The sequence below is a fragment of the Macaca thibetana genome, chromosome 9, assembly GCF_024542745.1.
Source record: "Macaca thibetana thibetana isolate TM-01 chromosome 9, ASM2454274v1, whole genome shotgun sequence".
NCBI classification, from domain to species: Eukaryota; Metazoa; Chordata; class Mammalia; order Primates; family Cercopithecidae; genus Macaca; species Macaca thibetana.
Genome location: NC_065586.1, coordinates 24,667,075 through 24,793,993, shown reverse-complemented (window position 1 = coordinate 24,793,993; position 126,919 = coordinate 24,667,075). Strand labels below are relative to the sequence as shown.

Below are 126,919 nucleotides of genomic sequence, written 5' to 3'. Positions count from 1 at the left end.
ATATGCAGTCAGTTGGATTTGACTACCAACCAACGCTTAATTTTTGTAGCTTAGACATTTGTGTGGAAATTTACGACAGTGATTACGCTTCCATTTAACGGGAAAAAATTTTGTTCCTATGGTAACTGTTTCAGAACCGTGCATACTTACTATACTTCTAAAATATGCATCCCACTCCTATGGGAGTACAGATCATCTTGAAAGGATTTTCCCTCCTTCAATAAACATTGATTCTTTCCCCCTCTTCATGTGATTTAAGAATAAAATAAAACTTTGTAAGAATGGCTAAAGAAGAGCTTCAGGAAATGAGAACCATGAATGGGGCTAGCCCCTTGCAGCTCTCATGGGAGAGTAACAACACCGTCCTCAAGTGGTTTCTGGAAACACATGCTTGTCCCTTCATAGCTGTATTTCTCCCAGACTCTTTTTCTTTTCCATGCATCATCATGTTTGCTCTGTTTGGGATGTTGCTATGCAAAATGATATAAAAGAGTGGGTTTTTTCTAAGGCAATCAAGCTTAGCAGATGCAAGTTCAAGATGATGCAAAAGTTTCTTAGAAATGTTTTAGACTTCCTTAGGGAATATTATAAGAAATATTCATGATAAGAGAGGATAAATATTGATGAAGGCCTAAAATGTCGTTCCGCATGATAAAATTCATCAGCTACAGGGGCTTTGTAACTATGGACAGCACTTAAGTAGCCGCTTTGAAACTGCCCTTATTTGTATTTCTGCAAACAAAGCGTCCCCTCCAACGTTTTTCTTCAAATTCGCTGCTCTCTATGAATATTTTTCCTTTAAAAACTATATGCTACCATCTTATCAAAGCAGAGAAATAAATACACCAAACTACAGCTTGTAGTGTTTGTTAGAAAACTCAGCATCATCGTCTCCTTTTTCTTTTTTTCCATGTTATATGATTTTTTTTCTTCAGAGCTCACTTGTAAAAAGAGACCCATTGATTCTGTAGTTCTGTGATGGACATACAGAAAAAGAGTTATGAAACGTTCATAATATCTTAAGTACATAACACTCATCCTGAGCAAACATGACTTACAGACTCTAAAACTGTGAGTCTTCACAGCCAAAGGAGTAGCATGGGCTTTCTTAAGGACTGAAAACATTCATCTTGCTACTTATAAAGAAGTCAAATGTGGCCGGGCGCGGTGGCTCATTCCTGTAATCCCAGCACTTCCATAGGCCGAGGCGGGTGGATCACTTGAGGTCAGGAGTTCCAGACCAGCCTGGCCAACATGGTGAAACCTTGTCTTTACTAAAAATACAAGACTTAGTCGGGCATGGTGACACACACTTGTAATCCCAGCTACTCTGGAGGCTGAGACAGAAGAACCATTTGAACCTGGGAGGCAGAGGTTGCAGGGATCAGAGGTCTCACCAGTGCACTTCGGCCTGGGTGACAGAGCGAGACTCCATCTCAAGAAAACAACAACAACAACAAAGAAGTCAAATGCAATAGTTGGGAAAATAGAGACAGAGTGAGTGATCATATGTGATTCGACTTCTGTCTCTCCAAAGGTAGCAAGCTCTGTGTACAACAGAGCCTTGAGTAAGATACAGAATATCTAGGTGAAATTATGGGTTTTCAAACAATTGGTCTGCTTTTGTCGACTTGCTACAGTGTCTGAAATCCCGCCATCAGATCTTTTCAGGCAGTACTGAATTCACTTATCCAAATACGCTAAGGATAGAAAGGCCGCAGCCGAAGGAGTCAGAGGCATACAAAGGAGCAGAAGAGGCAGTGTAGGGGCTGAGAAAAGTCGTGGGTGTGCAGCAATACTGTGCAAGGCAGGTCTAGGTACAGCACCACTGGAAGGATCTTAGACACCAAAGTATGCTGTCTAACACCCAAGGAGGATGTTAGCTTCTGGATGAGCAAGGGAATGTCGGCACCTGTGAGGTAGAGATTGACTGTAGATTGGTAGATTCCTATTGTTTAAGTCTGCCTCGTTGGCTCAGCAAGACATCGAATTTGTGCCTTCTCAGACTTCACAGGCAGGAGCACCTCAGAACGGCTAGGCTTATGCTTTGTTTTCCTTGTGCATCAGCCCTGGGAAAGGACTTATGTCAGAGACAAAGGAAAAAGGCAACAGAGAGAGAGAGAGTTCTTTCCTCTGGGCCTGGGAAAACCTTGCTCCCTATATCAGAATCAAAAGTAAGAAGGAATGATATAGCCCAAGCTCTTACTCGCAGATAGGTTTTTAAAAATCTATCAGGTAACGACATTTCCCACTAATATTTTGCACTCTTTGCAGCTTCCCAGTGATGATGTAACTGGTGGCCAGGACTATCAGCAGCCTGTACACACACACACACACATCATACACACACACATATATACACACGCATATACACACATCACACACACATATACACACATGTACACACACATCATACACACGTATACACACACATCATACACACATATACACATGTATACACATCATACACACATATACACATGTATACACATCATACACACATATACACACATCATACACACATATACACACATGTATACACACACATAATACACACATGTATACACACACATCATACACACATATACACACACGTATATACAGACACATCATACACATATATACACACACGTATACACACATCATACACACATATATACACACACATCATAACACGCATATACACACATATACAATGTATACACATATATGCGCACATGTGCACACACATACACACACTCATCATACACATGTATACACACATGTATACACGCATCATACACACATATATACACACATGTATGTACACATCATACACGCACATCATACACACACATATACACTTGTATACACACATACACTCATACACACATCATACACACATGTATACACATGAATATACACACATCATACACACATATATACATACATGTATACACACATCCCACACACATATATACACATGTATACACACATCATATGCACGCATCATACACACACATACATCACACACATATATATACACACACATCATACACACATATCGTATGCACATATACACACACATCATACACACATATACACATACATCATAGACACACATACACACATATACACACATCATACACACATATACACACATCATACACACATCATACACACATATACACATACATCATATACACACACGTCATACACACATGTATACACACATCATACATACACACATACACATAAATCATACACACACAACATAGACACATATACACACATGTATACACACATCATAAATACACACACATACATCATACACACATATACTCACTTATATACACACATCACGCACACACATACACATACATCATACACACACACCATACACACATAAACACACATATATGCACACATAGTACACACACACATCATACACATACATCATGCACACATATACACACATACACACACATCATACATACACACACGTCATACACATACATCATACACACGCATCATGCACACATATACATACATATATACACACATCATACACATACACACACACATTTACACACACAATACACACACATCATATACATCATACATGCACATCATACACACATCATATACATTTGTATATACACGCACATCATACACACATATACACATACATCATATACACATATACACACATATATACACACATCTTACACACATATGCACATTTCATACACACATGTCATTCTCACATATACAGACGTACATACATACACACATACACACATTTCATACACATACATCATACACACATCAGTCTCACATATACACATGTACATACACACATCATACCCACATATACACACACATACACACACATATACACACACATCATTTACATCATACACACATACTCACACACATATATGCACATCATGCACATACATACATCATACATACACACATACCACACAAGTATACACACATCATACATACATATAGACACATATCATACACACACATCATACACACACGTACACACACGCACGCACATAGGAGTCATTAGTATCCAATCAAGGTCATCAAAGGCATAAAGGAGGGTCAGGATTACGGCGAGTCTGATGAAAAGTCTCTTGTAAAATTTGTTCGAGGATCTAAACATTGAACTAAGCAAAGAGTAACACAATGAGAACTATAAAGCTTCACTGAAAGAAAGAGAAGAACTAAAATTCCCCATCCTTCCCGCTCTACCTCTATGGTGCGTATTCAGCTCATTTGGGGGTTTATTCTCATTTGTTAGAGCCAAAGCCTTTCATCATTTCTGGGCAGAACATCCATCAAAGGCAGACCAGGTGGTACCAGCTGCACCTGATGAAAGAAATCACACGGTTTCATTATGTAGAGTAATGACAGAAGAACGAGCAGTTTGGACCAGCTGGATCTGTCTCTGCCACTCTTTAGTGCACACACGCACATGCACATACACACACACACGTTCACACACACACATACACACACACCAGAAAAAGAAGACTCAGGAGCTCTGAATTCGTGCAAGCCAGAAATTGAACCTGGTACCCATGGAATCTGGAATCTTTCTGGCCTGTTATGATGTGCAAAGCAGCAGTTCTTGTTAATAACTGGCAGTAAATCTGCTTATTTAGTTAGGTAAAAAAAATAAATAAATTGTTATGACTTTTCAAAGCCATGAATAGCCAATAAAGTGAAAAACAGAGACACTGCCACATTTTCTTCTCTGTTGTAGTAACAATAGCAAACGTATATAACTCTTACTAGGGCCTGTGTTATTCTAAGTGCCTAATCTAAATTAACTCACTCAGTCCTCATAATAACCTTATGATGTAGATATGATTATCATCCTCTTTTACTGATAGGGAAATTGAAGCATGGAGAGGTTAGGTAGTTGTCCAAGATCTCGCCATCAATAATTCATATTAGAGGTGTTGATTTGGGTGGGAGTGTGGATGCCCATAAATAAAGGAATATACGCAGACACCTAAAAGGTACAGGAAGTACTCTTCACTAAGATTTCACTTAATCTCCAGCATCTTTCTTGTGCCATATTCCATCCATTTTAATCCTTACACATGTGGAGTGACACCTTCTAACAGAGAGCGATTCCATTAAGAGAATAATGAAAACGGTGTTAGGGGACCGGGCTTGCAGCCCAGGCTGCTCAGTTAATGCTGGAAATTATCTCAGAGAAACTGTGTTTCTGATGTCCAAAAAAAGGCCCACAGCACTGGGAGAAAGGACTGAAGAAAGCCAGAGGGTATTGTGGTCTCAGCGAAAGTCAGTGCTGCTTTCAAAGTTAATGAGAAGGTTGCACGTATGACACATTGGGGTCTCTCCTTTATTAGCCACTTTATTTTTAAGGCCTTTCTTTGCACACATTTCATTTTTCTTCTTTAAATATAAAGGTGGCATTGATGCCAAAATGGCAAATTGTGTAAGTGACATATTTGATTTTCTATTTTCTGGATGCAGCAGACAGGTTCCATGTTCTGGTTTCTACTCTCCTTGCACTGTGCTTCGCACTTATTCTTCAGGAGGGAGGTGATGAATCTGGATGTGTTCTTGGCAAAGTATTCTTATGGGCATCCTCTATTGAGTCAATATCCAAACACTATTGCAGGCAAAGCTAAGTGTAACTTATTTTCTCTGCCAGTTTTATCTCTTATTCTGAAATTTTAATGTTCACACTTCATGAATCGTTTAACTAAAGGATCAGGTCAACCTCCCAAGTTACACAACCTCTACTAAATGCAAGAAACAAGACCAGGTTTCAGGTGATAGTGTGGCTGTAGAATTCGTTTCATTATTTTGTATTTGATGTATTCTCATATAAAATCTTTAAATGCAGCAAGTTTATAGGCCCATGACCTGCTGATTTCTGTAGCTCATTAGTGAACAAGGAAAGAGATGCAACCAGTGTTGTTCCAGAAGAAAAATCAAGAAGAAAGTATATACTTTTCAATAATTAGAACTGCTGAAAAATGAAATGGAGTGCCCTGCAAAGGACTGAGTATCCATCTACAAAGGAATCCTTGCCAATATTCCTCCTACTCAACCCGAAGGCATTTCTGATTATATTTCTCAGAGAACTTAATTTTCCATAGTCATAGACATCTAAGCACTTGGAAATTTAAAGAAATCATTTCAAGTAGTAAGAAATTGACAGAGATAACTTGATGAAGCATGTAAACTTCTTTTTCTGAAAACTCTGCAGAGGTTTGCATGATCTCTCTTTAGGGCTGGGGCTCAGAATCAGGGCTGGGCAAGTCAATGAGGGCTGTGGCCCCTGGAGGCCAGTGGACCAGACACAAGTGGAGAGGAAAGAAGGAAAAGGAGGAAACGAGGAAGAATAAGGTGAGTGGAGGTGATAGTGATACTAACATAATCATCACAATGGTTTCATCAATCAATTGCAGTTGTTCTCATTTTTCACACAAAGGAATTGAACGTTAGGGTTGTGAGTCCCAAGATCACACAGTAAGTGATAGAGGCAGGACATGGTAGATTTCAGGGTTGGGATTCCTGATTCCACGTTTTCGCATAATAGCAGGACAATGGCTTGTTCATCTTAGCCTGGATTCTATTTATTTATTTATTTATTTATGTTATTTATTTATTTATTTTTGAGATAGGATTTCACTCTGTTATGCAGGCTGGAGTGCGGTGACACAGTCATGGCTCACTGTATCCTCAACCTCCTAGTCAAGTGATCCTCCCACTTAAGCTTCCTGAGTTGCTGGAACTACAGGTGTGCACCACCATGACCAGCTAACTTATTGTATTTTTAGTAGAGAAGGGGTTCTGCCATGTTGCCCAGGCTGGTCTTGAACTCCTAGGCTCAAACCATCTGCCCACCTGGGACTCCAAAAGTGCTAGGATTACAGACGTGAGCCACACTGCTCAGCCTGGACAGTTCTATGTTAAAGACAGGTCTAAGAAGGGGAGCTCACTTCTGGATCCTGCTGTAAGCCTCATGAATTTAAAATATCATTACTGTGGATAGTCATAAGTACGTTGCTTAGTCTCCCGAGAGTCATCTTCCTTTATATGAAATGGAAGTAATATCAATGAATCTTGGACGTCTATTAATATTATAAACTCCGAATTCCAATTCTGAAAGACTAGGAGAAAATGGAAATGATTGATTTTATATTTTTTTTAAAAAAAGTGCAGGTCTCTGATTTTGGCTTTGCATTTTGACATGAGCTTCATTTAACTTATATTTATCTATGTTTGAAACAATTTATATTTTCTTCGTGTTTATGTTTTTTATTCCAGGAAGCATGAAAGAAAGAAACTGCCTACTCCCACCACAAACTGTTCTCTCGTTATTCCCCATATTCAAGAGAGCTACAGACCTACTGTCTATGGGTCTAGCAGCTATGAGCCTAACACTTTCATTTACCTCCTAAAAAGAGAGTAGGAAACAGCTGAGGCCAGTATAAGGGGTGTTACTCTAGGGCAGTGATGGTTAAGAATAGCAAGGGATGAGTTTGGGCTATCACCTTCTACCCCCAACCACCAGGGATATTTGGCACTTTCTGAAGACATTGTTGATGGTTACAACTGGGGGTGCTACTGGGTCCTAAGGGGCAAAAGAAGCCAGAAATGTTGCTAAACAGCTTACAATACACAGTACAGTTCCATACAAAGACTCACAGAGCTCCAAGGGTCTATATTGCTAATATTGAGAAACCCCAATCTTTATAAAACCAGGTAAAATGCATGGCGTTTTACAAACCTAGGTACTTCCTTTGGCAAAATCTTCTAAGCTCCCAAACCTAGAAAATGACAACATGACAGAGCTGTCCACAGCTTTTAACAATGGGTAGAGAAGCCTTTCCTGCACTCGCCACTAATCTTCAGAAGTTCCTAGAGTGTGCTGTGTGAAATAGGCAATGTTTCTTAGATCTTTCTTTCCACCATTTTTATTTTTCTCTAGGAAAAAGCAAACTGGCTTTTGGGAATTTCTGGTTGCCTGACATTTTACATCATTTTTCAGGATTTGCTTTTAATATCAGGGTTTTTCTTTTTATTTGTCTTTTACAAGAAGAAAAAGAAAATATGGAAGGAGATTTGGAAAAAACTTTTAAAACCTGTGTAGTGTCTCTAAGAACAAGAAAAATCATCAGAGCTGTACGTTCCAGGTTTTCCAAAGCAACTGAAAGAGGTTTCTGAATAATCACAACCTCAATAACCATACTTCATGTTTGCCATTTTCAAAAGTCTGCTATTTTAAAAATCAACCCAGTTGATTAGACAATTGGACTGAACCTGAGAACTATGCCTAAAGCAAGAGCTCAGAAACACAGACTAGTTTTAAGACTTAGAAAATAAATGTTGAAAAAGAATACAGAAAGGTCACAAGTAACACTGCACACACAAAAACAGAATATAAAAGGTAATATGACTTGACTAACAAGGTGAAAGGTAATGAGTACGGAGTCCAGGTATGACTTTTACAATTGCTAAGGTATTCTGTCTATATCGCTGAAGCTTTGGCAAAATCCCCAGACCCACAGAAAAGTCTGAGTCACCCATCTCTCATCTCTTTATTCTCTGGAAAAAGTGACCTAGGTGTCAGCTGTACTCTGTGGCTGATTGTAATGAACATGCTGAGAAATCTGAGGATGGAAAGCCAGTGACATCAATCTTGGAGTTAGAAAGAAATTATTATTTCTGGGTTCAGTATCTGGCCTTACCATGCAAACTAGATTTTTCTAGTCTCCTATTCTTTGAATTGCCTTAATTTAAAGTGTGTTGAAAAGTTCTCACCTGTGTGTGTGACTTTTGGGGTTATTTGCTTTGTGGGTTTGGTATGAACTGAAGAGAATCTGAAAGTTCTTTCTCAAGCCAAGAGACAAATTGAGAAAATGACAGTGTTGTCCTGAGCTTTAGGTTCAGAAAAATCATGATCGTTTTGCTGAGCTAAGACGCAGAGGAGAATCTAAGGTAAAGTGAGTTCTAAGGAAAGAAAACCGCTGACCACAGTAACAGAACAGCATATAAAATGGCTATGGAAAGTGAAAACTGCTTCAACCCAAATACCAAATTCAATGCTCACTTCTGCATCGAGGGACAGTCTTTCAATATGTATGTTACACTTCTTCTAATCCTTTTTACAGACACTTAGAAAAATGTTTAAATGATTTTAAAAATTTGATCCATTTACATTTGTTCCTTAGAAATAAACTATAAATATTGAGATTTAGTGATGTAGTTATGTTTGCTGTAGAGCTTATTTTAAGTATATTCATAGATTTTGAAGTTAATGTGTATTGCTGTCCTTTATATTCCAAACATTAAGAGCATCAAATCAGACTAATATCTTCTTCCTAATGTAAGATAAAAATAATAAAGCAATAATTTTAAAAATAGTTTAAAAATAATTGAGAATCCATCACTATTTATACTAACTAGACAGAGATTTTCTTGTAATTTACTTTTGTTTTACATGCTCACATATAAATATATGATATAACATGTATAGAATGAATTGATAACACAAGACATAAATATAATTTCATAGGAGAATGTTAGCTCATCTACATGATGAAGCTTTTACAGATTGCAGGTTTATTTTTTTAAACTGCTAACTGACCTGTTTATCATTAATAACACAGAACTTCTAACTGACCAGGAATTCCACCACAGTAACTCTATTTTAATATTGGGTAAAATGTTTTGAGCACTCCTTACGTACTCAGCACTCTGAATACATTATTTTCCTTAATCCTCACAGTAACCCTAAGAAGCAGGAACTGGCATAATCTCCATTGTACAGATAGGAAAATAAGGCAAAGAAAGTAAGAAACTTGCCCACAGTCAAAATCAGGTGGTAGGTAGTGGAGTCTGGTTTTAAAGCTGAGTCTGCCTGAGTTGGAGCCAAAACCCTGAAACACAGCACCGTAAACTTTTCATTAGTCTAGGTATTACTTTATGGACTACAACGATAAAACCACATTGTTTTAAAATAGTGTATAGTAAAGAATGAATCACAAATTCAAACTGACTTTTCTTATTAGTTCCAATTACTACGCTTTTAACATATGTTAGCTAATATTCTTTTCCCTCGAACCTCAAAGTGTTTTCACAGTAAAATTTAATTCACTTTCAGCGAAAAATCTTATAAGATTTACTGTATTCTTCCGTTGGGAAAAAAAAGACACTAATATTTTAAGCTAAATTTAGCAATACATATATCAAGAGCCTTAAAATACTTATACTCTCTAACTTAGAAATTCCATTTCTGGAGAGTTTATCCTCTAGAAATAGTTAAAATGCATATAAATGTTTTATCACAAACACATTTATTTATATATTTATAAAATCAAAATTTGGAAGTAATATATTTATACTGGGGAACGGTTAAATAAGTGATGGCATTGCTATTTCAAATGATGTTTATAAGAAGTTTATTATACTATGGAAAAACACTTGTGTTATATGTTTATTTTACTTAGAATGTAAAGCAGAGAAGAAGGGAACAGAACTACAGCCTGCACACTTAGTCAGAACTAGTTAAGATAAACTTCCCAGAATCACAAAACTGGAAGAAGGCACCAAAATATGTTTAACATGCTTTTATATTTTACTTATGTTTTTCTGTATTTTCCAGTTTATAACAATTTGTACATGCTAATTTAAAACGGAAAAATATATCTGAACTTTCTTTTAAAAAGTTATAAACAGAACGGCTGAAACATAGCAGATCTGACCTTCTATGAGTCAGGTTCAACTTGCCATGGATCCTACAGTTCCAACTGAGGAAGTGAATGTAGTTCAGAGATGCCTAGTTAGAAAACACAAGGAATGGCAAGGTGTCGTGGCTCACGTCTATAATCCCAGCACTTTGGGAGGCCAAGGCGGGAGGATGACTTGAGCCCAGGAGTTTGAAACCAGCCTGGGCAACAGAGTGAGACCCTGTCTCTATTTAAAAAAAAAATAAAAAATAAAAAAATAAAGGCTGGATGCGGTGCCTCATGCCTGTAATCCTTTGGGAGGATTAGGCATGATGAAGGAGCACTTTAGGAGGCCGAGGCAGGCGGATCACTTGAGGTCAGGAGTTCATGACCAGCCTGGCCAATATGGTGAAACCCTGTGCCTACTAAAAATACAAAAATTAGCAGGGTGTCATGGAGCATGCCTGTAATCCCAGCTTCTCGGGCGGCTGAGGCAGGAGTATCACTTGAACCCAGGAGGCAGAGGTTGCAGTGAGCTGAGATTGTAGCCTGAGCTACAGAGAGAGACTCCATCTCCAAAAATAAAAATAAAAAAATAAATAATAAAACACAAAGAAATAATAACAATAGGACTATTAATGAAATAAAACACAAAGAAATGGGCCGGGCGCCCAGTTCCTTCAAGTGCAACCCATAGGACTATTAATGTGAGAGCTGCAGTAGATTTCCACTGGGAGAGTTCCTTGAAAGGAACCATGAGCCCAGTATGCCCATACCTTTGTATGACTTTTAATACCACATCCCAGCTCTGCTTCTTGGTTCACTGGGATATTCTACATGTTGGCAATGTCTAAAAACAAACAATTAGCTGTGCAAGCTACCACATAGTCACTGAGAAAGACAAAAGGGAATTGCCACAATGAGGTGACTTTCATCTCTCTTGCTGTTCAGAAGGCTGATTTTGTTCACACATGAGGGAGAGAAAAATGGCAAAAATGGGAGTGGGGGTGGGGGATGGAGGTGGAGGTAGGGAGGTGGAAATAAGTTCCTCATCTTCTAGGAAAATACCAAGTTGCATACCAACCTGAAGGGTACCCAAATTGCAAATCCAGGCTATTTCACAAGATGAGAAAGGCCTTAGCCATTTTCATTCAAATTGCTATTATATGTTTTTACAAAGAAAAAATATCTATGCACAGTTTGAAAACAGTATTATATATAAAATATTTAGTCCTTTTAGTGTATCTTTAAGAATATATAAAACCTCTTACTTGGAGATAACATTAAAACCATAAATTTAAGCATTTCATAATACTATAATATTTTTAAAACCTTTATAAAACACCTTCCAGAAAGGTTTGCACAGACAGAAAATAAAAAAGAAAAGCTTGGGAAATATTGCATTTTGCAACAGTTTTCTTGAATATTGGCAGTGCATATTGGCATATTAAATACTCCTACAACATAGACGTTGGCTTAACTTTGCTTATTTAATTGTTTCTCAAACCTAATGAATCAAAACGCCATCTTCATCAAACATAAAGTGGATCAAACACGCAATTAGGGAAGTGTTGCTTTATGTAGATCAGTGTTCAATTTCTTTTACTTTCTCCATTTCTCCCACTCTCAAGCCACATCTCTCAACCCTTTCCCAAGCTCCTCTCACCTTAACTCTAAGACACAACCCATAACCTGGCAATAACTGGATCATGTCTTGGGATATTGCCAGTGGTTGTTATACATCAGCTCTGATCTGAAGAGAATCCATGTACAGCTAAGAGAATAAACAGCTCCATTCCCATTCTAGTTGGTCGTCTCCCCAGGACACCAGCCAAAATTGCTGCTGACTAAGGAGGCCCCCTTGTTTTTTTGTGTTTTTGTTTTTGTTTTTGAAGTGAACATCTTTCCCTTAGAAACTCAGCACGGGCTGAGGCACCAATTAATTTTGCATAAGCTGCCACGCACCAACAGATGCTAATTCGTTTGTTCATAACCACAGAATATTGTTTTAGGGTCATGTACGTAACTTCTGCCTCCAGCCCTGTGGATTTATTTACTGCTTAGTCCCTAGTTCCTGCAGCTGTGTCCTTTCAGTGACTGCTTTATGGTGGCCAAGAGAGTTGAGGTCGACTGCCAGGACTCTGAGATCTGGAGGAACACATGGACACATTATTCTTTTGCTCTGAAGCTATCCAATTCCTGTTCCGGTCAGATGGGGAGATAGTGGGAGGATATCTCTGAAATTGCCCAGCACTTACTGCTGATATTCCTCATGTCTGACATTATTGCAAGAGAAGAGACTTAGATCTACCCTCTGTGTGTTCTTCAGTGGAAGGTGAATTACTAACGAAAGTGTGATAATACAAAACACAATTGAGTGTAGCCTTGGCTTTATTTATAAGACCTACTCTGGAGACATTATTTTCTTTACTCCAAGACTACACATTGGATCCAGTCTGCTTCAAACAAGAGACCGGGAAAGACGGGTTACTATGCTAATTGAATACTAATGAAGCCTTTGCTTAAGTTGGGTTTTGTTGCAAGCATTTGCCACTACATTTCTTTTGTATTTATGTAGAGGGAAAAATAAAGTACTTCAAAGGTAGCAAGAGTCTTACTTAGCCTGAGCATTTGCAGAAAAAATGTCTTGCTACTCTTTCTTTTGTGCTTGTAACATTTGTAAAGAGTTTTGTTCAGCACTATGGAAAAGCAAAATATCATCATCATTATTACTGGCCTTTGTCCACAGTGGATTCCATCCAGATTCTAACCAGTGACTCTGTGACTAACAATCTGAGTCACTAAGTTTCAGATGTTTATGGATTTCAACACAATTCCCAGACTGAAAGTTTTTTTTTAAAATTTATTTTCATGTTTCAAGACTCAGAAGGAATTAAATGCCTTTCTGTATTTCCAGTCTAGTGAAGAAAGAAATAAATGCCTTTCCGTATTTCCAATCTAGTGTCACTGAGTGACGGGGTTGGAACAATTCAGTGAATAGATTGAACTGTTCCTTCAATTACAGATTTGTATTGACAAAAATTAATTACCAAAATGTCAAAAAAAATTAGTGTATACTTCCAGGACAAAAGTCTCCAGGCTGGCAGAGAATTCAGTGAATTATAAATATTTGTGTTTTCACCATGGTAGTAGCACAGGATAATTACAGAATTTAAAATGCAGAGAATCACGGTGCTGGGAAAACTGAATATCCACACATGGAAGAATGAAACTAGACCCCTCTTTCTCACCATATACAAAAATCAACTCAAGGCTGGATGCAGTGGCTCATGCCTGTAATCCCAGAACTTTGGCAGGACAAAGCAGGCAGATCACTTGAGGTCAGGAGTTCGAGACCAGCCTGTCTGACGTGGTGAAACCCCGTCTCTACTAAAAGCACAAAAATTAGCTGGGCGTGGTCATGGACGCCTGTCATCCCAGCTACTCGGGAGGCTGAGGCAGGAGAATCACCTGAATCTGAGATTCAGAGGTTGCAATGAGCCGAGATCAAACCACTGCACTCCAGCTTGGGCAACAGAGCAAGACTCCATCTCAAAAAAAAAAAAAAAAAAAAAAAAACTCAAAATAAAGACTGAAATGTAAAGCCTGAGGCGATGAAACTACTAGAAAGAGAACATAGCAGAAACACTTCATGACATTGGTCCAGGCAAGGATTTTTTGGATAAGACCTCAATAAAAAGAATGAAATCCTGTCATTTGCAACAACATGGATGAACCTAGAGGACATTATGTTAAGTAAGAAAAGCCAGACACAAAAGGCAAATACTACATGATCTCACTTATATGCGGAATTTTAAAAAGTTGATCACATAGAAGTAGAGAGTAGAATACTGGTTAGCAAAGTCAGCTGAAAGGTAGGGAGGAGTGGTGGGAGTAGGAGAGGTTGGTTAGTAGGTACTAGGTTATAGTTAGATGAGAGGAGTAAGTTCTGGTAGAATACCGGTTATCAGAGTCAGGTGAAAAGTGGGGAGGAGTGGCGGGAGTAGGAGAGGTTGGCTAGTAGGCATTAGGTTATAGTCAGATGAGAAGAATAAGTTCCGGTACTCTACTGCAGAGGTCTCAACCTTTTTGGCACCAAGGACCGGTTTTGTGCAAGACAATTTTTCCACAGATTTTTGAGGGGGATGGTTTCAGGATGACACTGTTCCATCTCAGATCGTCCAGCATTAGTTAGGCTCTCAGAAGGGGCACACAACCTAGAGCCCTCCTGTGTGCAGTTCGCCATAGGGTTTGTGCTCCTATGAGAATCTAATGCAGCTGCTGATCTGACAGGAGGCAGAGCTCAGGTGGGAATGCTTTGCCCAACGCTCACCTCCTACTGTGCAGCCCAATTCCTAATAGACCACAGTTTGGAACCCCGTAGTTGGGGACGCCTGCTCTATGGCACAGTAGAGTGATATATTTAACAATAATGTGTTGCGTATTTCAAATCAGCTAGAAGAGACGATTTTGAATATTCTCACCACAAAGAAATGAAAAATGCTTGAGATAATGGGTGTGCTAATTAGCCTGAGTTGACCATTATGCAATGTACACAGGTAGTGGAATATCACACTGTACCCCATAGATAATATGTACAACTATGATGTGTCAATTAAAAATAAAACTAAAAAAAACAAAAAAGAAATGTAAGTGAACACAATATAAACACTAAAAAAAAAATAAAATAAAATGCAGGGGACCTACTGCTAAAAGGTAATAAAGAGAATGACAGAAAAATGCAAGTATATTGGCTGGTTATTAACTTTGCAAAGATGCGCATCTTTATTCTTATAGCTCCTTCAAAGGCATATTAGAAAATGGACAGTCTGACCAGGGCCTACTTGAGGGTGGAGGGTGGGAGAAGGGTGAGGATTAAAAAACTATGTATCAGGTACTATGCTTATTACCTGGGTGACAAAATAATCTGTACACCTAATCCCTGTGACATGCAATTTTCCCAAACAAACCTGCGTGTGTACCCCCGAACTTAAAATAAAAGTTGGAAAGGAAAAAAAAAGAAAAGGAAATGGACAGTCTGAGCTAAAATATCCCTTTTTATGGAAAATCTCATTATTTTAATAATGTTATCATTTTTCTGTATTTATTCTCATACCAGCTCTAGATTATTCCTAGATAACTATCCCTGATTGTTCACCTTACATCGATCTTTTATTATTATTATTATTATTATTATTATGATGTATTTGTAGGGACAGGGTCTTGCTGTGTCACCCAGGCTGGAGTGCAGTGGTGCAATTATGACTCAATGTAGCCTTAAACTTCTGGCCTCAAGCAATCTTTCCAGCTCAGCCTCCCCAGTAGCTAGGTCTACAGGTGCCATGCTACCACAGCTGGCTAAGTTTTTAATTTTTTATAGTGATGTGGTCCCACTATATTACCCAGCTTTGGTCTTGAATTCCTGGCCTCAAGTGAGCCTCCTGCTTTGGCCTCCCAAAGTGCTGGTATTGCAGGTGTAAGTCATAGTGCCTAGCCCCATCAACCTTAAAAGACAATTCCTTGTCATTTTCACATGGAATAATTTCACAAACATTTGGTCATACATTTTTACAGCATCTCAGGTTAATAATATATTACAGTTTCATAGCATTTTGCAAAGAATTCTCTTGTATGTTATCTCACGTTCATCTCATCATCATATGCAGTAGAGAATAAATGTGTTGCTCCATTTTACAGATGAGAAAATTGATGTATATTACACTGATATAATTGGCTTAGACTCATTGGCTAAAGTAACATGGATTGTTACAGAAAAAGAGGTCCTAGTCCAAAGCTATTCTACTAGACATGTGATATGGTTTGGCTCTGTGTCCCCACCCAAATCTCATGTTGAATTGTAATTACCAATGTTGGGGGAGGGACCCGGTGGGAGGCGATTGGCTCATGGGGGTGGATTTCTCCCATACTGTTCTCGTTATAGTGAGTGAGTTCTCACGAGGTCTGATGGTTTAAAAGTGTGTGGCACTACATCTTTGCTCTCTCTCTCTCTCTCCTGCTCTGCCATGGTAAGACATGCTTGCTTCCCCTTTGCCTTCTGCCATGATTGTAAATTTCCTGAGGCCTCCCAGCCTTGCTTTCTGTACAGCCTGCAGAACTGTGAGTCAATTAAACCTCTTTCTTCATAAATTATCCAGGTCTCAGGTAGTTCTTTATAGCAATATGAGAACAGATTAATACAACACATAAGAGAAATTTGAGGTTTAAAAAGAATTTTTGCCTCTAAATCCTCATAATGCAAGATTAAGAATAAAGCCTGGACAGATGAGCTGTTATTTCTGGATACCGGTCTTTGCAAATACTGTTTGGGTTATCAAGTATTATCTTGTATTATGTTAATGCTCTCCAAAGTATCAAAGTATAATCAGACTGCACAAAATATTATCAAAATATACAAAGATAATAAAGAAAATGAATTAGATTTTAAAAAACTATTTACTCATCATTCTGTGCCCTTTATAGGATGACCTGTATAAGTCTATGTAGGATGTTCTTGAGCACACATTCATAATTGTTGCCTTTCAAGCAAGTTTCATTTTTCACTGTGAACTTGTTGGATTTTACGTTTAAACTAATAGCCTTTCTAAGGGAAGATGATTTATCTACCATTTCCCTTACATGTTCCATAGTGTCTAGGCTGGAACCAAAGTTGTCGCTTTTTGACTTCTGCATGGCAACTACTCCTGTGACATATTTTGAAGTTCCTTGTACACCCTAATCTGGCCCTGTATCCACACTGAGCCTCATGGCTAAGTTTGATATCCAAGCAGTAAGATGGTCTAGTAGAATCCCCTAAAGCACAGGTCATGAGCCATCCACATCACACCCATCTGGTGTCTCTCAGCAGGTGCAGGATTCTAGGTGCTTCCACAGATCTTCCCCACCCAATGAAGCTGCATTAAACAGCTCCCCAAGAGAGTCTTGTGAACTCTCAAGTTTGATCACCACCCTAATGATAGCACTTTTCAGCTCCTGGAAATTTTAATGAAGTTGCTGGTGAATATGGTTCCTGGGCCTGGTCTTTGAAAATGAAAAGGGAAGATGGTGCTTGACTTTGGGGAAAAGAAGTGAGAGGCAGACTACAAAAATGGCTCAAAACAACACCCTCTGACAATTACTAAGAGAAAATGTTTACCTGTGCGCTGGGAAACAACACCCCTCATTTTTGTAAGGCAGTTCCCAAGCAGATGCCTGATTTCAGGATCTCTGGAGCTGCACCCTCCAAGGCAGTGGCGCTTAGAAACGACACAAAGAGCCAGCCCTGCTGAGCAGGACCAGGGCGCCAAGTCTGAATGACTAATATTTTTCCAATCTAGAACGTCATTAACCGATTGATAACTATTTTCCCTTTAAACTAGGCAAAATCAGCATTCCTCTCCCCTCTGTGTGCCAGAATCCGAAGATGAACAAAAGAGGCCTGCATCAGGAAAACTGTGTTCAGTTCTCTTGGATTCAGGCCTTCAACCCGAATTGGGTTGAGTGAATGAAGATGCTGATGAGATGTCAGGGACCTGGGGACTGAAGACACACCCAGAAAAAGCAGGACCCTGCAGGAGTGGACAAAGAACTGGAGCACAGGGATGTGAGAGGGGTTGAAATGAACAACAGACTCATACGAGAAGGATTTCTAATCAGAAGAGAGTGACTGCTTTAATAAAGCTGCAACCTGGAACAATTACAATCTGACCAGATGTTCTTGCAAAACTGGTAAAGCAGAGAATGTGAAAAAATCTCTCCCCCTCCTCCCCTGAATGCAGTTGACCAAAGGCTGAAAGGCCGGATCCTGAAAGCCCAGATCTGATCCCTGCAGATCTGGGCCACCCTAAAAGCAATCGGGTGTAATCTTTCCAGCTCCAGGCCCTGGGATGAGGGAGGTGGGGGGAAGGCAGAGAAAGGCGGAGGAAGGTGGAGGGAGGTGAGAGGAGGTGGAGGGAAGTGAGGGGAGGTGGAGGGAGGTGAGGGGAGGTGGAGAGAGGTGGGTGGCGGCTCCAGGGTTTGAAAACACATCCAGGACACTTGCCCATCCTCCAAGAGCACGCCGGCTCGCAGGCTCTTTCACGCTTCTGCTTGGGACAATCGCGTGCATGAAATCTGGCAGGGAAGAGCCAAGGAGATTGTTAGCCCGAGGGCTAGGACGGTGGATCTGGGAAGCAGGGGCCTGGGGGACACGTTCTCTTCCTGCCGCGGGCTGCCTCGTGCTCCCGAGTCCCCGCGGGGCCTGGCGGCGAGGCCGGGGGCTGCAGGCGACCATCCGGCAGGCGGCGGCGGCGACAGCGGTGGCCGCGAGGGACGCGCCCGGGGCCCGCGCTCACTGGGAGCGGTCGCGGCTTGGCAGCTGCTCCCCGCGCCCCCGCGGCCTCGCCAGGGGAGGGGGCGCCGCGCCGGGGCCCTGGATCCGCGCCAGGCCGCTGCTTCCAGCCGGCGGGCCCGGGGCGGGGCGGGGCGGCCGGGTCCCCATCCCCAAGTCCCTTCCCCCACGCAGCCTTTGCCCTCCCAGCTCCTTCCCGCGCCGTCTTCCCTTCCCGCGTTCCCCGGGAGAAACATGGCCGGGAGCAGCGAGGAGGCGCCAGACTACGGGCGAGGCGTCGTGGTAAATGCAAACTCCCGATTTTGGGGCTCGCCCCGCTCCCCTCCCTCCCTGGCACCCTGCTTGTAGATTAAATGCCTGCCGTGCGTCGGGAGAGAAAGCGGGCCACCGCTTTGTTCTCCCTCCTGGCGGGGATCGCTTCCATCCTCAGACCCTGGCCTCCTCTCCCCGCCCCCAATCTGAGGAAACGCCGAGTCCCGTCCCTTCACCCCGAGTTCCCAGCGTCCCCCCGCGTCCTCCGGCCGGTAGCCCGCTCCTGCAGCGTCCCGCCGGCGCCCAGCCGTCCCCATCCCCGCGAGCCACGGGGAGCAGCTTCTGGGAGCCGGCCGGGCCGAGACACCCGCGTGCTGCTCTGTAGGCCTCCTTCTTCCTGGGCCTCCTCTTCCAGAGCGGGCTTCAAGTTTTGTTTTTAAAAAGGACACTGAGGGGTTTTGAAGGCAGCCAGGAAATAAAGTAGCTCAAGTTGACAGAGCTTGAGCTCTGAAGCCTTTGGTACCCAGGTTGGGGGGCTCTCTGGCAGTGGAGGCCTCTGCAGGAGCTCTGGGACACACTCCTGCGGGACCTATGGTTTGTCTGTAAAAGGGAGCAACAGCAGGCTGGTCTCCGGAGCGAATTGGGAGGATGCATGTAAAATATCTAGCAGTGTGTCCGGATGGGAGGGTGTGGGATGCTGGTTTCCCAGAACTGAGCCTCCTGGCGGTGTCAGCCAGAGGGTCAGTGTGCTAGGATCTAATCCGTTCTTGACCTTGTGGCCGCGTCCTCCCTGCTCCCTGAGAAGTGGTTTTCCTAGAAGGTGGTGGTTATAACTTGTGTCAAGTTCAATGTGAAACTCAATGGTGGTGAGGATGGTGGGTGGAGCTAACTTGCCATCTCTTTCCAGGGATCAGCTTGTCGTTCACAGATAATCTGTTTATGAATATGAATGGCCTGAACTAAAGTAAGTGGGCTGGGGAGGGAAACGTGACACACTCAGACAGAACCGGTCAGGTTGAAATGTGGGGCTCAGTGCTTAATTTAACAGCAGGCCCTTTCCTTCTTAAAGGATGAGGAGTTGATTTATTTATTCATTCCACAAGTTGATTGTCCTGCTGGGTTGCAGAAGGTGTTGTAGGCGCTGGGGTGCAAAAGACAAAGGCCTTGTCTTCATGAGCTTGCGTTCTAGAGAAGACACAGGCAAGCAGTGTGTAAACAAATAGAGAAAATTTCCAGTAGAGATGTGCAATAGGAGGAGGGTAACAGGATAGAGGGTAATTGGAGGAGAAGCGGGGAGTGATGCTTTTGCTCAGGTGGTCAGGGCAGCCTCTCCGCGGTGACCTTTGAGCTAAGATCTGAAGGGTACACAGGAGTAGCCATGTGGACTGCAGGCGGAGACCCGCATATCAAATGCAAAAGAATCATTGTATCCGATTTATGCTTTTACAAAAACCATTCCAGTTGCCCCAGGAGGAGGGGCAAGCCTAGCGGTGTGATGGATGGGAGGGAGACTAAAACGCAAAAAGGGCAATCACTAAGTTCATTGTGGACAAATTGAGTCTGCAGTGCCTGTAAGGCCCACAGATCGGGCTGCACTGTAGGCAATTTGTGAAATTCACATTTGGAATTCAGGAGAGCGATTGGAGAGATTTGGAAATCAGCAGAAAGAATAATATTTAATGTTCAGGAATGCTCAGTGAATGTGGAAAAAACAATTAAAGCAACTGTTAAGGATGGAAGCCTGGAAAGTCCCAAATGTAGGAGGCTGCCTGTGGGGGAGAAGCCGGTTGAAGGAACCGAGAAAGAACGCTGAAGGGTGGGAGGGCAGGCAGGGTGGTGGGTGCCTTGGGAACAGAGCATTGTTGAGCGGGAGGGGCGGTGTCAAGAGGTCATCAGAAGTGTCAGATGCTACAGGGACAGCAAGTTGGATACCAAGATGGAAAACAGCCACTGTATTTAACAATTACAAAGTCATTAGTAGGGAGAATCTTTTAAATAACCACTCCATTGGTAGAACAGTTAAAATATAGTACAAGTTGAGCATCCCTAATCCAAAAATCCAAAATCCAAAATGCCCCCAAATCTGACACTTTCTGTGCGCCAACATGATGCTGAAAGGAAATACTGGCTGGAGCATTTTGGATTTCGGATTTTCAGATTAGGGATGCTCAACCAGGAAGTAAATGCAAATATTCCAAAATCCAAAGAAAAAAAAAAAAACATCAGTAATTAGAAACACATCTGGTCCCAAGCATTTTGGGTGAGGCGTACTCAACTTGCACTACCATAACATACTAGATACTTTTAGAAAAGAATAAGGTGGATCTAGATGCACTGATAGAGTAGGTAAATTGTTGAAGTCTAAGAAACAAGTGAGAGAACATTGTAAATAGCCCAGTCTATTGGTGTCAACAGAGGTCCTCCTGGAAGCAAGGTAATTTTTTGAAAAATGCAAAGAGGTAGTAAGAGGGGTATAAAGAGAATAGAGGGCCAGGTGAGGTGGCTCATACCTGTAATCCCAGCACTTTGGAAGGCCAAGGTGGGTAGATCACCTGAGGTCAGGAGTTCAATAAAATCCTGACCAACATTGTGAAACCTAGCTGCTACTAAAAATACAAAATTAGCTGGGCATGGTAGTACATGCCTGTAACCACAGCTACTCGGGAGGCTGAAGCAGGAGAATTGCCTGAACCCGGGAGGTGGAGGTTGCAGCAAGCTGAGACTGTACCATTGCACTCCAGCCTGGGCAACAAGAGTGAAACTCCTTCTCAAAAAAATAAAATAAAATAAAATAAAGTAAAAATAAAAATAAAAACAAAAAAATGAGTATAAACTGGACCAGCTGCCATGGGGCTTGGTGCTTGAATGAGAGCCCACCAAGGTGGGAAATAGTCCATGTATAATGGAGATAGTCCCTGCATTTACATCCTTTTCTCCAGTAGAACTTGGAATAATTAGATTAACCTCGAGTTGGATATAAGCAGGCAATTTCAGAGTCAATCGAAGCTGCTGGTAGAAGGCAACTCATGGCAGGTAAGGCAGGAGGGAAGGGAAATCTGGAGAGGGTGAGTTTACTGGGAGAATAGAATGCTCTCATGGATGAGATACAAAATATCAAATTAGTACCAGTTTTCAAAAGGGGCAGGTGGCTGGGAGTGGTGGCTCACACCTGTAATCCTAGCACTTTGGGAGGCCGAGGTGGGTGAATCACTTTAGCCCAGGAGTTCGAGACCAGCCTGGGCAGCCAACCCTCTCTCTACAAAAAATACAAAAATTAGCTGGGCGTGGTGGTGCATGCCTGTAGTCCCAGCTACTGTGGAGGCTGAGGTGGGAGAAGCACCTGAGCCCAGGAAATCAAGGCTGCAATGAGCCATGGTCGCGCCACTGCCTTCCAGCCTGAGCATCAGAGTGAGACCCTGTCTCAAAAAAGGAGCAGAGGGCAGGTAATAATAGCAAGCATTTCTTGAGCACAAATCTGTAAGGGAGGTCTAGCATACTCCCCATTTTACAGAGGAGGAAACTGAGGCACTGAGAGATTAAGTAAATCACCCAGGTCATATAAGTAGCAAATGGCAGTAGCAGGATTTGAACCAGCTTTCAATCACTATGCTACATAGGAAGCTGTGATTCCAGGATGGAACTTCGGGGTTGGGGCTGTCTGTAGGACTGGTGTGGCTATGTGAATATATTGCTAAATGGGGAATAAAGATGTGGTTTGAGCTAGGTATGTAGTTTGAGCTGGTGGAGGAGCTACAAGATGAAGTTGTTGGAAGGATTGTCGAGGTAGGTATTGGAGTAAATCACCCAAGGAATTGTCCAGGAATGAGGTAGAGAAGAAAATTCTGAGTTGGTAGAAATTTGTTGATAAAGACGGCAAGGGATGTAGAGTCAGATGTTATAAGCATGAAACGAGAGGTAAAGTTTGTGCAAGAGAAGGGAATATTAAGAGATTTAAGATGGCTCTTGCCTATCAATGGCTTTCAGTTGAACTGGGGAGGTGGGACATTTATACCATTAACAATAAATGGTAGCAAATGCTAATTGCCACATAAGAGAGGTAGATCCTAAGGTGAGAAATTTTGCTCGGAGTTGGCTTGCCATTTGATCTGGAGCTAATAAAGTCACCAGATTCCTGGTTGATACCTCTTTGTTACTTCTCAGGGAGAGAGAAAGATCTTCTCTATCCACCTGGCTTTTGGGGATTGGGTTATTAGACATGTTTTTGTTTGTTTGTTTGTTTGTTTGTTTGTTTTTGTCTGGTTTGGTTTTCGCCAAAGGATTATCAAGGGAGCCATCATTAGTACTTACCTAAGTGAGTTTGGTAGGAATCAGGAGAAGAGAAAAAGCTGAAATGATTGTTGTGTTTCTGTTATGGCTGGCTTCCCATCACCCCCAGTGAAAATATGGCAGTAGCAGAGATAAGTAATCAGGTATAGCTCCATCGAAAGCACAGCTCTACTAGGGGGTAATGAGTTTGCCTTTGGAAGGGCAAACCCACCACAGAAGAGGAAGGCATGTGGATACCAGGTGGTTGGCCTGTCGAACTTCCTTTGTTCCTCTGTGAGCAGAACCTGGGAATCTTTTAGCAAACCACTTGTCCCCACTTTTCAAGATGTGTGGTTTTGAGGTGAGGCCCTTCCCAGGGTACCTCCCTCCCTGGCTCTGGGGCTGGGACAGGAATCCCAGAACTCCTGTCTGGGATTCTTTGAATTACAATGAAGGGACGAGACCCCCTTTCTCTTGCTGGTGGAGGACAGATGAGAGCTATGGCCTGAAGGAGAGAGCGGGGTCAATCTGTGGAGCTCAGCGGGGGAGAAGAGTAGAGATTAGCTTCTTATATGTGTTTTCTCCCTCAGGGAGAAAAATAATGCAAAAAATAGTCTAAGCACAAAAAAAAATATTCTTAATGACTTACAAAGTTTTCAGTGCATCTTCAGTGTGAAAAAGAGAATCAGAATGAGTTCTGGGATTTGGATGTTGCATAAAATGACTCAGTTCATGGGTTTGTCACTTCCCCCAGCTTGGCTATGTTTTGCTGTTTTGAACAGAGAAAGCATTGTGCTGAATACACTTAGAGCATATTATCTGTGATACTGAAACTATCTACAGACTCTGGTTTTGATTTTTTAAAAAACACGTGAATAACAATTATCTACAGTTCATAGCAACCTCCATTCCTACAGGTTTCAATTTATTTACAACAGAATTTGCATGCACCATTGAAATTAACAAAGCATAAACCAGTATTTCCATCATCTTGAATTGACTTTCATCTCAACAATGAAAACTCACTATTTCAAATTAATTGAAAATAATGGCCAATTTGGATTATAGAACAGTTTTAGAGAAATATATTTTTTACTTTTATACTTTTTGTTTTGTTTTCTTGAGACAGTCTCACTTTGCTGCCCAGGCTGGAGTGCAGTGATGCGATCATGGTTCACTACAGCCTTGACCTCCTAGGCTCAAGCAATCCTCCTGCCTCAGCTTCCCAAGTAACTGAAACTACAGGCACATGCCATCACGCCAGACCAATTTCTTTTTCTTTTTTGTAAAGATGGGGTATATTGCCCAGGCTGGTCTCGCACTCCTGGGCAAGTGATCCTCCCACTTCAGCCTCCCAAAGTGTTGGGATTACAGGCATGAGCCAGTGTGCCAGGCCTCAAATGTATAGTTTTAACTAAGATGCTAAGACCGGTATGTAGGTTTGAGGCACTTCTTTAGATGAATTAACACATATAATTTGGTGTTAAATGTTTGATGTTTCAGTTCATCTAAATGATCAGCATTTATTGCATAAGTACTGTAGACCAGATACTGATATGAGTCTTACATTCATTATCTTATTTAATGCTCACCATGGCCGTATGAGGCAGGCACTAACTCCATTTCATAGATGAATACACTAAGACTTAGAGAATGTAATATGCCCAAGGCCTTATGGCTGGCAGACTTGTCCCAGGTGTGTGAGACTTCCACGTCCATGCTCTTAACACAGTACTCTGTGCTGCCTCTGGGCTGTGGATCCATGTTACAGTTTTAATCTATAGGTTTGTTTCATTTGTCATTTTCTTATCATCTTTTCCTATTTTTGGCATTCATTTTTGGCACTTTTAGTCTCTTTCCTTTTTTTGGCATCACGTGTCAAACATCATGTGTTATACACCATGCAGTGCTCCAGGTATTCTAAGTATATTATCCTTACAATAACCCTATCCATAGGTTTTATTGTGTCTTATTTAAAACAAGGGAAAACTGGATTGCAGAGAGGGTAAGTCATCTCCCTAACATCACAGTAATAAGTGTCAGAGCCAAACTCTTGAACGTGGAGTGGAGAGTATTCTCCGAGATTCAACCAGAGCAGGGGGCAGTAAAGGATTGATGTGGTTGGAGGAATGGATTCAGAAGACCACCTGTTAATAGTGCCGCTGGTGGAGGGGCTGCAGAACGTTGGGTAGATAGTATATGTGGTCTGAAAGGGGATCCAGAAAGTGCTGTACACCTGGGTGATCCCCCTGGGGCCTGGGGCCAGTCAGGGTTCTCCTGGTCTGGTCTTTGCTGTGGCCTGCCAGAGGCTCTCCTGGAGTCTCCTCATGTAGAGCTGGTAGTCTAGACTCTGGCCAGCTGCTGTGGTGTTAGAGGTTATAGCAGGTACAAGGAGTTCTCAGGGTGGCAGCCGGAGGAGCTTGGTGCAAATCCAGCAGTCCCACCAGCCAGTTTGACGGTAGAGGAAGAGCAAATGAGACACTTTTCAAATATGCAGATTGACTGGGCATGGTGGCTCACACTTATAATCCTAGTGTTTTGGGATGCCAAGGTGGGAGGATCCCTTCAGGCCAGGAGTTTGAGACCAGCCTGAGCAACATAGCAAGACCTCATCCCTACAAAAAAATCAAAGAAAATAAGCTGAGCGTCATTGTGCACTCCTTATCTCCAGCTACTTGGGAGGCTGAGGTGGGAGGATCGCTTGAGCCTAAGAATTCGAGCCTGCAGTGAGCTATGATTGTGACCCTCCACTCCAGTGTAGGCAACAGAGGGAGAGTCTGTCTCTTAAAAAGTAACATAGGTGATATACATCATTTGGCCACCAGTCAGCCAATGGATATGAGACACTGGAATCTCCAGAACCTTGAACAGTGGTGCTCTTTATCACAAGGAGACACACTGAGAGTTCAGGCTGGAGTTCAGGTTTTCAGGTAGCCGGAGGATGGAGACTATGTCATCCATTCATTCATTTAACATTTTTGAGCACTTACCGTATTCCAGATCAGCATTCTGGGCACTGAGGGATTGAACAATGAATCAGAAAAAGTCTCCGCCAGAAGGAGCTCATGTTCCGACAGAACACATCCATGCACACACACGTCATTCAGTGGTAAAACAGGCTATGAAGGTCAGGGAAGGCCTCTCTGCAGAGGTGACATTGAATGGAGACTTGAAAGAAATAGAGGACAGCCATGTGGAAATCTGGAGGAAGAGTGTTGCAGGCAAGAGGAGGTGCCAGTGCAAAACTCGGGAGGCAGGGGCGTGATTGGCAGATCAGAGGACTTGCAAGAGAACAGCGGCTGAAGCAGAGGGAAGAGGAAGAGTGCCAGGAATGAGTCAGACAGGTAACCCCTGGTGAGCCACAGTGAGGACTCTGGCCTTTACTCAGAGTAAAATGATAAGCCCTTGAAAAAAATCTAAGCAGAAGGCTGCCATGATAAGATGTCCTTTGTTTGTCTATTTTTATTTTTTGAGAGACAAGGTCTTGCTCTGTCACCCAGGCTGGAGTGCAGTGGCACTCATAGCTCACTGCAGCCTCTAACTCCTGGGCTCAAGTGATCCTCCTACCTTAGCCTCCGGAGTAGCTCGGACTACAGGCACACGCCACCGTGCCAGGGTAATTTTTTAATTTTTTGCAGAGACAGGATCTTGCTGTGTTGCCCATGCTGATTTCTAACTCCTGGCCTCAAGGGGTCTTCCCACCCCGGCTCTCAAGTGCTGGGATTACAGGCATGAGCCACTGTACCTGGCTATGATGTGCATTTTTAAAGGAGCATGTCTGCTTCCATGTGGAGGGGCTGCAAAGTGGAAGCAAGGAGACAATTGTAGTGGCTCCTAGGACAGTCCTGGGAGAAATGATGGTGGCAGTGGACTGGCCTGGGGGTGGGGGAATAGCAGTGGAGGTGCTGAGAGGTGGTCCTGGATAAATTTTGAGGGAATTGAAGATATAGTTTTCTACTGTGTTGCCTGAGGGGGATGAAAGAAAGGAGTCAGTGACAATTCCAAGGGACAGGAGCCTTCTCAAGGATCCTGCATGGGAGCCTTGGGTAGGACAGAGAGCTACAAGGGGCACCAGGAATTTGGGAAAGCAGATCAGAGGCTGGGGGCAGTCAGCAAGCCCTCCATGAAGAAGTGGGGTGTGACCTGGGCTTCTGAGTTGGGAATACAGAGGTAGAGGAGGAAAGGGGGAGAGAGAATGAAGGGGTGCACGGCAAATGAGTGAATGAAACCCAGAGCTGGGAAGGATCCTGACTTGACTGCAAACCATTCTGAAGGCAGGAAGCAAAGATGTAGGGAGTTGAGCCGGGAAATTAGGGTGGGTCTGCACTGTGAAAGGCCTCAGAAGCTCAAAGCTGGACAGAGGAGTCAAAAGTGTGCAGAACTGAGTAAAGAATGGGAAACTGAGGCCAGGTGTGCTGGACAACACCTGTAATCCCAGCACTTTGGGAGGCTAAGGCAGGCAGATGGCTTGAGTCCAAGAGCTCAAGACCAGCCTGGGCAACCTGGCAAAATCCCATCTCTACAAAAAACACATAAAAATTAGCTGGGCATGGTGGCACACACCAGCTACTCAGGGGACTGAGGCTGGAGGATCAGTTGAACCTGGGAGGCAGGGTTGCAGTGAGCAGAGATCACACCACTGCACTCCAGCCTGGGTGACAGTGCGGGACCCTGTCCCAGAAAGAAAAAGAAAAAAAAAAAGAATGGGAAACTGGTATACAGCTAGAGTATGATTTGAGTGCATAACATTTCATTGTTACATCTTTTCTTGATGTTCCGAGAGTAAAAGTAACTCCACCTTCCCCTTCCCTTTCTCCCCCACCTCTTTACTATTCTGACCATAAAACTAGTACATCAAGTCCTAAGCAAGAGGGAGACTTACAATCAGTCCATCCACTATGTGAATAGGCCAATTTTCTGGACCATCAGTTTCTAATAGGACAGTTTAAGTGTCCAACATAGTACGTCGTTTTAAAGTCTTTACTGTAATGACTAGACACTCAAAAGTTTGGGTCTGCTCTGATCCCAGGAGATACATACTTTTAATAAGAAATCTTTTCCAGGCAGATGAGGCACGTACAATAAATAGAAATGTAGTAGTACGTATAATAATATAATAATGATACTGTGTGTATTTTAGAATTATAAATATGTTATTTATTATAATATATTTATGATAATTATATAATTTGGAGACAAATTATATATTACACATATGCACTCATAAATAATACTGTTGGGTTAGCTATAAAACACTGACTTCATATTTTTATTGTATGATAGGCCAGGCGTGGTGGCTCATGCCTGTAAACTAGCACTTTAGGAAGCCGAGGCAGGCAGATCACTTGAGATCAGAAGTTCAAGACCATTGGTCTTTTGCCAATATGGCAAAACCCCATCTCCACTGAAAATACAAAAATTAGCTGGGCATAGTGGCACATGTCTGTAGTCCCAGCTCCTCAGGAGGCTGAGGCAGGAGAATTGCTTGAACCTGGGAGACAGAGGTTGCAGTGAGCTGAGATCACCCCACTGCACTCCAGTCTGGGTGACAGAGAAAGACTCTTGTCTCAAAGTCTCAAAGAAAACAAAACAAAACAAAACGAATATTTTATGATGCCAATAGTTGGGAATGGAGTGCTCCATTCTCTTTAGTACTAAGCCTTGTATCAAGTTGTGGAAACAACCTTGTTCCACTCAACTTTTCATAAGTTGAGGGAATTCTGCTTTCAAATGATACTCTTTTGTTATGTTTTAAACAGAAATTTCTGATGAAAAAATACATAACCTAAATAATTTGATTTGCAGATTATGGACGATTGGCCAGGGTATGACTTGAATTTATTCACGTACCCACAGCACTATTACGGAGACTTGGAATATGTCCTCATCCCTCATGGCATCATTGTGGACAGGTGAGTGTGATTTCCTGTGTCAATCTGGGTCCTGCATTGGGCTGGCCCACACTTGTGTGAATCCCACTTTATACTTTAGGACCCTATTCCTGAGCTCCTTTTTATAATGGTAGAGAAAACTTTTATATAGGGCAGTGAATTTGAAATAAAATGAATGTATGCTTAAACTGAACGGTTTACCTGGACATTTGTTCAGGCGGTATGGTAATATGGTAAGAAGGATATACATACATAAGCTATTATAAGTAACAGCCTCAAAATAACAATGTCCTAAGATGGCTTTTCCGTGGCATAGAAGTCCCAACCACCCTCACAGAGGGGGGACAGTTCCATGATCAAATAAACTTTGGAAATTTTGTTTTTGTATCTCCCATATTTTTGTCTCTCAGTTGACAAATCAAAACAAACATTAGCATATTAAAAATATGGAAATTCCAGCCAAAAGTAAAGAAGAAGAAAGAAAAGAAACCTGCTTGACTTTAACAATTAAACCAACCATTTCTGTGTAAAGGGAGACTCTGTACTCAGTTTACCTATTTATAAAGCTCAGAAGAGATTTCCCTTAACACCAGTTTGGGAAGCTCCTAATTTAAACAACTTCTTGCATTTCTTACCTGAATTTTCTAATTTTAAATTAATTTAAAATCAGTCAGAACATGATTGACTCCTGGGTAGGGTTACCCCAAGCCTTTTCTTTGTACAAGAGAATCCTCCAGTGAACTTGTTAAAATGCATATTCTTAAGCTTTATGTCTAGAAATTTCAAATTGATATTCTAGAGTGGGGCCCAAGAATGTCCGTCTTCACCTTTAAAATAAATTTATAAGCCAGGGGCTATGGCATGCACCTGTAATCCAGGCTACTCCGGAGGCTGAAATGGGGGGATCACTTGAGCCCAAAAATTTGAGACTAACCTGGGGTAGTCTCAAATAGTGAGATCTTGTCTCAAAAAAAAAAAAAATTAAGATGTAATTTATAGGGCTGAGTGCAGTGGCTTGTTCCTGTAATCCCAGCACTTTGGGAGGCCGAGGCAAGAGGATTGTTTGAGCCAGGAGTTTGAGACCAGTCTGGGCAACGTAGTGAGAACCCATCTCTACAAAAAAATAAAAAACATTAGTCAGGCATAGTAGCACAGGCCTGTAGTCGCAGCTACTCGGGAGGCTGAGGCAGGAGAATGGCGTGAACCTGGGAGGCGGAGCTTGCATTGAACCAAGATCGCACCACTGCTCTCCAGCCTGGGTGACAGAGCCAGACTCCATCTCAAAAAAAAAAAAAAAAAAAAAATTCACATACAAGTTTTGTGTGGACATATCTTTTCATTTCTCTTGGATGGACTTCTCAACGTGGAATTCTGGGTTTTCTGGTAAGTGTAAGAAACTGCCAGTTATTTTCCAAAGTGGCTGCATTGCATTGTTACATTGCCACCAGCAGCATATGAAGGTTTCAGTTTTTCCACATACTTGCCAACATTTAATATTGTCTGTCTTTTTGATTACAGCCATTCTTGTGGCTGTCTAATGGTATCTCACCATGGTTTTAATTTGTGTTTTCCTAATCATTAGTATACTTGTTAGCTATTCATATGTCTTCTTTGGAGAGAGGTCTTTTCGAGTCTTTTGCCAATTTTTAAATTCAACTGTCTTCTTATTGAACTGTAAGAGTTCTTTATATATTTTGGATAATAGTCCTTTATCAGATATATGATTTGCAAATATTTACTCCCAACCTATGGCTTGTCTTATTATTTTCTTACTGGTATCTTTTAAGAAGGATGTATATCCTGCTGTTGTGGGGTGAAGTTTTGTATATGTGTTAATTAGATTAATTAGATCCAGTCAGTTGATGGCGCTTCTCAGTTCAGCTATATGCTTACTGATTCTCTGACTATTGGATCTGTCAATTACTGATAGAGGGGATGTTAAAGTCTCCAAATAGTGGATTTGCCTGTTTCTCCTTGCAGTTCTATTAGGTTTTTGACACTTTGTTGTTAGGAGCATACATATTGGGAATTATGTCTCTTTTCAGAATTGACCTCCTTATTATTGTGTAATGATGCTCTTTATCCCTGCATATTCCTTACTCAGAAGTCTGCTCTGTCTGAAATTAAAATAGCTATTCCAACTTTCTTTTGATTATTGTTAGCATAGCACGTCTTTCTCCATCCCTTTACTTTTAATCTATCTGTGTTTTTATATTTATATTTAAAGTGAGTTTCTTTTTTTTTTTTTTTTTTTTTTTTTTTTGAGATAGAGTCTCACTCTGTCACCCCGGCTGGAGTGCAGTGGCGCAATCTTGGCTCACTGTAACTTCCAACTCCTGGGTTCAAGCGATCCTCCTGCCTCAGTCTCCCAAGTAGCTGGGATTACAAGCATGCACCACCACACCTGGTTAATGTTTTGTATTTTTAGTAGAGATGGGGTTTCATGATGTTGGTCAGGATGGTCTTGATCTCCTGACCTGAAGGGATCTGCCTGCCCCGGCCTCCCAAAGTGCTGGGATTACAAGTGTAAGCCATAAAGTGAGTTTTTTGTAGGCAATATAGAGTTAGATCTTTTTTGAATCCACCCTGACAGTCTGTCTTTTAATTGCTATATTTAGACCATTCATATTTAAAATGAGTATTGATATAATCAGTTTAGTACCCTATTTTCTATTCATTGCTGTTATTGTTTCCTTTTTTTGTCTTCCACTCTGTGAAATTCTACTTTTTTTTTTTTTTTTTTTTTTTTGAGACAGAGTTTCACTCTTGTCGCCCAGACTGGAGTGCAATAGCACAGTCTCGCTCACTGCAACCTCCACCTCCTGGGTTCGAGTGATTCTCCTGCCTCAGCCTCCCAAGTAGCTGGGATTACAGGTGCACACCACCACACCCAGCTAATTTTTGTATTTTTAGTAGAGATGGGGTTTCACCATGTTGGCCAGGCTGATCTCGAACTCCTGACCTCAAGAGATCCGCCCACCTCACTGTGTGACTTCTGTTGTCTGTGAGGTTTATTTTTCTCCGGTTTTTATTTTTAAGCCTCACTTACTAGGGATCGCCCTGTGTCTGAATAGTAGTGTTTGGCCTTCAATTGGTTAGAAGTTGTGCTCAAATACGTCAAGCCAGTAAGTCTGCCAGTCTCTGCTGATGGGGGTGCGTGGGGGCTTGAAAGTAGATTCAAATTTCCAACCATTTTCAAATCTTTCTGACTTTTACTTTCCCCGGAGCTTTCTTGTGCCTTCTCCGCACATGTACACAGCCTCCATTGTCCAGGGATGTGTGGGTGGCTTGAACTCGCTTTGCTGTGCTTATGTACAGCCTCTGGTCAATCGAGATGCATGAAGAACTTATTGTGTGCCCCTGTTCTATGACTGTCTAACCTCCTCCCTGGAACTTTCTATCAAATCCCCAGTCAGCCTGTCAGTGCACTGCTCAGCGGGGACTGCACCTCATGATAATGGAGCCCTGCCACCAAGGTGACCATTTTAGCTTACAGTGTTCCCAATCAGGTGAGCTCCCTCTGGCCATGCACCACCTGGATGGAACTACCTGTTTGAACAACAGAGCTGGGGATGGGGGCAGGGGCGGGTGATAAAAGCATCCCCACACAAGAATGCCCCAGACTCATGCTGTTTCCACCCAGTGTTCAGTGTTTTCAAAATCAAATGCTTCTCAGTTTGTTGTGTGCCTTTGGTTGATTTCCAACATGATGAGATGGTTGTTGTTGGCAGTTTTGCCCAGTTTTCTAGTTGCTTTTCTGGAGAGGATGTGTTCACCTCCTTACTTCATCATGTTGGAAACAAATGTTCCTTTTTTTTTTTTTTTTTTTTTTTTTGAGATGGAGCCTTGCTCCATCGTGCAGGCTGGAGTGCAGTGGTGCAATTTCAGCTCACTGCAACCTCTGCCTCCTCGATTTAAGCAATTCCCCTGTCTCAGCTTCCTGAGTAGCTGGGATTACAGGCACCCGCCACCATGTCCAGCTAATTTTTGTATTTTTAGTAGAGACGGGGTTTCATCATGCTGGCCAGGCTGGTCTCGAACTCCTGTGCTTAAGTGATCCGCCCGTCTTGGCTTCCCAAAGTGCTGGGATTACAGGTGTGAGCCACCACTCGTGGCCCAAATGTTCCTTCTTAAGGAGCATGCCAGATATTCTGATGTACATTTTTTATGATCACATGTCTTCTTTAGAATTCACTAAATACTGCCAGGCGCAGTGTGGCTCATGCCTGTAATCCCAGCACTTTGGGAAGCCGAGGTGGCCAGGTCACCTGAGGTCAGGAGTTAGAGACCAGCCTGGCCAACATGGCAAAACCCCGTCTCTACTAAAAATACAAAAATTAGCTGGGTATGGTGGTGGGCGCCTATAATCCCAGCCATTTGGGAGGCTGAGGCAGGAGAATCGCTTGAACTCAGTAGGTGGAGGTTGCAGTGAGTCAAGATCGTGCCACTGCACTACAGCCTGGGCAACACAGTGAGACTCCATCTTAAAAAAAAAAAAAAAAGAAGTATATTTTGAACACCTTATGTTCAACCTTAACAAAGCTTTTCTATCTGCGGGTTTCTGTGTCCCAAGCTTTTCTCCACATTCCCCTGAGTAATCGAATATGTACAATAATACATCATGCATTTGTATTAAAGCAACATAAATACTCAGAATTAGTTGTGCTTTAATATATGTTTTATCCTTCTTTCAGAATTGAGCGGCTGGCCAAGGATATTATGAAAGACATAGGATATAGTGACATCATGGTCCTGTGTGTGCTTAAAGGAGGTTACAAATTCTGTGCTGATCTCGTAGAACACCTTAAGAACATCAGCCGAAATTCAGATCGATTTGTCTCTATGAAGGTTGATTTCATCAGACTAAAAAGTTACAGGGTAAGTTATTGCAAGTTCCGTTTTATGATATTTCGATTTAACAATGCTTTAGGATAAAAGAATCAATAATGTTATGAAAATGAAGAGTGCAATTTTAAAAAATGGAGATGAAAATGAAGGGTGGTTTTTTTTTTTTTTGAGACAGAGTCTCGCTCTGTCGCCTAGGCTGGAGTACAGTGGCACGATCTCGACTCACTGCAAGCTCCGCCTCCTGGGTTCACGCCATTCTCCTGCCTCAGCCTCCTGAGTAGCTGGGACTACAGGCATCCGCCACCGTGCCCGGCTGATTTTTTGTATTTTTAGTAGAGACAGGGGTTTCACCATGTTAACCAGGAAGGTCTGAATCTCCTGACCTCGTGATCCACCAGCCTCAGCCTCCCAAAGTGCTGGGATTACAGGTGTGAGCCACTGCGCCCAGCCAGGGTAATTTTTTTTTAATTTGCAAGAATACTGCAACCTAACATAAGAATTCGAACGATATTATTTAGGGTGTGGGGTGGGGACTGTCTCTGTATTTTCACATATACGGGAGGACTCTGCAGTAATGATTTGTTCTTTCTTTTATGGTGATAAAGTGAGTGGTTATATCCTGGTGCCCAGCCCCACAACTGAGTGTGGTCAGTGTGAACACTGATTTGTTGTTTCTACTCTGGATGTCACTGTGGGTCCTGGGGATCTGTGGGAGGGTGTCCAGCCCAGAGAGGAGTCTTAGTACCTGGGTGGCTGCAGTTGTGGCCTGGAACTAAAGAAGAAAAGGCTGTAGGGACAGCACATTGCCAAGTGTGAGGAAACAAGGCCAGGGAGCTCTAGCGGAAGGCCTCTCCACCAGTGTACTCCATTAATCCTGGCTTTCTGTGGCCACCACTGGGCAGAATTAATGAAATTATTCTCCAAAGATGTTTCCTAACCAGATGCAGTGGCTCATGTGTATAATCCCAACACTTTGGGAGGCCAAGGGCAGAAGGATCCCCTGAGACCAGGAGTTCGAGACCAGCCTGGGCAACATAGTGAGACCGTGTCTATACAAAAAGAAAATTTTTTAAATTAGCTGAGTGTGGTGGCATGTGCCTATGGTCCCAGGTACTCAAGAGGTTGAAGTGGGAGGATCACTTGAACCCAGGAGACAGAGGCTGCAGTGAGCTCTGATGGCACCATTGCACTCTAGCCTGGATGACAATGAAACCCTTGCCAAAAAAAAAAAAAAAAAAAAAAGCTGTCGTTTCCTTAGTCTCCCTCCTCCTCCCTCTATGATGTTAACTTCTGTGATGCTTTCTGATTTAATGCATAGTAAAACATTAAAAATAACTTACTATTGGGTGAAGAGCCCTTGGAGTCAAACCATGAAAATATTCTCATTGACTAAACTAACTTGTTGCATTTTAATTCATGAATCACTCTTTGAATTGGCCTTCTATTGCTGTGTGGCAAACTCACCACAAGTGTAGTGGCTTAAACCAACAGACACATGTATTATCTTAAAGTTTCTGTAGGTCAGAAATCTGGGCATGGTGTAGCTAGGTTTTCTGCTCAGAACCTTACAGGGACTAAATCAATGTGTTAGTTGGGATTTTGACATCATCTGAGGCTTTCAAGGTCACTGACTGTTGGCAAGCTCAGTTCCCATTTCCTTGTTGACTATAGGCTGGAGTTGGTAGACTCTCCACTCCTAGGGGTTGTCCTCAGGTGTTTGCTTCAGTTACACACAGATCGTTCACAATACCATTAGCTGTTGGCTTCTTCAAGTCTGATGGAATAATCTTAGCCCTTCTTTTAAAGCTCACCTGATTAGATCATGTTCACCCAGGCAACCTGCCTTTTGATGAACTCAAAATCTCCTGACTAGTCATCTAATCTTTGATGCGAATTCCTGCCACCTTTATGAGTCTTACCCACACTCAAGTGGAGAGGATTATGCAGGGTGTGTACACCAGGGGACCATGGTCTTCAGGGCCAGCAATCTGTCTTCCACATTCCTCATGTGACTCTCAGTTGGCTCAGTTCTAGAGCAGTGGGAAATTAGTTCTGATTTCTTAAGATACTCTGTGTTTTCCTGATGACCTCTCAGGCCAGAGTGAAGCTGGTTTTTGAAGACATCTTAGCTCTAATTTCTTGGTTTTATCTTCTCCTGAGAATTTTTTTCTCTCTTTAGATTCTCTTCATTCTGGGTTAAATCCCTGTGCTTCCTTCTTACCAGATTTTTCTTACTCACTTGGCCCTGGCCCTTATTATATTTGTCCCTGGTTAACAGCATTTTAAAAACCTGTTAACATTTTCTTAAAAATTAAAGTTAGGTTTATTGAGCCATCATTTACATGCAGTAACATCCATCCTTTTTAGAGCTCAGTGAAGTTCAACAAATGTATATAATCATGTAAATCACCACAGTCAAGATATAGAACAGTTTCCTTAACAACACAAAGAATGCCCTTGTGTCCTTCATAGTCAACCTCCTCAACTCCCAAGCCCTGGAAACCACAGATACGTTTTCTTTACCTAAAGTTTTGCCGTTTCCAGAATGTCTTATAAATGTAATCATATATCATGTAGCTTTAGTAAATCAATAAATCATAACATAGTGCATTCATCCATATTGTGTGTGTTGTCAATGAAAAGAGTCAAACTCTGTAAAATATTTCAACAGGTTTACTCTGAGCCAAATATGAGTGACAAGTAGCCTGTGACACAGCCCTCAGGAGATCCTGAGAACATGCGTCCAAGGTGATCAGTGCACAACTTGGTTTTACACATTTTAGGGAGACAGAAGTTATCAATGAATACATGTTCGGTGTACATTGGTTTGGTCTGGATATCTGGGACAACTGGAAGTGGCGGCTTCCAGATCATGGGTAGATTAAAAGATTTTCTGATTGGCAATTGGTTGCAAGGGTCGTCATCAATAGAAAGGAATGTCTGGATTATGATAAGGGGTTGTGGAGGAGGCCAAGGTTTAATCATGCAGATGAAGCCTTCAGGTAACAGGCTTCAGAGAGAATAGATTGTAAATGTTTCTTATCAGACCTAAGGGGTCTATTCTATCAGCAATTCCTAAAGGGAGGAGGGCAACATGAGGCATGTCTGGCTGCTTCTTCCCATCATGGCCTGAACAAGTTTTTCAGGTTAACTTTGGAATGCCCTTGCTGAGAGGAGGGGTTCATTCCCCATGGTTGGGGGACTTAGAATTTTATTTTTGGTTTATAGTATCAGTAGTTCTCCTTCTCCTCCTCCTCCTCCTCCTCCTCCTCCTCCCTTCTTCTTCTTTTCTTCTTCTTTTTTCTTTTGTGTGTGTATGTGTCCAGTGGAATTTGATTATATAGATAGAGTGCAGTTTGTTAGTCCATTCATCAGCTGAAGGATATTTGGGTTGTTTCTATTTTGGAGCAATTAGAAGTAAAGCTGCTATAGATATTCACGTGCAGGTATTTGTGTACTTATGACTTCACTTCCCTTAAGTAAATATTTGGAGGCAAGATGGGAGGTCATATGATGAATGTATATAAGAAATTACCTGGCCAGGTGCAGTGGCTCATGCCTGTAATCCTAGCACTTTGGCAGGCCGAGGTGGGTGGATCACCTGAGGTCAGGAGTTCAAGACCAGCTTGGTCAACATGGTGAAACCCCATCTCTACTAAAAATACAAAAATTAGCCAGGCGTGGTGGCGCGCACCTGTAATCCCAGCTACTCAAGAGGCTGAGGCAGGAGAATCACTTGAACTTGGGAGGCAGAGGTTGCAGTGAGCCGAGATCGTGCCACTGTACTCCAGCCTGGGCAACAGAATGAGACTCCATCTCAAAAAAAAAAAAAAAAAAAAAAAAAAAAAAATTGCCAAACTTTTCCCAAAGGATTGAATCATTTTGAATTCCTGCCAGCAATATGTGACAGTTCCTGTTACTCCATATTTTCAATAGCACTTAGTATTATCAGTTTTTCCTTATTTTTTTCTTGATTTTACCTGTTCTAATAGGTGATGATATCACATTGTGGTTTTAATTTGCATTTCCCTAATAAATAATGATTTGAACATAGTTACATTTGCTGGTTTGCTATTCATATAAATTTTCTGATGAAGTGTTTTTTCAACTATCTTACCCATTTAAAAAATTGGGTTGATTTCTTATTATTGTGTTTGAGAGTTTTATATTGGCCATAAATTTTTTATTAGATATGTGTTTTGATACATTTTCCAGTCAGTGAGATTTTTTCATTTTGTTTTTCAAAAAGCATAATTAAAATTTTTTTAAAAGTCCAGTTAATCTAGTGTTTCCTTTTGTGGATCATGCTTTTGGTGTACCTAAGAAAACTGCCTAACTCAAGATCACAAAGATTTTCTCTTTAAAAAAAAAAAAAAAGTTTCATAGTTTTAGATTTAAATTTAGGTCTATGAGACATGTCATGTTAATTTTTTACTATGATATAAGGTATGGATTGCAATTCCTTTTCCTTTCATTTTTGCATGAAGTGTTTGATTATTCCAGGATTATTTGCCAAAAAGACGATCCTTTTCCATGGAATTGCTTTTGATCTTTTCATGAAAATCAGCCTACTTTACATGTGTATGTGGGTCTATTTCTGGACACTATCAGGTCTGTTCATCTACGTTGTCACTGCTTTGATTACTGTAACTTTATAATAACTCTGTAAATTAAGTAGTATGTGTCCTCCAACTTTGTTCTTGGCTATTCTTGTTCTTTGTCTTTCCTTATAAATTTTAAGATCATGTAGCTGATTTCTACAAAATAACACGTTCGAATTTCATCAAGATTGCTTTGAATCTATAAATCAATTTGGGGGGATTGACATTGTAACACTATTTAGTCTTCCATTCCACGAACACAGTGTATCTCCTAATTTATTTAGATCTTATTTCAGTGTTTTCTAGTTTTCAAGTGTCAGATCTTAGACATATTTGGTTAGATATATACTTACATATTTAATGATTTTGATCCTATTATATTCAGTAAGTTTTTCTTTGAATTTCAAGTTCCAATTATTTATGGATAATATTTAGAAATACTATTAATTTTGCATATTGAATCCTATGACTTATGAAACTCACTTATGAGTTCTAATAGCTTTTTCATAGATTCTTGTGGGTTTTCTATGAAGATAATAATTTCTTCTTTAAATAGAGATGATTTTGCTTATTCCTTTATACTTATAGACCTTGTATTTCTTTTTATTGCATGATCGTGCCAGTTAGGACCTCCTGTACGCTCCTGAATAAGAATGGTGGAAGAAAACATCCTTGCCTTGTTTTCAATCAGCATAATACTGACTGGTGGTTTTTACAAGATGTTCTTTATCAGGTTAAGGAAGTTCCTTCTATTCCTAGTTTTCCAAGTGGTTTTTTGGTATTTTCTTAAAAAATTATGAATGAATATCATCAGTGTTTTTTCTAGATATGTTGATATGGTAAAATACATTGATTGGTTTTCTTATGTTGGACTATCTTTCCATTAATATAGTATAATGACATATTATCCTTTTCATATATTGCTGGATTCAGCTTGCTAATTTTTTTGAGGAATTTTACATTTAAGTGCTTGGAGGATATTAAACCATGGCTTTTTGTTTTTGTTTGTTTGTTTTTTTCTTGTAATGCCTTTTTCTGGTTCTGGTATCAGGCTTATATTTGTCTCATAAAATAAATTGGGAAGTATTTTCTCCTCATCTTTTTTTCAGAAGAGTTTGTGTAGAATTAGTACTAATTCATCTGTGGTATTTGGTAGAATTCACCAGTAAAACCATCTTGACATGGAGTTTTCTTTGTCAGAAGATTTTTTTAATTGGAATTAAATTGATTTAGTAGATACAGGAGTATTCAGGCTAATAGTTTTCTTGAGTGAACTTTAATAGTTTGTGTCTTTCAAGGCATTTGCTATTTTATCTAAGTTTTTACATTTCTGAACATAAAGTTGTTTATAATATTCCCTTATTACCTTTAATGCCTCTCTTTTATTCCTGATATTATTAAATTGTATCATCTGTCTCTTTCCTTTTCTTCACCAGTATGCCTAAAGGTTTTTCAATTTTTTTAATTCTTTCAAAGAACCAATTTGTTGCTTCCTTGATTGTCTCTTTTGTGTTAATGTTTTCCATTTTATTGATTTATGCTTTTATGTCATTTCCTTCCTTCTGTTTATTTTGGGGTTAATTTTCTTTTATTTTCCTAGTTTCATAAAATGAAAGTTGAGTCATAGGTTTGAGATTTTCTTATTTTCTAATACAAACATATAATGCTGTAAGTTTTCCTTTAAGTACTTCTTTAGCTACCTCTATACATTTTGATATATTGTGTTCATTTTCATTCAATTCAAACTATTTTCTAATTTTCTGTTTCACTCATTGGTTGTCTCATGTGGTTTGATTTTCAAGTATTTGGGGGATTTTCTTTAGATAATTCCTGCATTGTTTCCAGGTGAATTCTGTTGCAGAAACTATATTTTGTATGATTCCAATTCTTTTAAATTTTTTGAGACTTGTTCTATGGCCCAGAATATATTTGATATTGCTGAAACTATCACCATTGTAATCCATGTCAAATTAAATACCACTATTTCTTTCTAATTTCTCATGCCTTTTCCTTGTGTATTTCTCTGAACAGCACCTCTTAAGGGTGACCACTGAAAAACTAGGAATGTTATTTGTAACTTTTCAGCCAGTAAAGAGGACGAAAAGGAATAAAGGAAACTCCAAACTTGATTAATTCAATAGTAGACACAAAATAAGAAACAGGTAGCCTTATTATATTTGTATGACAGATAATGAAACGGAGACCTGAGATGTTCAGTAACATGCTCAAGGTCAAGCAGCATGTAAGTGGTGGATCTAGTATTTAAATCTCAGTTCGACGCCAGAGCCCAAGATTGTGACCACTGGAGCGTACAGTCTCCCTAGAGATGTGTTGAGATAAATTAGGCTAAAAGGAAGAACATTTGACCAAATGAATCAGCATTATTTTTTCTTGAGCTTTATTTTGACATTTACCTAACCCGGCTAAGCCAGCTTTTATAATTGCTGGAAGAATGACAATATCCATAAATAGACAATTGCCTGCTTTTTATTCTGAAATGTTTTATATGTTGAATTAATAAGCTATGAACAAGTACCTTCTAAGAAAATGAATATTAATATCAACACTGGGTTTTTCTGTAAATTATGGAACACTATGCTTTTCTTTTCCTCTTTCTGCCCTGCACCATGGAGATATTCCACAAGACATGAATTTTCACTCTACCTGCTTGTTCTCTGGATTCACTTAAAGGTTGCTTGCTGCTTTTGGGAGGCCAAATCCAGAAAAAGTCAGAAAGAACCTTGAGCTTCAGGCTTCATACCCACTCCTGAGCTTATAGAGACTCGAATTGAAGAGAAACAGGCATAATTCAGCAGCCCCTTGAGATACCCGATTGCGTGTGTGTGTAGGGGGGGGTGGGTGGGTGTTTAGAGGCAGGGTCTCGCTCCATCACGCAGGCTGTGTGGTCATAGCTCACTACAACTTCAACCTCCCTGGGATCAAATGATCCTCCTGCCTCAACTTCCCAAATAGCTAGGACTGCAATCAGATTTAGTGTGTTTTGAGAAAGCTCTATCAGGGTAGAAGTGGGAGGCCTTTTGGGATATCTATTCTAAGGGACTTTGAGTGAAGAAACAGGAGAATTTGAGGGAAGTATTGTTAGGTGCCAGCAAGTGACTTTTTAGACAGCTTTTTTGTATGTGGATGCATTATTTGCCAAGTTTCTCCCCTTTATTCCCTCTCAAATGTTGCCCTGGTTTAAAAGCTCATTAATTTATATGCAATCCAATGTGAGGATAAAGTGTAATTCAGAGGTGCAACATTCTGATCTCATTGTTTTCCACCAATTTGGTTAGCTAACCTCTGCACAAAGTACAGCCTTCAAACTACAACTTCAAGGCTTTAAAAATTGAGGATGAACTTTATTTTAGGCAGGCCACAGTTGCCCTAGATCCCGCCCCATGTTGTTTGAATGTGCCCTGCTTTGTATGAATAATCCCTGCATGCTGGCAACACCAAGAGATTTTTTGGAGCTCAAATACAACTCACAGCGTAACCACAGTAGGGCTGAGAGATTTGCCACGCAGGGGATGTGGGCCCCTGGGGAAGCTGGCGTTCGTATTAAAGAAGCTCATTAGAGCTAAGGGTTAGCCACAAACCTGCTCCCTTGAGGGAAGAGAAACGCTAAATACATTTTTTCTCTCTCATTCCCACAGTTCAGAACAAAGGGTTTAAATCAGTCAGCTCTTGTTATCTGTGCTAGTGAGGAACGGGAACAGAATGGATAAGCCAGGTCCAGTGTCTTCAGTTTTAGTGAGTAGTCTTCACCCAATACCAAGGTGAACTTTTGCTGAACTGTTTCCAAGTAGCAAGGGTGTCTGGAATTGAAAGCCTCTTTTTCTTCTTTTTTTTTTTTTTTCTTGAGGCAGAGTCTCGCTCTGTCACCCAGGCTGGAGTACAGTGGTGCGATCTTGACTCACGGCAAGCTCCGCCTCCTGGGTTCACACCATTCTCCTGCCTCAGCCTCCTGAGTAGCTGGGACTATAGGCGCCCACCACCACGCCCGGCTAATTTTTTGTATTTTTAGTAGAGACAGCGTTTCACCATGGTAGCCAGGATGGTCTCGATCTCCTGACCTCGTGATCTGCCTGTCTCGGCCTCCCAAAGTGCTAGGATTACAGGTGTGAGCCACCACGCTCAGCCGAAAGCCTCCTTTTCTTGGCTGGGCACAGTGACTCACACCTGTAATCCCAGCACTTTGGGAGGCCGAGGTGGGCTGATTATCTGAGGTCAGGAGTTCGAGGCCAGCCTGGCCAACATGTTGAAACCCCATCTCTACTAAAAATACAAAAATTAGCTGGGTGTGGTGGTGGGCACGTGTAATCCCAGCTACTCGGGAGGCTGAGGCAATAAAATCACTTGAACCCGGGAGGTGGAGGTTGCAATGAGCTGAGTTCACACCACTGCACTCCAGCCTGGGTGACAGAGCAAGACACCATCTTAAGAGAAAAAAGAAAAAGAAAGCCTCCTTTTCTTTTTGAGACAGGAAATCTGTTTTTAGCAGAGTCTCACCTTGGGCTTTGGGTGAGGAAAAAAGACTCCAATTCTTTGAAGATAGGAGAAGAGTTCCTCAGTTTTTGGGGGTGTTAGATGGGTCCAAAGCAGGTTTATAGGTACACATGCACACACACATATATGTTTTTAAGTAAAAATGGAGAAGAAAAATAAAGAAATAGGAAAGTAGAAGAAAATAAAGGAATAGAAGAAGGAAGATGAGAGACCAAAAAAATTCTAAAACTTACCATATTTCTTTAAATCTAAAGACATCATAGATTGTTACTTTATGTACCACTATGAAATAAAAAATGCTCTAAATTAAGCCATGACTTGACTTGGATTGTATGTAAGATGCATCTTGATTTGGGAGATATTATAATATAACAAAAAATGTGCAACTTGGAGTTAGTGAAAATTGGTAGCTCCTCCTCTTTTTCAGTAATCTTATTTGCAAGTGCTCGAATAGCTGAAATATAACAGAAAACATTGTCTTTACTCTTTGGTCATTTAAAAATCTTGAGTCCTGTGCCAGGCGCGGTGGCTCACGCCTGTAATCCCAGCACTTTGGGAGGCCGAGGCAGGCAGATCACAGGGTCAAGAGATCGAGACCATCCTGGCCAACATGGTGAAACCTCGCCTCTACTAAATATACAAAAATTAGCTGGGTGTGGTGGCGTGCGCCTGTAGTCACAGCTACTTGGGAGGCTGAGGCAGGAGAATCCCTTGAACCCGGGAGGTGGAGGTTGCAGTGAGCCAAGATGGCACCACTGCACTATAGTCTGGGGACAGAGTGAGACTCTGTCTCAAAAAAAAAAACAACAATCTTGGGTCCTGCAATGTCACTTCAATACTCTTTTGCAAACAGTTGGATATTTCCTTTGAAGCTACAGATTTTTTCCATGTTAGTGTCTAAAATATTTTTTAACGTCCTCAAAATATTTTTGCACACTTCAAAGGGGGAGTTATTAACTAAAGAGTAAGTCAGGAACAGGCCTGGGTAGTTTGAATCAGTTCACGTAAATCATTAAAAATTAATCAGAAGTATTTACGAAAACCAGAACATAATTTCTATGTGCCCTCTGGATAGAAGCGTTGAAACATCTGTCTTATTCCTGTGTGTACTGAAGCAAAGAGTGTTGATGGACCCGTTTTCTCTTTGACTTTTGGGTTTTAAGAGATATTTACTAGGGGCTTTCAGCAGGGCATGGATGAAGAAAATTGGCATGAAACAAATACCTAGTTTGGCCTTAAAAAGAGATCATCTAGCATTGCTCTAAGCAAGTTTACTTTGAGATAGTTAATTCTATGAAGTGAAATATTTTTTTTAGAGTGAAACCAAAGCCCATTTATGTAATATGGTTAATCTCAATATTTTTTGTTATCACTCCTTACAGCCTTTTTATTTTATAAATAGCCATGCATATTCTTAATATACATTCTTTATATTCAAATTTAGTTCTCTATAGAGATTCTCGTTAGAGTTTTTTTCCTTATGAAAAGCAGACACTGAGAGGGAAAATAGGAGAATGATGCAGAAGTAATTATTAGATTATAGCATCAATCCAGTGTTGAGAGATCACTCTGGGGACAGAGCTGTGCTTAACTCAGCTGACTGCAACAGGCTGGGGTTGAATCCAGGACCGGGAACATGACCCAGCCCTGGAGCGGACATATCAGGGAAGGGACTCACTCTGCTACAGATGCAAGTTGAAGTCCAGTGCAGCAGGGGTCATAAGTAGTTGAAAGATGGATGAAATGGCCAGGCGCAGTGGCTCATGCCTGTAATCCCAGCACTTTAGGAGGCTGAGACGGGCAGATCACTTCAGCTCCGGAGTTCAAGACCAGCCTGAGCAACATGGTGAAATGCCAGCTCTACTAAAAATACAAAAATTAGCCAGTTGTGGTGGCAGGCGCCTGTAGTCCCAGCTACTCAGGAGACTGGGAAGGTTGCAGTGAGCTGAAATTGCGCCACTGCACTCCAACCTGGTTGACAGAACGAGACTCCATCTCAAAAAAAGATGGATGAAAGATCACAACCTTCAGAACTCCAAGCCAGTATCAGGTATCAGCCCACCTATGTATGTTGGTACCACTCCTAATAAAAAATAATATTCACTGACTACTTAGGGCCAACTATTGTTCTAAATGCTTTATATCTATTAGCTCATTAAGCCCTTGCAAGATCCTTATAAAGTTTCACAGGTGAGGACATAGAGGCCAGAGGGGTTAGCTGAGTTCCCAAGGACACACAGCTAGGAAGTGGCAGTCTGTATGACGTCCAAACCAGGTCCTTTAACACCACGTCTGTCTCCTGGATCTATGGAAGAGGAAAAGGACTCCAGTCCCTAGGAGGTGGACTGGCAGGAGAAAAAGGCCCCCCAGTTCTGCAGGAATGCTGGGCAAGCTCCCAGGAAGGGACGTGGGCACAGGACAAGGGACAAATCCAGAGCACACAGTGGATACTGCAACTTGGGAACAGAGCAGAAAGACCAAAACCATGGTGAGAGGCATAACATTCAGTGGCTGGGCATCAGACTCCAGTTGGCTGCCTAGCAGTTCCAGAGAGTTCCAGCCCCAGCTAAGGTCGAATTTCTTCCTAGCGATTTGATGAGGTCGAGCCAGTAGGTGAGGTGGGGATAGGATAGGGAGCAAGTGACTTAACAGTTAGGAGGGAAGAAGCTGGAAACTAGGAAGGGTCAGACCCACAAGAAAGTGTACGTGTTATTAGCATTAATCACAACAGATGCCTGAAGATTTCGGTTGTATTTCATGTTCTCTGCATTTCCTCCATTTATCATTTGAGAGCTTGCTGGTCCCATGAAACTTAAGCATGCTATATATATATACAAAAAGTATGCTTGTATTAATCTGTTCTCATGCTGCTAATAAATACATAACTGAAACTGGGTAATTTATAAAAGAAAGAGGTTTATTTATTTATTTTTATTTACTTTAAGTTCTAGGGTTCCTGTGCACAATGTACAGGTTTGTTACATAGGTATACATGTGCCATGTTGGTTTGCTGCACCCATCAACTCAACATTTACATTAGTTATTTCTCCTAATGCTATCCTTCCCGCAGTCCTCGACTCCCCCATAGGCCTCGGTGTGATGTTCCCCGCCCTGTGTCCATGTGTTCTCATTGTTTAACTCCCACCTATGAGTGAGAACATGCAGTGTTTGGTTTTCTGTCCTTGTGATAGTTTGCTGAAAATGATGATTTCCAGCTTCATCCATGTCCCTGCAAAGGACATGAACTCATCTGTTTTTATGCTGCAATAGTATTCCACAGTGTATATGTGCCACATTTTCTTAATCTAGTCTATCATTGATGGACATTTGGATTGGTTCCAACTCTTTGCTATTGTGAATAGTGCTGCAATAAACACATGTGTGCATGTGTCTTTATAGCAGCATGATTTATAATCCTTTGGGCATATACCTAGTAATGGGATGGCTGGGTCAAATGGTATTTCTAGTTCTAGATCCTTGAGGAATTGCCACATTGTCTTCCACAGTAGTTGAACTAATTTACACTCCCACCAACAATGTAAAAGTGTTCCTATTTCTCCATATCCTCTCCAGCATCTGTTGTTTCCTGACTTTTTAATGATAGCCATTCTAACTGGAGTGAAATGGTATCTCATTGTGGTTTTGATTTGCATTTCTTTGATGACCAGTGATGATGAACATTTTTTTCATGTGTCTGTTGGCTGCATAAATGTCTTCTTTTGAGAAGTGTCTGTTCATGTCTTTTGCCCACTTTTTGATGGGGTTGTTTGTTTTTTCTTGTAAATTTGTTTAACTTCTTTGTAGATTCTGGATATGGCCTTTTGTCAGATGGGTAAATTGCAAAAATTTTCTCCCACTCTGTAGGTTGCCTGTTCACTCTGATGATAGTTTCTTTTGCTGCGCAGAAGCTCTTTAGTTTAATTAGATCCCATTTGTCTATTTTGGCTTTTGTTGCCATTGCTTTGGTGTTTTAGTCACGAAGTCTTTGCCCATGCCTATGTCCTGAATGGTATTGCCTAGGTTTTCTTCTAGGGTTTTTGCAGTTTAAGGTCTTACATTTAAGTCTTTAATCCATCTTGAGTTAAATTTTGTATAAGGTGTAAGGAAGGGACCCAGTTTCAGCTTTCTACATATGGCTAGCTAATTTTCCCAGCACCGTTTATTAAAAAGGGAATCCTTTCCCCATTGCTTGTTTTTGTCAGGTTTGTCAAAGATCAGATGGTTGTAGATGTGTGGTCTTATTTCTGAGGCTTCTGTTCTGTTCTATTGGTCTATATATCTGTTTGGTACCAGTACCATGCTGTTTTGGTTACTGTAGCCTTATAGTATAGTTTGAAGTCAGGTAGCATGATGCCTCCAGCGTTGATCTTTTTGCTTGGGATTGTCTTGGCTATGCAGGCTCTTTTTTGGTTCCATATGAACTTTAAAGTAGTTTTTTCCAATTCTGTGAAGAAAGTCATTGGTAGCTTGATGGGCATGGCATTGAATCTATAAATTACCTTGGGCAGTATGGACATTTTCACGATATTGAGTCTTCCTATCCATGAGCATGGAATGTTCTTCCATTTGTTTGTGTCCTCTTTTATTTTGTTGAGCAGTGGTTTGTAGTTCTCCTTGAAGAGGTCCTTCACATCCCTTGTAAGTTGGATTCCTAGGTATTTTATTCTCTTTGTAGCAATTGTGAATGGGAGTTCACTCATGATTTGGCTCTCTGTTTGTCTGTTATTGGTGTATAGGAATGCTTGTGATTTTTGCACATTGATTTTTGTATCCTGAGACTTTGCTGAGGTTGCTTATCAGCTTAAGGAGATTTTGGGCTGAGATGATGGGGTTTTCTAAATATACAATCATGTCATCTGCAAACAGGGACAATTGACTTCCTCTTTTCCGAATTGAATACCCTTTATTTCTTTCTCTTGCCTGATTGCCCTAGCCAGAACTTCCAACACTATTTTGAATAGGAGTGGTGAGAGAGGGCATCCCTGTCTTGTGCCAGTTTTCAAAGGGAATGCTTCCAGTTTTTGCCCATTCAGTATGATATTGGCTGTGGGTTTGTTGTAAATAGCTCTTATTATTTTGAGATACATTCCATCAATACCGAATTTATTGAGAGTTTTTCGCATGAAGGCTGTTGAATTTTGTTGAAGGCCTTTTCTGCATCTATTGAGATAATCATGTGGTTTTTGTCATTCATTCTATTTATGCGATGGATTATGTTTATTGATTTATGTATGTTGAACCAGCCTTGCATCCCAGGGATAAACCCAACTTAATCGTGGTGGATAAGCTTTTTGATGTGCTGCTGGATTCAGTTTGCCAGAATTTTTTTAAGGATTTTCACATTAGGGATATTGGTCTAAAATTTTCTTTTTTTGCTGTGTCTTTGCCAGGCTTTGGTATCAGGATGATGCTGGCCTCATAAAATGATTTAGGAAGGATTCCCTGTTTTTCTATTAATTGGAATCGTTTCAGAAGGAATGGTACCAGCTCCTCCTTGTACCTCTGGTAGAATTTGGCTGTGAATCCATCTGGTTCTGGACTTATTTTGGTTGGTAGGCTATTAATTATTGCCTCAATTTCAGAACCTGTTATTGGTCTTTTCAGAGATTCAACTTCTAACTGGTTTAGTCTTGGGAGGGTGTATGTATCCAGAATTTATCCATTTCTTCTAGATTTTCTAGTTTACTTGCATAGAGGTGTTTATAGTATTCTCTGAATACTATAGTTTGTATTTCTGAATACTATATTTCTGAATATAACGAATACTGTATTTCTGAATACTATAGTTTGTATTTCTGTGGTATCAGTGGTGATATCCGCTTTATCTTTTTTTATTGCATCTATTTGATTCTTCTCTCTTTTCTTCTTTATTAGTCTTGCTAGTGGTCTATCTATGTTGTTGATCTTTTCAAAAAACCAGCTCCTGGATTCATTGATTTTTTGAAGGGTGTTTTATGTCTCTGTCTCCTTCAGTTCTGCTCTGATGTTAGTTATTTCTTGCTTTCTGCTAGCTTTTGAATGTGTTTGTTCTTGCTTTTCTAGCTCTTTTAATTGTGATGTTAGGGTGTTGATTTTTGATCTTTCCTGCTTTCTCTTGTGGGCATTTAGTGCTATAAATTTCCCTCTACACACTGCTTTAAATGTGTCCCAGAGATTCTGGTATGTTGTGTCTTTGTTCTCATTGGTTTCAAAGAACATCTTTATTTCTGTCTTCATTTCGTTATGTACTCAGTAGTCATTCAGGAGCAGGTTGTTCAGTTTGCATGTAGTTGTGTAGTTTTGAGTGAGTTTCTTAATCCTGAGTTCTAATTTGATTGCACTGTGCTCTGAGATACAGTTTGTTGTGATTTCTGTTCTTTTACATTTGCTGAGGAATGTTTTACTTTCAATTATGTGGTCAATTTTAGAATAACTGTGATGTGGTGCTGAGAAGAATGTATATTCTGTTGATTTGGGGTGGAGAGTTCTGTAAATGTCTATTAGGTCTGCTTGGTGCAAAGCTGAGCTCAAGTCCTGGATATCCTTGTTAACCTTCTGTCTCGTTGGTCTGTCTAATATTGACAGTAGGGTGTTAAAGTCTCCCATTATTATTGTGTGGGAGTCTAAGTCTCTTTGTAGGTCTCTAAGGACCTGCTTTATGAATTTGGGTGCTCCTATATTGGGTGCGTATATATTTAGGATAGTTAGCTCTTCTTGTTGAATTTATCCCTTTACCATTCGTAATGGCCTTGTCTCTTTTGGTCTTTGTTGGTTAAAAGTCTGCTTTATCAGAGACCAGGATTGCAACCCTGCTTTTTTTGTTTTCCCTTTGCTTGGTAGATCTTCCTCCATCCCTTTATTTTCAGACTAGTGTGTCTCTGCATGTGAGATGGGTCTGCTGAATACAGCACACTGATGGGTCTTGACTCTTTACCCAATTCGCCAGTCTGTGTCTTTTAATTGGGGCATTTAGCCCATTTACATTTAAGGTTAATATTGTTATGTGTTAATTTGATCCTGTCATTATGATGTTAACTGGTTATTTTGCCTGTTTATTGATGCAGTTTCTTCATAGCATTGATGGTCTTTACAATTTGGCATGTTTTTGCAGTGGTTGGTACTGGTTGTTCCTTTAGATGTTTAGAGGTTCCTTCATGAGCTCTTGTAAGGCAGGCCTTGTGGTGACAAAATCTCTCAGCATTTGCTTGTCTGTAAAGGATTTTATTTCTCCTTCACTTATGAAGCTTAATTTGGCTGGATGTGAAATTCTGGGTTGAAAATTCTTTACTTGAAGAATGTTGAATATTGGCCCCCACTCTCTTCTGAATTGTAGGGTTTCTGCTGAGAGATCCGCTGTTAGTCTGATGGGCTTCCCTTTGTGGGTAACCCAACCTTTCTCTCTGGCTGCCCTTAACATTTTTTCCTTCATTTCAAACTTGGTGAATCTGACAATTATGTGTCTTGGGGTTGCTCTTCTCAGGGAGTATCTTTGTGGTTTTCTCTGTATTTCCTGAATTTGAATGTTGGCCTGCCTTGCTACACTGGGGAAGTTCTCCTGGGTAATATCCTGAAGAGTGTTTTCTAACTTGGTTCCATTCTCCCCATCACTTTTAGGACACCAGTCAAATGTAGATTTGGTCTTTTCACATAGTCCTATATTTCTTGGAGATTTTGTTCTTTACTTTTTTTTTTGTCTAATCTTGTCTTCTCACTTTATTTCATTAATTTAATCTTCAATCACTGATATCCTTTCTTCTACTTGATTGAATCAGCTATTGAAGCTTGTGCATGCATCACGAAGTTCTTATACTGTGGTTTTCAGCTCCATCAGGTCATTTAAGTTCTTCTCTACACTGTTTATTCTAGTTAGCCATTTGTCTAACCTTTTTTCAAGGTTTTTAGCTTCCTTGTGATGAGTTAGAACATGCTTCTTTAGCTTAGAGAAGTTTGTTATTACTGACCTTCTGAAGCCTACTTCTGTCAACTCCTCAAACTCATTCTCTGTCCAGTTTTGTTCCATTGCTGGTAAGGAGCTGCAATCCTTTGGAGGAGAAGAAGCGCTCTGGTTTTTGGAATTTTCAGCTTTTCTGCTCTGGTTTCTCCCCATCTTTGTGGTTTTATCTACCTTTGGTCTTTGATGTTGGTGACCTACAGATGGGGTTTTGGTGTGGGTATCCTTTTTGTTGATGTTGATGCTATTCCTTTCTGTTTGTTAGTTTTCCTTCTAACAGGCTCCTCAGCTGTGGGTCTGTTGGAGTTTGCTGGAGGTCCACTCCAAACCCTGTTTGCCTGGGTATCACCAGCAGAGGCTGCAGAACAGCAAATATTGCAGAACAGTAAATATTGCTGCCTGATCCTTCCTCTGGAAGTTTCGTCCCAGAAGGGCACCCACCTGTATGAGGTGTCTGTCAGCCCCTACTGGGAGGTGTCTCCCAGTCAGTCTGTCCATTTTCAGAGCTCGAACTCTGTGCTGGGAGAACCACTGCTCTCTTCAGAGCTGTCAGATGGGGACGTTTAAGTCTGCAGAAGTTGACTGCTGCCTTTTGTTCAGCTATACCCTGCCCACAGAGGTGGAGTTTAGAGAGGCAGTAGGCCTTGCTGAGCTGTGGTGGGCTCTGCCCAGTTTGAGCTTCCCAGCCACTTTGTTTACCTACTGAAGCCTCAGCAATGGTGGATGCCCCTCCCTCTGCCCAGCTGCAGCGTCACAGGTCGATCTCAGACTGCTGTGCTAGCAGTGAGCAAGGTTCCATGGGCGTGGGACTGCTGAGCCAGGCATGGGAGGGAATCTTCTTTTCTGCCAGTTGCTAAAACTGTGGGAAAAGTGCAGTATTTGGACGAAAGTATACAGTTCCTCCAGGTACAGTCTGTCACAGCTTCCCTTGGCTAGGAAAGGGAAATCCCCTGACTCCTTGTGCTTCTGGGTGAGGCAGTGCCCCTCCCTGCTTTGACTTGCCCCCTATGGGCTGCACCCACTGTCCAACCAGTCCCAATGAGATGAACCAGGCACCTCAGTTGGAAATACAGAAATCTCCCATCTTCTGCGTCAGTCACACTGGGAGCTGCAGACTGGAGCTCTTCCTGTTCAGCCATCTTGGAAGTGACCCAGGAAAGAGGTTTAATGGACTCACAGTTCCATATGGCTGGGGAGGCCTCACAATCATGGCGGAAGGCAAATTAGGGGCAAAATCATGTCTTACATGGCAGCAGGCAAGAGGGCATGTGTAGGGGAACTCTCCTTTATAAAACCATCAGATCTCATGAGACTTATTCACTATCATGAGAACAACATGGGAAAACCCCACCCCTGTGATTCAGTTACTTCCCACAGGGTCCCTCCCTTGACACCTGGAGATTATTACAATTCAAGGTAAGATTTGGGTGAGCACACGGAGCCAAACCATATCAATGCTGTAATCAATTTAACTGATATATACCTGATCTTTTCCAAAAAGGATCTAATGATGTATTTTATTAATTATGCCCAGATAATTTCTCATTTTCTGCAGGAAAATAATTGCAGGCAGCAAAATATTAATAATTATCCTTATTTTATGTTAGGTTATTTTTATCAACATTTTGTAACTGATGTAGAATGTAAAATTTAGCATCAAGACCATGAAAATCTTTTTGAAATTACACGTTCTGTATGTATTTTATAAAACACATGCACTTTAAAGGCTAGAAAAGTTACCAGGAAATAATTTGGATTTGGAGGGGTAAAGAAACACAGTTGGATATATAATAAAATGGATTGGGGAAAATATTTATGGAAAAATAATGCCTTTGACAATTGTTTATGATGTTCATTGTACTATAATAAAGTTTGAGTTTAACTGTTTTATTGTTGTTTTAGCTCATAGTGTATATTCCTTTCTTGCATGAGTTCACCATTATTAAACACAGTATTATTGTTAACCACTTAGGTAATTCAACATGCTTTCAATCTGTATCTTTCAAGGACAAGAATTATTTAATTTTCTACTTATTAATTTGGGATTCATTTGGAGGAGGATAGTTTCTAAATTTTTTTTTGTTTTGTTTGCCTAGCTTTTTTTTTTTTCCTAGAGAACAGAAATGATTTCAAACAGACATTGACAAATAGGAGAATAATGTCATTAAAAACAGGATGACTCTTGGTGAGGAAAAGGGCACAACAGTACGTCAAGGGCCCCCGCAGCCCACGCCACAGAGAGGAATGACTAGGCAGGAGTGGAAAGGAAAAGGCCAGCAGTTGGTGATGAGTCAGCAGTACTTTTGCTAAAAATGCTAATCTAATACAGCAGTGGGAAGTGTTGGTGAGCATGTGATCATTGAGGCCGGGAATGACTCCTTCCTCTCTGCAGCTCTCAGGATTCCGTGCTGAAGGACCAGGATGGGCTTTGGTGCCCTATAGACCTCTGTGTGTTGTTTTGGGGTGTGGATCCTCCTCTAATTAGGAAAGATAGCTGGAAGGCAGGCTCAGAGGGCTGCCCCAACTCGCACTTCCAAAATTCACATTGGCCTATGTCTAAGAGATCTAAGAAATGAAAATGTGTAATATTCTCCCTCATCTTCATATTAAGATAATTTCTTAGGACAAAAATAGTTTTTTAAACATATCCCTTACTCCATCAATATCTGAGCTCTGATCACTCAGGAAGTGATAATGACACCTTTGTTTTCTTGGGTTTTTTTTTTTTTTTTTTTTTTTTAATCACTTGTAACCGCTGTGTTGTAGGCAGGGAAATACTTAACTGTGAAACTGACATATTCTTGTTTTATTCCTATACTTAAAGCAAAAGCGACTTACTTTCAGTGTAGGTCAATTTAGATCTGCAAATAGAATACCATTTTAGATGCTTTGAGGTAGTGTTCCTGTAACAGTTAGAACTGTTAGTAATTTTAGAAGATTAGCGAAATATTTTATTTTGAAAACCATTATGGAATTCCATGTTTGTTTCTTTTAATGGATAAATTTAAACATGTATCAAATGGATAGATTATTGTAGACTTTTTCAGGGATAGTTATTTTTCCATCAGCAATATTGTTAACTACTCTATGCAGAATACATCTACTAGAATGACTTATTTCCTTTTTTGAAAAAAAAAATTGAATTTTATTTTAAGTTCCAGGATACATATGCAGGACGTGCAAGTTTGTTACATAGGTAAACATGTGCCATGGTGGTTTGTAGCATCTATCAACCCATCACCTAGGTATTAAGCCCCACATGTGTTAGCTATTTATCCTGATGCTGTCCTTCACCACAACCTCTATCCCCAACAGGCCATAGTGTGTGTTGTTCCCCTCCTTGTGTCCATGTGTTCTCATTATTCACCTCCTACTTGTAAGTGAGAACATGTGGTGTTTGGTTTTCTGTTCCTGCATTAGTTTGCTGACAATGATGGCTTCAAGCTCCACGTATGTTCCTGAAAAAGACATGATCTCCTTCCTTTTTATGGCTGTATAGTATTCTATGGTGTATATATACCATATTTTATTTATCCAGTCTATCATTGATGGGCATTTGAATCGATTCCATGTCTTTGCTATTGTGAACAGTGCTGCAATGAACATAAGTGTGCATGTATCTTTATAATAGAATGATTTATTATATTCCTTTGAGTATATACCCAGCAATGGGATTACTGGGTCAAATGGTATTTCTGGCTCTAAGTCTCTGAGGAATTGCTACGCTGTCTTCCATAATGGTTGAACTAATTTACATTCCCACCAACAGTGTAAAAGCGTTCCTATTTCTCCATAGCCTTACCAGCATCTGTTGTTTCTTGACTTTTTGATAATCACCATTCTGTCTGGCGTGAGATGGTGTCTCATTGTGGTCTTGATTTGCATTTCTCTAATGATTTGTGATGTTGAGCTTTTTTCATGTTTTTTGGCCACTTAAATGTCTTCTTTTGAGAAGTGTCTGTTCATGTCTTTTGCCCACTTTTTAATGGGGTTGTTTTTTACATAAATTTGTTTAAGTTCCCTATAGATTCTGGATATTAGCCTTTTGTCAGATGGATAGATTGCAAAAATTTTCTCCCATCTGTAAGTTGTCTGTTCACTCTGATGATAGTTTCTTTTGCTGTGTGGAAGCTCTTTAGTTTAATTAGATTCCATTTGTCAAATTGTGCTTTTGTTGCAATTGCTTTTGACATTTTTGTCATGAAATCTTGGCCCATGCCTATGTCGTGACTGGTATTGCCTAGATTTTCTCCTAGGTTTTTATAGTTTTGGGTTTTCCATTAAATCTTTAATCCATCTTGAGTTAATTTTTGTATAAAATATAAGGAAGGGGTACAGTTTGAATTTTCTGCACGTGGCTAGCCAGTTCTCCCAGCACCATTTATTAAACAGGGAGTCCTTTCCCCATTGCTTGTTTTTCTCTGGTTTATCAAAGATCAGATGGTTGTAGATGTGTGATCTTATTTCTGAGATCTCTATTCTGTTCCATTGGTCTATGTGTCTGTTTTTGTACTTGTACCATGCTGTTTTGGTTACTATAGCCTTATAGTATATTTTTAAGAAAATGATTTATTTCTTATATATCCTAAGATATCTTTCTAGTTTAATAGTACAAGGTATAGGATTTTAAAAGTTGAATTTGATTTACTTAAACTAATAATAATATATTGATTGATTACTATTGAAAGTACTATTTTAAGTGCCTTATAAATATTATTTCATTAGTGCCCACCACAACCTGATAAGTTAAGTAACTTATTATCCCCCTTTTACATGTAAGGAAAGTGATTCACAGACAGTTTAAGACAGAGCTGGCTGAGAATGGGGCTTAGATGCAAAACTAGACAGGCTGATTCAAGAGCATGGAGGCCACAGTCTTTCCACACTGCTTCCCAAAGGAGGGCCCCATCACCACCATTCACTTTTGCAAGGAACTCATTTTTCTGGGTTTTCCTTTGTTCATTTGTAAAATGATGAGGTTGGATTTCAAGATCTGTAAGATCACTGACAGATTTGAAGTTATTTAATCTTTAACGTCTTGGAATGTCTATTTTAAAAAGACAGATTGGACCAGGCATAGTAGCTCACACCTGTAATCCTAGAGCTTTGGGAGGCTGAGTGGGGAGGATTGCTTGAGCCCGGGAGTTCAAGACCAGCCTGGGCAACATAGTGAGACCCTGTCTCTACAAAAATCTAAAAATTAGCCAGGCATGGTGGTATGCATCTACAGTCACAGCCCTTGGGAGGCTGAGGCAGGAGGATCCCATGATCTCAGGAGTTCAAGACTGCAGTGAACTATAATCCCTACTGCACTGTAGCCTGGGCAACAATGTGAAACCCCATTTCTTAAAATAAAAATTTTAAAAAGATATTGACCACACATGTTTGATTTGCATTCTCTACTAAAATAACATGGAGATATGATATGATATGATATGATATATGATATAATTAAAAGTGACCTCAAATGACAAACTGGACAAGAGAGAAGACAACAGATCCAGAGATAATGAACCTAATGGCATGGAGGTAAGTTGGACCCAAGTGCCTGCAGTGAATGACACCAAAGAAGAACCCAGTTAAATGAGGCCTTGAGAGACTCAGTGCTCCAGCGATGTCAGGGATAGCAGGCAATGAGATGATGTCATTGTAAAGATCATTGGGACTCCCTGGTCCTCCACCCCACTTCCATCGTTGGAAGTCAGGTGACAGCTCTCCTCCCCTCCCACCAGCCTCATCCCTTTCTACCACTATTGCAGGAAACTGAAGATTAATTTTTCAGAAAAAAATGTGCCAAAAAAAGTACCAAAAACATGGACACCAGGTAAAACAGAGGCCTGGGGAGATCCAGCTAAACTTTTTATGAGATTCTGAGATCCTTAGCAGCCAGGCATGTGACCACTCATAGCCCCCACCAATAAGGCACTGAGGTTTGACAGTGAATGTTCTTTGAGGAAACTGAATGGTTGTAAAGAAAAGACCTCCATCTATTGCATTTGGGACTCCCCCACTGAAAAGGACATTTGTCTCCATGGGAATCCACTAGTAAATCCATCTGTCATCAATCTCTGCCCCTTGATGGACACAACTCTTTCCCATTAGCTCTTTTGGTGCCTCACTTAGAAACAGGGAGGACACTGTCTAGCATGAAACACCAGACGAAACAGAACAAAATAAAACTAAAAAACCCTAAAAAAGGATCCCCAAGAAAATAGAGCAAAACCAGAGAACAGAAGAAAACATCAAAATATTATGTTTAACATTCCCATGGAGACAAAATAAAATCTTGGTATCTCTAAAGTAAGAACAAGAGTCTGTAACACAATAAGAGAAGACAAATAAGAGGAGAAGAAAAATTTCTCGGGAGTTAAAAATATGTGGACTGCAACAGACACACTTGCTTTTTCTATCCAACAACCATCCCTACCCCCACCACACTTTCTGCATCCCACTGCAGAGGCTGCTCACACCAGCAGCTTGCTTTCCCAGCCTCCCTTGCACTTAAAAAATGGGGCATTTGACACAGTAAAGGGAAGCCTGCTGAGAGTCCTCCCAGAGGGAATGGTTTACTTCCCTGCTGAAAAGTAGATTATCGGAGGAAATATTGCTCTTTTTAGCAAAACATTATTTTGTCTTTAAGTGACTCCTGGAACTATGGCAATCTCCTTGGGTCAATGAGAAGACAAGTATATGAATGCAGCTAATTACTAAGGATGGCAAAGGGGGAAGGGACAGAGCCTGGATCCTCGAGTACACCATTAAGCTGAGGATCTACATACAGGGCAATGAGAAGATATACATATATGGTAATTGGACTGTAAGGGAAAATCTAGAGTTTAGGTGGAAGAGACAGCCTTGTCGGGAAAGAGATGATGCTATCGAGGGTTCCAACAAGCCTTAAATTGCATAGCCCATTCACTCACTAAATAGGTAGTTACACTCGTATGTCAGGAGTTTACATTCTAGGTAAAACAGACAGGAAACTGAAAATAAAACAAAACATGAAAACATGAAATATACCAAAAAGTGGAAAATGCTATGGAGAAAAAGGGACAGAGTGGGCTGGAAGGGTTGTGGGGAGTGGTCAGAGAAGGTGTAAGTAGCGCCACTGAAGCAGAGACTTGAAAGAAACAAAGGCTCCCCATATAGATGGCGGAAGTCAGTTCCAGGAAGAGGAAGTAGCAAGTGCAATGGCCCTTATGTGGGAATGTGCTTGACACGTTTGAAGCAAAGCAAAGGAGGCCAGAGAAGAGTGAGAAGAAATTAGTCAGAGGTGACTTAGAGAAATAATGAGAGGTGAAATCTTGTATATTCTTTCAGGTCATTGTATGGAGTTAGCCTCTTGCTCTGAGTAAGTGGGAAGATTTCACTGGGTTTTGAGCAGAATGTCATGATCTGACTTATATTTTAAAGAGTAAGTCTGTGTGTGGTGCTGAGAATAGAATGAAAGGGGTAAAGGTGGACCAGGGAGATGGCTGAAAATATATTGCAGTAATTGCAGTGACAGATAATGATTGTTTGAACCTGGATGGTCACAGAGGAGCTGGTGAGCAGTATTTGGATTCTGTATATATCTTATAGGTAAAGACAAAGCCATCACCCATATGTGCTGATGAATTTTACGTTGGTGGACATTGACATGGCCGTAAGGTTTCTGGACTGAGCAAGAGTATAAACTGAGTTGCCATTTACTAAAATGGGGAAGATTGTGAAAAGAAGAGCTTTGGAAAGGAAACCAGGGATATGGTTTTGGAATATTTTTCCTCCTAAACATCCAAGATAAGCAGGCAGTTGGATATACCAGTCTGGAGTTCAAGAAAGAGAGGCATAGGATGAAGGTATTTGTTTAAAGGTGGTCAATGTGTAGAAGGGATTTAAAGCTATGCTAAAGAATGGGTCATCCAGGGAGTGAAGGTGGATAGAGAAGAGCTCTAAGGACTGATACCTGGAGCTTCCCACTATTTAGAAGCTGGGAGGACAAGAAGAAACTAGTAAAGGAGTCTGAGGAGGAGCAACCAGGGAATCATGTCCTGGAAGCCGAGTGAAGCAAGGGCTGATCAGCCATCGAATGCAATTAATAGAACAAGTAAGAAGACTGAATATTGACCACCATAGTTAGCAAGATGGATACTGCTGGTAACCTTGATAAGGCACAAGTGTCTTTAAGAACAAAGAACCAATGAGGTTCAGCCAAGGATGATGTGTCAGCAGTAGCAGCCTATCTGTACACCAGTTATGGGAAGTCGAGTGAAATGGTGAAATGACCCCTTGCCTAGGGAGTGGGCACAATTCCAACATTGCCTCTAGGGATATGGAAGCCAAATGTGAGAAATGGTCATGAAAAGGAGAATAAGAAGCTCTGATTGTACCATTTAAGTTGAGCAGGTACGCCTTTTGAAGCTGTTATTTATTTGGAAGCACGTTAAAGGAAGCTAGAGGACCCATTTCCCTGTTCAAATGTCAGAAGTCTTTGAAAAGGCAAGCATAATGAAGAGAATATGGAAACCATAAGCACAAACTTTAGAATAAAGACGCATCTGGTGCAAATTCCAATATCACATGCTAATTTCTGAAACCAAGTTACTGAACCTTTCTGAGCCTTAGTGTTCTCTTCTATAAAATAAGACTAGCCATGTGTATCTCATGAGATTTTTTTTTTCAATTTTCATATTAAATGCAAGGGGTACATGTGTAGGTTTGTTACATGGATATATTGCATGATGCTGAGGTTTAGGGTTCGATTGCACCCATCACCCAGGTAGTGAGCATAGTATCCAGTAGGTAGTTTTTCAACCCTTGACCCCTATGAGAAGATTTTTTTATGAGTAATAATTGGATGGCATATGGAAGGCCCCTAGTACTGTATCAAACAAACAGGTGATCACCAAGTAACAACTTTGATTATTCTTACATCTTAGCTAGGCCTGAGGTAGAAGATACTTGTTTTAATGTGAGAAAGATGAAGCATTTGTTGACATGAACCTAGTCAGAGAAGGAGTTGGCTAGAGCTGTAGTTTTAATAAAGTTCTTTAAAAGGCATTTATTGTGGCCTAGACCTTGGAAGAATCAGCAGAGGTCTCAAGGCCATATTTTCTTGATATATTCCAAAATAAATCTCACTGACTTCTCTTAAACTCTGCTCTTCAAACCAGATCATAGCATGTATAAGGTTAAGATAATATCACACCCATGGGATGCTAAGGGCAAAAAAGTTCACCTTGCTGCATGAGAGTGTTGCCAGATGCCAAGAAGTACATTTTTGTGAGGCACAAAATGGCCTTAAGCTCACCTTTCTTCTGTGTTTTTCTTCTCACCCTTATGTATTTTTACTTTAGAGCTCTCGGTACACATGGGTGTTGGCTGTATTCTCCCTAGTTCACAAAATAGAAAGCAGATAGCAAATGCCTAAGAAATAATTTTTTGAGAGTACACTATGACTCTCTTTTTATTTTCATAGTAACTCAGACCAAATTGGAATACTTCTAGTAGAAATAGTCACATTCCTGACTCTTGAATAAAATATTTAGAAATTTAGCAAATGAATTCTGTGTCCTAAAACAATGTTTACTTGTGGCTGTGATTAACTACATTTTCTTATTTAAATATATGATTTTGAGTCTTGGTTCTATGATTTATTATTTTTTTTCTATCTGATTTGACTGTGAAACTTGATGGCGTGAAAGCACTTTGGCCAAGAAATTCACAGGGCAGTGTTAGTTTTGGATTTCAGCTTTCCTATTAGAGTTCATGGTCATTCAGTTTATCAATGTACAAAAATTTAGACAAAGTGGATATTTCCCAGAAGTCAAGCAATTTCCCCAGAGGGAAAATAAAATTTCGTCAGTCCTTGAATTTAAAAATCTCCTAACCCCATTTAAAAATAACCATAGAAATCCTGTTTCTTCACATAAGACTCAAAGATTCGTTTGTGCATCTTGAATCTACAACTGCTTTGTGTGTTTCCTGACCTTTACTTATGTAAGTTCTAGTCCCCATTAGAGGTAAATAGATTCTAAAATTTGCTTTAAAATCATTGCCAAAGTGGCCTTATCTTTACTAGCTTCTGACTATATAATCTGGGTGAGAATACATTCTAATAGGGGCATTGAAAATCATTGAGATTAACTTGAAAGGATTATTTCTGGCAGAGATGACAATTTCTAAATACTCGGATAAGAGATATTAAGCTTAACTTGATTCTCGCCTCTTTGTTGTCATGATCATGGTGGAAATTTACTTAACCAATTCTCTGGGACAAAGAATTGTCACTTTGGGCCTGAAATAGGTCACAATGTTAGGAATTACAGTAAGAAGCATGTCACTAATACCCAATAGAGAACTTTATTACAATTTAAAGCTGCACGATGAATCATCTTATAAAGCTAATAAACACACATGCAATTATCCAACGGGTCAGCTAAAAGAACAGTAAGAACCTCAAGACTTCCTGACATTATTCCTTGACAATATTATACCTTCCAAAATGATAGCTAACCTAAGTGAACCAACATGGGGAAGCTAATTACAAGGTTATCTCAGCTTCGACACTGAATTATTCTACTCAGTGGCTTTGCTGTGAAAGCTGAGCAGCCCTAGGGAAGTTCGTGTTTTCTCCATAAAGTGGCTGACATTTCAATGGCCAATGGGCTTAAAACTTTTAGTTGCCATACTTGAATCCATTGTATTTTATTTAGTGAAAAGATTTTATTAAACTGGATTGTCAAATCTGATTTCAAAAAATTATAAGTGGAATTTTCTCTATTTCTATAAGTGTCTGTAGTTTTTGACTTAGTAAAGGGACGGCTTTGGAAGTTTTTGAGTGGAAAAGTGACATGATCTGATTTATGGGTTAAAAGGCTCGCTCAGGATGCCACGTTTAGGATAGGAGGGAGAAGCAAGGCCAGTTCAGAGGTGACCATAGTAATCCAGGTGAGAGCTGATGGATCAGGGTGGGTGAGTGGAGATGGTGAGAAATGTCAGATTCTGGATACATTTTAAGCTACAGTCAAGAGGACTGGATATGAGGTAAAAGAGAATGAGAGGTGTTAAGGATGACTTCAAAGTTTGGGAGACTGGGAGAAAATATTTGTAAAACCTATGTCTGATAAAGATCTTACATCCAGATATATAGAGTTCTTACAGTACACCTATAAGAACACAACCCAATATTTTTAAAACAGGCAAAGGATTTGAATGACACTCTACCAAAAATGACATATGAATGGCCTATGAGAACATGGAAGATTTTCAGTATCATTCGTCATCAGGGAAATACAAATCAAACCATAAAGAGATACCGCCTCACACCCAGAGGATGCCTATAACCAGGAAGTCAGATAGGAACAGTTGTTGGTTGAGGAAGTAAAGTTGGAACTCTCCTACACTGCTGATAGGAATGGAAGACGCTGCAGCCACTCTGAAAAACTCTTCAGCAATTTCTTCTTTTTTCTTTTTCTTTTTTTTTTTTTTTTTTTTTTTTTGAGATGAAGTCTTGCTCTGTTGCCCAGGCTGGAGTGCAGTGCCCTGATCTCTGCTCACTACAACCTCCACCTCCTGGGTTCAAATGATTCTCCTGCCTCAGCCTCCTCAGTAGCTGGGATTACAAGCATGCACCACCATATCTGGCCAATTTTTGTATTTTTAGTAGAGACAGGGTTTTGCTTTGTTGGCCAAGCCAGTCTTGAACTCCTGACCTCAAGTGATCCACCCGCCTCGGCCTCCCAAAGTGCTGGGATTACAGGCATGAGCCACAGCACCTAGCAGGCAATTTATTATAAAGTAAACCCACACTTATCAATGTGATCTACAATCATACTCTCCTACATATTTATCCAAATGAAATGAAAAAAAAATTTTTTTTTTGAGACAGAGTCTTGCTCTGTCTCCCAGGCTGGAGTGCAGTGACGTGATCTTGGCTCACGGCAACCTCCGCCTCCTGGGTTCAAGTGATTCTCCTACCTCAGCCTCCCGAATAGCTGGGACTACAGGCATGTGCCACCACACCCAGCTAATTTTTTGTATTTTTAGTAGAGATGGGGTTTCACTGTATTAGCCAGGATAGTCTCGATCTCCTGACCTCGTGATCCACCCGCCTGGGCCTCCCAAAGTGCTGGGATTACAGGTGTGAGCCACGACACCTGGCCCATGAAAATACTTTTTACACAAAGGCCGGTATGCAAATATTCATAGCAACTTTATTTGTAATAACTCAAACTAAAAACAGTTCAAATGTCCACAAACTGATGACGAAATGAAAAAACTGTGGTACATCAGTGAATGGTGTACTACTCAGCAAGACAAAGCAATGCACTGCATGCAAGGAATGCCAGCAGCAACACAGGAGAATCTCAAGTGCACTGTGCTCAGTAAAAGAGCCAGACTTGAAAGGCTACGTGCTGTATGATTCCTTTTTTCTTTTTTTTTTTTTTTTTTTTTTGAGATGGAGTCTTGCTCTGTCGCCAGGCTGGAGTGCAGTGGCACCATCTCAGCTCACTGCAATCTCCACCTCCCAGGTTCACGCCATTCTCCTGCCTCAACCTCCCGAGTAGCTGGGATTACAGGTGTGCGCCACCACCCTCAGCTAATTTTTTGGTTTTTTGGTTTTTTGAGATGGAGTCTCACTCTGTCACCAAGGCTGGAGTGCAATGGTGCAATCTCGGCTCCCTGCAGCCTCTACCTCCCAGGTTCAAGCGATTCTCCTGCCTCAACCTCCCGAATAGCTGGGATTACAGGCGCCCACCACCACACCTGGCTAATTTTTTGTATTTTTAGTAGAGACGGGGTTTCACTATGTTGGTGAGTCTCAAACTCCTGACCTCATTATCCACCCCCACTCGCCCTCCCAAAGTGCTGGGATTATAGGCGTGAGCCACAGCGCCCGGCTGTGATTCCATTTAAATGAACTTCATAACAGTTCAAAAACTTTCATAACAGAAAGCAGAACAGTGTTTGCCAGAGGCTACAAATGGAGAGGAAGGAAGCAATTAAAAAGGGGCTCAGGGGAGCTTTTAGGGGTGATGGAATTATTCTACATCATGATTGTAATGATAGATAGGTGACTGTGCATTCATCATAACTCATTGAATGATATACTCAAAAGTGGCATATGTAAATTATACCTCAAAAGAGCTGATTTTTTTAAACAAGTAACTCTAAATATCACTATGTTTTATTTTTGAGGGCAGCACATTTTAATTGGGATTCGATAAAGAAATAGATGTACAGTGCTTAAGTGGTCTTGAAAAAAATTACTTAGCTGCTGGGGATGCTAAGGTAGGAAGATCGCTTGAGCCTGGGAAGTGGAGGTTGCCAAAAAAAAAAAAAAATTACCTAACTCTCTAGGCATCTGTCTCCTTAGCAGGAAGATGAAGATCAGGGTGCCTGATTCAGTGATTTTTTTTTTTAATTTCCTTTTTGATTTGTTTTAATCTGAAAAGCCATGTGTAGTAACTATTTTTGTAAATTGTATTGAATTTTAATTGCCTCAAGTTCAGCTTTTATTTAATGAAATCCAATGGTGGTTCATTTTATTAAGTATCTTTCATAGTGTAATAAATGGACTTGCATTATTTTGTAGGCTTGTATTTTTGTATACTAGATTTTATTAAAGCTAGATGGATCTATAATTACATATTCCTGAAGGGAGACGAATGCTTGCTCTTATACTGACAGCCTAAAATTCTAGGTTTTTAGTGATTCACTCACACTCAACATTGATTATGATTTTTACTAAGATCATATGCTGTATTTTCATGTTCATTATCTTAATTGACCAGCAGCAATTTGAAGTAAGTCTCCTTACCTCCATTATACATGAAATGAGACAAAAATCTATCAGTTGTTAGATGACTTACTTGTGCTCAGCCAGCTTTTACAACGAGAATTCAATCTTAGGTTTCTTGGTTTTCAATGCAATATTCTTTCCTCAACCAAAGCTGCCTTCTTCCCCTAGTTCTTAAAACATGTGTGAGCTGTCAAGATTCTGATTGTCCTTCATTTGCTGAATCTTCAGCTTCCACCATTGTTCAGATTATTGGAAAAATTTATTTATTTTTATTTATTTTTATTTTTTTGAGATGGAGGCTCACTCTGTCACCCAGGCTGGAGTGCAGTGGCACGATCACGGCTCACTGCAACTTCTGCCTCCTGGGTGCAAGCGATTCTCCTGCCTCAGCCTCCCGAGAAGCCGGGGTTACAGGCATGTACCACCATGCCTGGCTATTTGTGTGTGTGTGTATTTTTAATAGAGACAGGGTTTCCTTATGTTGGCCAGGCTTGTCTGGAACTCCCAACCTCAAGCGATCCACCCGCCTTGGCCTCCCAAAGTGCTGGGATTACAGGCATGAGCCAACGTGCCTGGCCAAAATTTATGTATTTTGTTGGAATGTGTAAGGTCAGGTTATGGGCATTGAGAAAGACCCTATGCCTCTAGATTAGACCCCCACCTAATTACTGAGATGCTAAGGGCATCATGAAATTTCAGTCGGAGGTGAGATAAAGCTAAATGGCATTTCTCAATGTGGAGGATAAAATCTGGAATGAGAACATTTGAAATCTAAACTTATTGCCAGGTATAGCATATTCGCCTTTACCTATTGGAAGAAGGGGATTTATTTTTCTATACAAAGCTATACAAATTAAAATATCCATTCAGCTAGCATTTGCTGATATTCTCTGCATCAGTGATTCTGCTAGATCCTGTGAATTAGGGGGACAAAAAAAGCTATATACAATTCTCATCCTTAAAAAGATCCATAGCCTAGTAAAGGAAGCTGACTTGCAAACAACTAAATGAAAGCTGGACCATGAGATAAGGGGTAATGGATATTTTTATAATAAAAAGATAGCTTATAGCCACATATGTATTAAAAGTTCTACAATCTCTCTTTCTTATCTTTGAGGTAGATAGTCCCCTTTTTTTTGAGATGAAAGTCTCACTGTGGCACCCAGGCTGGAGTGCAATGACACTATCATGACTCACTGCATCCTCGAATTGCTATACTCAGGCAATACTCCGACCTCAGCCTCCCAAGTAACTGGGACTATATGCACACACCACCATGCCTGGGTGTTTTTTGGCTTTTTGTTGAGGTGGGAGCCTTACTGTGTTGCCCAGCAAGGTTTTGAGCTCCTGGCCTCCATCAATCTCCCAAAGTGCTAGGATTGCTGGTGTGAGCCACTGCACCTGGCCTGAGGTAGTTATTCTTATCTCTACTTAATATAGAAGGTAACGGAGGCTCAGAAAGGTTGGATGCCTTGTTTAGAGCTGATCTTCCTAAGGATGAGACTTTACATTTAGAACGACTGACCTCCATCCTGCATTCTCACCCCAGCCAGAGGTCTTCTGGTTTTCTTGAGGTGGCTGGAATCAAAGGGGCTATTTGGAAAAGGGGGATGTGAGGGCTATCTGGCTGTGACATCAGTCACCCCATTGATCGCTAGGGTTGATCTGGTTGATCTGACTAGATACGCGGGTGTCCCCTTCCTCCCTCACTGCTCCATGTGTGTCCCTCCCAAAGCTGTGTGCGCAGTTGAAGAGGACAACCATCCATGATAAATGAGGACTGGCCTTCGGTCAAAGGTATACAAGTAGCTATGCTCCCCTGCAAGAATCTCCAAATACGCTCTCAAGCAAAAGGGGTTACCTCCAAGTGCTCATTCCCTGTTTCCACACCCGATTTCAGTTACCAGGATCAGAGCAGAATTGGGTCTGAGATCCAGTGAGATGTATAGTAGCACCTGGACCGTTCTAGGGCTGTCTTCAGGCCCTGGCTGTGCCCACAGTCTTCAGGAAGAAACTGGACCCTTTGTCTGCTGGATGATGTATTTCTTCTTGCTTGAGGTTGTGAAAAATGTCAAAATATGTAAAGGAACATTGCTGGATAAAAATATTGCCTTGAAATTCAATATGGTAGTCTTCTAGTTCTTTGTTCTGTTAAAGACAGAGGGCACAGCGTGCTCAATTCAATGCAACACGACAAAAATGTATCCGCTGCAATGGTGGGGATACGAGAGTATGATGTAGCCCCAGGCCCTGGGGGAGTTTGGTGTGGATCTCGCAGTACTCAGTGAAACTTACTATAAAAGGCCCTATTCAACATTCATTTTAAATGTCTTGGACCATATCCTAGAAAGCAGTGTTGCCCTCAAGTAAAATTTTCCCACATTTTAATGTTCCAAACACTTGGTTGCTAGAAAACTCTATAAAGAAATTTTACTGAAAATCAAACTCTTAGAACAAAGGTCATGCCATTTTGTTGCCTAGCCCTAGAATGAAATAGTCTTTTATTCTGTGTTCTCTATTTATATGAGTTAGAATACTTCACTTTGAAATGAACTTGATTGTAGTTTTAAAATAAAAAGGGACAGAAAGTAAAAGAAAGAAAACAATTATTCCAATTTTTTTATTCTAACAATAAATGTCTAACACATTACATCTGAAAGAATATAACTTCAATAGTGTTAGTGAAGCTACCCAGGATATTCAGAACTCAAATGAAGTGTAAAAATGCCAAAAACGATTATTTATTTTTTTGAGACAGAATCTCGCTCTGTCGCCCAGGTCGGAATGCAGTGGTGTGATCTCAGCTTACTGCAACCTCCATCTCCCGGGTTCAAGCGATTCTCCCACCTCAGCCTCCCGAGTAACGGGGACTAGAGGCGTGCACCACCACACCCAGCTAATTTTTATATTTTTTAGTAGAGACGGGGTTTCACCATGTTGACCATGCGGGTCTCAAACTCTTGACCTCAAGTGATCCACCCGCCTCAGCCTCCCAAAGTGCTAGGATTACAGGCATGAGCCACCACGCCCAGCCTAAGGTGAATACTTTTATTCTACAGAAATTCTAACTCATACAAGTCACTGTTAGTCCTCATTTCCTGAGTAATTTTCCATCTTTATTTCATTTTTTTTTTTTAGAGACAGGGTCTAGCTCTGTTGCCCAGGTTAGAGTGCAGTGGTGTGATTGTAGCTCAGTGCAGTGTCTGACTCCTGGGCTCAAGCGAATCTCTAGCCACAGCTTCCTAAAGTGCTACGATTACAGGTGTAAGCTGCCGCACCTGGCCCCATTTTTCTACTTATCTATGCTATTCCATTTTTCTGTAACATATTCATATGACTTTTATAGTCAGGAAAGTAAAACGTAAGTTGCTTTATATGCTAAATGTATATAATGATATGCCTATATTCCAAACATATAAGGAAAGATGAACTAATAGTAAAACCAAGAACAGTGCCACAGCCTCCTGACAGCTTGTCCGTTTCTCTCCTCTTTGGCCCTGTGCCTTTTAGAACCAAAGATTGTGATGCTCAAACGGGAGCAGGTAGCTCAGAGCCCTCAAGCCAGCTCTCAAGAGCAGCTGAGGAAAACCTACACATGGGCTTGGTGGCTACAGTTGCTCCCGTGAAATGAGGTCTCGTAGCAATCTCCTTTTTATTTCCTTGATAAGTAAAAACGTTCTAGTTAACTGGCCCCTTCGCAGAAATGCCATAGATATCAAACAATTAAAGAGTTTTTTGTGTGATCTACATTCTGTCCGTGTTTCAAGGGAGAGCTCTTCGTTCCACACGGTAAGACACATCCATTCATTCATTCATACAAGTCATTTGTTCATGTATCAGCATACTCCCTCTGTGTCTGGGACTGTGTGTGTGTAGGCATGTGTGTGTGATGTAAGCATTCAAGCGACACCATGTTTTTGTAATTCTTACTATTTATTCATATTCAATATATCAGAGTCCTCATAAGCTGGGTGGCCCAGGTGTGTCTTTACCTCAGGGAGTAGCTGGCACTTGCAGTATGATCAGAACCATAGTGAAGCACAAGCACAAAGCATGGGGGCAGAGGCAGAGGCTTTTTTAGCTGAGTTAGGAACGTGGAGTGGGGCTTTCTATGCAGCCAAGAGGAGATGGGGAGTCAGAGAAAGCAATGAGAAAGCGTTGAGAAAGCAATGTCTATAGTTGCCCGAGATTACAGGAAGAAGCCTGATCTCGGATGGATGGAGCACGCCATGCATGGGAGGTGACAGGAGCAGATCTACAAAGATGAGCCTGGATATCCTGTCATTTACAACATGGATGGCACTGGAGGACACTCTGTGAAGTGAAACAGGCCAGGCACAGAAAGACAAACTGTGCATGTTCTCACTTATTGGTGGGAGCTAAAAATTAAAGCAATTGAACTCATGGAGATAGAGAGTAGAAGGATGGATACCAAAGGCTGGAAAAGGGAGGGCTGAGAGGAGGGAGTGGGGATTGCAAATTGGTACAAAAAATAATTAGAAAGAATGAAGCCTCAGAATATTATTTAATAAGTAACCAATAACTACTAATTCCTCTAGGTGATTAAATAGACAACTGATGGAATACAGTTGATAAAAGGAAGAAGAGACTTGTGGTTTCCAGCTTGGGCATTTGATGGATAACGTGCCATCACGGAGATAAGAAACAGAAGAGAAAGAAACCATCCAGCAGGAAAGATAAAGATGACAGACAAGACACTTTTTAAAATATTTCTTGACCAGGCACGTTGGCTCACCCCTGTAATCCCAACACTTTGGGAGGCCGAGGCAGGTGGATCACAAGATCAGGAGATTGAGACCATCCTGGCCAACATGGCGAAACCCTGTCTCTACTAAAAATACAAAAATTAGTTGGGTGTGGAGGCGTGTGCCTGTAATCCCAGCTACTTGGGAGGCTGAGGCAGGGGAATTGCTTGAACCAGGGAGTCGGAGGTTGCAGTGAGCCAAGATCACGTCACTGCACTCCAGCCTGGCAACAGAGTAAGACTCTGTCTAAAAAAAAAAATTCTTGAGACAGGGTTTCACTATGTTGCCCAGGCTGGAGGGCAGTGGAATGGTCAGTCCTCCCACCTCTGACTCCTAAGTAGCTGGGACTACAGGTACACGCCACTGTGCCTGGCTAATTTTTTTCTTTTTTTTTTTTTGCTTGTAGACACAAAAGGTCTTCACGTTGCCCAGGCTGGTTTAAACTCCTGCGCTCAAGTGATCCGCCCGCCTCAGCCTCCCAAAGTGCTGGGATTACAGGCATGTGACACCACACCTGGCTAGCATAGACTTTTGCACATAACGACTTCGAAGGAGCCGTGGCACACCCATGTGAGACTTCCAGCAGACCATTAGGAAGATGAACCTTGGTACCGTACAGATGTCTCGATAAGAGATAAAAGTAAAACAAGGAGTCATTGGCGTAAGGTGGAAATTGACACCATGGAAGGGATTGACTAGGGAATATGAAATGGGGTTGAAGGTGGAGGATAGGATTTGGGATGAAATCCACAGGAGGTGGCAGGCTGATGAAGAGGGGCACATGGACAGGATCAGTAGCATAGTTAAAGGAACACGTAAGAGTGGTCTTTCTAAACCGTGGCTTAGTCTTTTCTCCAGGATTGTTAGAGATCCCTAGAAGTTCAGATGTATTCTTAAGGTGTTTCTAGAAGAGAAGGCTCTGGAACCTTAAGTCAGGGAGTAGGGGGATTCAAGAGGTGTCATAGAAGGTGACAAGTTCACAGGGCTGAAGTGTCCCCAGCCTTCCATGTAGCTGACTTGCCTGCCTCCCTGACATGCTGTCCCAAAGACCAGCACACCTACCTGGAAGACTTGCAGGAGCCCTTTGGAACTTTGTTACTGATGGAAATGCATGATTGCCCAGAATGTCTTTGAGGAGGGACAGCTCAATAAAGATATATGTTAATGTGACCTGTTCCTCACAAGTGGGTCATTCCCACAGGCTAGCTTTTGATAGCTTCATAATGATAATATTTGCAAGTCTGAGATTCTGTGTGTGTGTGTGTGCGTGCACACGTGTGTGTGTGTATAACATTTTAGGTGAAAGAGAATCTTAGTGGTATAAATGTGCAGCCCACTGAGGGCAGGTACTGAAACAACTCCTTTTGTTCCCATCAGATAAACTTCATCCACACGTGCTACCTCTGTTAAATTTTAGTGCTTTACAGTTTAGTTAGCCCAAAGAAAGACTAAAATTTTCAGTTTAAAACATAGAAAGAATAGAACAAGGCCAAGAAGGAATAAAGTGATACTTTGTTTCCTCAGTGACCCTCTTCAAATATAGTTCTTAGAACTCCAGCTAGATGCAGTGGCTCACAGCTGTAACCACAGCCCTTTGCGAGGCTGAGGCAGGAGAATCACTTGAGCCCAGGAGTTTGAGACCAGCCTGGGAGAGTCAGCAAGACCCAGCCCTATAAGTAATAATAACAATAATAATAATAAAAGTAATAAATTAGCCAGGTGTGTGGTTGTGTTCGCTTGTAGTCCCAGCTACTTGGGAGGCTGAAGAGAAGATCGCTGGAGCCCAGGAGGTCAAGGCAGCAGTGAGCTGAGATCGCACCACTGCACTCCAGCCTAGATGACAGAGCAAGACCCTGTCTCAAAAAAAAAAAAAAAAAAAAAAAAAAAATACAACTTCATCCTGAGAAGGAGTGGAAGCACAGAATGAAGAGAATATCAAACCAGGAAGACCAGCTCCTACTCCTGGCTCTGCCCAAGGCAGCTGTGAGACCTCTCTAGACTTCAGTACTCTCCTAGGACTTCTTTTTCCATAAATAGTGTAGGATGATTATATTAAAATAGAAGCTTCTTAGGAACTAGGGCTGTGCCTACTCATTTCTTCCTATACTTGGCACCTTTTAAAAACTTTGAATTGAAGTGCAACATACATTCAGAAAAGTGCCCACATCATGAGTGTTCAGCTTAATGAATTTTCCACCAGGTGAACCACCTTGTGTATAATCATTACCAGTTAACAGCAAATAGAACATTACCAATCGTTGGCTTTATTTGTCTTCACTTTATAGGAGATGCCCAATAAATAATTTACTTAGTAAATGCACCTTAGTAAAAGGTGCAAGCATGTTTTCTCACAACAATCCCTATATTTTCTTTTTTCTTTACTTTTTTTTTTTGAGACGCAGTTTCACTCTTGTCACCCAGGCTAGAGTGCAATGCCACGATCTCAGCTCACTGCAACCTCCGCCTCCCAGGTTCAAGCGATTCTCCTGAGTAGCCTCTTGAGTAGCTGGGATTACAGGTGCCTGCCAGCACATCCAGCTACTTTTTTGTATCTTTAGTAGAGATGGTGTTTCACTATGTTGGCCAGGCTAGTCTCGAACTCCTGACCTCAGGTGATCTACCTGCCTTGGCCTCCCAAAGTGCTGAGATTACAGGCATGAGCCACCGCACCTGGCCCCTATATTTTCTTAGTAAATTCACGGGAGAAAACGTGAGCCAAATAATCTAACTCAGTCTTTCACGACCTTCTTAAAATCAGCAGATATTTGACAAAAGAATAAATGAATAAATATCCAAACCAATAATTATGTCAGAGTACCAAGGCAATGAGGAAGAAGGAAATCTAGCTGTAATCTTGTTAGACGCCATTTTGTTTACTTTCCTTCTTGTTACCTTGTCACTGGGTGGCGAGAAAAGACAGTTCTCTGAATTAGTCATTCTCTTTGCTCTAAGTTTGAAGAAAAATAGAAAAGTCAATTTTCTCTAGAGCACCTAGAAAATTCGCCTTTCCTAAGATAGTTTGCATTGCAATGGAATTTATGAGGAGGAGATTCAAGTCTTGGTTCTGATGTGACCCACCAAACCACCAGGTGTTGGACGGAAGTTGACTGGGTCTTTCCTTTGTAAAAGACGTGAACTAGATATTTCCTAGAATTCATTCCTGCTCAAGGTTTCAATGACATGCACTTTTTCAAGATGACCGGCTGTACTGAAGGGTGCAGTCTGTGACCCTGGAGCAGATAAAAATAAACTAGGGCCCCGTAATAGTGAGTCATTGGCATCCGTCCACAGCTCTATGAGTTGGCCAGTCAAACTAACCAGGCAGAGATTAATGCCTAACTAGAGTGTGGATTGCTGCTTTGCAAAAGAACAGTTTAAAGATTAAGAAGGAGAAAAGAAGAATTCCTGGGCAATCACGTCCTTCCTCCATCCAGCTATGATGGCAGCTTTGATGAGTAATCCATTGATTGCTATGAGCCATCAGCTTCCCTCTTTCCCTCCCTTTGCTGCAGCAGTTTTCACTGCCAGTAACCACTACAGCTGTGCAGGGATTGTCACCAGGACACACCCCTCCACTCTGCTCCCCGCCACCTCCTAACAACCAACCATGCCTTAGATAAAGGGTGCAGGAATTGCAGCAAGGGGTTTTGGCCCTTGTGGGTGGATACCTGCATCAGTCACCGTGCCTTTAGACCATCTGTGTTTTTGGAGTTGGCTGTTCGTGCGTGTTCTGGAAGAAAAATTCATCACAAATGCAGAGTGAGCCAATACAATGATAAGAGATTCTCTGTGTGACTAATATAAAAACATGTGAAAGATAAGAAATGAAGTCGCCTTGTTTCAGCCTCTATTTATTTATTTACTTACTTACTTTCCTACTTATTTGAGACTGGGTCTCTCTTTGTCACCCAGGATGGAGTGCAGTAACGAAATCACAGCTCACTGCAGCCTCCTTCTCCCGAGCTCAAGAGATCCTCTCACCTCAGCCTCCTGAGTAGCTGGGACTACAGGCATGTACTGCTATGCCTGGCCAATTTTCTTTTTTTTTTTTTTTTAACTTTCTGTAGAGACAGAGTCTTGCTATGTTGCCCAGGCTGGTCTCACACTGCTGGACTCGCAATTCTCTCACCTTGGCCTCCCAAAGTGCTGGGATTAGAGTCCTGTTTCAGCCTTTAAAATAAAAAAATATTTTAGGGTGTGTTAGTAAGTGAGGCGGTGGTGGTCATTTCTCTTTAAATGAGACTTTCCATCTATAACTTCTATTTTTATTACACTCTCTCAGGCCTGCTGGGTTCCTTCACCCTTAATTGCTGACATTCTGCCAACAAAGAAACATCCACTTAGTTTCTTTCTTACATAGTTGCAGGTTCCTTTTTTCTTACTGACTTGATGTTACCCTGCTCAGCCATTCAAAAAACAAGAAATAAGAGCATGATCTGGCCACGTGAGAAACAGAGGAATTATAATTGTGACCTTGTGCTACACATACATACAGGAACCAAGACACAATTTTCTGTTAGATTTGTAATGATGGCTGAAGCATATGATTCTGAAAAATTCGAGAAAACTAGGCACATTTCCAGTGCTAGAATATGACTTCTGGGTTGTACTTACTTTGTACTTTGATAGTTTCAGGTTCCATATTCAGACCACAAATTTCAAAATCTAACTGCAAACACCTGTTAGTGACAAGTTACCACAAAACAATCTCCTTTCTTAGGGACATGCCTGGGAAACAGAACTCTTCCTTTTAAGTACAAGCTTTATGCATAGATTTTTATTTATATAAAATGTTCGGCCCGAGTCTTTGTAAACAGTACTTACCCAGGTTATTTATTTTTTAATTCTAAATATAAACATGTTTAAAATTTAGGAACTAAAATTTCCAAACTAACTGGCTTGCAAACAATATTATATAGATTTGTTGATTTGGTTTATAGAATGTTTTTTATTCAACGAATTTTTTCATTCAGTGAATCACTTTGATGAGAATATTTAAAAGAATGAAGAATTGTGTATCAAAAAGATCACATTTTTTAGCAAGTTGTTCTTTCACAAAATTATTCCACACATTTCTTCTCCCTCTGTTTCCACTCAAGATTCTAGAAGGATCTGAGGTGTTGTCTTCCTGTTAATAAGTCAGAGTAAGAGGATAACTCTATGAAGCTGCAAAAGTTGATGGGAAAAATTCAGATGCAAAAGTTCTAAGTTACATAAGGCTAAAATATCAGCCACAGAGCTTCCGAGTTTCTGGCTTGTTAGTTTCTCTGCCTCTTTGAGCCTAGACATGGAACAGTGTGTAAACTACACACCCAGAGCTAAGCCACTGGGAATCAAGACCAAGGCAATGTTCTGTTTCTCACATCTGCTCAGTATTGGCTTAGGTTTTCTCAAGAATTTATATTCGGGAGGAAATTCTGTAGGGGCGAAGTTACTTAAGTTCTCCTAATCCAACAGTGTGGGAAATAGTATCAAATAAATAAGTAGGCCACTTTTCAAAAGGGAGAGGTTACATCAATAAATTAGGAGAACTGTGGAATTCTGCCCATTGATGCAATAGCTTTTTTTTAAAATTGATTTTTAAACTGTCACCAACTAGCAGTCTCCACATATCTACCACTTTCTTCATAAATAAAATTTGTGAGTTCTATAAAATTTGTGAGTTCTTTTCCAATCCATTTTCCACCCATACCCTAAATCCCCCAATACCAGTAGATGGGAGTCCACGGATACCCATGTCTGTGAAATAAAGAAATCCACAAAAGCAGCATTATTGTTCAACTCGGAATACTTCCCGCAACATTGTTGGCTGTTCTCTAACTGAATTAGAGCATTTCATTGTTGTGGGAACATGTTTAAAATGACCATCATTCATCATCGTCATCTGTCTCAATTATCCTGAAAACTTGGATTTTTAAAGAGCCATGTTGTATTTTTTCTTTGTCTCTAAAGTATATGGTTCAGATGTCAGATGTGGCATCTCTGATGATAGCATGGTAGAGTCCATTTTCTGGTTAGTTAAAAATCAGTACGTTCTAGAAATGCTCTGCTTGATTTCCATATAATGGGTGAATTGTTGTTTCCCCAAATCAATTCCTACCCTCTAAGTTTTGTGGAGGATGCGGTTGTTGGTCACTGGTGGCAGGTCGTTCTGCTTGGTCCCACTCAAACAGTATAGCCGGGAATAGCCATACACAGCTCCAAGCATATAACCTCAATCCAGTTGATCTCAGAGCATTTCCCAACCACACAATCACAAAGGAATGCCTTCACATGCAGTAAAATAAGACAAAGTTGTGCTTTAACCTCACAAGAAGAAGAGGTCCAACTGTAGTAGAAAGAAAGCATTGACCAATAATATTATCAGCTGAAGTTGTGGGAGACACAAACTGGGGGGTGGCTCCCTGGTTCCAGCAATTTCCTCAGTCGCCCCAACTGCAGTATTCTATTCACTCCACTGCTCTCACAGGGGATCCACACGGCCCCTTGGTCACAGCACTTGATGGAAGGGTAGGTATTTTAGTCCGTTTGGGCTGCTGTAACAAAGTGCCATAGACTGGTTGACTTATAAACAATAAAAATTTATTTCTCACAGTTCTGGAGGCTGGAAGTCCAGGGTTAAGGTGCTGGCGTGGCTGGGCTCTGGTGAGGGGTTCCAGTTTGCATGTGGCCGGCATCTTGTATCTAGAAAGATGAACATTCTGGGAACTCTTTTATAAGGAAATTAATCCCATGACTTAATTACCTCCCCGAGGCCCCCCTCCTTCTAGCATCACATTGGGGGTTAGGATTTTAATATGTGAATTTGGGGGAAACATAAACATTCAGTTCGTAGCAATATCTCATACACGGTAGGCTGATCCTTATGGTTCGCGTATACTTGACCACAATGACTGGTCCAGGGGTAGATGTGTCATCCAAGCCAGACCAATCAAGTCTTTCTTGGAATTTTTCACACTGGAGTTTGGAGGGCAAAATCCTTTCCTCTTGGGTGATGAGGCAAGAATGTGAGCCTAAAGATGGAGGGAGAAGCAGAGACAAGAAGGAGAAAAAGAGAGGGAGACCCGAAGTCATCTGGGTTCCTGGTACTATTATAGATTGCCACTGTCACTTGAACTGCCTTCCTAAGCCTGCTGGTCCAACTCTTCATTCCTTTCTTTTTTCTTTCTTTTTTTTTTTTGAGACAGGGTCTCGTTCTGTCACCCAGGCTGGAGTGCAGTAGCATGATCATGGCTCTCTACAGCCTCAACCTCCCAGGCTCAGCTGATTCTCCCATCTCAGCGTCCCAAGTAGCTGACACTCCAGGTGCATGCCACCAGGCCCGGCTAATTTTTGTTTTTGTAGAGACGGAATTTCCCCGTGTTGCCCAGGCTGGTCTCAAACTCTGGTTTTAAGAGAACTGCCTACCTCAGTCTCCCAGAGTGCTGAGATTACAGGTGTGAACCACTGTGCACAGCCTCGGCTCTTCTTTTCAATCACCTTTCTGTTTAAATTAGTTCAAATGGAGTTCCTGTCACTTGTAGTTGAGAAAATCCTGAATTGGACACTTATCAAAAAAAAGTACTTTACAAGGTCACTGTTAATGGCTGGTAAGCATCCTGTGATACACGTATCTTTACATACTTTTCAAGTATTCTTCTATTATAGGACACTTCGATTGTTTAAAGACTCCCTGTACCATAATCAATGCTGTGATAAACATCCTTATTCAAAAAATATTGTGCACATCTCTGATTGTTCCATTAGACTTGCTCCTAAGACCACATGCACTTTGAAAGCTTTTGAGACCTTATAACCAAATTTCCCTGCCAGACAGTTGCATTTAATGTATATATCCCACAGTCACTCATGAAAGAAAGTGTCTATTTCTTCACGTTGTTACCACATATTAGATATTATCACTACATTTCTTTAACATGTTTCTCGATGTTATAGGCCAAAAGTGCTACCTCATTGTGTTTTTAGTTTGCGCTTCTTGGGAAAAATGGTCATTCTTACAAAGAAGCCCTGGATTTCCATCAAGTTGTGGAGTGTCACCCTGAGGACACTCTTACCACCCCCCTGAAGGCCTCAATGGCTGACTCACTCTATCAAAACGCTAACAGGGCTTCCTGCCATCAAAGGGTTTTGCCAAAACATCACATTGCCTCATTTTTTATCCTAAATACCAACAACCTTCTTCATTCTGAGAGGAGGGGAAGAGAGGCCATCAGTGAACATCCTAAAAGAGGACAGCAGGTAGTAGGAGTACCTTTTTAGTTTGTTTGGTGTTTGTTAAGTTTAGACTTGTAACTAGAAAAGGGATAGGAATGCCTGTTAACTGACTCCAAGAAGGGGACTTCTATTGGTTCAGAATGCTCTCCATTTGGGGGTTGTTTATTTATTTATTTATTTTTAAAACAGAGTCTTTCTCTGTCAGGCTGGAGTGTAGTGGCTTCATCATTGCTCACTGCAGCCTCAAACTCCTGGGCTCAAGCGATCCTCCCACCTCAGCCTCCTGAGTGGCAGGGACTACAGGTGCACACCACCATGCCCAGCAAATTTTTGTATTATTTGTAGAGATGGTTTTTTGCCATGTTTCCCAGGCTAGTCTTGAACTCCTGGACTTCAGCAATTCTCCCACCTCAGTCTTCTGAGTAGCTGGGACCACAGATTTGCACCACCACACTTGATTAATTTTTAAATTGTTTGTAGAAACAGGGTCTTGCTATGTTGTCCAGGCTGGTCTTAAACTCCTGGCCTTAAGGGATCCTCCCTCCTTGGCCTCCCAAAGTTCTAAGATTACAGGTGTGAGGTACATTCCGGCCTTTTCAATGTTTTAGAACGCACTGAGTAGTATGCCCTTTTGTTTGGTATTGGAAAGACCTTGACTTTCAGAGGACATTTCAGGATTTTTCCAGAGTGTTTAGTGCTTGACCACCCAGTGCTCCTCACAACAGACCGAATGACATACTTTCTGTCTTTCCTCTGAAGTGCCTCCAAAATAAGATGCATTTGCGTTCATCTTTTTCTCCCTTTCCATTAAGAAAAGACTAAATCTAGCATCGCACTGTCAGCAGTTGAGCTAGTGAACTCTGGGATTCTCATGAGGAGGCCCAGTGAAGAAATGGCCTTTCTTCCTAATTAAAGACTTGGGGAAGCATCCTCTAGAAGAGCAGTCCCCAACTGTTTTGTCACCAGGGACCAGTTTTGTGGAAGACAGCTTTTCCATGGACTGGGGAAGAGCGGGGGGATGGTTTCGAGATGAAACTGTTCCACCTCAGATCATCGGGCATTAGATTCGCATAAGGAGTGCGCAACCTAGATCCCTCGCATGCGCAGTTCGCCATAGGTTTGTGATGCTATGAGACTCTCATGCTCCCACTGATCTGACAGGAGGCGGAGCTCAGGCAGTAATGCTCCCTGTCCTGCCACTCAGCTCCTGCTGTGTGGCCCTGTTCCCAACGACCACAGACCAGTACCAATCCACAGCCTGGGGTTTGGGGACCCCTGCTCTAGAACACCTGCTGTTGACTTCTGTGCCCCAGTTTCCCAGGACCAAAATCCCCTCTCTGTACATGTGTGGTGGGAGCACCGTGTGGCTACAGAGCTAGCTGAGGCCAGAGATGTTTCACTGTGTCAGTGCAGTGAAAGAAAGGAAGAGGAGGAACTAGTTTTATTTTTAGATTAAATATGCGTTAACATAACTTCCAGGTGTCTGAAAATTATTATGTGAAAACATTTTTATACAGAAAGGTCTGTACTTATATCATTATTATTGTTGTAGTGGCTTAAAAGTTGCATTAAGGGATATCTTTTTTTTTTTTTTTTTTTTTTTTTTTGAGACGGAGTCTCGCTGTGTCACCCAGGCTGGAGTGCAGTGGTGCCATCTCGACTCACTGAAAGCTCCGCCTCCCAGGCTCACGCCCTTCTCCTGCCTCAGCCTCCCAAGTAGCTGGGACTACAGGTGCCTGCCACCACGCCCGGCTAATTTTTTGTATTTTTAGTAGAGACGGGGTTTCATCGTGTTAGTCACGATGGTCTCAATCTCCTGACCTTGTGATACACCCGCCTCAGCCTCCCAAAGTGCTGGGATTACAGGTGTGAGCCAACACGCCCAGCCCTGATTTCCATTTTTTAATCAGTCTCCATCTCTACATATATGGATAGAGAATGTGTGTATGCATGTATATGTATTTACAGAGGGGTGTGTGTGTGTGTGTGTGTGTGTGTGTGTGTGTGTGTGTGTGTATATATCTCCACCCTAGCTCTTGCCCTCCTAGCTTTTTAGATTTTCTTTCACTTCTATTCCAGTGCTGTTCCTTTTCCCTAAGCTCACACCAGGCCCTTCATGCACCACCCCCCACATTCTCTGACTAAGGTGTTAAAAACTACTAATAAGAAAGTGGAGGCTGGGCGTGGTGGCTCACGCCTGTAATCCCAGCACTTTGGGAGGCAAAGGTGGGCAGATCACCTGAGGTCAGGAGTTCGAGACCAGCCTGACCAACATGGAGAAACCCAGTCTCTACTAAAAATACAAAATTATCCAGGTGTGGTGGTGCATGCCTGTAACCTCAGTTACTTAGGAGGCTGAGGCAGGAGAATCTCTTAAACCCAGGAGGCAGAGGTTGTGGTGAGCCAAGATCATGCCATTGCACTCCAGCCTGGGCAACAAGAGCGACTCCATCTCAAAACAAAAAAAAAAGAAAGTGGAGATTTCCAGAAGAAGGAAAAATCCTACTCAGATATAGAAATAGGATGTTTTGCAGGATATAGCTTTCTAATTTAAACCTGGTACAAAGCACAACTTCCCCAGACCTCAGTTTTCAGTTTATAGCAAGACAAGGATTGCCTTTTCTCTAAGGTGGCATCCAGTTTTGTGATCTTAGGAGACATTGACTGGTATGACATAGGCAAACCCCTCTCTGCTTCAAACCTGTCTGGGAAGCCAAGCCCAGGGCTTGCTTTCATGAACCACTAGGCATCTCTGTCTCTGTTTCTGAGCTTAACCTGGTTTCCCTCTATCTCACCACCCACGGATGGGGCCAGACAGTGGCGTGTGTCACCACCACTTCCTGATGCCCACTCTGAGCCAGGCTGCATTTGGGGCTCCAAAGGGTTAATTTGCCCAAGGCATACACAATCCACAGGAGCGGAGCCTGGATTTGAACCCATATTGTCAAACTCCAAAGCCACGATCTTAACCACTATCCTGTGCTGTCTCCCAGGAGGAGGGTGGTTTTCAAACTTTTTCTCAGCACTGAAACATTTTAAGTGATGTCTTCCATAAAACCTCAAAAATGGAGCTGCCCTGGGGATCGCAGGGCAGGAACCTGGTTGTGGGCCACTTTGCCTCATCCACAAACCTAGACTGGCTCCCAGGTGCCTTCACAGAACTCTGAGCTGCATGACATGGGAAAAAAAAAAACCACTCTCCTCCCCTGACTACACATGACTGTGACAGACAACACCCACCTTGCCTGTCCGGAGCCTGCTGGTGATGGTCAGCAGTCAGCATCCACAGAGGCCGAAGCCCAAGAGCATGACTCACAGCTCATGCAGCACTTCCCACGGCCAAAGCGCCAGCAGCACGGTCTTCTTTTTTTTTTTTTTTTTTTTTTTTTTTTGAGATGGAGTCTAGCTCTGTCGCCAGTCTGGAGTTCAGCGGCGCGATCTCGGCTCACTGCAACCTTCGGCTCCCAGGTTCAAGTGATTCTCCTGCCTCAGCCTCCCAAGTAGCTGGGATTACAGGCACACGCCACCACGCCCAGCTGATTTTTGTGTTTTTTAGTAGAGACAGGGTTTCACCTTGTTGGCCAGGCTGGTCTCCATCTGCTGACCTGGTGATCCCCCCACCTCGGCTTCCCAAGGTGCTGGGATTACAAGCGTGAGCCACCGCGCCCGGCCAACACGGTCCTATTTTCATACTTCCTTTGAGGACCACAGTAATGTTATCAGGAGATAAGCAGTTTCTGCACCTCCTCTGCCTTGACCCAAGCACATTCCAATAGAAGTGATAAGGTGACAACCTGTGGGCACCCATGTTGAGCACTGCTACCGCCAGCATTCCCAAGTTCATTTGTATCGATTTGTGTCATTTCCCTGAAGTTCAACATAATGGTCAAACAGGAGGGCTCTGCTATGGGGCAAGCCTAGGTTCACATTCAGGCTCTGCCAATTACTGAGCGAGCTTGGATCAACTAATTAAGATTCCATTTTCTCATCTAGAAAATGAGATCAAGTAAGTACAACCCTGTACAGTATCCATCACTATAAAGGTTAGACTAGCTATTATTATTACTCTTATAAGCTAATGAAACATATTCTTCTAGTTACAAGAAAATGAAGAAGCAGGACACAGTGGCCCATGCCTGCAGTTCTAGCACTTTGGGAGGCTGAGGCAGGAGGATCACTCGAGGCCAGGAGTTTGAGACCAGCCTGGGCAACCTATTGAGACACTGTCGCTAAAAAAAAAAAAAAAAAAAAAAAAAAACTAACTGGTTGTGGTGGCACTCGCCAGTACTCTCAGCTACTTGGGAGGCCTAAATGGAAGGATTGCTTGAGAGCAGGAGCTGAAGGGTGCAGTGAGCTATGATTGTATCGGCGCACTCCTGCCCGGGCAACAGAGCAAGACCCTGAAGGAAGGGGGGGGGGGGGGGGGGGGGGGAGGGAGAAAAGGAGAAAGAAAGAAAGAAGGGAAAGAGAAAGAAGAGAAACAAAGAAAGAGAAAGAAGAGAAGGAAAGAAAAGGAAAGAAAGGAAAGGAAAGAAAAGGAAGGAAAGGAAGGGTAGGAAGGAAAGGAAGGAAGGAAAGAAAGGAAGAAAAGAAAAAGATAAAAGAATCAGTGTTTTCAAAAACTTTATGACTATACATGCCTATCTAATTATTAAGAGATGGACTCATGAAAACTTTTTAAGTTTGGATACCTTCCTTTTAAATTGTGTTTGAATTTCGAGTGAGTTTTCATTCTCAAATATATAACATTATGTAACATAGGATGTGCTACTTCTATTTTTCTTTCGGTCAGGTGTGCTATTACAAAGACGGATACTATATGATCAGAATTGGGGTGGATTGTCTTAGCTATGGATAGCTAGATCCCAGGGTTTTAAGAGAACTTAGAAACTCCTCCCCATACTCCTCAGCCAAATACAAACTGGAGTGATAAAAATCAAACATTTTATGTGGCAGGTTTGAAAATCATTCATGCATCCTTAATATGTACCCATGCTTGCCAGTGGTACCAAAATTGGCTTTTAGGTCTTTAATGCCCCAGAAATAAGAATCTAAAATGCCAGTTTTCTACTGAAGAATACTGACTTCATTGCCACTTGCCTTGTGAAATACCTCAGTCTCTTTCTACTTGTGGACCAGTGGATTTACGATACACACAATTTGTTACTAAATTTGAATTGTTGAATTAGGAGTGCTTGAGAAATATGTGACCACAGACCAGGACTGTGTCACCTACTTGGCCTCAGTGTCATTTTTCCATAAGAATAATGAAAAGGGCCAGGCACGGTGGCTCAAGCCTGTAATCCCAGCATTTTGGGACACCGAGGCGGGCGGATCATGAGGTCAGGAGATCGAGACCATCCTGGCTAACACGGTGAAACCCCATCTCTACTAAAAATACAAAAAAAAAAAAAATTAGCTGGGCATGGTGGTGGGCGCCTGTAGTCCCAGCTACTCGGGAGGCTGAGGCAGGAGAATGGCGTGAACCCGGGAGGCGGAGCTTGCAGTGAGCTGAGATCGTGCCACTGCACTCCAGCCTGGGGCACAGAGCAAGACTCCATCTCAAAAAAAAAAAAAAAAGAATAATGAAAAGATTATTTTTTGTTTCTGTGAAGAATTTCACTCATATACGAATGGTCAATAGGTACATGAAAAAATGCCCAGTGTCACCAGTCTTCAGGGAAATGCAAGTCAAAACCAGATGGGATACCACTTCATACCCACTAGAAGGGCTATTACGAAAAAGACAAAAAAAAAAAAAAATCACAAATGCTGATGAGGATGGAGAGAAGGGAAACCCTTATACAGTGTTTTTGGGAATGTAGCATAGCTGCTATGGCAAACAGTATGGGGGTTCCTCAAAAAATTAAAAATAGAACTACTAGGTCAGTTGCAAGGACTCATGCCTGTAATCCCAGCACTTTGGGAGGCCAAAGTGGGTGGATTGCTTGAGCCCAGGAGTTCAAGACCAGGCTGGGCAACATAATGAGATCCTGTTTCTTAAAAAAAAAACAAAAAACAAAAGAAATAGAACTACCTACCATATGATCCAGCAATCCCACTACTGGGCCTTTATCCAAAGGAAACAAAATCAGTATGTCAAAGGGATACCTGCTCTCCCATGTTTACTGCAGCATGACTCACTATAATAGCCAACCTAAGTGTGCGTCAACAGATGAATGAAGGTGATGTGGTAGATATACACTCAGCCATTAAAAAGAATGAAATCTTGTCATTTGTGACAACACAGACAAACCTGGAGGAGGTTATGTTAAGTGGCCTGAGAACTCTAGCAGGACAGTAAGCTGAGGCAATTATAGAGCCCATCTTATTTCTCTGTCTTGCAAGGATTTCTGTCCTTTATTGCTTGATGTCTAGTATCTTGAAACTGTTGTTTCATGTATTTTTTTCTTTTTTGTTGTTGTTGTTCATGAGACAAGTTCTCCCTCTGTTGCCCATGCTGGAGTGCAGTGGCACAATTACAGCTCACTGCAGCCTCCTGGGCTCAAGCAATCCTCACACCTCAGCCTCCCGAGTAGCTGGGACTACAGCTAATATATACCTATTTTAAGAAACTGAGTTTCATGTCTTGAAGTCCTGAGCTCAAGCCATCATCCCACCTCAGCCCCCTAAAGTGTTGGGATTACAGACATGAGCCACTGCACCCAGCCTGTCTTTTTTGTTTTTAAGGAAAGAGGATAAATCTGCTCTTTGGTACTCCATCTAGGCAAGCAGCAGAAGTCACAGGGGCTTATCCAAAGTATAATGACATCTTTAAACTACAGCAATAAAAGTCATTCCCTTCAAATCATTTAAAATTAAGAAACAAAGTTTTGTTACATTAGAAAACAGTTTTGCAAACTGCATTATGTTAAGGGTATATATATCCTGTATATGTAAGGATATATACCCATACTCAGTGGAGTTTCATGATATATCATGAGTTTTACAGCAAATGAAATTTACATGATCACAAGAAGAGTAAATAGATTCTGAATAAATTACTGAAATTTCTAACACCCAACATCATTTTCTTTTTTCTTTTCTTTTTTTTTTTTTGAGATGGAGTCTCACTCTGTCGCCCAGGCTGGAGTGCAGTGGCTGATCTTGGCTCTCTGCAAGCTCCGCCTCCCGGGTTCACACCATTCTCCTGCCTCAGCCTCCCGAGTAGCTGGGACTACAGGCACCTGCCACCGTGCCCAGCTAATTTTTTGTATGTTTAGTAGAGACAGGGTTTCACCTTGTTAGCCAGGATGGTCTCGATCTCCTGACCTCATGATCCGCCCGCCTCAGCCTCCCAAAGTGCTGGCATTACGGGCGTGAGCCACCGCGCCACAGCCTCCAATGTCATTTTCTGTGTGGCTTTAACCCTTGGCATAACCGGTCAGTAAATACAAAATTGGGTCCTTTTATGACTGTACCTGAAGTACACTGGATATGGGTTGAACTCTTCCCACCTTCCTGAGAATTTAATCTCTAGTTATTTCTCGGCGTTCCCAAATGAGTCCTCCCTTGCGTCCACAATTCAGCCTGTCAGCTGCAGTTACCACAGAGCATCTGCCACCTCCTCCGCCAGCCCCTGCTGCATTTCCTGGTTCTCCCTGAGAAGCCTCTTCTAGGATCCTTAGTGAAGCCTTTGCTGACGGTGCCTGTTGAAGGAGTGCCCGTATCAGTGCTAAGGGCTGCCTAAAGCTGCCAGGCAGGGCTAGGTTTCTCACAGAGGCAGGGGACCCTGAACAGTTCTGAACATAACCTGCTTCTGGCCTTTAACTCCTCCCAAGATCTTACAGTCTCTGAGGAAAGCAGTTCAGTTTATGGCCAAAGGAGTCAGACAGGGAACAGAGTTCATATCACCCTCTTGTTCCCTCTTCCCTGCCACCCTGACTCAGTCAAACTTCTCCTTCCTTCCTTACAAAACAAAAGCCCTTGTGCTCATCAGCCAATGACCACAAATATTTGATGGGGACAGAGGGAGAGAAGAGTAAATGTTTTACGTGCTAGCAATATCTGAATGCAAAAACTGGACAACCCGTGTGCCTTGTTCCCTAGCCACTGGCCCTTACTAGGCCACGTAGTGTGGATGTGCCTGAAATTCGGAGCTCAGTGGTTGCCCAGTATGCAGCCTCCGTGGAATGTCTCATTGAGGAGCTGTTCTTAGATTCTCCCACAAAAACCTAAGAGCAGAGGCCACCTTACCCAGGTGGTTTTGCGTTGCTCATCGGCAGCCTAGACTATGGTACTCAGATAGTAGCTTCTGATATCGAACCTCACATTTCTCATGCTCAAAGGAGGCACAACCTAAGTCAGACACAGCTGTGGTCGGCGTCCTTCTCCCACTCCTCTTCCAGGCTTCCGCCAACAAATTGGTACAGCCGAGTCTCATTTCCTTAGGGGTCCTGGAACTTCCTTTTCACTGTGATTACAAAACCATTTATTAGAGGATACATTTATTCCTCAGGCACATTAATGGAGTCCAGATTCTGCTTGGATAATATGGACAGACAGATGTGCAGTGTTTTGGGCTACTTTTAGATGAGCAACACTGTTTACACAGAATTCGTCCGAGACCACCCAACTCATTTCACATGTAGCCTCCAGCTTTCCAAGCCCTTAGCCTCCAGAGGAAAAGAAAAAATTTGGTAACTCAGCGCCCCACCCAGTTTTGAAGACATGACTTAATACTGAAGGAATTTGCAAGCCTGCACTGCCAATCAACATGCCTACATCAAATAAACCATCTTTTCTTATTCTGAAAAATGGAAAGTGGTTCTAGAAACATTCTGCTCTCTGACTTTCTTCCATAGTGTCCATGTCTCATTTGAGATCTGGAGAAGTCTGAACAAAGACCGTAAGCCTAAAAAGTAATAACGATGCATGAAACACTTGGTATTTGCTCTTCCTCAAGTCTTCCACTTTCTATTTCACATCAATTGCCTTCTCCCCTTAGCTCTATATTATGCCTAATGATACTGTTAATAATTTTTGGCATACAGTGTGTTACATTTTTCCTAGTATTTGCATATATCAGTAATTTGTTGGCACCTTATGTAACTTCGAGAAGCAGGTAAGGTGGTGTCTTAGTCTGTACAGGCTGCTGTAACAAAATGCCACAGATTGGGTGGCTTATAAACAACGGAGATTTCTTTCTCACAGTTCTGGAGTCTTGGAATTCCCAGATCAAGGCGCTGGCAGATTCAGTGTGTGGTGAGGGCCCACTTTCAGACGAGATCGGGTGCGTTCTAGGTGGTATGGCCATAGACGAGGTCCCACTTTTGTGTCCGTAGATGGTGCCTTCTCACTGTGTCCTCACTTGGCGAAAGGGGCAAGCAAGCTCTTTGGGATCTCTTTTCTAAAGACACTAATCCCATTCACGAGGGCTCAGCTTTCATGACTTAATCACCCCTCAAAGTCCCCACCTCCTAGTATCATGGTGATTCAATTTCAACATCTGAATTTTGGGCAGGGTTGGGGAGTTGGGGGTTCACAAACATTCAGACCATAACAGGCAGGTGGTAGCAGCAGCTCCATTTTCCAGATGAATTAAATGAGAAATCAAGTGAGTTTGCCAAAGCGTCCCAGAAAGTAACTGGTTAAGTCAATTATTCCAGCTGATCATAATAATTTCTTTTTCCACATTACATCTGGAAACCATTGCCTGCTTTTAAGTTTTGTTGTGTTGAGTTACATAGAGATAGCACCACATTATTGATGTATATTATATGTTATGTTACTTTATGGTTTACCAAGACCTAAGGGTACATTTATGCCTTTTCTTTCTAAGCCCTATCTGAATTTGGTCAGTGATTTGTATAGAAAATGTGAACCCCGTAAATAATATTCTAGTGTTTTTCTGTAAACACCAACAAATTTTAGCTACATGGGGGCTATTCATAGAACTAAAAGGCAGCAGAGCTTGGGAGAGTAGAAAAAGCATTGGAATAAAAGCTAAGACACTCGGTTCTAGGTCTGGCTTTGTCCTTAATTCACTACCATGTCCACTCCCTTCCCTTTTACAGATAATACAAGAAGCAAATTCAATCCAATAAACATATATCAAGGGCCTATTGGGTAAAGCACTTTACATATGACATTAAAGTTAAACCTCACAACAACCCAAACGGGTAGGTGTCACTGTACTCATTTTCTAGAAGAGAAAGCATCAGGGAGCTTAAGACAGGGGCAGGGCAGAATCTGGGCCACTCTTCGAGTCCCACACCATGTTCCTTTCTATGTCCAAGGCCCTGTTCAGTGTTAAGGAACCTTCAAGGAGATAGATGTAAAGTCCCCATCTTCAAGCTGCTTTCAAAACAGCAGAAGTGGGTCTGGTGCAGAGACTCACGCCTGTACTCCCAGCATTTGGGGAGGCCAAGGCATGAGGACCACTTGAGCCCAGGAGTTTGTGACCAACCTGGATGACACAGCAAGGCCCTGTCTCCACAGAGATACAAAAATTAGTCAGTTCCAGTAACTCAGGAGGCTGAAGCAGGAGGATTGCTTGAGCCCAGGAGTTTGAGACCAGTCTAGGCAATATAGTGAGACCCTATCTCTACAAAAACTACAAAAATTTAAAATTTAAAAAACAACAGCAGAAGTGAACAGATGCATATGCAGTGAACAAGGGGTAGCTAGTATAACAAGGAAGTAACCAGTGCTGCCTGCATGGGTGCTACACGCAAAGGAAGCGGGTTGGCTGGAGAGATCACTTCTGGCCAACAGCTGTGGTGGGGTGAGGTTTGGGTGATATTTTATAATGAAAGTGGAACTTAATTTGGATATCTAAGCATGATTATGATTTTGACAGGCAGAGATGTGGCAGAGAGACATTCTGGATAGAGGGTATTTTAGTCCGTTCTCATTCTGCTGTAAGGACATACCGAGACTGAGTAATTTATAAAGCAAAGAGGTTTAATTGACTCACAGTTCTGCAGGGCTGGGAAGGCCTCAGGAAACTTACAGTCATGGCAGAAGGGGAAGCAAATACGTCCTTCTTCACATGGTGGCAGCATGGAGAAGTGCAGAGCGAAGGGAAGGGGGAACCCCTTATAAAACCTTCAGATCTCGTGAGAACTCACTGTGATGAGAACAACATGGAGGTTGTTCTCCACGATAATTGAATCACCATGATTCTCCCCCAGGTCCCTCTCATGACGTGGGGATTATGGAAACTACAGTTTAAGATGAGATTTGGGTGGGGACACAGCTAAACCCTATCAGAGGGAGTATTAACAAGATACAAAGATGTAAAATACAAAGATGGTAAAATGCAGGGTATGCACTAGATTTAGTCCACAAGTTGGTGTGGGTGGAACATAGACCCGGGCTACTCAAAGGGTGGCCTGGGGACCTGCAGCACCCGCATCACCTGGGAGCTGGTTAGAAATGCGTAAAAAATTAGCTGGGCATGGTGGCACGCACCTGCAATCCCAGCTACTCTGGAGACTGAGGCAGGAGGATCTCTTGAGCCCAGGAGTTCGAGGCTACAGTGGGCTATGATGGCATCATTGCACTCTAGCTTGGGCAACATAATGAGACCCCAAGTGTAAGGGGGGAAAAAAAAGAAGGAAACACAGATTCTAGGCCCCACCCCAGACATACAGAATCACAGTCTGCACAAGTGATCCATGCACAGTGGAACACACTGGAGTGGAGTGCAGGTCACACTCAAAGGCAGATTGTGATCAGGCCAATAGAGAAGCTGCCAAACCTGTTGGTCAGGTGGAGGCTTTGCAGCAAGATGGGGTCTTGTGTTAAATCTCCACCCTGGCTCCAGCAACATGACTTCCCAGCTGTGGGACCTTGGGCAAAATTACTTAACAAGGTTACTTAAATTGGGATGAGAACAGTACCTACTACCTGCCTCATAAGATTTGTTTTTAAAATCGACTTTATTTTTCAGAGTACTTTTAGCTTTACAGCAAAGCTGTCTGGGAGGTACAGGATTTCTCATATAGCCCCCCATAGCCTCCCCGCTTATCAACATCCCCTGCCAGAGTTGAACATTTGTTACAAGAAAACCTACATCAACACATCATTATCACCCAAAGTTCTTAGTGTGCGTTAGGGTTCACTCTCGGTGATGTACATTCTATGAGTTTAGATCTGTATGATGATATCAATCCAGTGGAGTAGTATCATACAAGACAGTTTTACTGCCCTGAAAATCCTGTGTTTTGCCTCTTTCTCCCTGCCTCCCACCTAACCCCTGCCGACCAATGATCTTTTTACTGTCTCCATAGTTTTGCCTTTTCTAGAATGTCATTTAGTTGGAATCTTACAGTGTGTGGCCTTTCAGATTGACTTCTTTCACTTAGTAATATGCATTTAAGTTTTCTTCATGTCTTTTTATGGCTTGATAACTCTTATCTGCACTGAATAATAATTCATTGCATGGATGCATCACAATTCATTCATTCATTCACCCACTGAAGGACCTCTGGGTTGCCTCCATAGTTTAGCAATTACATATAAAGCTGCTGGCCAGGTGCGGTGGCTCATGCCTGTAATCCCAGCACTTGGGAAGCCAAGGCAGGCAGATCACTTGAGGTCAGGAGTTTAAACCAGCCTGGCCAATGTGGTGAAACCTCATCTCTACTAAAAATTAAAAAATTAGCCTGGTGTGATGGCACACACCTGTAATCCCACCTACTCAGGAGGCTGAGGCAGGAGAATCACTTGAACCTGGGAGGCGATGTTGCTGTGAACCAGGATCATGCCTCTGCACTCCAGCCTGGGCAATAGAGTGAGACTCTGCCTCAAAATAAATAAATAAATAAAGCTGCTATAAACATCTAGGTAATGTTTTTGCAGACAAGTTTTCAATTCATTTGGATAAATATTAAGGAGTGTGATTGCTCGATCGTACCTCATAGGACCGTGTTAGGATTCATGTAAGTAATGTGCTTACTAATATGCCAGGCACTTGGTAAATTTAAATGCTCAGTAAATGATTCTGAGAGTCAGGCTTGCCCCTAACATTTATGGGTCCCAGGACAAGAATACAAAGGCCGATCCACATACCCTTTGCCCAGATAGTTAAGGTTTTGAAACTTGATAGCTTTGTTCATGGCCAAGCTCAGGTTTTCACTCGACCTGGAGATTGACTAAAGGAGCCAGGCTCATCCCTGCAGGCTGCAAGCCTGAGCAGACCATGGTATCTGCTGGCAAGGCTGGGCATGAGCTGAGGACGGGGCCCCCAGGTAGGGACAGGACCCTCCGGAAACCTGGATGGACCTGACCCGGGAAGCTCTTCAGAGCACTGGGGGACCTAGGTCCTTCTCCTCCATGTCCCTCTTTTCCAACTCAGATGCCTCCGAGACTACACCTTCTGAGCCAAGGGGTTGAAGGCAGCGTCATCATCTGGGGAGGCCGTCCTGCTGAGACACCTACCCTGGGTGATTTGGGGTGGCCAATATCCCCTTCTCTTTGCCTATTTCCCCAGGTAGGCTGTTCTTTTCTCCACCACTGCCCCTAACTCTACCCTGCAAAGAGGAGGGGAGGCCTACTTCAGCCTGCATGTCCTCTTGAATAATTCCGTTAGCTCAATCCGTTACAGAACTTTCTAAAAATCTTCTTTATAAGACCAAAAAGAAAAACAGCAACAATAAATGTCTTTGTGTTTTGGTATTTGTGATATGCAGGGCTCCTCTTGCCTGGCTCTGCGGGTGGCTCTGCCCATTGTTATGACAAAACCAGACTTTTGCAGGCATGGGAATCTTCAGAAATATTTTGAGCTGAGAAGTGACACACAGAGCTCAACTTTTTGGGCCCAAATACGGTAGCTTGGAAATAAAGATAGATTCAGTCAAATGTCAGAAGGTGGGTGAGTGTTCTAGAAGTTTCCATGGCTCCATGGCACAGAATCTGCTGCCACTTCTCTCCCTGGGCCCTTCCTCAACACCATGTCATCCTCCTGGCAATCTTAAAACAGTTTCATGAGAGCTGGTTTAAGATGTTGTTACTTTTGAACAATCATTTTCATTGAATTATTTAAGTGATAATTCTAAATCTTCCCTTTTTTAAAAAAAAAAAAAAATAATTGTGAGGAGGAAATGGTCTCTTGGCTGGGCACTATGGCTCACACCTGTAATCCCAGCACTTTGGGAGGCCGAGGCAGGTGGATCACTTGAGGTCAGGAGTTCTAAACCAGCCTGGCCAATATGGCAAAACCCCATCTCTACTAAAATATAAAAATATACAGAAGTTGGCCAGACATGGTGGCAGGTGCCTGTAGTCCCAGCTACTCAGGAGGCTGAGGCAGGAGATCGCTTGAACCTGGATGACGGAGGTTGCAGTGAGCCAAGATTGCGCCACTGCACTCCAGCCTGGGCAACAGAGCGAGATTCTGTCTAAACAAATAAAAAAGAAAAAGAAAGAAAAACGAAAAAGAAAATGGTCTCTTAAGAAATGATCACCGCTAGGATATCATCAACTACATTTTAAAACATAAACTTTGCTGGAGTCTTTGGGGTCATTCAGATGTGTCAAGAGGCTCCGTGTGTTTGTCCTTCTGCCTCATGGTTTAGAAACATAATTTAAATCAAAACAAGAAGTCCATACCAAGGTTCAAAACAGAAGGATATCCTGCTTCAAGGTTTCAAACAAAGTTCATGTAAAGCAATGCGGCTGACTCTGTTTTTAAACTGAGTTTCCTCTTTCCTGGGGTCGTCTCTAACTAAATTGAAATAAAGATCCATTCCCTTCCCCCCTCCCCTTTTTCCTTTTGCGTGGTGGCCTTTCTTTCTTCCCATTAGCCTGTGGATTCTTCCCATCGTTGTGTCCCTCCTTCTGACCCATCCTCCCTTTCTTTCTCATAAAGGAAAGCGCCTTTCTCTGTGTGGTGGGGATTACGCTTAGCTAACCAGGACCCCTCTTGGAAACTGGGTGGAGTCGAATACAAATCACAATGCAGTGATTAATCATTGTCATTAAACAGAAAGCCATTTTGTCTTAGAAGAAAGTCACATCACGTTTGGAGAGTCAGGCACACCAAAGTCAGGAAATGCAAGATAGACATGTACTTTCAAATGAACTAAATTGTACAGGTGAACATAGATATACAATATTTATATTCTATTATTTATAATTATAATAGATATTATATTTATATTCTATATGTTTATATATAAATATTTGTATATATAAATTATGTATATATGTTTATATATAAACACATTTGTATATATGTAATTACATATATATAGATATAATTTTTTTCCTGGCTAAAATTGCTAGTTTCACTTGAAAAATGTATCCTTTACTCATTATCCAATGAACTACTGGTATTAAAATATCAAGAATTCGTATTTTTGTATTTTCAATGTTCAGAATTCGCATGGCCTTTTGCATTTAGGGTTTTTTATTTTATTTTATTTTTTTAACATTTTGAGGTTGTGGGGCACGGTGGCACATGCCTGTAGTCCCAGCTACTTGGGAGGCTGAGGTGGGAGGATCACTTGAGCCCAGGAGTCTGAGACCAGCCTGGGCAACATAGTGAGAGCCCCATCTCTAAAAAAATGTAAATAAATAAAAATAAAAAGTATATATTAAGGAGGCTTTTCAGGAACTGAGATAATAAAATAATAGTAATGAGAATAAAGAAATGTAGTTTGGGTGGGAATCACTCAGACATAACAGGAAGTGTTGCTTGCCAACATTTCGTGGCTAAAGTGGGCGGGGAAGAAGTATTAAAAATACAGCTAACATGCGTGCTTATAAGTTTCAGTCTGGCTCAACAAACGCTGAATGCTACAACATGCCAGCCACTGGGGGTACAATTAGGATGAAAGTCGGCTTCTATGCTGAAAAAGTTTTCATTCCATCGGCAATTGCTACATTCACAGAAAATTTCAGTCGAATGTGCTTTGTTGACATCCAGATATGCATAGTGTTATTGGGGCACCCATGCAGAGGAAGCCAGGGGGAGTCCAGGAAAAAAAACTTCCTAGAAGAGATGATGCCTGAGTCCTTTCCTTTCCTTTTTCCTTTCTTTTCCTTAGGCAGATTCTCACTCTGTCACCCAGGCTGGAGTACAATGGTGAGATCTCGACTCACTGCAACCTCTGCCTCCTGGGTTCAAGCGATTCTCCTGCCTCACCCTCCCTAATAGCTGGGATTACAGGCAGCTGCCACCACACCTGACTAATTTTTGTATTTTTAGTAGAGACAGGGTTTTACCGTGTTGGCCAGGCTGGTCTTGAACTCCTGACCTCAGGTGATCCGCCTGCCTCAGCCTCCCCAAGTGCTAGGATTACAGACATGAGCCACTGTGTCCCGCAAACTGAGCCTTGAAGAAAGAATAAGAATTACCCACTTGAAGAGAGATGGAGAGGTGTGGTGTGAGCCATGCCCAGCCAAGACCGAGAACCAAACTGCATGTCCTGTACCCAGAACTCCAGGGGCCTCAGTGCAAAACGGCGGTCGGTGTTCATTGGCCATCATGAGAGAGGTCACAAGGAATTAGTAATTAACAATGTTTATCGAAATTTGTGGAATATTGACTTTTCCTGTAAACTAGAGTGATCGTTGAGGTTGTTTTGTTTACAAGTAGTGAATTCTTTTTTAAATTCCCACAAGCTAAAATTGTGGATTTATAGAAAGGAGTTGACCTGATCCCCAAGATAAAAATGCAACCAGACCTGGAAAAATATCAGGAACTCCATGCTCATGTTCTACCACAGATCTTCTACCTCCATCCTGCAAAGCAGTTTCGGGATCACTCCATGCCCTGCTGACTGTAAATAGCTCTCTAGAAAAACCAACATGGGTCCAGGGAGAGCCAATAAGTACAAACATGGATCAGAGCATGATCTCCAGGTGGCCGCTGTCCATCGAGAAAAAGGATGAAAACAGCAAAGTGAGGCCAGGTGCTTTGGGAGGCCAAGGCAGGAGGATCACTTGAGGCCAGGAATTTGAGACCAGCCTGGTCAACATAGTAAGACCCCATCTCTAAAAAGAAAAATAAAAAAAGTATCTGGGTGTGGTGGTGCACATCTGTAGTCCCAGCTACTTGCGGGGCTGAAGTGGGAGATGGCTTGAGCCCAGGAGTTCGAGGCTGCAGTAAGCTATGATTGCACCACTCGTTTCCGACGTGGATGACAGAGTGAGGCTCTGTCTCAAAGGAAAGGAGAGGAGAGGAGAGGAGAGGAGAGGAGAGGAGAGGAGAGGAGAGGAGAGGAGAGGAGAGGAGCGGAGAGGGGAGGGGAGGGAGGGAGGGAAGGGAAAGAAGAAAGGAAGGAAGGAAGAAGGAAGGAAGAGAAAGAAAGAAAGAAAAGAGAAAGAGAGAGAGAAAGAAAAAAGAGGAAAGAAAGCGGGAGGGAGGGAGGGAGGAAGGACAGAAAGAGGAAGGAAGGAAGGAAAGAAGGAAGAGAAAGAAGGAAGAAGGAAGGAAGGGAAGGAAGGAAGGAAGGAGGGAGGGAGAGAGGGAGGAAGGAAGAAAGGAAAAGAAAGAAAGAAAGAGAGAGAAAGAAAAAAGAGGAAAGAAAGCAGGAGGGAGGGAGGGAGAAAGGATGGAAGGAGGAAGGAAGGAAGGAAAGAAGGAAGAGAAAGAAAGAAGGAAGGAAGGAAAGAAGGAAGGAAGGGAGGAGGGAAGGAAGGAAGGAGGGAGGGAGGAAGGAAAGAAGGAAAAGAAGAAAGAAAAGAAAGAAAGGAAAGAAAGAAAAAGAAAGAAGAAAGAAAAGAAAGAAAGAAAGAAAAAGAAAGAAAGAAAGAAAGAAAGAAAGAAAGAGAAAGAAAGAAAGAAAAGAAAGCAAGCAGTAAAGTGGAATGATGGAAATTGTGCCCATGCAATGGCTCAGTGTAAACATCAGACACTGCAGCATGGGAGCTGGGAGTTCACTGAGAAACCCCGAAGGAACACACAGATGAGTGTGTTTCCAAGGTGGTAGCCAATCAATAGATTGGCACCAGAGGGACAGCAGTCCTTCTTAACCATGTGCCTCATGGCGTCAGTCCACCTCAGTAAACCCTAACCACAGAGCACATGGCTTACATGTATGTATTATCTGCTGTGTGAATGAACAAAGAATAAATCACAAAACCAATGTCAGGAGACTCAAACAGATGTGCATGTTTCTTAAGATTAAAGGCAAGACTAAAGACATGGCGAAACCCCATCTCTACTAAAAATACAACAACAACAAAAAATTTAGCCGGGCCTGGTAGCCTGTAATCCCAGCTACTTGGGAGGCTGAGGCAGGAGAATCACTTGAGCCCAGGAAGCGGAGGTTGCAGTGAGCTGAGTTCATGCCACTGCACCCCAGCCTGGGCAACAGTGCAAGACTCTGTCTCAAAAAAAAAGAAAAAAAATACTAAAAGCAGATGTCAAGAAGACAGAGCATACTTTATGTACTATTTATTATAAAATGCCAGGCACTTTTCAAACTGCTTAATGCGTACTGATTCATTTAATCCTCCCTACGCTCCTCTGAAGTGGGAACTCTGAATATACTCTTTATTCATAGGGAAACTGACGCGCTGAAAGGTTAGATAACTTCCTTAAGGTTGGTGCACAAAAAGTGGAGCTGTGGCGGGAACCCAGGCAGCCTGGTGCCTGAATTCATGAGACGCTAGCTGCCTGTTCGCTTGGTCTCCACATTCTCCTTTCTCCCCACTCACCCCACAGAGATTGAAAGCATGAATTTCTCCACAAAAACAATCTAAGCACCAAATAGGTATTTAAATGAACAGGAAACTGAAAAGAAGGTAAGTTGATTTCAAGAGATAAAAACATTAACAGGATATTAGGTTGGTGCAAAAGTAATTGCAGTCCTTGCCATTTGAAAAAAGGCAAAAACTACAGTTACTTTTGCACCAACCTAATAGTTTTCAAACTTTTGGGTTTTTTTTTTTTTTGTTTTGTTTTTTGTTTTTTTTTTTTGAGACGGAGTCTCGCTCTGTCGCCCGGGCTGGAGTGCAGTGGCTGGATCTCAGCTCACTGCAAGCTCCGCCTCCCGGGTTTACGCCATTCTCCTGCCTCAGCCTCCCGAATAGCTGGGACTACAGGCGCCCGCCACCTCGTCCGGCTAGTTTTTTGTATTTTTTTTAGTAGAGACGGGGTTTCACCGTGTTAGCCAGGATGGTCTCGATCTCCTGACCTCGTGATCCGCCCGTCTCGGCCTCCCAGACTGCTGGGATTACAGGCTTGAGCCACCGCGCCCAGCCACTTTTGGGTTTTTTGATAGCAGAACATTTCTTCCCCAGTGTCTTTAGAATTCAGTGAATACAGCCGGGCACGGTGGCTCATTCCTGTAATCCCAACACTTTGGGAGGCCGAGGCGGGCGGATCCTCTGAGGTCAGGAGTTCCAGATCAGTGAAACCCTGTCTCTACTAAAAATACAAAAATCAGTCGGGCATGGTGGCACGTGCCTGTAATCCCAGTTACTTGGGAGGCTGAGGCAGGAGAATCGCTTGATCCCGGGAGGTGGTTGCAGTGAGCCAAAGTTGCAACACTGCACTGCAGCCCGGGTAACAAGAGCGAAACCCCATCTCAAAAAAAAAAAAAAAAATCGGTAAATACAACAGAGACAGAACAGCTCTGGTGGAAGCAAGGGACAGGTGTGAGAGCTTCACTGACCTTAGCTCTGCATCAGCTTCCACTTTGGCTCCATGTAGCTTAAAAGACTGAGGGACTCAATTGCAAGCCACATCTCACATCAACCACTGACTGGAAAACTAGGAATACTAGAATCAATTCACCTGTCCTTATTATCTGAGCTGGTATCAAATGCTCAGAGTTTTGAAAAAAATCAATTCGAGCCATTTGCAACATTTTAATTAGGAGCTCTCCAGCTTGATCATTAAATCTTCTTACAATGAAATGTTGCTGACTCTGTTTTGCATCTCTGTCCATTTCATAGAGTATCAGCGACCTCCCTGAGCACAGGAGAATAGCTGAGAGGACGGATTAGGATGAAAGAAGGGGAAAAGCAAAGCTAAGGCCTCCGTGGGGGCGGAGAATATTGAGACAGCCTTTGTGTAGAGATTTTGAAGCAGGTTGCGCTCTGACTCTTGAAATGAATGGCTTAGAGAGTGGTTCTCTTGTTTATTTATTTTCTTTACTTTTCCTCTTCTGGTTCCTCAGAAGGGCAGGATATTTAAGATATTTATTCTTCCTCAGTTTGTTTTTTTCCTGAACGTTCTCAAAGCAGTCCAAATTGTCTGTTTGGTGAGGAATCGTCTCCCCTGCTGTGCTATCTGACATGCTGTATGGAGTACCTAGAGACCAGGTCACCTAACATTTCCAAAATAGTTTTTCCAAAGATGCGTGACTATAGGTCAGAGGTTTCCTTTTGTATTTAAGTAAATCCACACATCCTCTGCCACCAGCATTCCTACGGAGATGTTGATTTCTCCTGTCCATTTCAGCTTATGCCTCTGACTTCACTGATGCAGCCAGACCCTGTACCCCTTGGTGTTTCTCTCCAGAGAGCACCCACGATGTGCTTCTTTCCCCCAGGAATACTGGGGAGAGCCAGGGGCTCCACCAGAATGTTGTGGAGTCAGGCGAATCTAGGATTGAACTGGACTCATTCACTTACTAGCAGCACCTCTTTGGGAAAGTTTTTTTTTTTTTTTTTTTGGACAGAGTCTCGCTCTGTCACCCAGGCTGAAGTGCAGTGGTGCAATCTTGGCTCACTACAACCTCCACCTCCCGGGTTCAAGCGATTCTCCCACCTCAGCCTCCTGAGTAGCTGGAATTGCAGGCACGTGCTACCACACCCGGCTACTTTTTGTATTTTTAGTAGAGATGGGGTTTCACCATGTTGGCCAGGCTGGTCTTAAACTCCTGACCTCAAGTGATCCACCCGCCTCGGCCTCCCAAAGTGTTGGGATTACAGGCGTGAGCCACTGTGCCCAGCCCTCTTTGGGAAAGTTTCTTAAACTCTTATTATCTCTGTTTCTTCATTTTCAAATTGGAGATTAAATAATATCTATTCTGGCCAAGCACAGTGGCTCACACGTGTAATCCCAGCACTTTGGGAGGCTGAGGCAGGCAGATTGCTTGAGGCCAGGAGTTCGAGACCAGCCTGACCAACATGGCAAAACCCCATCTCTACTAAAAATACAAAAATTAGCCCATCGTGGTGGCACACACCTGTAATCCCAGCTACTCGGGAGGGCGAAGTGGGAGAATTGCTTGAACTGGGGAGGTGGAGGTTGCAGTGAGCCGAGATTGTACCACTGCACTCCAGCCTGTGCAACAGAGCAAGACTCTGTCTCTAACATAAAATAAAATAAAATAAAATAAAACTTATTCTGAGCTCTACTGAACATTAGCAAAACAGCTAAATCTATTTATATACAGAATCTTCTAGCTCATAGAAAAACCAACTTATATGAAGCTCACATTACTTTGCTTTAAAAATACACAAAGGTAGCGAAAGAAAATAAAACAATAGACTAGTCTTACTTGTAATATTTTATTTGGGATTGTTCATCTTTCTTCAAACCAGTGACGTTCATTAAAAACACACAAACATCAATCCAAGAGATATAGGATGATTTTGAGCCATTAGAAAAATATCATGGTTAGGCCTGATGGGGATAGCTCATGGCTCTAATCCCAGTGATTGGGAGGCTGAGGCAGGAGGATCACTGTAGCCCAGTCGTTCGAGACCAGCTTGAGCAAAATAGACCCAATCTCTACTGAAAAAAAAAAAAATTAGCCCGGCTTGGTGGTACGTGCCTGATCAAGGAAGAGCACTGACTCGGCCAAATAGGGAAAATGAACATCAAAATGCCTGTGGAGGACACCAACAGTGAGAAGTAGGGGGGTCGTGCCACAAATTTCTGAAGGGCTCAGGAGTAGGTTTTTAGAAGGTGGAGTGAGGAAGGAATGGAATGAAAAGAACAAGGTTGTTGAAAGCCTTTGAGTGGAGAAGCTGAACCTCTAAGTTTCCTTCACCATCCCAGTGGGAAATAAAAGGCTTATTTTTCTGGAGTGTGTAAACCAGGGGAGCTCTAGAGTCCAGTGTACCAGTGGAGGACTGAGGAGTAGCCATTTCCTCAGGGGCTGAGTCAGGGTCGGGGGTTGGGGGAAGGAAGAAAAAAATTGGGAGACTGAGGTGGGAGTATTGCTTGGGGCCAGGAGTTCGAGACCAGCCTGGGCAATACAGTGAGACTTCATCTCTATAAAAAATAAAATTAAATTAAATTAAATTAATAATAATACAATGTTTTTTTGAGATGGAGTCTCGTTCTTTCGCCCAAGCTAGAGTGCAGTGATGTGACCTTGGCTCACTGCAACCTCCACCTTCCAGGTTCAAGCGATTCTCCTGCCTCAGCCTCCCGAGTAGCTGGGACTACAGGTATGCACCACCATACCTGGCTCATTTTTGTATTTTTAGTAGAGATGGGGTTTCACCATATTGGTCAGGCTGATCTTGAACTCCTGACCTTGTGATCCACCTGCTTCAGCCTCCCAAAGTGCTGGGATTACAGGTGTGAGCCACAGCCCCTGGCCATACAATTTTTAGAAAAGAAATTAATCCTGTCTAGCATTTACGGAATGCTAAGCATGTGCCGGGTTCTGTTCTAAATGTTCCATATACATTAATTCAGTTGATCTTTGTACAACCCACCAGACAGGAAAAAAGAAAATGTACAAAAGTTACCAAGACAGTTTTGGGTTTGTGGGGTTTTTTGTTTTGTTTTGGTAGAAATGTTGATCTCACTATGTTGCCCAAGCTGGTCTCAAACTCCTGGGCTCAAGCAATCCTCCTGCCTCAGCCTCCAAAAGTGCCTGCCTCTGCAGGCATGAGCCACCACCCTCAGCCTCAAGGCAATTTTTAAAAAGAACTAAAAAGTGGACTAGTCCTACCAAATATTAAAACATGTTAAAAAGCTATGATAAGGCAAGGCGTGGTGGCTCACACCTATAATCCTAGCACTTTGGGAGGCCAAGGCAGGAGGATCACTGGCAGCCAGGGGTTTGAGGGTGCACTCCAGCCTGGGTGACAGAACAAGACCCTGTATCTGAAAAAAAAAAAAAAAGAAAAGAAAAAGGAAACAACCACGAGAATTATAACAATATGATTTGGGTGTTGGAAATAGATAAGTTAGATTAATTAATTAATTGGACATGTTAGATTAATTAATGTTTATGTAGATGTGTTAGATTAGAAAAATACAGAAACTGACCCTTACATATGAGAATGATAGATATGATCAAAATAATGTTTCAAACCAGTAGGGAAAAATAATAATTCAATAAATTATATTGGAACAATTGACAGTATACCCATTTGGAAGATATAAATTCCAGATGAATTAAGGACAAATCTAATATTAAAAACATGTATATACATGAATGGACTGAGAACATTATGCTGAGTGAAATAAGCCAGGCACAGAGTGATAAATACCATATAATTGCATTTATATGTAATATAAAAAAGTTTAACTCACAGAAGTAGAGAATAGAATGGTGCTTACCAGAGGCTGGGGGCAGCAGGGGAGAATAGGGAAAAGGGAGAGGTTGGTCAGTGGATGCAAAGTTACAGGTAGATAGGAGGAATAAGTTCTGGTGTTCTGTTGCACAGCACAGAGACTATAATTAATATATATTTCAAAATAGCTAAAAGAGGATTTTAAATGTTCTCAACACAAGAAATGATAAATATTTGAAGTGATGGATATGGTAATTAGCCTTATCTGATCATTCCACAATGCAGAAATGTATCGTAACATCGCATTGTACCTCATAAATATTGTATTAGTCCATTCTCATGCTGCTAATAACAACACATACCCGAGACCGGTTAATTTATAGAGGAAAGAGGCTTAATTGATTCACAGTTCCACAGGGCTAGGAAAGCCTCAGAAAACCTACAATCATGGCGGAAGGAGAAGCAAACAAACAAACATGTGAAACATCTCCTTCACATGATGGCAGGAAGGAGAAGTGCAGAAGGAAGCAGGGGGGAAAAGCCGCCTAATAAAACCATCAGATCTCGTGAGAACTCACTCATTGTCATGAGAACAGCATGAAGGAACTGCCGCCATGATTCATTTACCTCCCGCTGGGTCCCTCCCTATGACACGTGGGGATTATGAGAACTATAGTTCAAGATGAGATCTGGGTGGGGACACAGCCTAATCATATCAAATATATACAGTAGTTGTTGGTCAATTAAAAATTTTTTTAAAAAACATGTTTATACACTTGGAAGAAGAATTTCTTCAGTAACACTTGCTTGGCAACATACTCTATGGCTTTTAGCACATTATTTAGTTCTCTGATTTTTTTGGTTTTTGGTTTTAATCAATAGAATGAAGATGAAAATGTAGAACTATTGTGAAATTTACTCTGATCTGACAGACTATAAATCTCACTGGTTACATTAAACTTTGTGGTTTAGTAGTTGTATTCAATTCTGTATAACCCAGTCCCCTGGAAGTACCGACATTTTATTTTTCCTGCTGCTATTAACATATTTAAGTCTAACGTGCAGAAATTCTTCCTATGTTAATTCCTCTATTTCAGCACCTCTAGCAGTGACAAGAAAATTTTCTCCTTTGACATTTTTGACAAGTCAAAAAGACCACTATCATGACTACTTGTGAATATCTGATGATAAATGTACAAAAACAATGAAACATCTGTAAATTCTGAATATCCTTTGATATTTCTCCTTTTGATATATCAGTTCCCGTAAGAATAAAATAACTGGGTTTATCTAACTTAGTGGGCCACTTTTAGGATGAGCTAGTGTGTGAAGCCTCTCTCCTTGTCTGCCTGTGCTCCCTCCAACCATCCATGGTAAGGAGTGAATGCTTTACCAAGCAGAAGTAAAAAGATATTTGGCCAGGCATGGTGGTGCACACCTGTAGTCCCAGCTACTTGAGAGGCTAAGGCAGGAGGATCGCTTGAGCCCAGGAGTTTCAGGCAGCAGTGAACTATGATTGCAACACTGCTCTCCAGCCTAAGTGACAGAGTGAGACCCCGTCTCTTTAAAAAAAAAAAAAAAGGTAAAAAATTTTAAGGTCTTTTTTTTTTCGTTTGAGCAGCAAGGTAAAAAGACAAAATGTGTTTCATTGGCAAATCTGTCCTACTGGTGGTTTGGCTCCTTTTTCCCTTCCCAGATGACCAACTCCATAACAAAGTAACTGTATCTCTAGATAGAGACTCACTTACAAGTGAGTCTTCAAACCAGCCCAAGAAAATTCCTAAAGGAATTGGCTTGAGTAGCTGGAAAGTCTGCGGTTGGATATAGCTTCAGGCCCAGTTGGTTGGCCTGCACTGTGAAGGCCTGGCCCTACCTGAACCGTGCAGAATGGACTCCCCCCAGGAAGAGGGAGGGCCTCTTTGCTAGGATAAAGGAGGAAGATGCTGAGCTAGCAAAAGTGACAGCTGTCCACAGCAGTAACTAAAGACGTTTCCTGGTTCAGCATGTAGCACATATGGTGCCTAGATCGTCTTTTTCTCCCCAAGGTTATTGTTAGAATCAAGGGATTGCAACATCACAGCATTCTTGCTTGGTCATGAAACAGACTGCCTGAATATATTGGCTTTGCTTCCTTTAATGTGGGTCTGTAATGAGGCTGGGAGACAAGTGGCTGGTTCTGTTTCTTGTTTTGCCTCTGTGTCATTCTATTATGATGGTCACTATGTAACAATCCATTTTGTTTGTTTGTTTTGTGAGGTTTCATTAGGACAGGATAATATACCATACACAAACATGATGAAAGTAAATGATCATAAACTCTAACATGATTTCAATGAAAAGTCTTCTAAATATGGTTCTAAGGCCAGCCGTGGTGGCTCCTCTCTGTAATCCCAGCACTTTGGGAGGCCAAGACAGGAGAATCACTTGGGCTCAGGAGTTCAAGAACAGCCTGGACAACATAGCAAGACCTTTTCTCTACTAAAAATAAAAATAAATTAAGAAAAAAAATTAGCCAGGGCACTGTGGTATGTGCCTGCCTGTAGTCTCAGCTACTTGGGAAGCCGAGACGGGAGGATGGCTTGAGCCTGGGAGATTGAGGCTGCAATGAGCTGTGATCATGCCACTGCACTCCAGCCTGGGCAAAAGTGAGACCCTGTCTCAAAGAAAAAAAAAAAAAAGTATATGTGTATATATATACACACACACATATACATATACACACACACATATATATACACACACATGTGCATATATATTTTGTATATATGTATTTTGTATATATATTTTGTATATTATATATATTTTGTGTATATACATATACACACACACATGTAGTTCTGAGTGTCACATTCTTAGGACCTGCAGAAATTGTCTGAGGCCTCATCCTTCATGTCAGAAGGTCTAAGTACAGTACTTCTTGATTCATGGCCTGTTAGAATTGCTCTGGATGTCAGATGAGGGGCCGGATCTCCGATGTTGGGGAGTAGAGGAGGCCTCCAGTCTCTCAGGAAACCAGAACCTGACTGTTCTCCACTGCAGATCTTTAATCAGGGCTTGGTGGCAAAGCTGACACGTACTCGGTCCACCCCTAGGTAGGCGAAGCACAGGAGTGTGGCTGTCTTCTCCAGTTCCCTCTGCTCCAGGATAGGCTCAGGCACCTTCCAGAGTGTTTTGCTTCATGTTCGGTTTGTCTGTCCTCTCTCCACTCTCCCATTCCCCCTGCATACCCACCCTCTCCCCACCAGCCATTAGAAAGCTTTGTCTCAAGGGCAGTAGCAGGAGCGTGGCTCTTGGTAACCATAGGCAACCATGAATCCCTATTAGCTATTTGTGCTATATTTGTAAGGCACATTCCGGCCACTAACTGGGTAAACAGGAAAATGTGCTTTAAAGGTTTTCTTGCGTGGTAAAATTGTCTCCCTTTTTTTTCTCCTTTTTTGCAGAATGACCAGTCCATGGGTGAGATGCAGATAATCGGAGGCGATGATCTTTCAACACTGGCTGGAAAGGTTTGTTAATGTAGCTGTGCTCAGACTGCATTGATGTCTGGGGGCATCGGTGACCTGCATTTCAGGTCAGCACTCACAGGACATTTCAGACACTCTCCCGGGTTTTCCAATTCATACAAATGGCTGTGTGAATCCTTTTAATGATCTCCCCTTTCTAAAACACTCTTTTTAGAATGCTTCCAAGACACCATGCAGACCAAATCTTTCTTCTCCAAGCTTCCTTCCAATCTTATTTCAGACAGCAAAACCCCTTTGCCCACCTTGTTCTAATCCTTTTCTACTCATCTTTCCAGGCACCTTCTGAAAAGGAAGCTTTCCCTTTATTTATTCATCTGCCTTTTTTTTCTCATTCATCCTCCGCACCTAGGCTCTTCAGTAAGACATTTACACAGGTTCAATGACATGTACAAAATCTTGGGAGGGAAGAGAAAAGGACCTCTTAAGAGCGCATTTTCAGCACTTTGCCTTTTTTTCTATTAAAAAGAATGTAAGCTATTAAATAATAGGAAGAACACCTCCAGTTTTAACTTGGAGTTCCACATCTGCCAGTGCTTAATAATAATGAAGTGAAAAGACTGTTTAGATTCTGACATAAATACATAAACTGGAAAGAAGGGTTGTTTCCTAACGAAAATGATGTTCGTGGAATGTTACTTGAAATGCAAGTTTGCTGTGAATAAAAGCAATCCGGAATTTGTTTTTGTTCAGCAGTACTGACCTAGCTTGTATCCCTTATCCCTGAACAGCTTGGCTTTCTAAGTAAAATGGATTAGTCTATTACACAAGCTTAATCTCTCATACTTGTGGTTGTTATTGTTATGCAATGCCTGGGTAGGAAAAAAATAGCAGCCACATTTAATAAAAATATGTGTAATAATCTTAGGATCGCTATAGAGCCATAAGGACTTTTTTTTTTAGACAGAGTCTCACTCTGTCCCTAGGTTGGAGTGCAGTGGCATGATCTCAGCTCACTGCAGCCTCCACCTCCTGGTTTCAAATGATTCCCCTGCCTCAGCCTCCCAAGTAGCTGGGATTACAGGCACCTGCCACCATGCCCGAGTAATTTTTGTATTTTTAGTAGAGATGGGGTTTCACCACATTGGACAGGCTGGTCTCAAACTCCTGACCTCAAGTGATCCACCTGCTTTGGCCACCCAAAGTGGAGCCACAAGGACTCTGACTACAAAACAGCATACTTCCCTCTACTCTGAAGACAGCATAGTAGATTCATGTGTTAAATGGCTATCCAGCAGTAAATTGTGTTCCATAAAAATTGGAATTAACCTGCTGATGTTAATGCATCACTAAGCCACCATTTGATGTTACTGTTACATTGGTACCTGAAACAACATCCTAGAAAGCTAAAATACTAAAAGTAATTTCCAGAAATTCATAAGTTTTAACGACCCTGGAGTGGTCTTTAGCACGTCATTTCAGGATTTTATTGTAGGACATTTCCTTACAGGTTTATTACACAAAAGAAATAGTTTACCTTGTGCTTTTGCTGTGGAGTCTGTCAAAGTGACAACTCTAAGATTCCTAAATGAATGCCAAGAAGAAATTTGCACATAGACGGCGGGGCATGGTGGCTCATGCCTGTAATCCCAGCACTTTCAGAGGCCGAGGTGGGCAGTTCATTTGAGGTCGAGAGTTCGAGACCTGCCAGGCCGAAATAGCAAAACCCTGTCTCTCCTAAAAATACGAAAATAAGCCAGGTATGGTGGTGCACACCTGTAATCCCAGCTACTCGGGAGGCTGAGGAGGAGGATCACTTAAGCCCAAGAGTTAAGGCTGCAGTGAGCTATGATCGCACCAGTGCACTCCAGCCTGGGCGACAGAACAAGACTCTGTCCCTTAAAAAATAATAATAATAATCTCTATATCCATACCTTGTTTCCACTAGAGTCCTTTTCACAAGTTGCAATGTTTACCTTAGGGCTTTTTATTTGCCTGTCTGCCCGACCAGGAAGTCAGCATGCAGTGGGCAGAGACCATACCTGGTCCATAACAAATTGGAATAAATATTTGGTGACTGAACAAGTGGATGGTCCTCTTATGTGGAAATTAGAAAGAAGTCTTCGATTAAGAGAGGACAGGGCAGAGGGAAATGGTAAATAAACCCACCTGGTCACACCCAAGGACACACCCACCAGCTGGTTAAGTTGAGAGGTGGAGAGAAAGGTGCTGAGTGAGGGAAGAGCGCCCTCTTTGTTGAGGCAGGAGGGCTTCCTCACAGGAGACTCAAGGGGGACTGAGGAAGTGAATGCAACACAGCTGAGGTGGAGCAGTGAAAAAAATTTCACTTAGCTTTTAAAATTTCCTTTTCCTTAAAAAAGATAAAGGCCTTCCAATATGCCTTGGCATAACACCAAATAACCACCAAAAGTAGCCAGAGCCCAGTTTGAACATCACAGTCGTAAGCATTTTAGAAAGTATTTCTGGCATGAGTCAATGGATCATGTAGGTAGAGGCAACGTATTGTTTGTGGAGTTTTTCAGCTATAGGGGAACTATTAAAATCCATTTGTTCCTATTCGATAGGTAATAAAAATCATTAGTTGTCACTGGGCTTGGGAAACTTAAATACCCATTACAGCCCTGGGGAAGGGTTTTAGGTCTTATGGAGTGAGTTTGTTAGCATTTAAGTTATAGTTGCTGCCTTAGAATAGTAGGGCTGCTACAATGACTTCTTTGGGTAGCCGTTTTCATAAGAAATAAAATACAATACGTGAGTAAGATCGGAAAAAAAAAAAAGATAAAGGCCTTCATATGACCCACCCTGTTCATTCATTCTTCATTCAGCCTCTCCATGAAAGGTTATCAATTAAGTTAGATAGAACAAATAAGACACGCTATTCAATGGCAATGTAGAGTGACCATGGTTAACAGCAATGTGTTGTATATTTCAAAGTAGCTAGAAGACTTGAAATGTTCCCAACACATAGAAATGATAGACGGTCAAGGCAGTGGCTCCCCCAAATACCCTGACCTGCTCATTACATATTCTGTGCATGTAACTCCATAAATACATAAAACATTGTGTATCAATGAAAAAATAAAATTTAAAAAATAAGAATTGGCAAGATTTTATAAATATATTTTAGAGGCTCTCCAAAATCTTTCCATCATGCAGAATATACACTAGCTGGAAAAAAATGTAAAAGGAAAAGGCACCCAACAATTAGTGGGTACTTGTTTTAATGGGTGTAGAAGAAAGTCTGAAACTGCAATAAATATCTCCACTGGATGAAAGGATTGTTGAGGCCAGGAGTTTGAGACCAGCCTGGGCAACATAGTGAGACTGCGTCTCTACAAAAGAAATTTAAAATTTAGCCAGGCATGGTCGTGCATGCCTGTAGTCCCAGCTACTCAGGAGGCTAAGGCGAGTGGATCACTTGGGCTCAGGAGGTTGAGGCTGCAGTGACTTCTCCTTTCTCCTGTAGTCGTAATAGAATTTGTCAGTCATTCAGTAAACTTACATTTAAAGTACGTTTATCATCATGTTATTACTCTGCCAGGAGTTTGTTCCCAGGAATACACCTTCTCTTATTTAATGCTTGGCACTCTAAGAAGAGTCCCATACATCTTTCCACACAAGACTCTTTCCTTGGGTTTAATGAAATCCAAAGAATGAAGGATTCCTTAGGATTCAGATAGTCTTAGAGAGGGGAGGGTGAGCTTTTGCCTGGAATAGAAGGGTTTGTGACTAACACAGAAGAGAGGGGAAGGGTCCCCCGTGGCAACACTTGATCCCCAAGCCCCAGGGTACTCCTCCGTAGCTATCACTGTCATCTACCCAAAACCAACAATCATTCCCTCCAAATAAATTTCAAAAACCATTAAGCCAGCCAGGCACAGTAGCTCACGCCTATAATCCCAGCAGTTTGGGAGACTGAGGCGGGTGGATCACTTGAGGTCAGGAGTTTGAGATCAGCCTGGCCAACATGGCAAGACCCTGGTCTCTACTAAAAATACAAAAATTAGCCAGATGTGATGGCACACACCTCTAATCCTAGCTGAGGCAGGAGACTCACTTTAACCTGGGAGGCACAGGTTGCAGTAAGCCAAGATTATGCCACTACACTCTAGCCTGGGCAACAGAGCAAGACCCTGTCTCAAAAAAAAAAAAAAATTAAACCCACAAAAACCCCACCAAAATTTAATACAATACCACAACCTATCCCCCACTAATAATTAGCCCTAATCCTTCATAAATAGGTGACAGCTTTGAAGAAAATTCCACAAAGCCTACAACAAGAATAATACTTACTAAAAATAAAAATACGGAATGGGGTAAGTGGGAAAAGAGTAAGATCACTGGACAGGAGTGGACCAGCATGACTGAAGGAAATTAATCAAAAACGGGAAAGTAGTAGAAAAAAAAAAAAAAAACGAAAACACGGGGTTTGGTGTGTAGAATACATTGAAAGTCCCAATGAAGAGTTGAACTTGCTCAGCAAAGCAAACAAGAGACACAAAAGTATTTGAGCAGAGATGACATCATGGAGCTGTGTTTCAGGAAAATGAAACTGACAAGAGGGAAGAAGGGCTGAAAGAGGGGAGAGAGCAGTTTGGAGGCAGGGTGGGCGGAGCCTGCAGGAGCGCTTGAACTACAGGAGCCAAGTTAGGGTGGAAGAGAAGGAATCCTGGCATCAAAAGGAGACGTGACAGAGTTAAATGAAGGAGGGAGGGCTAGAAAGGATTTTTTAAAATTAAATTTGTGTATGAAAGAACTCTGTAAAACATGGGGACATGGCTCACCTACATAATCTTGTCATGATGTGAGTTAGAGGCATTATGAACATAACTGTATAGTACTTCTGGAGCCCTTGAAGACATGGGATTAAAATATTTAGAAGAAAAGGAGATGCTACACAGCCACCCCACCCTCTCTCTCTCTCTCTCTCTCTCTCTCTCCCTCCCTCCCTCCCTCTATCTCTGGCTTTCTTTTCTTTCTTTCTTCCATTTCTTTCTCCCTTTCTTTCCTTTTTGTAAATAAAAAATGTTTTGCTTTGAACCCCGAGAAACTACCTTTCTTTTTTTTCTTTCTTTTTTTGTTATCTTTCTTTCTCTCTTTTTCTTTTTTCTTTTCTTTTTTTTTTTTTTTTTTTTTTTTTGCTTTTTATTAAATTCCTTTCTCTCTCTTCCTTTCTCTCCTTTTCTTTCTCTCTCTCTCTCTCTTTCTCTCTCTCTCTCTCTTTCTTTTCTTCCAAGGAAAAGAAGCTCACACGGGAAGCTGTCTGAGTCATGGTTCTAAATAGGTCATTGCTGTTGAATAAAGTGAGCCCTCAATGATCAAGTTAAATGGCCTCTTCAGTTCATGACGTTAAAAGCATTTTATTTGGTGTGTTTAAGCTGTCTACACAATGTACTCTCTGACTGATTTTTTTTTCCAAAGTTGATTTAATACTGGCACTTCATAAAATGTGTGTATCTATTAAAGCAAGATTTTATTCATATTCACGAGAAACCTCTGAAAGGGTGGAATAAAACAAAATGCATGGAAACAGACACAAATCTGGCAACATGGAAACACAGATGTGCAGGTTAAGCCCAAGATTTTGGGAGACATGCCCCTCAAATCTGCCCTCAAATAAGTTTTTCTTTTTTCTTTTTTTTTTTTTTTTTTTTGAGGCAGAATCTTGCTCTGTCTCCCAGGCTGGAGTGCAGTGGTATGATCTCAGCTCACTGCAACCGCCACCTCCCAGTTTCAAGCGGTTCTCCTGCCTCAGCCTCCTGAGTGGCTGGGATTACAGGAGTGCACCACCACACCCAGCTAATTTTTGTATGTTTTAGAAGAGATGGGGTTTCACCATGTTGGTCAGGCTGGTCTCGAACTCCTGACCTCAAGTGATCCACCCTCCTCAGCCTCCCAAAGTGCTGGGATTACAGGAGTGAACCACTGTACCCAGCCTAAGATTCTAATTAAATGCCAGAATGAAGCATCATCAGAACCTGCCAAAAGTTCCCCCTTGGCTGCCTTAACTGTTTAAATCATTCTTTTTTTATTGCATCTGACTAAGCTGAGAACAATAATGGAAAGACTCACTGACTGATGATTCTGGAAATTTTGTGAATTTATCACATAAAATGAAATGCTAAACTACATTCCCTTTTCCATGGGGTTTATATTCACATTCCTGCTCATTCTCCACATCCACATTACAGCTCATTGTCACTGCTGCCATTGCTCTTGATTAGTGTGACCACAGCCACCAAACTACACCGCTGCAGATGAGACAGTGTGGTGTGCAAATCACTGTGTGCTCTAAAATGCTAGAAGTAGGAATAACCTACTTAAGAACATCATGTCGATTTGTGCAATTCTTTCCTCCCTTCTTTTCTTCTTTCTTCCTTTCTTTTTCTTTTTTGTTAGGAAACCCCTTGTGATTAGTTTTGATCAGAATCATGCAACAGCAAAGAAAGCACACTCCAGAGATTCCTCATAGAGTTTTTGCCTGCAGCTCCTAGGCTGCAGATTTTACTGGCTTTCTGGGAGGAAATGAGCTAGGTGTGATGAGATGACTAAGACAGTAACTGGCAAACATCTCAGATGCAGTGATCAGAGTTATCAGATTGGAAGTGTGTAGGAGGCACAGTGTGTACTGAGAAAAGAAGTTGCCCACTCAAAAAACGCGAGTTTTAGGAAATTGCTTAGTGCAAAATTAAAAGCAATAGACATTGATGACAGCTTGGTTAAGGAGGAATTGCAGATTGTTAAGGAAAAATGGAGGGGATGAATCAGAAATACAATGAACTAGAGAAAGTGAAAGAAATGAAGTCAAAATTGTTGATTCACTACACAAGTATTTCTTTTGTTGTTCTGTTTTGTTTTGTTGAGACAGAGTCTCACTCTGTCACCCAGGCTGGAGTGCAGTGGCACAATCTCAGCTCACTGCAACCTCCACCTCCCAGGTTCAAGCAATTCTTGAGCCTCAGCCTCTCAAGTAGCTGGGACTACAGGCATGCGCCACCATGCCTGGCTAACTTTTATATTTGTAGTAGAGACAGAGTTTCACCATCTTGGCTAGGATGTTCTCGAACTCCTGGCCTCAAGCAATCTGCCCGCCTTGGCTTCCCAAAGTGCTGGGATTACAGATGTGAGCCATCACACCCAGCCTCCATGTTATATATTGATTATATAAAGATAAATAATTTTGGCTCCTTAGCTCTTTTACCTAATGTTAGGCACAGCCATATCTCAGAGTTATTGTGGATTTGGTTTCAGACCACCACTATAAAGAGAGCCACACAAATTTTTTGTTTTTTCAGTGCGTATAAAACTTATGTTTATACTGCATGGTAGTCTACTAAGTGTGCAATAACATTATGTCTAAAAAATAAGCCACATAACTTAATGAAAAAAATACTTCATTGCTAAAAAAAATGCTAATGATCATCCGAGCCTTCAGTGAGTCATCATCTTTTTGCTGGAGGAGAGTCTTGCCACGATGTTGATGGCTGCTGACTCATCAGGCTGGTGGGTGCTTCAGAAGGTTGGGGTGGCTGTTGCAATTTCTTAAAACAAGACAATAATGAAGTTTGCTGCTTAGATTGACTCTTCCTTTCATGAAAGATTTCTCTGCAGATGGTGATGCTGTTTGATAGCATTTTACCCACAGTAGAACTTCTTTCAAAATTGAAGTTAATCCTCTCCAGCCGTGCTACTGCTTTATCACTAAGTATATATAATATTTTAAGCTCTTTGTTGTCGTTTCAACAATGTTCATGGCATCTTCGCCAGGAGTAAATTCCATCTCAAGGAACCACTTTCTTTGCTCATCCATAAGAAGCAACTCCTTATCTGTTCAAGTTTGATCATCAGATTACAGCAATTCAGTCACATCTTCAGGCTCCACTTCTAATTAGGTTCTCTTGCTATTGCCACCACATCTGCAGGTACTTCCTCCATGAAAGTCTTTTTTGTTGTTGTTGTTGTTTTGAGACAAGTTGTCGCTCTGTCGCCCAGGCTGGTGTGCAGTGGCATAGTCATGGCTCACCGCAGCCTCAACCTCCCCAGGCTCAGGTGATCCTCCCACCTCAGTTTTTGTAGAGACAGGGTTTTGCCATGTTGCCCAAGCTGGTCTCAAACTACTAAGCTCAAGCAATCCACCCACCTCGGCCTCCCAAAGTGCTAGGATTACCTGCAGCAGCCACCACCCTCGGCCTCTCCACTGAAACCTTCAGCCCCTCAAAGTCAGGCATGAGGGTTGGAATCAACTTCTTCCAAACCCCTATTCATGTTGATATTTTGATCTCCACTCATGGATGATGAATGCTCTGAATAGCATCTAGAATGGTGTATCTTCAGGTTTTCAATTTACTGTACCCAGATCCATCAGAGGAATCACTATCTATGGGCAGCTATCACCTTACAAAATCTATTTCTTAAATAATAAGACTTGAAAGTCTAAATGACTCTATGGGCTGCAAAATGGATGTTGTGTTAGCAGGCATGAAAATAATCTCCTTGTAAACATCTCCATCAGAGCTCTTGGGTGACCAGGTAGATGGTTAATGAGCATAGTATTTTGAAAGGAATCTTGTTTTCTGCACAGTAGGTCTCAAGAGTGGCCATAAAATATTCATTTCAATAAACCATGCTGTAAGCAGATGTGCCTGTATAAACAGGCTTTGCTGTGGACTTTGCTCCACAGGCAAAGTCAGTTTCACATCATTCTTAAGCACCCTAGCATTTTGGAATGGTAATTGAGCATTGGCTTCAACTTAAAGTCACCAACTGCATTAGTCCCTAAAAAAAGTCAGTCTAGGTGGGGCACGGTGACTCACACTTATAATCCCAGCACTTTGGGAGGCCAAGCGGGTGGATCACCTGAGGTCAGGAGTTCGAGACCAGCCTGGCCAACAGGGTGAAACCCCTTCTCTACTAAAAACACAAATAAAATACCAGGGCATGGAGGCGTGTGCCTGTAATCCCAGCTACTTGGGAGGCTGAGGCAGGAGAATCACTTGAACCCAGGAGGCAGAGTTACTGTACCCAGTACCTGGCTCATTTTCTCTAGCCTACCCTCTTCATCTAGGTTGGCAATCCAAGAGGAAATCCTGAGTCCCCAGGGATTTTGGTGGTCGTGCAAGAGTGAGGCTGTCACAGCTGAACCCATGATGCATTTACCAAGCACAATCTCCGTTAGTGATGCGGTTCATGTTGCATTGTTTTCCTGGGAAACTCTTAACAGGCTTTGCCTCCCAGGTGGGGGTGGGAGGCCCTTGGCAGAATTACTGAGAAGGGATGACTTTATGGAGAGCTCGTCAGACAGGTCTAACATAAGCTTGCTTCTAACCTAAATATAGATACTAACATTGCATCACCAACTAATTCCGGAGGACCTGTTAAAATGAATCTGGAAAACCTAGATCACCTCTAGTCCTTTGAATTAGATGGATGGGGAAGGACTGTCTGAGCAAATTGTGAAATTCTAACTATAAGCAAAAAAATGTGTATGTATCCTGTGAGTCAGATTGGCATCGCATTCTAAAATACAGGTTTTGTTTGTTTCAGAATGTTCTCATTGTTGAGGTAAGCTGGCATTTCCTTTCCATATTTGGAGGTTGAAAGACTCTAATGGTGAGTTTTAAACTGCACACCTTGTTATCAAACTGACCAAGGATTTCTTGAGCTCCCACTGGGTGCATGCTCTCCAAATTTAATGAATACGGGCCAAATAGCATCCCTGATTTCAAATAATGTAGAATAAGAGCTTGGCAACAATATTTGTGGACGACTTTGTCCTTTTTGTGTATCCAGTTCCACGTATCTCTGTGTTGATTCTTATACTTCTTTGTGAATCAGACAAGTTTAAAGAAGAGGAAACTAGCTCACCGAACCAAATTCATTTCACAGTGAAACCAAGGTTAGAACTCTGTTCACCCTGAATTCAGTGTTTTTGCTAAGGACCTCTGACGATTTTGAGAATTCTCAAATACTTTCAGCATCAAAATCATAAACACAATAAATTAAAAATGGTGAGCTATGGGGAAAGCTCTGGTTTTGGGTTTTTTTGGTTTTGTTTTGTTTTGTTTTACGTTTGTTTTTCTGTTAAAAAAGAGAACGTGGGATCCCTATGGCAGTAGTGGACTAATACAGCAAATGGCCACGTTTCCTTCAGGAGCACGCTCGTCTCATCAAACAGCAAAAAATTCAGGGGAGCTATTTTCAACCTTTTGTTACACAATTGCCTGTGTGCGCCATGTGTATCTGGAGTTCTTGCTCAGTATAACCCATGGAGCAGACCCTCTCACCAAATGAATTGCCCAAGCCTGGTTACATTCAGACCTGTTGTTTTGATAATCAGCTCGTGACAGCTGATTCCTGTCCTTAGGACAATAAATCGCGGCTGCCCATTCTCCTCTAATTGTGCAGCAGCTCATCAGCGGAGATGAGCCCGAGCTCACTGCAGCCGTGGACCCTCAGAATTCACAGGCTGTCACCAGCTGCTGTCCAGACACCTCTCACTTCCCAGCCATAGAATGCCCTATTGAGTGGGGGAGAATGAGGGGGAGGCATTTATCCATTCAGTGTATTCAGATGTACATATCCATGAAAATTCATGTGCCTTGTATTGTGTTACATAACCTCAGGGCCAAATTTAGTCCTTGAATGTGCATACGCGAGTCCAAATGTACTCAATGAGGAGTCCCACATGCTGTCCAAAGGCTAAATTTGGCCCTTCAACACAGCTAAAGGATTCAAGGAGGAAAGAGTCTCCGGTAGATTCCCCAAAACTCAGCTTCCAGAAGGAGTGCCTGTCTAGATAAAACATAACCCACTCCTCCTCCTCCTTTGGCTCCAAATTGGATGGCATTTTTAATTACGATGCATTATTAATCAGGAGTATCGCCCTGGATGAAAAGTCTGTTGTGCTGCTCAGATGCACTTTGTTGAATTTATCTGTCCTTTCTGCAAAGGATGTCGTCGGAACTGGGAGGACCATGAAAGCACTACTCAGCAATATAGAGAAATACAAGCCCAACATGGTTAAGGTAGCCAGGTGAGTTGGACATTCATAGCATGGTGATTTCTGGTTTTCCAAGCAAGCCCAAAAGGTATGCTAACACAGGATGCTCTTTCCAAACAGTATAATATATTCCAATCTAGTGACCTTTTCCCCTGGGGTATTACAGTTTGACCACACTGAAAAGCAGCCCTTGACTGCTAGCCTGAGAGAAGAAAGGGAAGAGGACGTGCTTCGCCATGTTTCTGAGTTCCTCTTTACTGAGCCTCCATTAGCTGTTTCCAGGAGCAGCTGGATGAGCCCCCGTGCAATTGCTCTTCTCCCTTCATTTTTTTGTTTGTTTGTGTTGAGACACAGCCTTTCTCTGTCGCCCAGGCTGAAGTGCAGTGGCACAATCTCAGCTCACTGCAACCTCTGCCCTCTGAGTTCGAACAATTCTCATGCCTCAGCTTCCCAAGTAGCTGGGACTACAGGCGCCCGCCACCGTGCCTAGCTAATGTTTTGTATTTTTAGCAGAGATGAGCTAGGGTTTCACCATGTTGGCCAGGATGGTCTGAACTCCTGACCTCAAGTGATCTGCCTGCCTCAGCCCCCCCAAGTGCTAGGATTACAGGCATGAGCCACTGCACCCAGACCTTTTTTAGAGCAAGAGACAGGGTCTTGCTCTATGATCACAGTAGTGTGATCATAACACACTGCAGCCTCAAACTTCTGGGCTCAAGTGATCCTCCCACCTCAACCTCCTGAGTAGCTAGGTACAGCTACCCCCTATTTTTTGTTTGTTTGTTTGTTTGTTTGAGATGGAGTCTTGCTCTGTCACCCAGACTGGAGTGCAGTGGTACAGTCTCAGCTTACTGCAACCTCAGCCTCCTGGGTTCAAGTGATTCTCTTGCCTCAGACTCCCATGAAGCTGAGACTACGGATGCATACCACCATGCCCAGCTAATTTTTGTATTTTTAGTAAAGATGCGGTTTCACCATGTTGGCCAGGCTGGTCTCAAACTTATGGGCTCAAGTGATCTGCCCTTCTTGGCCTCCTAAAGTGCTGGAATTATAAGCATGAGCTACCATGCCTGACTGACAGCTACCTTTTTTAAAAGTTTTTTATATTTTATCTATTTTTTGGGACAGGGTCTCACTCTGTCACCTAGGCTGGAGTGCAGTAGTGCAGTCATGGCTCACTGCAGCCTTCAACTCCTGGGCTAAAACAATCCTCCCACCTCAGCCTCCCAAGTAGCTGGGACTACAGGCAGGTGCCACCACACCCAGCTAAATTTTTTATTTTTTTGTAGAGACAGGGGTCTCGCTATGTTGCCCAGGTTGGTCTTGAACCTCTGGGCTCAAGTGATCCTCCCACCTTGTCCTCCCAAAGCACTGGGATTACAGATGTAGGCACTGTGCCTGACCTGCTGTCTTCTTTTTATCCAGAACCGTCTATATAGTGCCACAGTAGCAAAATATGTATTTCAACTACATCTTTTAATGATGCTTGATTCTATTTACAAATCACAGAGATTTGATTGAGTTCACTAAAGCATGTCTTTTTTAATGGTAGTTTGTTGGTGAAGAGAACACCCAGAAGTGACGGCTTTAGACCTGACTGTAAGTGATTTTTAGTTTTTTGTTTGTTTTGTGCTTGTGGTGTTTGATTTTATGTTTAAGAATCTTTGATTTCCTATTTGACGGCACTGCAAGTGGAGTTGAAACTGTGTAGGGCTGATAGTCCCACAGATTCCTCATGGTCTCCCCCACCTTGATAGGGAAGACAGAACCCTTTAAAATGAGGGCCTTCAATGTTGTAATTTGCGTCTTTCACAGGAACTCTATTCCGTGCATTGGGTATTTTTATTTGTATGTTTCACACAGCACCTTAACTACAGAGAAGTCAGCTGAAAAGTTTCAGGGAGTAGAGGAAGACCTGATCCCACCGGACTGACTCAGACACTTAGGCTCCCTGCCTTAGCCTCTGTTCTCACCATTCAGACAAGGAGAGGTGCTATGGAGGTTTAAAGGGAGTCTCATGCCATCATCCAGAACTATTACCAGACAATGCACAATGGTGACCTTTAGCAAGCCTGAATTGTAATGCACAGAAGGAGAAATCTAAGACAGCTCCCCATCACCTCCAAACCAAACCTCCGAAACACAGAGAATTAGCAAAGCAGGTATCTCTAGATACCATCTTCACGCGTGACTTCAGATGTGTGTTCTGTAGGGCTTCTTCATCGAGTACACTCCTCCCTTCTCCTAACAATAAGCCTAGTTCTAACTCCAGGAAGGATAAACATGCAGCCTGATTATTTATTATTCTAACACTAGAGGCGAATTTTTTTCACTTGCATAGGCAGCCTTCAGCTTGATTTTTATAACTTACATTTGCTCCAAAGTCCCTGGGATAATTTGGCTACAGTTCTCTTCAGCAAGCTGAACAAACATTAGCGAAAGACAAGCACAGTATGGATGGGTGACATGCCAGCGACATTTAGCCAGTGACTCTACATTCTAAAAACAAGTTTCATTCCTGTGCTGGATGTGTTAACTCTAGACCATGTCAGTTCTGGGCAGAGAGACCCAATTGCATGTTCCCATCTATTACTAGTATCAAAGGTATAATCTGGATGTAGTGAAGGTTGCTTGAGGTTACTTAGCAGAAATTGTCTAACAAAATAGTACAGGATACTCACTGTATAGATAAGATTTTAACTGAAGTTGAAAAACATTCACTTCAAACATATCCGATTAATGACAAATTTCTTATATCACTTATAATAACAGCAATAAAATAATAGCAGCTAACACTAGGAAGAGGTTGTGATGTGCCACGCACTGTTCTAAGAGCTATACAGAGATTAGCTCCTTTCATCCTCACAATAGCTCTCTAAAGGTAGGAGTTGTTATTATACCCATTTTACAGATGAGGAAATCAAGCACAGCAAGCTTAAATAGCTTGCCAAAGTCATGTAGCTGTGAGTGTCAGACCAGTATTAAGCCCAGGCAATCTGGTTTCAGTCAGTGCCCTGACTCTTCCACTACATCTGCAAGTAACATCTGCTATGGCAAATGTAAGTGTAGGAGCTGCCCTCATTTACCAGTTAAGGATAGGTCACTCTGATTCATGACTGTCCTGCTGAACCATCATCCTTTTATTCTATGACATCTCAAGGTTTGGCCTTCTAAATAGGCTTTGGGCTCTCATTTTCTCAGTGTGAGTTGCCCTGCCTGATGGAAGGATTGCATTGCTCCCTGTCAAGTCATTATTACAGCGCTGGTTACAAACAGGGTTTCTTGGGATTTGCTCTTATTATTATTATTATTGTTATTATTTTGAGACGGAATCTGACTCTGTCACCCAGTGCAGTGGTGCGATCTCGGCTCACTGCAACCTCTGCCTCCCAGGTTCAAGTGATTCTCCTCCCTCAGCCTCCCAAGTAACTGGGACTACAGGCACATGCCACCACGCCTGGCTAATTTTTGTATTTTTAGTAGAGATGGGGTTTCGCCATGTTGGCCAGGCCAGTCTTGGACTCCTGATCTCAGGTGATCCACCCACCTAAGCCTCCCAAAGTGCTGGGATTACAGGCGTGAGCCACTGCACCCCACCTTTTTTTTCTTTTTGAGATGGGATCTCACTTTGTTGCCTAGGCTGGTCTCGAACTCCTGGCCTCAAGTGATCTTCCTGCCTCAGCCTCCTGAATAGCTGGGACTGCAGGCGCACGCCCACCTTCATATTCTTTTAGCTAGCTCAGAATCTCTGTTCCTTCTTTCTCTCTGGATTTATGAGGCTTTGTACTTTGTGTTCCTTTCTCCTGATTGATTCTATTATGCTCAGTGTAACTGCTGACCTCTTCTGCTCTCACTTCTCCTCTCTGATTCTTTTTTTCAAGGAACTCTGCAGTTTGGAGGAATCAAGCAGGCTTCCTAGCAAGGGACTGCATAATGCACCCCCCTAGTAAATAAGCCCCTCACCTCCAGTACTTATTTTCCTAGCAAGGGACTCCATAATGTAACCCCCTAGAAAATAAGTACCTCCAGTCCTGTCTGTGAGCAGGAACCAGTTGTTTTCTTGTGAAAGCATCGTTGGTCACAGTCACTGTGGAAACAACTTTGCCTGGGCTATAAGCCCACTGGCTATACCCAAGTACAGTTTCATTAAAAGTAAGCAAATAAATCTCTCACCTATATTACTGTAATAAACAAACTTGTAAGTTTCCAAAACACTGAAAAAAAATTGAAAATCATTGGACCGTGCACCTTTATTCTGTTTCAAGACCTCTGAAGAAGGAGAGCTATTGTCTGTTCCTTAAGAATTCTCTCCAATAAGTATCAGCCAGGCGTAGTTGTGCATGCCTGTAGTCCCAGCTACTCAGGAGGCTGAGGTGAGAGGATCACCTGAGCCTGTGGAGGTAGAGGCTGCAGTGAGCCGTGATCACACCACTGCACCTCTGCCTGGACGACAAAGTGAGACCCTTTCTCAAAAAATAGCCAGGTTCAATGGCCCATGCCTGTAATCCCAGCACTTTAGGAGACTGAGGCGGATGGATCACTTGAGGTCAGGAGTTCGAGACCAGCCTGGCTAACATGGTGAAACCCCATCTCTATTAAAACTACAAAAATTAGCCAGGCATAGTGGCGCACATCTGTCTTCCCAGCTACTCGGGAAAATGAACCCAGGAGAATTGCGTGAACCCTGGAGGTGGAGGTTGCAGTAAGCCAAGATCGTACCACTGCACTCCAGCCTAGGTGACACAGCGAGACTCGATCTCAGACAAAAAAAAAAGAATCCTTTCTGATAAAAAATCATCATCTTTTCAATGAATTATTCTTTTGCTTATCATAAGTACCTTGCACTGTGCTTAAATCCACTTCATCTCATTCTGCCCTCAATAGAGAGCTCATTAATATCCTCTGCATCACAAACCCAAAGACCAGCATTAACGCAACCTCCACATTCTCTTCCTCAAGTTGAACAATCCTGTTGCCTTTCATCTTGTGTCCTGGCTTTTGCTTTCCAGCCCTTTAAACAGCCGAGACACTGAGTACAGCGGGAGAATTGCTTTCCAGTTGCTGTGGCCCACACACCTGTTCACATAATGCAGCATCGTAACGCCTTCTGCTTGAACTTTCCTTTGTGTTATTGAGAATGTTTCCTTTGGCATCGTATCACTGCATATTGCTTGCTTTAGAACACCAGGGCCATGTGACTCAATTATGCATATTTCTTGTTACGCACCGGGCTTCCTGAGCCATTTCTCAACTCTGCATGCTAGATCAGTCATTCTTCATTGTAGGTTGGCTTGTTTGCCTTGCCTCCTTCCTCCCGAGTAGTCCTTCTGGTCCAGGTCCCTCTTGGGCTTATCCTGTGCATTGCTCACCGTTTCTCACTCCCTCCTGCCTCAATGAAAGGTCCTCGAGTTTGAGTGCTGACAGCAGCATATGGTGACTTGCATTTATATAATCTAAATTTTGTTCCTTTTTTTTTTTCCTCTTTCTCTCTCTGCTAAGATGCTGGATTTGAGATTCCAAACTTATTTGTGGTGGGATATGCCTTAGATTACAATGAATACTTCAGAGATCTGAATGTAAGTCTTGCATGCAAATTCCTAACCCCCCTTTTTATAAGAACTTAACAATTTAGAAATGTATTGAATACGTGTTAGTGATGTCTTCTATTGATTATCTTCTATGTCAGGAGTATGGTGAGCACATTGCATCCATACTCCCATTAACTCCCACTACTATTCTGCAGGGTAGGTATCAGGATGATGGAGGCAAATTATGATTATCTCTATTTCATACTAAAGAAATAGGAAGCTAAAAGCAGAACTATGGTTTGACACTGATTCTTCTCCATAGTCATTGACTGTGCTCAACCAACCATAACAATAGCCAATATTCTATACACTGATTTGTGTCAGTGCTTGAACTCTAGCAGGTTTCAATTACAGGGGCATGCAGCTCATAACTCTTCCCTCTTTGGGGGAAATGATCTCACCACACAGACGTGGACCCCCAGTGTGGACCCCAGCTGTGTGACCCTGACCAACACTGCACGATCTAGAGGTAGACAACTTACCCAAAGCGGACCAATCAGTCTCTCTCTCCTGGGAATCAGAAACTTAAACCAAAAGTCACAGAGACTGAGTGTGTTCAGATTTCAGCTACTAGGACAGCAGTGCCCCAGACAGTATCCATAGCACCATGGGTGAAAGCCTCTGGAGCTGCCCTTGTTCCTGCCTTCTAGTTGCTTCATTGCCCAGTTCGTCCTTGGATTCTGAGAGCTACCCCAGTATTCCACCAATAAATTTCCCCTCCCCCCCTTTTAAAGACACAGGGTCTCGCTCCAGGGTCTCACCTAGGCTAGAGTGCAGTGACGCAATTAAAGCTCACTGCAGCCTTGAACTCCCAGGCTCAAGAGATCCTCCTGCCTCAGCCTCCTGAGTAGCTGGGACTACAGGCACACACCACTATGCCTGCCTAATATTTTTACTTTTTGTAGAGATGGAGTCTTGCTATGCTGTCCAGGCTGTTCTTGAACTCCTGGCTTCAAATCATGCTCCCACCTCAGTCTCCCAAAGTGCTAGGATTACAGACAGGGGCCACTGAGCCCAGCCAAATCCTCCTTTTTTTTTTTTTTTTTTTTTTTTTTTTTTTTGAGATGGAGTCTCACGCTGTTGCCCAGGCTGGAGTGCAGTGGCGCGATCTCGGCTCACTGCAAGCTCTGCCTCCTGGGTTCACGCCATTCTCCTGCCTCAGCCTCCTGAGTAGCTAGGACTACAGGCGCCCGCCACCGCGCCCGGCTAATTTTTTGTATTTTTAGTAGAGACGGGGTTTCACTGTGGTCTCGATCTCCTGACCTTGTGATCCGCCCACCTCGGCCTCCCAAAGTGCTGGGATTACAGGCTTGAGCCACCGCGCCCGGCCTCAAATCCTCCTTTTTTGCTTACATTAGCCTGGCCCCATTTCTGTTGCTTTCAATCAAAATATTCCTAACCCTTTGCTTGTTGCCCAAAAAGGGTTGAATAAGAGCCCATGTTGTGCTTGCCACTGTTATTTCTCCATTCACCCAAGCAGTTGTCATCTTACCAGTAGGAGACTTCAGTTTCTAGCAGGGCTAAACATGCTGCTCCCTCAGCGTTTCTGGGTTTTAGGGACCTGGGGAGCCAGATTCAGTATAAGGCTCCAAACTAAAACCACAAAGGACCTTTTGTCAAGCATTTCAATGGGTCTCTTTAGATTTTACCCACACATATAAATACACACATTTATATTTAAATGATCAATAGCCAATTACAGGATGGCATTCGGTTATGACTGCATCACACTTTCTGTGTCTCAGATTTTGGTAAGAAACTGATGCGTTTAAATCCTTTATTGTTTCAGCACATATGCGTCATCAATGAGCACGGTAAAGAAAAATATCGAGTCTAAAGACAAGAATTCTCGCCACTAAAGTCCCAGATAACATCATACTTACGCCTGTTCTCGGGAAGCCAGCTGTCAAGTTTGTCTCCCCAGGCATCTTCATTCAGCAGGATATAAAAGAAAAAAATGTTCAAATGAGAGAGCTTTCTTTTCTGAGGTTAATATAAAGAGTATCAAAGGTTCTTAAGGGAAAGAAAGCAGTGCTTTTATTTGACTTGTTCCAAATTAAACACTCCGCCTTGTGACTCAGCAATGCTATCTACCTTCGCACTCCTGAGCTCCGCCTTCCTTTGTTTTGATACAGTCATTATATTTGATTACTATTCCCAGGAATACCCCCACCTAGTTACTCAAATATTTTTCACTTAACTTTTTATACCCTTATTTTGGTAATAAGCTTACAATATTAGGAAGCTGGGGACCTTTTTGTAACTGAAGCCTTGCGTCCCCTATACCGGGAATGCAACTATTAATAGATTCCCATATTTTAAAAGGAGGGAAGGGACAATTTAATATAAATTTCTGTTTGTGCATTTCTGACAGGCCGTTACTATCTGCTTTGACAAAGCCTTTCTGAAACGCAGTGTACAATGAATCTTAATGATGTTATGAAACCAGCTTTGCTCGGGGCTCTTGATTGGAGCTTCCGGTATGTGATGACGGTATGTCATGTATGCATGGATGTACTCAACTGTGTTTAATACTCTGAATTTTAATTAGAAAAAAATACAATAGTAGCAAGGCCCTGGTTTCTAAGCTGTATCCTTTTATTCATGTGGGACATGAGCAAATGGCAGAATTAGGGGCGAGTGCTTTCTATGCTCGAAACTAAGCAAGTACAAATTTTTCCTCGTATTTGCATGGAAGAAAAAGACACCGTTATGCCCTGTCCTAAACGTGAAGACAGAGGTTGAATTTTTTAAAAAATATCTTTAAAAGGCTGATCACAAAATCCAAGGTGCTACAGGAAACAAGCACACTTAAGAAAGTTTTTTTCTGAATAACATTTTTTTCCAATTTCTTCATTTTATGAGACATTTCCTAATTTATGGGGATTTTAATTGAAAATAAACTTGAGTCTCAATAGAGCTGTTTTTTTCTCACTTCCTAGAAAATGCAAATGCAAAATAAATAACTAAGCAGCTTTTGTTTCGTTCTGAACCGTATGTGGCGTATTGTTATTAGGTTCTAGCTTCCTTTAAACTAATAAAGAATAAGAAAACTTGTATGTTTTATCACTGCTTACTGTTTTTCTTCTGCCTTCATATTTTTTAAATACTTTCAGCCATTAAAATGTATGTGAGTCAGTAGCTTAAATATACAACTGCATGTACCTATCCTGCGGCTTTATTTTTGTTAACTTGGATTAAATCCAATATATGCACTAGTATAAGCAAATGATTAAGCTGGGCTAGATCTGCTTTTTTTTTTTCCTCAAGCTTGTTTGTAAGAACAAGAAATTTTAGTTGTAAAAGAAGATTTTCCTGCATATCTTTGTTTCGCTCGGAGAAGAAAACAAGCCACACCCAAATATCCCAAGGGATAAGTCAGCAAAAGGAATCTCCTCTAGCTTTGTTTCACAGAAGCATTGGTACCCAAGCTTAGATTTCTAATTGTGTCTGACCGGTGAATTTCTTGAAATATCAAAATTAATATTCTGAACATAGTGTTTTTTTCACAATGCCATGTTTATGTCAGAAGACCTAGAAAAATCCAGGCACACATTTGGTTTTAAGTGTAAAATTATCCATAAAGTATGCAATATGAAAATGTTTTCTTAAAAACGTTGAATTTTAGTAAGCATCAGTATCCTTTCTGAGGACAGTCTGTTTACTCAAATTACAAAGGAAATTTATCCACTTCACAAGATTGTGAGGACTTGTATGGTTAATGCTGAAAATTCACTAAACATACAAGAAGTTTAATCATGCTTGCAATTTTTTCCTACCAGACAATACTTTCACAGTGATATCCAAGAAAAGTCATCTTGGGAAAAATAGCATTTCCTTTTCTCTTGCAAAACTCCTGTCTAGTTAATACCATCGAGTTTATTCACTCTAAACCAAAAATGCAAAAACTTATTACTTGGTTAATAACAAATCCATTATTAATTTAGTGTTCCAAAGCTGATTTGTAAGGGGGAAAATGTGTGAGTATGCGTGTGTGTGTGCGTGTGTGTGTGTGTATGTGCGTGTATGTGTGTGTGTATTTCATTGGGAAGTCTGGATTCAGTTATAATCAACATAATTAGTAATACTTTGGGATTTTCCAAACAAATTAGAACCCCTCATTGTAAATTGGTCCTTTCTTAAAGGGACTGGAATGTACTCATTGTTGACCCACGGACTCTCTAGATATAAACGCCAAATAGTCAAATTCCGACGTGCCTCGTGTAATTTTTGCGTATAAGATGGTGTGCCATGTTTCAGGCCTTCCGAGACTGTGAAAACAGCCTTTCAGAGCACAGGCAGGCATTTGCCCAGCCTCCTGTGAAATCAACTTGTGTTTTCCCAATGGAGAGAAACAGCAGGCTATCCCACGTCTAGAGACCTGGTGTCATGGAAATATGCCCTCCCTTTCGTCATAGAGGTAGTGTGTTCTAGGAAGTTGAAACCCCAAACCACACTCTCCACCCAGTTGTCTAATTTGGGCAAACTTAGCATTCGGGAGTTTCACTGACTTTGCAATCACGAAGCTCCTTTGCATCCCAAGATGACACTTGCGAGCTGGCAACAAGCCAGTTTCAGGAAGAGAGGAAGGGGATCTCAAGAGGGGCCTTTGCATGCTGCTGAGGGGAGGTGTGCAGAAATAGGAAGAGGGTGTGCATGGAGATGGCTGCATTGTTTCTTGGCCGGTTGTACACCCATGGTGGCTTCTGAACCCGGTACTAAGAGGAAGACTAAGACAGCAGCCTAAAGAGCTGCATTCATGGTTATCTTTGTGCTGCATAGTGGAGCTGACAGGCCAGCCGTTCTTCACATTTCATTGAGGAGCACGGGGAAGCTTCAGGGTGGGAAGAAGGAGGAAAGTAGCTCCGTACTAGCACCCCCAAGGGCTCTGCAATTTGGGAAGCACTGTGGGCTGGAATGCACGCTTCCCAAGATGCCACCCTCCAAGGCATCATGAGCCACAGACATCCACAAGGAGACCAGGAGCCACACGAGAGGAATGTTGATGGACAAGTTCCAGAAAGCTCAGAGCACCCCAGAAACCCAGCTACAGCATCAGGTTGTGCAGCCTGCACTGCTGGTGCCCTTGCAAAGACATCAAGCCAAGGAGAGCCCACACTCCACTTGCCAACCCGTGGACCCTGGCTGACGACTGTATCAGCCCTCAGGAAGGGGTGCCTTTTCCTAAAAACAGTGTCTCTTTCTAGTGATCTCAGAAGAGAGAGGTTTTTGCAATTTCTCAGCCAGGAGGAAGTGGCTTTTTAAGACAGGGTGGGGCGCTGAAGCCCTCCATTGCCCAAGTGGGAGAAGGAAGCCTGAACTAAGTTACTGTGACCTCCTTTGTGTCCAGAGCCTAGTGAGCAT

At 41.9% G+C, this 126,919-nt stretch overlaps 1 protein-coding gene across 3 annotated transcripts; it reads left to right on the top strand.

The window, feature by feature from the left end:
* Positions 1-18,773: 18,773 nt before the first annotated feature.
* On the top strand, positions 18,774-124,626 carry PRTFDC1 (phosphoribosyl transferase domain containing 1). Of its 3 annotated transcripts, XM_050804858.1 has the most exons (10): positions 19,241-19,320; positions 20,198-20,254; positions 29,362-29,468; positions 34,142-34,325; positions 104,927-104,992; positions 114,512-114,529; positions 115,918-116,000; positions 117,520-117,566; positions 121,467-121,543; positions 123,345-124,626. In XM_050804858.1, the coding sequence occupies exons 3-10, from the start codon at positions 29,365-29,367 to the stop codon at positions 123,390-123,392; spliced, it is 627 nt and encodes a 208-aa protein (XP_050660815.1). In that variant the 5' UTR covers positions 19,241-19,320; positions 20,198-20,254; positions 29,362-29,364; the 3' UTR covers positions 123,393-124,626. The 3 variants fall into 3 exon arrangements, with proteins under 3 accessions (XP_050660816.1, XP_050660817.1, XP_050660815.1); XM_050804859.1 differs by lacking the exon at positions 20,198-20,254 and having other exon boundaries at positions 18,774-19,320; XM_050804860.1 differs by lacking the exons at positions 20,198-20,254; positions 121,467-121,543 and having other exon boundaries at positions 19,015-19,320.
* The last annotated feature ends 2,293 nt before the right edge of the window (positions 124,627-126,919 follow it).

Coding starts and splice junctions, on each gene's coding strand:
- PRTFDC1 (XM_050804859.1), top strand. CDS start 19,273: ATGGCCGGGAGCAGCGAGGAGGCGCCAGACTACGGGCGAGGCGTCGTG. Junction 29,469..34,141: donor CATGGCATCATTGTGGACAG/GTGAGTGTGATT, acceptor TCCTTCTTTCAG/AATTGAGCGGCTGGCCAAGG. Junction 116,001..117,519: donor AACATGGTTAAGGTAGCCAG/GTGAGTTGGACA, acceptor TTTTAATGGTAG/TTTGTTGGTGAAGAGAACAC.